This window comes from Netta rufina (genome assembly GCF_964035555.1).
Source record: "Netta rufina genome assembly, chromosome: 13".
NCBI lineage: Eukaryota > Metazoa > Chordata > Aves > Anseriformes > Anatidae > Netta > Netta rufina.
The window spans coordinates 12,081,786-12,203,652 of record NC_140136.1 but is presented as its reverse complement, the minus strand read 5'-3'; the positions used below and the strand labels follow the sequence as shown (position 1 = coordinate 12,203,652).

Below are 121,867 nucleotides of genomic sequence, written 5' to 3'. Positions count from 1 at the left end.
GAGAATGCATCTGTGCTCACTTGGGGTTTGATCCCAAACTAGACTGGTGGGATTTCTTGTTCTTGTTGTATTCCAAAGGACAGTCACTTGGAAAATACAAACAAAAAGGAAAAAAATGAAATAAAGCATCAAAGGAACCTAAATCTTAGGGAAGTCTTAAATCCTGGTGGGTAACTATGCTCTCTGTGGCTGCTCTTGCAGCTAGTGGAAAGGAAGCTCTTGAAGATTTAGAAAGGGTCTGACAGAGGTACACATGCCTGTTCCATGATGAGGAGATTTTACTGCTAGGGAGAGGACCTATCTTTGTTATCATGTCTTATCTCCATGGTCAGACCAACTCTTTCTTTTCTTTTTTTTTTTTTAATCTCTTCTTTCCAGACCTATCATCATGTTCACAACTGCGTTCATCCCTGCGCACCCCAGAGAAAATGAGATCAGGAGGTCTGCACGTGGTCTTCTCAGATAGTAAAACTTTCAACTCCTCCCCAGAGATGGACGCAATTCAGAAGTCTAGCACCTGTGAACTTAGCCAGGATATATCTTCTACAAAGAGATTGAGTTTGAGTGACACGAATATAAATCACTCAAATAAGTCATCCAGAGATGCCAGACTAAGCAATTTTGATGATTTTTACCATGTCTCTGTGACCTCTTCTCCCCAGCATGGGCACCTTGCCCAGAAACCTCAGAGTGGCGAGAGGATCGAGGGCCACAGGAATTATGGTGGGAGGCTTCCTACAGAAATGAATACGTCTTCGCAGACTGCCAGCGGCAGTACACTCACACAGCTCACTGAAACAGAGATTAAACACAAAAATCCTTTAAACATCAAATCAGGTAAAAAAAATAAAAAAATAGTACCTGTGAGAGGCTTCTTCTTTCCTAATCTCAGACTATTATGAAGTTCACAGAATCACAGAATCACAGAATTTCTAGGTTGGAAGAGACCTCAAGGTCATCGAGTCCAACCTCCAACCTAACGCTAACAGCCCTCCACTAAACCATATCCCTAAGCTCTACATCTAAACGTCTTTTGAAGACTTCCAGGGATGGTGACTCCACCACTTCCCTGGGCAGCCTGTTCCAATGTCTAACAACCCTTTCAGTGAAGAAAGTTCAGTGAAGTTGTTTTCATGTATTTCATTTCTAAAATCTGTGGTCAATAGATTAATTTTAGGACTCTTCTAAGTGAAATACAGGCTTCTATCCAGCTTATTGACGGTCAAAAACACAGATCCTTGATGGCATTTGGATGACTAATTTATGCTGAAATCAACAAGACATTGGTGTTTAAAAGGGATAATCCCCTATATACTTTTGAAAATGTGTCTTTGTGAAGATGTGGTCCTTTATAGTCAAACTGCGGCTGTGTCAGTCACTTCATAGAGGAGACAAGGATAAAACATTAGAGAAAGTTTATCTGCTTTGCTCTTCTCTTTCCCACAGGTCTGAATACCTGCATGCTTCTAATCTGTAGCTCTGCTCTACTAGCCAGTCATTTTTCTACTTTATCTGCAGGATTCAGAGATGCAACTTCATTATCAGCTAAAGTGTTACTGGAGAACTTGAAGTCTATAATGATGAAACCAGCCATGCTACCTTCAGTACCTGAGAAGGTCAGAGAACCTGCAGCTCGCAGGTCCTCCAGCCCAGCTAGAGTGGAATATAAGCAAAGTGAGACCCTGCATTCCCCGATGTCTCCCGTTTGTTGCTTCAAAGACTCTCACAAGGAGGCAAGTATTGTATTACTTGTCATTGTTGTTCTTCACAAATGCATACGTGTAAATTGAGATGCTAACGGAAATCTCCTAGTATAAAAATATTCTGTACAGATAATACAAAATAGCTTCTGCGTCTTCAAAAGCCAGTAGCACAAAACTATCTAAAACCATCCACTGCTGCTCCAGCAGTCTAAAAGCAGTTGAACTTTGTAGAGCCAGTGTTGGCAGTACTGTGATAATTTTTCAGCAAGCAGTCTGTACAGTTGTCCTGAGCACCTCTAACTGACCTTAGGATATTACCAAAGAGCACTCTCAATCTGCAGTGATTTATAGCCACTGTGATGAGATGTGCATCTTGTTTTCCTGTGTGCATGTGAAGTAGAGAAGCTACAATGAACAAAGTAGTTCCCTGATGTCTCTTGCTGCCTTCACTGTTCATTCTCCCCCCAGCTACTTCAGGCTGACATAAGTTAGGAGACTAGGCTGTTACAGGAGCACATAGTGGGGGTCAACAATCGAACATTAACCACTGAAGAGCAGAGAGACTTAGAATGAGAAACATTTTTTCACAGTGAAGTAAGAATGAGACAGTGGGTTTTCTGTCTCTCAGTATCCAAAGTTAAGGGGAGATGTCTTCCTTCTCTACATTTATACAGGTCATTTCCTATGTCAGTACAGGAATAACAGGCAGGAGTATAGAACAAGCATCAAATGGGCCAGATGGGGTGGTCTCTTCAATCTTAAACTGTTTATGCTTCAGAGCAGTACAGGCAGACATTTTACATAACCATTTGCCCCATCCCGTTATTGTGCTATACATTATACAAGCCTCTGAGCACCTGTCCTTTAGCTCTTGGCTTGTATGGGCTCTCTTTTGTGTCCTGTTCTTCCCATTCACACGCAAAGCCCTGGAACAAATCCTATGCTGCATCATCACTCTGCATTTACCATTCAGTTGGCTGCAGAGACAATTTTATCCATTTGTCCATGTATGTCTTCAGTTTGTTTTCAATGCCATAGGATGTTGAAAATAAATATAAAAGTGTGATAATGAACTATATAAATGTCACTGCCATTAATTATAATAACAGGCACCTGCTTTGCTACAGGAACTGAAGGCACATGTAATGGGAGAGGCTGTTTATCTCTGACAGAGCCTAGGGAAAACAGTGATTCTGAAAAAGGTGTTTCAGGACAGAGAACATGAATTTTCAGTGTGATGTTACTGCACAGAGAGTGAAAAAAAGCACACTTTCAATACACTACTGAAAAACTGTACAAAATGCAGGTCCACTGGAGATCATTTGTGTATGCTTTCACATAAACTCAGCTTCATCCTGTGCCTCTAATTTGTTTGTGCCCAGTTGGAAAAGTGCAGGCATAAACACCTGTTAAGTGCGTCCAGCTAAGGCAGGAGGTGCTAGCAGATGTACTGCAGACATTAGCTGAGAAAGTAAATAGCTTTGGCTTTTTCTCATTAGTCTTCTTCCAGTGAGCTAAGTAATGATACTGCTGTCACAGAAGGTCAGAGTGCCACTGGAAGTGAAAAAGAGTCCAAGGTTACAGCTGTCCTTCAGCAGCTCCTGAGGCTGGTGGATTGTCACTGGAACGGGCCTGGATCTCTCCTGGTTAACAAGGATTTTCTTGGTAAGCTTTTCTTTTAGATGCTTATAGATGCTTCATCTTAAACATTTTTCTGCCTTCTCTCAATCTGTGTTTAAAATCAAGAATGTATTTCACCATCTCTCTCTATTTTTTTGTTTGTTTGTTATTGACTGCAAGTCTGATATTCTGGGACCTTGTTCTACTCTTTCCTTAGCAGAATGTTATGTATGAAAACACCATAGTTTTTAGATTTTTGTTAAAATCTTTTCGTATCTCTGTAGTTCCTGCCCAAGACTTGCTTTTCCACCTGGTGGCTTGTACTGATCCACGGCAGGATGCTCCTCTGACAGCTGGATGCTCCTCTTCAGTCTTAGCTAGAAACATTCCCAAAGTCCAAAGGACTCAGCTTAAAAATACTGAACTATTCGATAGAAAGGATTCTGCTATGGTAAGTGGTTTTAGTTCTTTCTTTGTCAATGTACTAATGGAAATTCAGTAAGAAAATGACCTTATCACGAACTTTTTAATGAGGATAACTTCCTTGTAATAATGAAATTGTGAAAGGATTAATCACCTGATTTAATTATATTGAGAAAAGACATCTTCCAGTAGGATTTTCAGTCATGCATTCTGAATGCTCCTTCTATTTGGGATCAACAGGCTGATTCTTCTGGGAAGTATCACATTTGTGGCACCTTGAAATAAGAGCACTTCCTTAATACCTGCCTTGAGACAGGGTATCCGAGGTTCCCCACAAGGTCTCTGCTCTCCCTGACCTTTTTTGTAGTAGAAGTTTGTTGAGACTCATATATTTTATTTGCAAGTATCTCCAGTTCAGTGGACTGATATCTCCTGGCAAGACTTTTGTTTGAAGTTCTCTGAGTGGCTGTAGTTAGGGCTTTGGGCTTGCTCTAGTTTTTCTGAGATAGTGGTGAAGTCCTGATACATTTTCCTCTTGAGTCTGGGGTGAATAAGGGTGGAAAGCACACAGTAGTCCTCTTGTCCTTAGGAAGGCAGGTCAGAAGCCTTTTCTTCTCACAGGTGCTGGGATAAACCAACACCTTCTTGCTCATCCTGTTTGTAATTGTAATTCTTTCCAGATTTTGCCCCCATTTCTAGCATTATTTATCTAACAGTGTCTGTGCTGGTCGGGCAGCTGCCACGGAGAGGAGCTGTTTGGCTGCATACTGGCTTCTTCTGGTTCCCAGGAAAACAAGCAAACAAACATTCATCATCCTGCCTCCACAGGCCTGTTTCTACTGATTTTTGTCTCTTGTCCAACCCAGAAAAGATGTGAGCCTGTCTACTCCACAGCAAGACTTCTAGCAACAGTTTTAGCTTATCATCCTCCACGTAGGGCCAAGTGCCATAGCTGCTCAAATTACTGCATTTCCCAGATGTTGCGTATGTATTTCAGCTGTGGCTTTGTTTTACTCAATATGATCTTATTGCAGCCTGTCACAGACAGGATGAGTCCTGGTCCGCTAGACTGCTCCTGCTCCCTTCCTCAGGTTGGATTTAACAAACATGTGGCCGTGAGTTGCAACAAAACGAATTAATGTCTTGATCCAATAGAAGACTGGTCTCTCTTTCTCAGTGGATCTAACACACTGAGACAGCAAATGAGATGATTGGGTTCAATAAGATACCTATCCTTCTAGGAGTTCAAAATCTGTGCAGTCCACCTAGAGAAGAGCCCTAGATCATCCTGTTGTGATGTTGACCTATGCTGAGCTCTTCATTGCTCTCAAAACTCTGTCCCAGTAGGGCAAAAAATGCTAATTTACGAGGGCAGGAAGAAGAGAGCTCAAAGGATAGGACTTTCTTTTGATTTTGTAATTTACTTTGAAGTCTACTGGCTAAAAATCCCAGGAAAAACCATGTCAAATGACTTTCTCAAGACCACCAGCTAAACCCATGGCAATAATGTGAGCAGGAAGATGCTAGGTTTTTCCTTCCTTTGCTCCACAGCCTCAAACTTGTACTCCTTGAGACTAAAATGCATAGCACAGGGATAGCATTAGAGATACTGCAAGGATAAGTTTAAATCCAAACCTAAAATCTGTTTCCAATTAGTTCTCAAAAAAAAAAATCCATAGAAACATTTCTGTTTAGATTTGTTTTCTGACATCACCTAAGCTCCCTGCCAAAATGCCTGGATATCTTTTTGTGTTTCAGATGTTACTGTTTGTTTAGGTTATTCTTGTACACCTATGCTTTGAAAATGGCTTTTTTCTTTAGTGTGTTCCAAACAAATACTTCAAAGCAGTGACATAAGGGTTTACTTAAATTCATGCTATGTTACACTCATTGTCATTATCGCTGTTCAGAGGGCTCAGCAACATCACTGGAAAGGCTTCTAGGAGCTTATCAGGTATTGGCAAAACTGCAGAAGAGTGTTTCATTTCTCTTAACACTAACTTGATTCAGGAACCCTTTGTTGTTTTCTTGTATTGTATTGTGTTGGTTTTGTTTTATCTTGTCACAACTGGAATATCTGCTGCAGCAGCAAGAAAAAGGGCTGGTGGAAAGTCATGTCTCAGCTTCCACACTATACAAGATGGATCACCCTGCTGCTTCAAGTTATCACATCCAAAGGAACCAAGCATCTATGTACGGTAGGGCCAAATGACTTAGCTTTAGTTTATTGTGAGCAATGTGACTGTTCAAAATACTTTTGTTTTCTGCTTCAAGGTAAGCTTACAATGATTGTGAAGAGTAAGGAATGAAACTAGGGTTTTCTTAGCAGCTGTACAAGCTATTCTTTTAGAAGTGGAAGGATTCATTTATAGCCCCCTGGGCTATGGTACATCAAGTAAATGGTGGCTGATGTGGCCTTACAAGGCTCACAAGAATGGTCACAATGCAGCCATTCATGCGTTATGCCAGTACCTGCTATGCCACTTATGCGTTTTCTAGGAGCTTTTATACACTGTGCAATAAGAAAAAGATTAATGTAACAAGGAAACACTAACATCATCGGATGGCTTCCTTTACTGCTGACAGACCAGCACAAGCTTCCCCACAAACTGAAGATAATTTTCTGATATTTTCAGTCTGTCCTAGCCCTACAGTCAACCTGACAGTGGTCCAAGCCTTAATCTCCATTTGTCCAGCACTTTAGTGGCCAGTATGCACGGTGACAGCTGCTGTGTAACTGGAGATAGCCTCACAAGTTTGATGGCCAAGTAAGTTTGAGCATCTGTTCTGAGCTGCCCTGTAGCAGCGGCCATACAGTTCTGTGCCCTGGGTGCTGCAGGGTCACTGCAGGATGCATTTTAGCCAGTCCTTCAGCCCTGAGTTTTAAAAGCTTTGTGTAACAAAGGACCACAACCCTTCACAGGCTGCTCTAGTGATTTTTTTGTTCGGTGTAACCTCCAGCCAGTGGATTCCACAATCCGCCTTGTCTTTCAGAACAGACGGTCCTGTTAGAGGCATGCTCAGTACAGCAGTACATCAAAAAAGTTTTGATCCAAAAATGTGCCTAGAACAGATTCAACCTAGGGTTTGAACAAAAGAGATAGTAATAATAACTGTGGCTATTATTAATATTGCTCATAGAAACTTACTCTGTTACGCATTAGCATCAAGAATTGCTTTTATTAAAAATGCGTTTACCAGCTTTTGGTGATTTTGCTCAGACTTCTCACTGTGTTTCCTTAAGATGAGTTGCTTTGGAAGAACAACCAGCTGAGTACCCAGGTGGAATTCCTAAGACTGGAAGTGAAACAGCTTACCGGACTCCAGGAGATGGTGGCTCTTCTGCAGGAGAGCCAGAGGTAGGGGCTGGCCTCAGGTACAGAACAAGCAGAGTCACAACAGGAGGTGGCACCTGTGTCCCAGCAGAACTCCTCCAGTCCTAGTTCACGTGTGCTTATCGTAGTACCCCTGCAGTGGCAAATTCATGAATTCAGGGCTTTGACACATGAGCAAGCACTGAAGCACATTGAGGTTACAGACTTTTAAGCCAAGATATGAAAGTGCCAGTTCAATGAGTGGAAAGTCAGGGATATTCCGTGTGTGCTGAAACTGCTTTTTTTTTTAGAAAAAGCATCACAGGTCAAAATCGGAGACCAGAGTCTTTGTCTTTTGCAATCATAGTACTCTGCTAGTCGGCTTCCAGCTGTTTTAGCACACGCTACCAATCTCTACGACACAGTTTGAATGGTTCCTGTTGGTTATAAATCATTGTAAGCCAGTTAGGCATGAAATCTTAAAATGAGTCATAGCTGTAGTTGTGGTTGTCTCGAAACACAGAGCTTTAAGTACAAATTTCAACTTTTTTTTTTTTTCCATGTGAATTTGAGTAAATGGAAATCAGTATATCAGTTTTGGAAAAATGTTCCTAATCGTAGCAGGTTCCCTCTCCAGAATGCATGCTCACCATTTTAATCTTTTTTTCCACAACAATCTTTCCCAGGTCTTTAGTGTCCACAAACAACTTCCTGCTGCAACAGCTGAGTAAAGGAAACAGTCATACTGTTCACAAAGCACCTCTTCCTTCTGAAAAATGCACCAGTCGTGAGACATCATCCCCACTAGAAAGAACCGCGTCGGTACCATCAGCATACAGCTCTAGTCAGTACTGGAGTTCAGAGCAATTATGCAATTGTCCTCTGTAAAGGGAACAAAACAGACATTAAATACGGATTGTGTTCATTTTTAGATTGTATGAAATCTCTTGCTGCATTTAAAGCTGGTGAACCTAATCCTTGCTTTGGTCAATTTCTCAGCATCTTCCTGCTCCTATCTTCCCCTGTCTTCTTCTGCCACGTTTATTACATTAACAAAAAGTGGGGATGACTCCTGTATAATAAAATTTCATCTGAGATCGTGCTGTGCTGAGAGGATGGTAATTTAGTTAATTCAATTCACTCTAAAATGGTACCGAATCAATATTCCAGCATAGTGCTGGCAACGTGTAGCTGGCGATGAAATATCACATGTCACATTGATATTCAAACCAATATCTCAGGGCACTGTCTGCAAACACTTGAAGTCCTAGTCCCAGGTTTAGATTTATACCTCTGAGGAAGTCATTGACCCACCAGGATACAAGCTGTTCTCTGAATCTTGTCTGAACACAATTTACTGTTGGAACACATTGTCTGTCAGTCTCACAGTGAAATGGAAAAGTACCGAGGAAGGCAGGGCAGGTACAACTAGACGAGGAAGCTGTTTTGCCTGGCACGAGGCCAAGGATCTGCACTGAGTGCAGTGCACTCAGCAGAGGGATGCTCAGTGAGGGTGGAGTGAGCCCTGTCCTGCATTGTCACCACCCGCAGCTCACATGCATGTCCAAGTGCATGCACTTTTTTTTTTTTTTACTGCATTCCTCTTCAAGTGTATTCCAGTGCAAGCTGCCACACAGAAGAACAGCATTTCTTGGAATAACAACATCTGTAAGTTCTTCCTTGTGCTCCTCCTACACAGGGACAAAGGGCAAGGTCTTGCTGGGCTTATTGGCAAACGCTGCCTCACTCTTCTGGGTCTGAACCTATGTCCTTGAGGATGATCATTCCTCATCAGTATCTCTGGCCAAATCATTCATCCCAGAGAAAAATGAACTCTCAAAGGAGCCAGAACCCTAGTCCCAGGCACAAAACTTGCTGTTAAAAGTGTGAAGCCCTTCTTTTAGTACAGGCATGGCCCCAGGTGATTTTAGATTAGCCTAGAAACTCTCTAGGGAAGTAACCTTGTGGCAGAGAAATACCTGTACTGAATAAATTTGAGATCCTGTTTGGGTAACATCCCACCTGGCTAGCATTACCCTTTCCATCCGTGTGGGGCTGTAGGTTAAACCACACTCTTTTTCTTGCTGCTCAGTCTGATGAGGCATTTCCAGGACAATAATGATTTTGTGTATATAAGTGAATACCAGGTTCAGTAGAAGCAAAATAATTATCAGACATTTCCCTGAAGTTATCCAGGGTCACTCACAATTAGTAGGGGCTTTATCTCATTTCCAGAAGCCCAGACCCAGAAGCAGACTCATACAGAAGCTGCTGTACCTGTTAGAGGGGCTGCTATAGGCACACGCAGGGGCAGGTATCACCAGTGGGGTCAGCATAGCTGGGAAAAAAAATAAAAATCCAAACTATTTTAGACAGTAAATATGATAGTACAGACAGGATGTGTCTGTGTCAAAACCTGAGCTCCTTTCAACCAGAGGAAATAGAAATCACACAAAAGTGAAGACTGAGGAGCAGGAGACTAAAGCAAAGCTGTGATGAATGCAGAAACCCTGCTGTGCCCTGGTCTGTGGATGAGGCAGCCCAGAATGATTGTCAGCCAACAAGTCACTGGTACAACCACTGCATTACCAGGCAGGCACAGTGAGCAGCAGCACATTTTAGCTGAGCGTGTCAGCAGCATCTGATGAATGCCCTGTGGTTGCTCTGTGCAACTGGGGGAAGTCTTGCAGAGCAGCACCGAGGCCAGCAGGCTGGTGCAGGCTGTAGCCAGGGCTGTTGCTGTTGGGCCACAACCACCCTGTGCAGGGGAATGGGAGCAGGACCACTGTCACTTCTGTGCCTGTAGTGACTGATGAGCTCTCAGACTGCTGCCATCAGGAGTTTGCCTCATTTCCAAAGCGGCTACACAGTGAGGCAAGGCTGCGGAGCTGTGCTCATGCTGCAACCCCCTGCTACCTCCGCTGTGCAGTTCATCAAAGCAGCACACACATTTTCCAGGACAGAGCTCACTTTGGCATTCCCACAGGGCTTCAGCGGTGCCAAGAGGCCCGGAAATTTACGGAGAGGGAGTAGTTTATGTCTTGCTGCCAGACACTGATAATTTCTCTTGGCCTCAGCATCTGATTTATTTACATGAACCTAATGACGCCCTAGCAAGGAACCCAGGAAGGCTTCAGATCAAACACAGGCTGACTTCATTTAATTTAAATCATAAGCTTCCCATCATTAGCCACATTACCAACTGGATCTTTTTTTACCAAAGGAATCCACTGGATCCCCCAGTGAAGAAGGTCCTTCCTGTGCATGCTGGGGTGCTATCAAACCAAAAGCACATCGTCTCTTTATAAACGACAATCAGTTTTTGTCAAATGGCCACACAGAAAAGCAGATTCTGTTGCTTCCCTTGATAGCTCATCCAGTGGTTAAAATTAGCATAATCTATAAAAAGTTGTGCCTTATTTCCAGCTAGAGTCTTTCTAACTTTCTAGCTTCTTCTGCTAAATAGAAGACCTATGGATTGTTTCTCTTTCTGTATCAGGCCACCATAAAGCAAGATTTTAAGGAATTATTTGGAGGGGAAGATCTTGTCTTTCCTTGCCTTTCTTGTTGACACGCAGCCTGGCTCCTGATGCCCATTAAAGCAGGAAGATCACTTATACAAGGCGTGGTTTTTGTTGTTGTTTTGTTTTGTTTTTATATCCTGAGTTAAACCTGATAACATCCATGGGTGGTGCTGCATGCACTGGATATTGCTGGTGATAGTGGAGAATATGATTTGGATTGTTGGATATTTCTGTGAAGGGCGCCTGGGTAAACCAAACGCGACCTGCTGGTAGGATTTGCCTTGCAGAGCAGCAGAGAGGAAGGCCACCCCATCCCCACCCTACAGAGGAGCTTTTCCCTCTGGAAACCAAGAGCTGGGGCATGCAGCAGGGCCTCGTAGCCCAGGGACCTGCCTGCTGCATGCCAGGAGGAGTCTCGAGTTAATTTGAGCATGAGATGGGAAAGAGCCAAAAATCAGCTTGCATAAAGAGACAGAAGATGATAAATTAACAACGAATGAAACCGTTAATTAGCACTTGGGGTTAGCAGCTATAAAACTACCTGAAGACCAGGAATTAGAGGACTCCGTATATTCTTCATCATGCCCCTGCTGCCCTGAAGAGAAGACTTTGCCCCCTCTTTTTCCTTCTTTCCTCTACCCCCAGCAATTCTTCCTGGGATGCTAATGGCAGCTTGCAGATTTGCTCTTGCTGTCCCATATTTTCTCCTCTGGGTTGTCACGAACACATTTCACAGTTACAATCATAAATAACCACACCAGGCTGTGGTTTGGCTGGCAGGAGGCAGCCACCAGGTGCTTGTGGCAGCAGAGAAGGGTGAGAGGTGCGAGGTGTGGGATGCAGGGACTTGGGCCAAGGGGAAGGAGCAAATGGAAAGGAGAAAAGGGCTTTGGTGCCTGGGACCTCAATCAATGCAAGCAACATCAATCCTGGCTGGGACACCTTCCGCCTGCTGGCTCCTCCACTGCAAGGGAATTACGTGCTGGCTCTGGAGCGTCTTTCTTGACCTGGTGTGGAGCCAGCCTCCGAGCAAAGGCTTGGCCAGCGCAGATTCATTAACGCGGGGGAAGTGGCTGCGAGCCCTTTGCACAGGCTGTGTCACTTTCCATCACAGAAAGCAACCAACATTTGGGATCTCTGCTGTCTCAGCACCACGTTGACACCCCTTCAGGTTTCGCAGCCAGAGCCCCTGCTCCCAGGGGACCCCCTCTCTAACCCAGCTTGCCATAGGACACCTGCTGACCCCATCACCTCCCTGTCCCCAAATCTGCCTCCAAGGGTGGACGCTGCCCTTACCTTTGCCCAGCTCCGGGAGGTTCCCTGCAGCCCAAGGCTTGCTGAAGCCTCTCTGGCCCCACCTGCAGCAGATTGACCTCTATCATCCACTTGGCATCAGGCACATGCCTGCTGAGACCCCACCAGCTCGTTGATAAGGTGCTAAATGGTGTCGGCCCTGCAGCTGATCCCTGAGGAATGTGAATCATCAGCATCAGCTGGCCTTCACACTGCTGGTCAGCCTGAGCCTGGTGGCCCAACCAGGTCTCCATCCAGCATCTAGTTGCTGTCTCTCATGGAGGAAACCAAGCCAAAGGCCTTACCAATGTCCAGATGAACATCCCCTGATCCCCTGTCATCCACCCAGCTGGCTGCTTTGTTGTAGACGGCAGTGGGGTTGTTCAGGTCCTCCACGTGCCCAGAAATAGCTTCCAGGAGCATTTCCTCCACCACCTGCTCAGGGACTGGAGTCATTCTCCAGATTCTCCTCCTCGCCCTTTCTGAAGTGGGTTTTGACATCTGCCTCTTTCAAATCTCCCTGATCACCAGGACCTTTCCCAGCTTTTAGACTGGGGCCTCATAATGACATTGGCCAGCCCGCTCCTCACCAGGTTGACCATCCATCGACAACCATGCTCTCACCCCACCGTGTCTGACGGTGTCCATCCTTTACCAGCAGTTCTCCTTCCTCGCAGGGGTCTCGTGGTCATGGGCACCACCCTGAGCCTACTCCCAGCTCTGCAGGAGCATCCCGGGCTGTTTGTCCTTGCTCCTACCAGGCCGTACTGGGAGCTATCAGGAGTATCGCCCTCTGGGACTGTTTTTTTGCTCATTCCTTGCTCATTTCTCAGCAGAATGCGTTCCTCCTGTAGCCTTTAATTTCCCTCCTCCTTATAGCTTCAGGTCAGATTTTTCCTGTCTGCAGTAGTCACGAAGACTGGTGTTTGAGGGGTGTTGTCTGAGACATGGTCCTTGTGCTTCTCCCCGTGAGAAGCATCTCGTCGTTCCCAGGAAGCCATTTCCATCACTTCAGGGGAGGGCTGACTTCTTTTCAGATCTCTCTTAGATCTTTCTGAGTCTTTTCCAGTGCTAATTCCCCTGGGGCTGGTTTGGCAGGACCGTGCCTCCAGCTGGGTGGGGTGGTCAGGCTGTGGGGCCACCCCTGTCCCCACCGCCCAGCCCCGTTCCCATCCAGCCTCGCAGACACTGGAGCAGCCTCCTTGGGAACACGGAGATGTCTGGAGGGGAAATGTCTGGAGTAAGCTGGAGAGCAAGCAGCGGAGAACATGTAGAGATGCTGGGGGATCAAGGAGCACATGTAAGCCGAGAGGTTTTGGGACACACGTGGGAGCTGCCAACCTCAGTGTGATCTGCTACGTGGACAGCTGGACGAGGAACAACTGCTGCCCACCAGTGTCACAGCTCCGTTGGTGGGCACAGGGGTGGCACAGCTGCTGCAAGCCTATGACTGGGCAGAAATCCCCCTCCTGGTCTTGATTTCCCAGTATCAAAAGCACATTAGATCCCTGTGCCAGTGACTGAGCCTTTAGGGTTTGGGGCAAATGAAGCACTTCTGCCCCTCAGGGAGATTTTGTGGTCAGATCAATGCGTTGATGTGCTGTTCAGTGCCCAGGAGCCCAGCAGTCCTGCTTCCAGGAAAGCCTTGGGCATCCCCAGCCCCGGTGTGTTGAGAGGGGCAGGGTGAGGGATGCTGTGCATTCATCTTCACCTCCAAACTCCCTCTCATGCACAGCCAAGGAGGGGAGGGGAGAAGAACTTGGCCACCTGAGCGGCACCGTGGTCTCCAACCTGCTGCAGTGCAGCCCTGAGGGCATCTCCCCGGGGTCCCACAGCACCCGGAGCCTCCTGACGGGGTCCTCCCCCCTTGCTCCACCACCAGCTCTTGTCCTGGATCATTCCCACAGGGCGAGGCTGCTCACCTCATCACAAAATGTTCTTCCTCATCAAATCCTCCAGCTGTGTGCTGGGGGACAGTGGTGGCACTTGGTACCAAGCCCCACGCATTTCGCACCTCCTTTTTGCAGCTGGGCAATGGGGTCAGCGGAGGGATAAAGCCCCCAGGCAGGGGGCTAGCGAGGATTGTTTTGTGGCACAGAGAACTCCACCATCCCTCTGGCCTGCTCAAAGGAGGAACAAACACCCCCAGCCCATCACAGAGCCAGGCAGCAATGCCAAGAGGAGCCCAGCAGCAGCCAGCCAGCCTCTCGCTCCCCCTGCGCTTTGAAAAGCAGCTGAATGGGATGCAGAAGGACGGAGCTGGCAGGGAGCCGAGCAGCGAGCGGGGACCGAGAGCCCCACACACACACCCCAGGCACGTCCCCAGCGGCTGGGGCAGCCGCGATCCCGCAGCCACGGGTGCTGTGGGTGGCAGCGCCCAGCCCCGAGCACCCGCCCAAGCCCCGAGCGCGGCCGGTTCCCAGGGAACGTTACCAGGAACCCGCGTGTTTGGTTGCAAACAGAGCGGGAGCCGGAGCCAGGCGCTGTGTTTGTGCCTGCGGTTGCTCAGGCAACTCGGGGCCAGCCAGGAATCGAGCCCCCGGGGCCAGCCAAGCCGCCCGGCAGCAGCAGGCGGGCAGGCGGATGGACAGATGGACGGACAGATGGACAGACGGACGGACGGGCTGTCGCCGAACACAACCAGAGCCGAGGCGTCAGTGCGGAGGGGGCTTTATTGCAGAGCCGGGTCACAGCGCGGGGCTGCAGCACCCCTTGGTTCAGGCTTCTTGAAGGCAGTGGGAGCCCACTTGGGTGAAAATTCTGGGGATTTGGGGACCTTTGGTGGTGGCCGGGGAACACGGAGCGGAGCGTGGGCCACGTCCCCTGGGCCAGCCCCATCCCAGGAGCAGCCCAGTGGCTCCGGGCCATGGGTACCCCCGTGGGGGTGAAGGAAAGCGAAGGCTGTGGTGTCAGCGGGGGGGGGAAGGCAGGTCCCCAGCAGGGCTGTGGGGTTGGGGACAGGCTGCGGTCCCCGCTGGGACTGTCAGGGAGGGTGCCCCGGGGCCGGGGCTGAGGTAGGGAAGGTGTCGGTGCCAGCGGGGCACCCTGAGAGGAGCAGCGCAGCAGCAGGGGCGGGGGGGGGTCACAGCACAAGGGATGGACGTGGCGCTGGGGCAGAGCCCGGCCACTTCCCGATCGCATCCGACGTCCCGCCAGCCTGGGGCCGGCCCCAGCGCAGCCTCCCGGGCCCCACGGCACGCGGGAACGTCCCGAGGCTGACATGGCCGAAGGCCGGCGCGCAGGGAGCGGGGCGGTGGGCGCCAGGGGCAGCAGCCCCTACTTCTTCACTTTGGCGTCGTAGGTGCCCGCGTTCTTGTAGGCGCTGACGTAGCCGCTGTTGTCCACGATGTTCTCCCGCCCGCTCTTCCCCTTGCCCTTGCCCGTCTCGTCGAAGCGCTCCTTGTGGGAGCCCGTGTACTTGGAGGTGTCCGTCAGCCTCTCCACGGCACCCACGGTCTTGGCTTTCTGCGTTCAGGAGAGGGAGAAAAGGAGTCAGACACCATCCCCGTCCCCATCCCCATCCCCACCTGAGCCCACAGGGACCCTGTGCTGCCCCAGACCCAGGGCCATGGGGCTCCCAGAAAGCGTTTGCCCATGGGCAGAGCCCCGTCCTCCCACCCCGACCTGCCCTCCGCCTCCTGCTGGCACTCACCGTGACGCCCACATTAATGGGCTCCTTCCCTGCCACCAGCTGGCAGATGGCTTCGAACGCCTCCTCTTTGCTCTTGTCCTTAAACCTCTTCTGCGCCAGCTCCTCCAGGGCCTTCTTGAACTCCTCGTAGTTGATGACACGAGCTGTCTTCCCCCTGCAAACACCAAACCGGGATGCCCTAAGCACTTCCTCACGTTGTGCCTGCAAACGGCACTGCTGGTGCAGCTGCGGGGGGCTGCATAGCACCAGGGAGACCCCGAATTTCTCTTCTACCAGCCTGGGTTTCCTCAGCCTCCTCCAAAATGCAGCTGGGCTGCATGGGTCAGACTATGGATGCAGCTTCCCCACCCATTGTTGCTCCTGCACCCTGGTGCAGCTTTGGGTGTCACCGTGTCCCCAAAATCAGCCCCGGTGCCTCTGCTCAGGCAGAGTGACCCTGGTCACCCAGCTCAGGGCTGTGCCACATCCCATGGGACAGCCCCAAGCATCCTTCCCTGCTCCTGTATGGCAAGATGCCCGCCTTGACACCTGAGTGACACCAAAATCTGAGCCTCCCAGCCCCCAAAATCCGCACTAATTTATTTCCAGGTCCTTCCAAAGCAGCCCTGAAGGCAGGACGCCCCAGGGCAGCGCCTGCTGCACCGTGATGGATGGCCTGGGGAGGGCTGCACCTCCCCGGGGACCACGGCACCCAGGCCTCACCGCACAACTGGAGACCCCGAAATCCAGGTCACTTACTTCACCTTGGAGAAGACAATGTCCACGTCGGTGCCGGTGACGCTTTTGCCGTCGGTGACTTTGCAGTCTTTGCACAGCTTGGCCCAGTTCTTCCCGTTCATCTCTTGCCCCGTGGCCTTGGTGTCGCCGTAGATGGCGAACTTGCGGAAGCTCTCTTCCAGGGACGCCATCTCCGTGCTCCCAGCCATGGGCCTGCGGGACAGGGGGCAGAGGGGGCCCCGTTACCACCGGGGCAGGGGGGGCAGCAGGCAGGCGGCAGCCTCAGCGCTCTGCCTGAGCCCATGCCTCCGATGCTGTCACAGGTACCAACAGCCCTCGGGGTGCTGAAAGCTCCCGAGTGGGGCCACCAGCACCGGGGGCTGCCGATGCCGAGCATCCACCTCCGGGGGGAGCACCGCCGGGGCCGCTCCGCATCCCCCCGCCCTGGCGACGGTTGCTAGGGAGAGGCTGTGCCCCTAGCAACCGTTGCTAGGGGAGATGCTGTGCCCCTAGCGACGGTTGCTAAGGAGGGGTTGTGCCCCTAGCGACCGTCTCTAAGGGCAGGGACCCCGGGAGGGGGGAGGCAGCATCGCGGCCCCTCCGCGCCCCGGCGGCACCGGGAGGGCACCGGGGGGCACCGGGGGGGCACCGAGCCCTTGGGTGTGGGTGGCCCCAGCCCCCTTTTGGGGTGTCCCAGACCATTTGGGGGCGCAGACCCTTTATTTTAAGGGGGATCTCAGCCCCGGAGCCGCGCAGCTCGGCGTCCCCGCCCGCCCCGACCCCGGTCCCGGTCCCTGTCCCGGTCCCGGTCCCGGTCCCGGTCCCGCACTCACCTCCCGGCGCCGCTCTCTGGGCGCGGGGCGCCGCCGCCGCCGCTGTTTAAGGCCCCGGGCTGGCTCCGCGCCGGCCCCCGGCAGCGGGAGGGGCCCCGGGACGCGCCCGCCCGAGCCGCCGGGGCCGCCCCCTCCCGCCCGCCCCGCACGGGGAAGCGGCCGCCGGACCCCGCCCGGCCCGGTGCTGGTCGGGGGGAGCCGGGAGGAACGGGGGGGGACCCCGCGGAGGAGCTGCCCCCGGGGGACCCGGAGCTGTTCGTGCGCCCGGAGCCCTCTCGTGGCTTTAGGGGCAGCGTCACAGCGGCTCCATCCCTCTGCCCTTCATCCTCTGCCCTCCATCTCTCCATCCTCCATCTCTCCATCCTCTGCCCTCCATCTCTCCATCCTCCATCTCTCCATCCTCTGTCCTCCATCCCTCCATCCTCCATCCTCCATCCCTCTGCCCTCCGTCCTCCATCCCTCCATCCTCCGCTCCACAAAAGGGAAAATTCATGAGTGTGGAAAACGCTCCCTCAATATCACAGCCTCCAAAGCTGCTCTCCGTTTTTCTGCCTTTTCCACGGGCATTTCTCAAAGCACCGCATATTGCCGCGGCTCCAGGCAGGTCGCCCTGCCGGATCACCTACCCTGCTTTCGTGCTGAGCTCCTGCCTCTGGTTGTTGCACCCGGAGAGGCGTTCGCTTTTCCCAAGGCTTCCAGGCGAGGTCTCAGGCTGCTGCTGTGCAGAGGAGCCCCTGGCTCGTTGAATCCAGCCCCTTTCTTCTCCTCCTTGGCTGAGCAGGGTTTGCTCTGCTGGGGGGGGAAGGAGGTGGTGTGGATGCTGCTGCTGTCCTCACTTGTGAGGTTTGGTCTTTGGTCACCCTGTGATGCCTCAGCAGGAGATGCTGTGCCACAGCCCGAGACCAATCTCAGGCAGCTTCGCCTGTGCTCGGGGTGGGCACCAGGCTCCTGGGCGGCTTCAGGAGGCCCCAGGAGATGCAGTTTGTCACCAAGACACCTCTGCACACCCCGTCCCCCCAGCCCAGCTTTCAGAGGCTGCAGGGAAGCTTTTTACATGCTTGAAGATGCAGAGTGGCAGCTAGGAGGAAATTGGGCTTTTCTTGCTCATTTCTGTTTGTTTGTTTGTGCACTCGTTTTGATTGCTTTTTTTTTTTTTTTTTTTTTTTTTTTTTCCCTGCTTGGAGAATAGGAAAAAAAGTCCAATACTTTTACTGCAAAACCAAGCACACCATGAGCTAACCCCATGAGTTTGTGGACTGCTCCACGCCCCATCCCGCATGATAAGGCCCTGCCACAGTTCACACCAGGGGACAGGGGTCACTGAGCACCCTCTGACCTGTCCCAGCATCACAGAGTCACAGCGTGGTGGAGGTGAGAAGGGACTCGAGGTCCTCTGGTCCACCAGGGCCACCCAGGACCATCTCCTTTAGAGTACCTCCAAGGACAGAGCTCAGAAGAGCCACTGCGTGCCCCAAGGAGAGGACAGTCACTGTGGCTGCCACACGGAGCAAGGTGCTGGCCCTGGGGCAGCACATCTGGATCCCCAGGGGATATAATATCGGTATCCCCAAGGGGAGGCACATCTGGAGAGCTGGGTGAGCGCCAGGAGAGGGGCACCAAGCCTGGAGGGACACGTTGCCCCACCGGCGCCGTCCCATGGGCGGGTTGAGCAGGTCAGGTTTCGGTTTCTAAGGGCTGGGGTTTGTTGTGCATTTGTTGTCACCGTGACAGCCCCGTCGGGACGGAGCACGCCGAAGTGGCCGCGGCAGCCAGGTCCTTGGCTGGCTCCTGCTGCTCCTGCGGCAGCCCGGAAAAGGAAGCGCAGGAGGAGGCTGGGGCTTGGTCCAGAGCCCGTGGCAGGGACAGGAGCCATGGAGGAGGTCACGCAGGTCCTGTGGCAGGACTGAGAGAGGAGCAGAGATGTGGCTCCATGCTTGGGCCCCCAGGGACTTTTCTTTTTTGGGGATATCCAGAAAAAATCACGATGTTCCCAGGTGCTCAATGAGCTGTGCAGCTCCCCAGAAGTGCTGGGGCTCATGGGTTGGTGTCACAGGGACGCGGCAAGCCAGGTGCCAGGCTCACCTCTGCTAGGACCGTGCCTAACCCCAGCAAACAGGACCGGGGTCACTGGTGCTTCCATCTCTGTATGAAGCCCTGGCATGCTGCAGTGGCCTCAGGGCGCTGCGGGTGCAGGTCGGGGCGCGCACACGTGCCGGGACGTGCACCCCTGAGTCCTCCTCACCTCCCACGGGGCCGGGCACCGCCGGCTCGGCGGAGTTATCTCGCAGGAATGAGTCGCTGGCTCCGCCGCATCTGGGGCGGGATGAGGTTATGTGGGAACACTGCTCCTATAGAGCAAGTTGCTACAAAACAGAGGGAAGTGTTTCGGCGGTTGTGCAATATGTATACGGTCACCTCGGCAACGGCGCGTCCAGAAGGCATTAGCAGGGCTTAGCTGTGTCCGAGCACTGGTGTGAGCGTGGCGAGGTGCAGCGGGTGGGCAGGGGGCCGGGGGTCCCGGCTGCGATGCACGGCACGGGGCTGGGGAGGGGCAGGGCTCTGCATCTCCCCCCTGCGACTCACCAAAGCAGGTCACCAAAGCAGAACGGACTCCAAAAATGTCACAATCGAGGATGACTCCTGCAGGAAGGTCACCCTGGCTTCAAAGGGAGGACTAAGAAAGCGAGCCGCGCCTGAAGATGAAAGCAAGCACAGAAAGGATCGCATTGTGAGGCCGGCCGAGCCGCCGGCAGGTCGACAGCCAGCAAGATTTATAACCCCACACTGGGAAGGGCTCCAGAAGCTGTCACCCTCCTGCAAACGCCTTGCTTATTCCTGATAAGAAGCTGTGGTGTCTTGTGGTGGGAACGGCCAGGCCAGGGCACTGGAGCACCTCCCGCACCCCGACCCGCAGCGTGTCCATGCTGGGGACCCTGAAGGACAGAAATGAGCTCAGCACAGGGAAAAGAGGGAGCTGGGTGGGAGCTGTCCTGGATGGCAGCCGCCGCCTGCCATGGAAAGCCTGCGGGGCTTTGTGGGACACCACGAGTGGCACCCAAAGCAAGGGTCTGTGTGTTGAGAGAAAATTCAGCTGAGGCACTGGGGGCATTTCTGCGGGTTGATCCTGTGATACCCCAGTTCTCCCAGGAGCTGAAGGCATCTCAGTGCCACCACTTCCATTCCTGGGTGCCCCCAATACGCATCTTCAACATTCCTCCCTCACAGTTGTGGCAAAACCACAAAAAACAGCCCAAATCAACCACCAGAGATGCACACACAACTCTGTGGGATGCCACCTGGGATGCTCAAGAGACCAGAGCCCATACACAGCACTGGAAGCACTGGGAGCCCGTCCTGCTGGGGCCTGGCTCTTCCCTTAGCACACTGTTGACGCAATCCAGGGTCAAGGAATTGTGTTTTTGCAGCATTTAGTCCTCAAAAAAAAAAAAAAAAAAACAGCAGGGGGCATGTGCCTCCTGTCTAACATCCATAGGGCCCTATGGAGAGGGGACCCCTGTCACCCCCCCAGGTTAAGGTGCAGAGCCTGGCTGGGACATCCTTATGGGAAAGGTGGACCAAAGACCCTGGGGACCATCAAGCAGGCAGATAGATGTGGTGAATGACTCCAGAAAGAAGGAAACCATTTAGCAAAAGGCATAGAAAATTTTATTGTGGACAGAGCTAATAAAAAGCTCCATACATGACTTTGGGACTGGTTCTGCACAGACAAAAGGTAAGGAAACACAAAAGGTCTGCTCGGGGGCACCTGCTGGAGAGAAAGTACTGCTGCTTCCTGGGTGGTGGGGCAGCTGGCCTTTGAAAACCCTGAGCCCAGCCTTCTGCAGGGTGGATTGCAGCAAACACGGGGAGAAACAACAGGAAGGACTCAGTCTAACCTGGATCCATGTGGGGCAGATGTCCTGGTCTCCACGGATGAGCAGCACAACATCTGCTGGGCCACAAGTGCTGGTTCCACACGTGCCAGCGTTTCCCAAGGGTCACCCTGCCAGCAGGTACCCCTGCTACAGCAGCACGGGAAGCTGCAACGTGCATGACCACAGGCAAACCCTCCTTGCACATCTAAATGTGATGACTTCAACCACGGGACTTCACTTCTGCTGATCAATGGCTCACATAGTTCGATGAAGAGTCAAGGCTCCTCATCTCAGCTCTTTAAGGAGCCAGAAGTCAGCCAACAGGGTGGTAAGAAAGCCCTTCGCAGAAATTTGGGGCAGTGATCTCACCTACATTACCTTGCCAGACAGCTCCCCAGGAGTGCAGCAGGGAGTGATCGGCCTGGATCGCCTGTCCATGATCCACCAGTCCCATCAGCACCACTCTCTGGTGATGGCTCTGGGGATCACCTCGGCCCCATAAACCCTTCAGACCCAGCAAAGCCATTCCAAAATTTGCCTTGTCTGTGCCATACACACCGTGCCCTTACCGTGCAGCTTGCCATAAGCTTGTCTGGTATTGCTACCTGCCAGCACCTCGTAGCAAAATGAGGGGTGAGGAGGAGCAGTTGGACCAGGAACTGAAGCTCTGTGGTACCAGGCTTCCACACTGCTCCTTGGCCAGCCTCGAGCAAAGGACAACAGGGCCAGACACTGCCTAAATGCCAGATGGGCACATGGGTGTACTCCATCAGCACCCCCTCCATCATCCCATGGATGTCTCATACAAAGGGGTCGTTTTGGGCCACGCTGGGCCCTGAGAAAATGGTGGAAGACACAAGCACTGCGTCGTGTCTGTGCACACCCCAAAACCTCCTTCGTTGTCCCTGGCCCTGTGTTGGTGTGTTTTGACCTAACAACAACCAGCTTCCACAACATGCTTTCTCCTGCTCCCCCAGATCAGCTTTGGAGACATCACTAAACTTTGGAGCAGGAAACGTGTTTAGGAGGGTGTCCCCCTGGTCTCCACACATCCCTGGCAGAAGGAGCAGAGCCCCAAGCTCCTCTCAGGGCCCGTCTGTCTCCTTGCAGGCAAAGGTGACCCTGGAATGAATGCTCAGTGGTGGCTCCGTGCAGCATGGTGCTGGCCAGGTGATGTGCTGGGGGTGTCCCGCAGCAGCTGGGGCAGCTGCTGGCATTCAGGGCTGTGAGCAGAATGGGCAGAGGCCTTCAACATGCACCAGGCACCCTCCTGTCTCTCTCAGCTTAAGTCAGCTCTCCAGAAGGAAATCTGTTGGGATCTAAAGCTCCAGGGACAGGCAGTGGACTTGCATGGTGCTGAAGCCAGTGTGAGCAGTGGGACAATGGACAACAGCAGGGCTGGGAGGTGGCTACATCAGAGCTGGGGGTCAAGCTTGCCAGCCCCGTGTTGGCTGTGCCCAAAGGCTGTTTGTCCCCCAAAATCCTGGCTTGCTCTGGACATGGACCACCAGAAATGGCCCACATTGCTGATGTGGTCGGCAGCAGGCTCAGCAGTGTGCCCTGGCAGCCAAGAGGGCTGGGGACACTTGGGCTCTCTGGTCTGGAGAAAAGGAGGCTGAGAGGTGGCCTCATCACTCTCTGCAACTCCCTGAGCAGGGGAAGCAGGGAGGGATGTGCCGGTCTCTTCCCCCTGGTCACCAGTGATAGAACATGAGAGAACAGCCCAAAGCTGCACCAGGGGAGGTTCAGACAGGATATAGGAGAAATTTTCTTTACTGTGAAGGTGGCCAAACACTGGCACACGCTTCCTGTAGAGGTGGTTGCTGCCCCATGCCTGTCAGTGTTCTAGAGACGTTTGGATAAAGCCCTCAGTAATGTTTTCCCTTTGGTTAGCCCTGAAGTGGTCAGGCAGTTGGACTTGATGATCTTTGTAGGCCCCTTCTAAGTGAACTATTCTGTTCTAACGCTCACTGACGGAGCTGTTCCAGGCCTAGGCAAGTGGAGGAACGGCTTAGCTGGACTCACCCAGGACCACATCTTCTCCTTCCCTAGCCTGCACTCACCATAGTATGGAGAATGGGTTGGCCATGCGTTGCATGCATGAAATGATGTGGCAGGGTGATAAAGGCTCCCCACGTCTCCTCTCTGCTGGTGCACCTACATGTTCGCACACACTGTTCAGAAATGGTGCGAGCTGCCATGGCAGGGAGGCAGGGGCTGTGCAGCTGTCGGGTGGGAAATGGTGTCAGGCACATACGTGCTGGTGGCCATGCCCGCCGGGATGTGTGCTTCGCTGCTATCCTGGGCTCTGAGGTAGCTGGCTGCTAGGCAGATCTGGGCTTCCTGGCAGCCCTGGCCTCGGTGCTCAGCCAGGAATTTGCAGCAGGGCATGCTGCCTGTGGAAGCCAGGAGGACAGGGAAAGCGCAGGCTCTGCAGCCCAGACAGCTCTCTGCTTCTCACCACCGGCACAGAGCTGTGACTCCAGGCACTGGCCACATGCCCCGGTGTCTGGTGTGGGATTTTTCTGCAATACAGAGAGTCCAAGCTTGGCTGTGGACTGATTTGGCAAGCCCAGGAGATGGAAAGCTTTCAGGACCTGCTGTGTCCCAGAGTTTCTGATGAGAAAGCTGCACTGTGGGGCACTTCAGGCTGCTGGGAAGGTGCAGTTGGGTAGGTCAACCCACACTGCTTTAGAGAATACATGCTGGTGGACTTGGCTTGAAGGTGCACAGTGGAAAGTGGTATAGGGACAGAGCAATCCTGAGGTTACTCCCTGACTACCTAGTGAGTCCCCCAGACATGATCCAGAGACTGACTGGGTAGAGGCAGATGGAAAATTTAGTTTTCAGGGTACCAGGGGATGGCAGAGATGCAGCCTTGTTTTTTTTTCCCCACACACCAAAATTTCCTGCAGTACTGGTCTGCAGAGGGCCAGGAGGGGACAGCCCCTTGCTATGGAAAACACTGTCTTAGTTCACTCTAGCAGCTTCTCAAGGCGTCTACCTCAGTTTTGTCTCCTTATTGCCCGTTGCCTTTAGCCAGGCAGCAAGAAATGTCTCACTGTGGCGTGGTGGCATGCACACAGTGCGGGGATGAGGCCCTCAGTGCTCTACAGGGTGTTAACACTGGCTAAGGGCCAGAGGTTGCCCTTAGCATCCCTGTCAGGGGAGTCTGTTCCCCTCGACAAGAAGAGTGGAACTGGGCTCAGGGGCACTCCTGGCTTAGGAAGATGAAGCAGGCAGAAAAAAAATAAAGTGATGCAGCAGGGTTTTTTTCTGCCTCTCAGCTAGTTCTGCTGTAAGATGGTCAGCATCATGTAAAGGGATGCTGCTACCTCCAGAGAATGCGTTTCTGGAGTCAAGATCTTTGAACAGCAACGTACAAATAGAAAGAGAACCTCTTGTCTCATTCCCAAAGAGTATGGCTTTGGAAGGCTGATCACTAGGCCACTGTGGTGTTTGTCCTTACGTCCTTTAAGCGTGGATTGTGTCTGCCCAAATGCTGCTTGCTGGCGCTTTTTCTGTGTTGTGGTTCAGATGTGTTCCCAGCAGGCTGGGGCTGTGACAGTTGAGGTTCTCCACTGCTCTTACTTACAAACACAGCAGGAATCTTAGAAAAAAGTTCCAGGTCTTGTTCTACGTGTTTGTCTTGCTGGCACCTTTTCCTCTTTGCCTTGTGCCCAGAATACAGGTTCTTCTCCCTGTCACCTCTGGGATTGTCCGTGGACACAGGATAATGCTGAGCATTGCTTGAGCTATTCTTAGAAGGACCATGAGGGGCTGTGCTCCCAAGGCGAGTCTGAGCCACAGGAATTTCATCCATGGACTCAGCAGACTCTGAGTGATAGTCAGCCGGGGGCCCCGCCGCCTGGATGGGGCCAGTGTTGCTGGGGGGCACAGAAGCTCTTGGAGGGAAAGCTGGCACTACAAGGTGAAGGCTGTGGGAAGAGGAGGTGGCAGCAGCTGTGGCTGGAAACTCTAGAGATGGAAAGAAAGAGAAAAGAAAGCTTAAGACGTGAAACATCCCTCAGCCCCACAAAGATGTCAACAAGCCCAAGAACTCTGATATGGATGATCCACTTGTATTTAAAACCCCCATACACATATTTAAGCAAATTTAGATGTGAAAATGTGCAGAATTCTCCACTCAGCAGTGTACCCAACTCTGATCACTTCAAAGTGCTTCCAAGCTCTCAGAAACACTGATTTTCCCTTCTTTTCTCAGGCCAGTTAACTTCCTGACAGTGCTGGGGTTTCATGACACTTCTCATTTCTGTATGCTAGCAACCAGAAAGCTACTCCAGATGGATAGCTATCAGTCTAGTTTCACAGATGAACTGTTGCACATTGAAAACTATAGCATTTTTAGGAAAAGCAATAGTTATGGCATAGCCTCTTTTTTGGAGATCCCTTCTTGCATTTCAAGAAGTCAAGAAACACAAGGGTTTCTCACCTGTTCTGTTGAAGTTCTGGCTAACATAATTATGAGTGCATTTGTTCATAAAGTTACCCAAACATGTTCAGGATCAGATACTCAGTTATTTGTTCTTGAGTTCTTCAACATCTGTTTTAATTTTCATCTTATATTCTACCCTCTGAATTCATTTGAATTGTTTTTTCCTAATTTTGCCTTGGATAAAAATGAGGGAAATTCAGCCAACTCATTGCTATAGAATAGCACTTGTTTAGCGTTTTTCTTTCTTCTTTTTAGAGAGTCAGAGAACTCCTGCCATCTGTGTTGCTGACACAGTTGCCTAAGTAGCCTAATATTGTTTATGAAGACATAGTTTACCCTCTTGCACATCTGACTAATTTTTCCTTTAAAAATGAAAGCAGTCCTTGCTAAAGCTCTTTGCTACCACAACATCTTTTTCTGTGACTTCCTCCTCAGAAATATGGAACTGAAATGAGCATCATTATTGTTTAACTGTGCTGCTATAGTAACAGCTTGATCAGAATGATAGGAGCTAGAAGAGTCCTTCTTCTCAGCTACCCTAGAACTAACAGTTCCAAGAAATAGCCATTTCAACCAATTTTTAGATTCAAAACTGTTTTGGTCTTTACAAGGTCCTCATGCTCTCTGCTTTGTTCTCCATTCCATTTCTCTGTACACTCCAGTTCCAGTTCCTGGTGGCAGCTCTTGTTTCTCTCCTACCACTTTTAAAGCCACAATCCCTAATGAAGAGCAAGGAAAATTTGGCATCGCAACCCCATTAGCTCTTCACAACACAGCTGCTTTCAAATCAAAGTTCATATTTGTTATTCTCATGGGAGTTTCTGTTCTTCACTTTTTTCTTGTCTCTACTTTCTGAAGTCATGTTCATATTAAATCCTTCACATTTCAGTGAACTGGAACCGTTACGAAGCAAGGAAGCTGACTGACGCACTCTCACCTGACTGAGGACCTGGGAAAGAGGGCCAAGGTCTAGCATGTGGTTTAGATCTGCTCTCCATTGCTGAAGAAGTCTTGTGTGTCTTCTTTCGTCTTTTCTTCTGTCTCTGCAAAAGCAAGAAGCCCCAGAGTCACAAAATACAGTATCCAAAGTACAAGTGTAGTTGAAAAGGAAGCTTTCTTAACATTTAGATGACAAAACTTTGATTAATAAGCCTGGAGGAAAGGGGGAGGTCACAACCACCAGCCACTTGAGGAAGTGGGGAAAGCATCTGGATGTATGAAAAGGAATATCAAAAAAGCAGAAAACTTGACTTTGACCAACTGTTTTATACACTAAAGCTTCATGTCTACATACATCATATTTCCCTGGGCAGATACTTTAGTACCATATTTGAATGTATAAACTGTTGGATTTTGCTCTACAGAAGCATGCACAGTGGTATAGATACAGTCACTGAACAGCACTGGAACAGCAAGATATTGCACAGGCTCAATATATTACAGCTGAGCTGCAAGCTTATGAAGCAACAGCAGAATACATCTGATCACGTGTGTGAGCTGAGATGGGAGAGTATTGTTTGGATGTCATGACTGCAGGGCACAACCAGCCCTGCACATACACGCTGAGGACAGCAAGATCGAGTGTAGAAAGGATGTAACCACAGCCTGCACCAGAGCGAGTTTGTACCCATGCAACGTGATGAATCAGCAGCAGCAGAGGTTTTGGTATGCAGGAAGTCTCCTGCTTACCTGTGAAGGGACTGCAAAGTGAAGAGATGGGAGGTCAGGAGAGGCGGTCTGCTCAGGATCAGCTTCATCATTGTGGACATAGAGCTTTGAAAAGCTAAAACACATGGCAGATGTACAAGATGATTTCCTTAGACACTACTTTACCCTGACGCCTATTTTCTTGCACATACCCAGCTTCAGTCAGGCTGACTAAGGCATCCCTTGCTTTGCACAGCACTCCCAGCATGACTGCAGGGTAGCTGTTCCTGCGCAACTGTGCACAAAACATAAAGGATTCCCTCTCCCTTCCCCAAGGACATGAGTTAATATGCAAGGCTTAATTAAGAGAGAAGGATGCTGTTTTACCATGACTGCTCGCTTTGTATTTAAACTATGCTGATTCATATTGTGATTCAGGTCTCTTGACAACCTGAAATATCATATAATTATAATGAGCTCAATATAAGAATTATGGGACAAAACCACCCAGAAGTTTAAGATGGTAACAGAAGAAAGCTTTTTTTTTTTTTTTTTTTTTTTTTTTTTTTTTTTTTGTGATGCAATGGCTCTTAGCAACATATATTATCGGTACTCTGTGTTGTCATTTGGCTTCCACGTGGAGTTGAAATTTGATTTTGACAGAAAACCCTTATGGCCTGAGAAATTCAGATAATCAGAATTCAGATACTCAGATTCAGAAATCTGAGATATTCAGATATAAATACTGAACTGGTAAAAACACAACCTAAAGATGTTTTTGAGCTTGATCTCTTATAATCTACTACAGAAAAAACTCTAGGGCAACTGGAAATGAGATAAGGCTGGATTTTCTGATGTGAAAGTGCTCTAGGACATCACATTGAGCAAGTCACTTGACCAGCTGATGAATTGAGGCACAGCAGCAAAAATGTACAGGGTCAGGGTTTTAGCTGAACCTTCCTTGCATCTTCTTACATTTTAACTGAATATGAAGAGTATTCTAAGGTGAGGGTCTGGGAAATATATTAATTAAATGTCATGCTAGACTTGAGCTTTAAATTAGACCTCTTCCAAAAAAACTTGGAATTGTTAAGAATACGAACAAATGCTACACTTTTATGTAGACATGGCTTGTAAGGGCCACCCAGATGGTGAGGTATGTACAACAAGCTCTCAAAACTTCTGTAGCTGGGTATTCTGTCTAATTCCAAGGCAATCACAGATATTGATTAATTGTGACTTCCTACACAAAAATGCTCTAAGCCTAATCATGAACTTTACAGGCTTTCAGATTTCACATTTGCTCACAAAGCAGACCATCTCCTTTTTCAGTGGCATTGTAGAAACTTTGTTACAAGCTTAGGTGGAGCTCCCAGCTTTATTTCAGGCAGCTTTAAATGAATTTTAATTAAAACAGTCTAAACAGAGTGCTCTTGGAATGTTATTTTCCCAGAGGAGCAAAGGCAAGTACTCCTGCAGGTATTTATCCTCCTGAAACTCAAAAAGATTTCAGCGTGGCTTGGTCAAAATACCAGTGCTCCATACATTCCTAAAGTGACTTTGATGACAATTTCCCATTTAGCATACATGCTGTTGGGAGAGTCCTATCTATTTACTTTACTCACCCTTTTCCTGAAGTTACTGTTGTGAAGTCCTCTACTTGAATACCAGGGTCTGTATAGCCAGGGTTACCTGAAAAAAGGTCTAATTCCTGAAAAAGAAAAAAAAAAAAAAAAGAATTAACATTTTCAGAACAATATGGACACAGTGGAGAAGAGGGATTTTCACTACTGAAGTGTTTTCTTCCTCCTTCCTCAGCCATATGCCAAACGTATCCTGTCATTACATCCAGCACAGCTGAATCTCAGCAGAGGAGTCTGTTGCTTAAGATGGAAAACCAAGATTGAGACAATTAGAAGTCCCCGATTCATTCATTTAGTCCAGTCAGTATTTCATGTGACTCAAAATCACATCAGAGCACACTTACAGAGGCCAGCTGAATCATTTCTTGGAACCACATTGAAAATATCACTTAAAGCCTTCATTAGTTATACAGTTCAATAATAGAAGTTAAGCAGTGAATGCAGAAAAGTTCTTTTAAATTCAAAATGGAGGAGACAAAACTGAAAGCATGCAATATACAGGAAAACCATAAAGCATTTAAGCATTTTCTGTTTCTTGCGTGAATATTTTATGGCTAACAACTCTTCTATCTAAAAAAAAAAAAAAAAAGGCAAAAAAACACAATATGTTACTTATTCTCCTCGAGTACAGATGAATTCCAAGTAATGCCATCCTGACTTTTGAAGTTGCACCCCAGCATAAACATAAAAGAAGACTTGACAAATAAGCCTCCTAAATCCAAGTAGCTGAATTACAGAAAAGGAGCTCCCAGTTCTCCCCCCAAAAGTACACAATTAGGATGGTCAGAGGTTCAGATGACCTCTGCAGGTTATTATTAATTGATGAAGATTAGGAAGCCCTGATCTCAAAAAAAAAAAAAAAAAAAAAAAAAAAGACAAACTGTGCTCAGGAGAACGTTGATGCTTGATTTTCACTAGCTGCACTTATGTTTGAATAATTAGTGAGACAACTTTCAATATTTTAGTGTACAGTGACTATAAAAACCCACATATATTGTAAGGCAAAATTTAGGTTGTAAAGATGGGGGGGATTTTGAATGCAATAGGCATTCGCTTAATAAACAAAAGCCTTATGCATGGGAAGACCTATTCGGCTGAGCAGCCCGATCAGCAGACTTGAGAAAATGAAGTCAAAGTTGGACGTCCCACAGACAGGTTCCTGAGAGACCCAGGGCCTCTGCAGTTCAGCACATTCATAAACAGAAGAGCAGAACAGTGAGATGAAGTCTGGTGATGATGCTCCCTTATGTAAGGCAATAAAAATGAAAGCCAACTGCAAAGAGCTGCAGAAGATTCGTGTAATATTGAATTACAGCGTGATAAAATGGCACATGAAAATCAATATTGCTAGATGTAAAGATGTAAAGTGATGCACTTGGGAAAAGTAGTGCAAACTTTATACACAGAGCAGTGCTCTCTGAACTAGAAATGAATTCATGGAGTTGCATGCTCAGTGGCAGCCAAGAAATCATTTCAGATGATAGGAATGAGAAGAAAAGGCGTTAAAAAAAGCAAAGAGACAATGGTTTCATGTCACTGGATAAATTCATAGGCAGCCCGGACTCTGTGTTCTTTACATCATTCCAGCCTCTTCACCCACAGAGGATCTGGAAACAGGTACAGAGAAGAGGGACAGGGCCAATGAAAGGTATCAAGCACTTTCTGTACAAGAAACAGCTAATGGGCCAGGGCCCTTCAGACAAGAGGCAAAATACTCAGGGCAAACATGAGTGGCTTGGAGTACACAAACAGGGAATAACTGTTTCACATCTCAACAATACAACACTTAAGGAGCATCAAATGAAAAAGGATCAGGCAACAGCTTTGAAAGGAACAAAAGAAAAGCTGTGGTTTTGATACAGCATGGAGCTAAGCTGTAGCACTCACCACCGTAGGATGCTGCAGGTGCTAAATGCTACATGGATTCAAGAATAAATTAGAAAAGCTTGCATCAGCAAGTACAAAGCCATTCGATGCTCTGTGTTCCAGAAGCCCCTGACACATATTGCCAAATGCTGGGAGAGGGTACTGGGGATTATGCTCCCAGAGTCAGAGCCAGCACACTGCCCTGATCATCTTTGCCCAGCCTTCTTTGCACGCCAGCAGAGAAACTTCCAAATTTACTAGTTGCTTTCAAAAATCCTGGCATGGAGGTCTGGAGTCTCGGTACTCATATAATTGTAGATAAGAGGATTGCCAAACTGGAAAGAGTTCAGGCTTGTTGCATTTTATAAAGTGCTCTTACTTTAATTGGTCTTGCAAATATGGAAAGAAGGGGAAAAAAAAAAAAAAAAAAAAAAAAAAAAAGGAGGTGGAAAGAAATTTGCAACTGTCTTGTAGGTTCTAACATCAAATTTGAAGAGAATTGGTTCAGCAATCTTGAGTGCTTGAACTTTCTGGTTTGCAAACTATGAAATTTTGGGCTCACCATTACCAGCAGAGTTTACCCCAGGGCAGATTCGTGATCTGCAGGAATTCAGCCTGTATATATTTCACGTAGAACTTGTAACTCAAGCCATATCATTGATCATTATTGACAGAACATCAAGTGTACATAAATGGTTCCTTACAGCTCTTTGAGGACCAAATTCTTAACATTTACACTCAAACCTCATGCACCTGAGTCTCAAATGAAGGAGAGCAGACACAACCTCATGTCAATTTGAAGCAGCAAGCCTGGAAAAATCAGGGTGGGGAGAGGCAGGCCTTTCCAGAGGATAACTCACCATGGCTGCAGTGAGCTGCAGCAGGAGACGTCCTTGTGAGACTGTGCACAGCTACTGAAAACAATCAGGACTCAACATGCACAGCACACAAACAACTGCAGGCCTGGCATTTCAAAGGAGGATAACAAATGATGCATCTTCAGAATACCATGAACAATTCCTTCCAGGCAGGCAATAAAAGAGCCTTTTAAAATCCATTTTGTGTGTTTCAGCCTTTTAAATTATGTATAACCAAAGCAGCCACATAGAAGAAAGTAAAGCATTAGAGCTGACAAGCAGAAACAAATGGAAGAAGACTCGATCAGTAGAAAATGCAATGTTCTCTCAGCGTGACGAAAGCTACAAGCAAAGTGCAGAGCCCCAGCCTCTCTCAGCTCCCACAGGACGGCCAGCTGTCAACTGTGACAGCAAGACAGAGCCACCCTTACTGCCCAGGTTGTGAGCCTTCAGCTCTTACTCTTCCTGAGAACAGACTGCTAAACTGATTTGAATCTCAGTTAACAAAGCTCACGGCCAACATATAGCTCCTGGCCATGCTCAGACCTCCTCTGAAGGTTGAGTACAGCCATGCCCACCCACAAACCTCATGGTTACAAATATTGACTGTTCTATAATTGTCTACAGAAAACAAAAACAAAAACAAACAAACAAACCAAAACAAGACAAACAAAACCACTGTTACTTGCACTTGCTGCTGTGGCTACAGTAATAGAGGCAAAGGCTCTGTGTCCAACTGTTTTGCGTTTCTGTGATATCTGAACCGTAGAAGTGTGCAAACAGTGCTTTTATTTTCTGCATGTCCTGAAAAAGATTTCACAAGTATATAAGAATCCTTCAACCTGAACATAGCTGAAGACCTAAACGCAGGCAAACATGGAAAATGAAAGCCAGAACCAACATCTAAGCTTGAAGAAGCCTCAAATACAAGGATTGAAGGGGAACTGCATGTTTCTTCTTACTCTCTACAATTAACGAGCAGCTAAGACAAAGGTGGGAAGAACATGATTTCTATTTTATGCTTGCGAGATCTTGGATCAATTACAAAGGACTTCTGTGTTCAAACTGAAGGCTGTAGTCAACACAGATTACAAAAGGCGAGTCACTTGGTGTACTCCTACTCCAGTGTATTTGTTTGTGTTTATCTCTGGTTGCTATGTAAGGAACAAGGAAAATCTGGTGGGTTAACATTTTTCTTAACAATGTTACTGGGCATCTTCCAGTCTTTATTGTTCCCCAAGGTATGAACTGTAGCTCTGAAACACAGAACTTTTCACCCTGCTTCTTCCTGGCTTGCTGCTACAAATTAATGAGATTCACACAGAGCTGGACAAGCAGCAGGGCAGACAGGAGACCAGGACTGAATGGGCACATCCCTGATGTACCCTCCCCCAGCCAGAGTCCACCTCTATTCAGATGTATTTTCAGTATCAATCAAACTTTGGTAACTAGGAAATCATTAGAGCTAATGTTTTATTATTGCTCTAATTTTCATGCTCTCTGAGACAAAGTGCCAAACATCCTCGTTGTTATGGAAACCTCTGTTTAAACTGAACGTTCAAATTTTCCAAGACAGTAAAAAAAAAAAAGTATATGAAAAGCTGGGGTATCCATATTGTACAGAAAGGGAATTAGCTCACTTCCCCCTTTCCTTTGATAGGGGAAAGCTTTTAATGTGTCCAGAGAGATCCCAGTATCTCTACACAGAACACCTGGATTAAGCTTGGGTGTAATTAGTTTCTTGTGAAATATAAAACTGGCTGTATAGGAAGCAACTCACTTGCATAAAGCTAGGTAGAACTACATCGGGATCGCAGAATCACGTAATAATTTAGACTGGGAAGAACTTCTGGAAGTTTCTAGTAAATCCCCTGCCCAAACCAATACAAATGTTGAGCAGTCAAATTTTGAGGAACCCCAGGGACAGAGTTGTGTTGCAGCAAAATAAATTACCCTGAACCTCTCAGTTAATACTGCAATATTTGCCACTGCACAGTACAGCAGGACTAAAGCCTTATAGAACTCCTTTACAGCAATACAGATCAACATCGTGATAATCACAAGGACCCTTATCACTGTGTAAACGCAAAGAAAAGCAAAGCTATCTGGGTCCTTTCTGACCATGACTGGTGCCCTTTTCTTTTTCAGAAGCGTTAAACTGTTCAGTATTAGCTGCTCAACAATTAATCCCAGTTTCTCCAGTCCTAGAGCCTGCCTGCTTTCAGTCATGACCTACAATACCACGCACATGAGCCAGCAAAATGCAGTCTGCCACCAGAACAGATGGTCGTGCCCTTTCCAGTGACAGGTCCTTCCCACTCTTCAGTCATCCTCTTTCATGCTGACACAAGCACTTACGTGACTGCTTGGTGAACCAAATGGGAGGGAGCTGGCCCAGCTAAACACTACCTCAACTATTTTTTTAATAAAGCTTATTCTTACACAGATAAATTCCCCCACCCTGTTCAGTGCATGACTGTAACAAACAGCTGTGCTGGCAGAGCAGAAGAGATAGTCCGGGGCCCAAAACAAGTGGCGGAAGAGAAGGGGTGGGAGTGATTCATTTGAAATCAGTATTTGCTTATGCCTAAAGTGTTCATCAAGTCACAGGCCTTAGACTCTCTCGCATCCTATTCTACTCCACAGAAGTACTTCAAAAGTCTTACCTGTAGCCACTGCCTCTAAAATCTGAAGCTTGCAAAACTGAGGCAAACTCTACACAGTGAGCAAGTGGGGCTTTTTTACAAGAAATGGATTGAAAGTACAATGAGTACCTGACTGGGGATCGCTTGGGAGGGACAAGATTCCAGTTGCTTGTCTGCCTCTTTGGCCTCTTGCTGGGGACGCTGCTGCAGGATGTACTCATATGTAGTCAGCTTGTTCCACACTGGGAGGAAAGAGACAGCTGTCAGTGCATGAAAGGCCCCTCCCAATTTTACTTGCCACCCACAAACAGCCTGAAAAACTATACAATAGTTAATTAGGAACTATAAATATGAGAAAACTGATACTCTAAGAGAAAAGTACCATCACACTGTCTACCTTACTGCATTCTTTATTGTGATCACCACAACACTTTCTCCCAGGCACACTGTTCAGCTGGATGTCTGATACACACAGTGCAGCCTTTTAAGCTGTCACAATTCATTCAGCTCATTTCAGAGCAAAACCATTATTCATATCCAAGATGTGAAAAATCTCTATCATATAGAAAGCTCAGTGAGCAGTCAAAAGGGATGTAATGGTAAATGTAGAAAAGAAATTCAGCAGGTTAGTGTGTCCCATAAAGAAGACTGAGACAATTAATATCCAAAACAGTGAGCACCAAATGCCCGACTCATCTCATGCCAAATAGACATGTCCAAAGCTCCTATGTGCCTGAGTTTATATGCTCTTAAGGTCTCCCACACACAAACACATCTGCTTCCATGAATGAGCAAAAGCATTTTACATTTCTGAGCAGTTTGGTTTTCTCATGAGACTCAAAACATCCAAAGTTAAGACATTCCTCCCCTCGTGACCCTGATGTAGTAAGTATTTTTAGATCACAAAACCTAGAAATGGATGCTGCAGCTTTTTACTGCACAGTCTGGTAAGTCTTATTCCTGTTTATAGTAGCACAGCAGTTAAATCAGATGCCTAGGATATGGGACATCTAGACTAAAATCCTCGCTCTGCCTGAATATGTTTGTACCCCTCAAATACGTTCCTGACCCTCAAAACCATGCCATAAACACAGGACTAGTTCATAGGGAACTGGGGAAGAACAGAGGAGAAGGTGCCCCTCCTATTAAAGCAGTGACCATATGAAGAAAAAAGAATCTAATATCAATTTGGCCAGGAAGACAGAACATAAAGATGAATGCGAGTCTGAAGCCAAGTGATTAGTGAATGCATTTAATGAGGATGGTACCAAGTGCTGGCAAATGCTACTAGAATTGAATCTGAATGCATTATCTGAGAAACAGAATACTGCTTCAGAAGCGAAGGGCTATCTACCATTTTTAGTTTAGAATTCATTGGTTTCTGAATACTTAGCAGAGCAACTTTTAAAATATTTTAACATTTGTTTAGTCAAAAAATACTACATTTGGCCAGACAGCACATAATCGCAGCACGTAATGTGTAACACATAATGTGCAACACATAATCAAAAAAGACACCTCCCTCCAAAATTCTGAAGAGCCATGCTTCCCTGAATGCTTCTACCACTGAATCTCAATCAACACTTAATTTTGAACACACGTGTCTACTACTTTGAAAACAATCTACTGTGTTAGCACCAAGTAGTTAAAACCAGGACAGAAATTCTGAAAAGTTCACTGTGCTTGCAACACAGACAGATTCAAAGATTTTAATAGCTAAATCTGATTCAACCCAGTTTGTTGCTCTTTTTTTAATGCAAAACTTAAAGGCAATATCAGCCATGGGGTGCTATTTTCATTCTATAATTTAATTACACAGGAAAAAAAGATTCATGAAAAAACATTCATGAACAGTAATTATGTTTCAAAAGGGTACTTCATTCCAATACTGTCTACCTGAAAGTATGCAGATGAGACCACTGAAAATTACGTGTGAAATAAGATGAATTTAAAACACAAATATTACATCTCTCTCCCTGAATCTCAGTTGTCAAAATAATGCATACCTTGTAACATACCATATAGGCTTCAATGTGGTAAAGTTGCTCCTTTTAAGCAAGGACTTACACAACACACTTTTGTACAGAATGGAGCACGGCTTAAACCAGCTTCAATAAAGTAGCAGATGTCAACATAATAAAATAACAATGAAAATTAACAGTAATTAAATTCTGTTTCCATGTAACTCATAAATATTTTAAATTGTGTCAAAAGTAAAAGTTAATTTGGCTCAAAATTTATTCTGAAAGAGAAAAAAAAATCCCTCCAAGAAAACAAAAAAAAAAAAATCAACCCCAGAGTAGAACTGGTGTAAAACATGCATGTTTCTCTTTGACAAGAGAAGGCACGACTTTATCCCAAGGAGGGAGCACCCTCTTGTGGAAACTGTACACAAAGACAGGATAATCTGCAGCTCAGCACTGGACAAAACAATTCTGTGTGTTTTGTTTTGTTTTTTTTTCTCATTCAAAAGAAATTTTCCTGGAGTGGCCTCAGCATTGTGATGCTTTTAGTCTGCATTGCTAGGTCAACCTTTGAAATCCCCAGGCATCACACCATTAACCAAGTCAAGTCAACTTTTAACTGCATCAAGAAGGCAAAATTGTGGTCTGTGACCAAATCTGGAACTGCACTGATTTGTGCTGGCTTAATTTGTGTTCACACCTGTATCACCGTTAACGGACAACCTAAGAATCCACCCAAGAATTGTCTGTAAGCAGTCTTCACTTCTGCCACATCCCTTCTCCCCTAGTTTTCACACTGCTGACTTCTATAAGTGTGAGATCTTCTCTAAGGCAGACAAATAGCATGGCCTTCACTTCGCAGGATGACTGAAAAAAAGGTTTTTGATGACCATTTGTACTTCCAGGTAAAACTATCCCTTCTATCCATCAGGAGCAACAAGTAGGAGATCTAATATGTGGAGCCTTCCTGAAAAGTTCTCTCTCTGAGTTCCACAAATCATTTCGTGTCAGTAAACCTACCTAGCACTGCCTTTGTTGGGGACTATGTTGTTGGGTCTATGCTAGGAGCCCTGTAGGACTAAGCCAACCTTAGAAGTTTGGGGTCAGTACCAAGCACAGAAGATCCATGCCGGTTTTACAGAATGGCAAAGCACACAGGAGTGCGCCTTGCTCACATCACATTGTGCTTTAGCAAGTCCTACAGCATGAAATTGGCATTACACAGAACTAGCTGGGATGCAACATTAATCAGCAAACCAGATGAATATGATCTGGATAAACCTTGTGTGGGCCATTTAAAATCCTACACATTTATATATAAAGTCTTTCATGACTATATTAGTCAAAAACAATTTAGTTACTTTTTTTTTTCTTCCATTCAAGAAACCTTGTACTCAGGATGCCATCCTTTAATATTTAGGATTTACTAGCAACTGTCCAATTACTATCGAAGACATTCTAGAAATGGCTACTGATGTAGTTCAGCAAGTGAACTCTAAGTTTATCTGGATTCTAAGTTTTTGTATGATTTCTATGATTCAGCCTGGAATGAATGAAATGGTACTGATAGGGGGTGGCCCTATTAGAGCTTTCTGAGGTAATGACTTCAAGATGCTCCTGGGGAGCCACTAAAGTGGGAAAAGGTTTTTCACTGGCTCCACTCCACCCTTTTGAAAGACACAAAAAGCCTCTAGATAAGTCTCTAGGCAGAAGCCATCTGCCTCTAAACAGATAGGCTTCTCACTATCCCTAGACGAAAACAGTCAGAGATGAGATGGTACATTTAGGCCAAATGCACGCTCTGGGGTGCATAGAATTATTCTACGGATATCTATGAGGTTAATTTGCATCTTGGAGACAACAAAAACACTTATCTGAGGTCTTACAGACAGGATGAAACAGATTCATCCCAAGTCAAGCATGTGTAGAGTGTTTTCTCCCTGATTGATTCTCAGTTGCCCTTGATGAAAGAAAAACTTGAGTGAACTAGTGGAATTCAGAAACAGCATCTAATGGGACTTCTGAACACTGCAATAAGAGAGGGCCTCTAGGGAAAATCAAAAGTATAATGTTAAATACCAAGTTTTTACCTCTTCAGTGGTAATCTTGCATGTTGTATGCATAGTTGTAACATAGGTGAACACAGAATGAGTAGAAGCTAAAATGAAGGAAATGAAATGGGGATACGGATGACAGGAACATAATACCTACTAAGATAGATGTGAAAGGTCAAGAGGTGGCCTAGCAGGAACACGGTCACTAGGCTCAATAGAATAAAAGTCCCAGCTGGAACCAAAATGGCTGGAGCCCCAGTCTCAACAGGAGAAGCAGGAAGAAACACAAACCAAACGTCTGTGTGGTTCTTCAGAACTGTAAAATCAAAAACAGGAGAGGTCAGCAGATTGCCCAGGTATCTCTTATGCGACTTTACATCTGCAAATACTGTTAACTCAAACGTGGCTGCAGGCCCATTATGCACTTGAGGCTTAAGAAACTTTATATTTGCAAAGCCTTTAGGAAGAGCAGCTTACTATGCTCTGGAAGGAAACACATTGCATCACCTCAGCAGAGACGCTCCTGTACAAATATAACACAAAAGGAATAATGAACAGGAGTTCCTCCTCAGTGGGAAAGCCCATGGAATACAATCCCACATGCAGCTGGCCCTTGAGATATGCTGGCTGACTCACGGGATGCTTCACTGAAGCATTGCTGTTACCTTCGTAGTGCTGGTCAGAGCGAAGCATCATGGGGTTAATGAAGAACTCCACAAAGACGTAGCAAGCAATGAGGAGCAGAAGGCCAAGGCCCAGAATGGCAGACAGCACGCTATTCAAAAAGAACCTGCCAAAAAGGTGAGAACTCTGAGTGGCTTCAATAACATCACACATCAAATTCCAAGGGCAGACAACCCAAATTACTGTGGCACTTTCACAGATGCTGGGCAAGAGTCTTATTTGCTACCCTGAGGGACTAAACTGTGACATGTTAGAGCAATTCTAGTTAGAAGGCAGTTAAGTATACCTAGAATAGACAAAGAGCTCCCTGCACAAAATCCAACAGCAGTGTGTTGTGGCAATCAGCAGTAACAGCTCTTTGCTTCCTGTGGTTCTAGTGCAGAAAAATGAGCTGAGAAGCAATAATCAGCGATAGCCTCCTTATTCTTTACCTTAAACCTGGCCCAGATTAGAGTTACCTGTATGCTGCTGTAACTCCTGCCAGCTGGCAGGAAAGCAGGCAGTTTGGATTCATGTTGTTTCAGAGATGGGAACAGCAGTATGACCATGGTTCTATTCCCACTCGAGTTCTCACAAGCATTAAGGACAGCCAGGTACCATGACATAAGCTTTTCCTAATACCAAATAATAAGAGCATGTTTTCGGTTTTTACTTGTAAACGCTTGACTACAAAATTCTAAGTGTAGGAATTTTATCCCTGGTTATGGGGATGGCATAGTCATGCTTGCATTTTCGATCTGGTTTTCTCATGACTGACTTAATGCAGCTGGGATCTGAAAGAAAAGTGGTTTTGAGTGGCTCAGTCCAGATTGCACTGAGATGCAGGAGCATCCCTGGAAGGGGGATATTACTTAAGCAGCGATGTGTTCTTGTTACATTGCCAGGCCCTTACCAGTAATTCCTCTCTCCCACACAGTTGTTGAGCCATTTGCAGTGGTGATCAAAGCCACACACACATTTATTGCAAGTTCCACAGTGCTTTGATTTGGCACTCCTGCCAAAGAAAGGGTGTTGTTAGAGTGGCAGCACCAACAGGTTACCATGCCTTCCCAGTGACACAAGCACAGGGGCTTACAGCAGTAGAGATCCTGGTAGTCATGAGAATACCTATGATATTGGGAATACTTAAACTACCAAACATATTGGCCATATTGGCATTGTTGGACCAAAATCCCAAACGCTGCAAAGTTTGTCTTTTTAATGCATTGTGTGATTTCTAATTTAGAGATCCCAAACTCTTTAGCAATTCTACAAATCTTGATCTTACAGTCTGCCCTCCAAGCATTTCTTGCTATCCAATTAGCATCTAGCCAAATACAAGCACACACACACAAGTTACATATTGTTCTCAGATCTAACACCAACATCCAGGTAACACAGAACAGAATAGTTCTCTCCACACAACACAAGAGCAATTAAATAAAACACTGAACCATGCACACATTTGACAGTGAGCATCTACCCAACTAACTGAAGCCTGCCACAGGATGAAGTTTCACTGGCACTATAGAGTTAAGGGTTTCAGGGACTCAATTTCAATCTTAAAGTCTAACAGTGAAAAGAACGTTATGGTGAAGTGTAATGGTGAAGAAGAAAGATAAATAGAAGAAAAAGAGAAGATACTTACACATTTACATCACAGACATGGCAATGATGGTTTTCAATGACATGTGCATGTTGATTACGATTGAAGGTGGCCAGAGGCCCTAGATAGTTTTTTTCTCGCACATTTGCATCCGCAGGATCAATGGAGACTGCAGCAAGATGAACAACTAAATGATAGATAAAACACACTCCTGGACACTGAAGTACACAGTTAAGGATTGTATGAGTGGTTTAATGCCTATATATTTATCCTTAATACACAAAGCCCACACAGACGAGAAATATATGGCTTGTAATTAGAAATTACCATATAACTGACTACAGCACATTAATCTGAGCTTTATTAACAAAGAAGTTTCCCTATCTCATGGTAATAAATATCCTCTGCAAAAAGGAAACTAAATCTACAGGAACAACCCTCCTTATAATGTATTATTCTGCCTCACAGAAATGTCCTCCCTAGCACAGGAGTTTTTAAAAATTACCTTTACTTACCAGAATCTGACCCCATGTGCAGGCTGTTGGCATGGGTCCACACTTCTTAGTCCATACAGAATCCTTGGAAAGGAACAGTCAGTTAAGGCCGTGCACATGCCCCTTCACAAGACCAAACTTCCAAAAAAGAGAAAAAAAAGTCACATCAAGTAACCAGTACCAATCACCTTGTTTTCCTTTTCTTTAGTCTGAATCTCAAGCAAGAGGATCACCCCTTTAAATTAGGGTCCTACAGAATTTACAGACAAAGAATATCCAAAATTTCTCATTTGTTTTTCCAACAATTATCTGTTTATATTCTTAATTCCAAACTCAGTAGCAAGTGAGAACAAATAAGCTTTAGAAGTACTTTTGATCAAACCTCAAGTGACTGCCAATATTTGGAAAGACTACAAAGCAGCAGCTTTACATATCTGGAAAACCACTGTGCTCCAGAGTTTGCTCCTCAATACACTGTGATAGATGAGCATGCATGCAACAATTAATCTTCCAGTTTATTTGCTATAAAACCAGATATAAACACATAATTGATCATATTAAAGTCTATGGAAAACACCGAAGTGTTGTAAGAAAATAAAAAAAGAGAGAGAGAGAGACATTTGTGCTGTAATAACTGGTAGTAAAGCTTTGGGATACATTAATCTGATGAGTTAGAATGACTTTAGACTGAGTTATGAAGATATTTGGCATTTAAATTTATGAAGTTCAAGCCTTCATAATACCAAGGATTTCAGTAAGATAGGTAGTTGTAAGACAGCTGTGAGCTAAGGATATTAATAATACCTAAATCATGCAAGTGTAAGTAAAATTATAAGCAAAAGCATCAGTTGCAATAATATCAAAGGTTGTATGGACATATGAATGTATGAATACCACATGTACGAATTACTCCCAGGAGCATCTTTTCAGAACTCTTCCCGAGATTCTGTCTGTAATATTTCTTGTTTATCAGGTTCTGCTAAGAAAGCTTTAAATATGAAAGGCAAAAGAGACTGCTAAAGGATTTTCTTGTTTCCATTTACAGAACAATGTTAAATATTCCCCTTGGTTTCTGCCACAGTAAGACTGACACATTTGGAGTAATCTTTGTACAAATTGCCAGAGATTAACCTAGCAAGATTTTTATTTTTATTTTTATTTTTATTTTTATTTAATTTTATTTATTTTTTTTTTTGCTGAAAAGCAAATATGGTGCCTGTTTAATTTCATTCTAATTTGACCCTTGACAACAGGAAGTCCTAAATACATCAAAATGTGTGTACATATATATGTACGTACATAAATCTGCTTTGGCTTTGTTTGACATTTCATAAGATAGGTCAGACTTCCTGACTTTAATCTCACTGAGCCACTTTGTCAATTTTATTTTCACCAGGAAATACGTTACAGGAGAATTGACAAAACCGAGGACAGGAGGAGGAAAACATGCTCAAGCTGGGCACAGAAGGAGGTGCCTTGACAGCACGAGCACCTCAGCATCAAACACTGCCTGCATTTGGAGGAAACAAATGATAGACCTCTCCTCCTATGGTCACTCTACACCACCTTGTATTTCACTCACAGCTTTCCTACAGAGGAGGGGAAGAGGCTTCTGGGAAAAGATTAACTGCTTTTAATCACAGGGCATCACACCATAAAATCATACACTTATAAAGCTGCCTTTCAAGATTCATTCAGTCAGCACAGGAAAGTGAGGCAGCTCATCATGGCAAGGATGTTTGGGGGCCTTTTATCCCTATGACTTCCCTCAAACTCTGCAGCACGCTTGTAGAAAAATATAAGGCAAAGGAGATGCATAGGCAGAAGTAGACAGCAGAAGAGCTTTGGAGGCAAAGATAGTGAAAGGGAGTGATGAAGGAGACAAGTAGAATGTTAGTGATATACCTAAGTGGAGGACAGAGTGGGTCTCAAAATATGTGTTTTTTATAGACAGAAGATCAAGATTCTGGCTCAGCTGCTTCTCCTATGCTTTATATGCTACCTAACAACATATATATATATATATATATATATACATATATAATATAAACTGTTGATAGTTTATTACAGTTCATGCTCTCCTCTTGACCAAAGGATACAATATAGCCAGCGGGCAGCCAGTGGAGGGGCAGGAGAGGAACGAGGATTCCAAAGCCAACCAGCGCAAAGAAGAGGTACAGCAGCCAGGCAATAATCTGGAAAGGGTGCAGGGGCCAGCTCCAGCCATTCCTTCGAGCGCGTTGGACCTGCACCTCAGAAACAGCTTCGCCAAAATTCTCTGGAGCTGTCTTGTTAGGAGGCTTATTGCAGATATTCATCTACAGAAATAAAAAAGGGAAAACAAAATATGTGATATAAAAATATGGTGACTGAGCCCTGGTCCTGGACGCTCCAAGAGGATGGACAGAAAGTCCAAGAGACCAAGATAATGCATCTGAGGGAAGATTTCTCTGTGCAGTGGGGATAAATGATCCATAGTGACAAAAGGGGAAGAACAATTACACACTCTGAAAGCAAGTGCCAGTAGCTGCGAGAAACATCAATACCTCAAACTTTTAGCTAAGGGAAACTTGCAGGTTTTACCAGTCTTTTGATGGATCTAGACCAAAATCAAGTAAAAAGAGCACAGGGTGACAGCCTGGAGACGAAGTATGATATGATCTGTTTGGGGGATGTGTTCATTTCACAAAGCTGTTTTACAGGTGACGGCAAAACACATGCTTTCACCTGTCTCATGTATGCCATATATTCCTTTCAGCTAGTGACAAGAAGTACAGTGAAAGCCAATAGCCCCACTGGAGCACATGGTCTGGAATCGCAACTTTAGAACTACACGGCACCCAAGACAACAGAGACCCCTTTGTCAGCAACAAAGGAAGTGGAAAGACTAGAAACTTTTAAAAAAAAAAAAAAAAAAAAAAAAAAGTGAACAAAAAGAGGAAAGGAAGCCTGAATCGCTCACGACACAACTATAAAGCCAGCTGTTGCTAGAAGAAAAAAAAAAAAACAGAAGGTTACATATGTGAGAAAAATCTCAAATAATTTTCTTCAGACAGGATCTCCTCTGAAGCTACTTTATTCACAATTGCAATGGCAGGTGTCCTGCCAATTAGGAGCGCATTATAGCATACAAATCATAACCTTTTAGTCCCTATTATCTGATATTACCTGATCACCTCCCCTGTTTCCTCGTTGGCTGAGTACTACAGGTTCACAAGCTACTCGATGCTCCTCTATACCATATATGTACAATTTTTCTTTTTTTTTCAACCCTTTAATTTCTCCTTTTTCCCTTTTCTTTCTTATGTTTTGAGAATTTGTGATCTTTGTTTTACTGCTCTCACACTGCTCATCCTGTTTTTCTCAAGCTTCTGCCTTATTTTGGAACAGGGAGGCCTTCTACTGTCCACTCAAAGGAAAATACGTCTTTGCTCTCAGGGTCTGAGAGCACCCCATTAATAACACTTCTAGCCTAACAATTTACTATTTGAATGCCCAATTTCATTATCAAATCCTTTCCCAACAAGTTAGTCCCTGCCTCAGGTGCATACAATAATTGCCCAGTGATCATTCTATCCCTAGTCTCAGCTTGGTGTCCCCCAAAAGTAGCACATCCCTTCTACCCCCATCACATTTAGCGTTTCATTAGTTAATTTAAGCCCTGATACTTTACAGGCCAGTGATGACCTAGCTGCCCCAATGTATTGGGTTCACATGGCAAGGTTCTGGTAGCAGGGGGCTGCAGTGGTAGCCCCTGTGAGAAGAATCCAGCAGCTGCCCCCTGTTAGATAAGGGTCAGTTCCAGATGGCTCCAGAGGCACCCACCGCTGCCCAGAGCCAAGCCATGAGCAATGCAGTTTAAATCTCTATGCGAGCACACATAAGAAAAGGAAAAATAAATAAATAAATGCTGCACAACAGCAGCTGGGAGAGCAAGGAGTAAGAAACCTCCCTGCAGACACCAAGGTCAGTGCAGGAGCCCTTGCTGTACACTTTTTCATTTATGAGGGAGCTAGCTTTCTGAGAAGCCCTGACTCCTTAATTCTGAATTTATAACAGCAATCTCTCCTCCTTCTTCCCCTCCGGATACTCCTGTTTGAAGTGGCTGGCCTGGCCACACTTAAAACATCTTCTCAAAGCCTGTCCCTGTTAGGATTTAGGCTGCAACACAGGTAGCTTTCCTTGTCTGTCCTTCCTTTATCTCTCTTCCTCTCCTTTCCATTCTGGGCCCTCTATCTCCCCCTCTACCCAGTACACTGTGATATACCACTTGTTTCGCTCCCTGCTTTTCCTTCTCATCTCCCTCCTGGCGTACACCTTCATACTACCTACACTGTTCACTCCATCCTCCCACCTTCTGGAGCTTTTTCTGTATATCTGGCCAGCCTTTAATCCCAAAATGAACTTTAAAGAGCCCTTGGGCTACCAGGTCCTCAGGATTCATCCCCAAGCACTTCCTCATTCTGACCCTGAGTCCCTCGTATGATTTCTTTGTTGTGGGTTGTCATTATTTCAGTTGGATAAGCGGATATTTCCGCTCTATCAGAATTACTCTTGGTCCTGGGGGAGGTTGTCAGTTCTTTCCCATTCTTGCATAGCTGCCTGTTGAATCATTCTCCCCCTAAACATTCTTCTCCAGTGAATAACATACTCAAGATTGACACTGTCTCATTTACACTCCACACAAGAGCCAACCCGAGTTAAGATATGGTGAAGTTTCCCTTACCTTAGTCCGTGCACAGCTTCCCGGTTCAGGTTATCAGCAGTAATCCCTGTGCCTGTACCCAATCTGGGCTGGACTATGTCTGGGCTGTGTATGTCAGTGCTGGCCTCCCTTCTCCCCAGAGCTTCGCAGAGCCTGTCTTCAGATTAACAGTCTCGGTCCTTTGCCGGCCATACCAAGATGACCCGCCACCCCCGACGGGACCACTGAAATCAGCAGGGTGCACCTTCCAGTCTGTGGTGGCAAGAAATCTTCGGCAGGAGACAAGATCCCGGACGAGCCCCCAAATTGTGAGAAAAATCTCAAATAATTTTCTTCAGACAGGAACTTCTGCGAAGCTGTTTTATTCGCGATTGCAATGGTGGGCGTCCTGCCAATTAGGAGCACATTATAGCAAACAAATCATAACCTTTTATTCCCTATTACCTGACACCTGATCACCTCCCCTGTTTCCTCATTGGCAGAGTACTACAGGTTCACAAGCTACTCGATGCTCCTCTATACCATATATGTATAATTTTTTTTTTTTTCCAACCCTTTAATTTCTCCTTTTTCCTTTTTTTCCCTCTTTCTTATATTTTGAGAACTTGTTATTTTGTTTTACTGTTCTCACACTGCTCATCCTGTTTTTCTCAAGCTTCCACCTTATTTTGGAACAGGGAGGCCTTCTACTGTCCACTTATCTACTTAGCATTTCTCCTTGTTATGACTACACAACTACCTTGGAATACAGAAAATCAGTTCTCTACTGCAAAAACACAACTTAGCTTCTCACACATGTGCAGGACATCCACGCAGTAAACTGCCAAACTATTCAGCTGTCCTACAACGTCTGGACTGCCAGCACGAGAGAGCAAGATTTAACTGCAAAGATGACTTACAAACCATAACTGGAAGGTTCTTGATGTTTATGTGTTTGCACAACAGCTACAAGCTCAGGTGCTATTTCAATTTGTGTTGGATTGTTAGTTGTTGCTCTTTGCTTGCCTCTGAGCCAGGGTGAACCTTTAACAAAACCTGCCTTGGTAAAAGAAACACATCAGCTCTTCATTCCCTGGGACAGCAGAGAACTGGGTTTCTCTGCTTTCAGCTAGTCCCTTTGCACATGAGTGTGCTGAAAGATGAGGAGGAGGAGGTCTCTGGCTCACTCATGGTGTTTTTGATAACAGTTCCAGTACCAGAAAAATTCCAAAGGGCTGGAAGACAGCAAACATGCTGATGTGCTGAAAGAGCAAGCAAAACGGTTCAGACTTTGGTACACCAACTGCACCACCAGTCCAAACAAAGATGACTACTGGGGTCAAGTGATAAAGAAGTAGGAGTAAGAACATAAAATAATATAATTTATGCTCATCAGAGCAATCTTATCAGCAACCAGTTTGGGGGGAAAAAAAAAAAAACAACACACACACAAAAAACATTCTAACTGAAGAAATTAGCAATGTCTGCCTACATTCATAGTTCAAATTCCTACATGGCCACTGACTGATCAGTGATGACAAAGTTATTAATAATTCGATATTTTCCTCATTAAGGTTGTTGAAAACTTGCTTGCATTTCACTCTGAGCTACCTGTTACAAAAACTGCTCAGCTTACTAGAGAAAACTCCCAGGTTTCTCCTTTCTCCTACAAAAAGCCTGGCTGCAGAGCCAGGTCCACGCAGACACTGGAAGCCTTGCTTTGCTGCAAGGCTTTCCTGAGACTGTTTTATAGCATCGGGTGTTTTTAAAGTCATCTAGTATTTTTGTATGGAGAGAAGCTTTCACATGCAAACTGTGCCTAAAGCTGGTGTAAACTACTTCCCAGCTAAACTGTTCTTACGACTACAATCACCCCGCAACCGATTCCTAACACACTTTGCAGGAAGCCAGAAGACAGCTGTGCGACACCGCCCTCAGAAGAGCCAGACCAGCATTCCTCTTGCCTTTCCCTCACCGCTCGAAGGTTTCTCCTGCGGTTACGCACTGACCATCCGCTGACGGTGACGAACACCACTGCTAAGTGAGGAGGCTGCGGGACACAGCCTCTCCCTCCCCAGCCCCTCGCATTTCCACAGAGAACGCTGAGCACCCACAGCAGGGTGCAAGGGCACACTGGGGGTTTCCTCAGTCGCCGCTGCGGAGAGGCCACGCGTTTGACGCTGGTTATTAACTCTGAGACCGCAGCTTTCTCCATTCGCAGTCCCCAAACAGGAGGACGCGAGGACGGACAAGGCACGTAGCGAGCCAAGCAGCGAGGCCCACGGCCTCGGAGGAGGCAGCGGGATGAGACGAGGGCTCCTGGGGAGCCCCGAGCGGCCGCGCTGGGGGCCTCCACCACCACCCGCTCCTCACCTTCTCCCCGCGGAGGCGGCTCCGGGTGTCCCCGCACCCGCCTCATGCCCGGGGACGGGCGGCAGCTCCCGGTGCCTCGGCGGGCTCAGGCCGCTGGGCCCGTCGCCATGGCAATGGCCGGTCTACGGCGGGGCGCAGGCGCCAAGCGGCGCCGGGTGCGTTGCGCTGCAGCGCTGCTGCTTGGCTCCTTTCACCTCCCTGAGCCGGCCTGGAGGTGTTTTCAGGAGATTTGGCCACATTTCTGCAAAAAGAAAACAAAAAACAAGGCTCCCCAGGGGCTGCGCCTGAGGGGTGAGGATGGTGGATGCGCCTTCTGCACGGTGTCGTGGCCTCCATCCACTTCCACCACCTCAGCGCAGCCGGCAGCTGGGGACGCTTCTCCCGTGCCGAGCCCCAGCAGCAGCCTTCAGGTGCTGATGAGCGGATGCCCGGCCGGCACAGAGCACAAGGAGGTCTTTATGAGCCGCCCGTGGGCCGTACACAGGGGTGGCTTTGTGCAAGGGGCGCCATCCTGGCGCGGCCGGAGGCTGCCGCCCTCGCCCGCTGTCCCCTCAAGCCCTCACCACCTCCTTGACCCTGCGGAGGATGGCTGCAGGGGGTGCAGAGCCTGGCATCGCTTCTGCCTTTGCTACCCATCACTTTCCCCATGGCAGTGGGTAGCAGGGAGGAGCAGCCATAGCGGGGTGAAGCCGGCTGGCACGTGCCCTGCTCGGCTGGGCGCCCCGCTGCCCTCTCCAAGCCACTTGCGGGTCTGGCACCTGCCAAAGGGGCTGGGCACGAGCCAGACCCCCTGGCTGTGTGCAGCAGGACATTGTGTTCAGGGCAGAGCGAGGACATCCTTCCTACAGCTGTTTTTATTTTGTCAGAGGTTACAAGGCACGAGGAGCCAGACCTGCATGCTGGCGGGCTGCGGTGGCGGAGATAAGGAAAGGAGGGCGGGCACAGGTGGGCACGCAGCCTGGTCCCCCTGCAATGCACATCTCGTGCTGTGACCCCCACCGTGGCCTCTGGGGTCTTCCTTGCAGCCTTAGCAATGGCAGGATGCCTTCTGCGGTTGCTTTGCCCTAACAGCCGTGAGCAAGCATTGTGGGAGAGGAATTGGAGAATATCATAGAATATCCCGAGTTGGTACGGATCCACAGGGATCACTGAGTCCAACTCCTAGGTACGTCTCTAATGGGACAAGAACGGAGGTCACCAAGCTGAACCTGCTCCATCACTCCGCAGGACACACCCCGGCTTGGCCCCACATCCACCTCCAGCAGGGATCAGAACTCGTACGGGGACACGAAGGCCGTGACCTTGAAGATGTGCTTGCCCAGCAGCACCTTGCGGGAGAACTCGCTCATCTCCAGCTCCACCTCCAGCGTGGCCGGCCCCACCACCGGGCTGGTGAGCACCAGCTCTCCCGTCTGCCGGTCGGAGCGCCGCACGGCGAAGACGCCCTGGCCACGGCCGCCCATGATGGCGAAGCGCAGGCTGTCGCCCACGAAGCGGGTGGTGGACATCTTGAAGAGGACGCGGGGCACGCTGCGGTTGGCCTGGAGCGGCAGGTAGTGGAAGGAGATGGAGGTGGCAGCCAGGCGGCAGGCTCGGCTGTCCATGGGGCAGGGGTTCCTCTCGCACTGGCTACCAGGAGACAAGAGGTACCACGACTCAGCACCGTGGTTGGCAGCACTCTGGAGTTGCCTGCTTGCAAACGAGCTTATGGTGGCCTTTCAACCGCCCTGAGCACCTCCAGCCTCATGTCCTGTGGTGGAGCAACACAAGGAAGCCACATCCAAGGAGGTTCAGCCTTGGAGCTGTGTCCTTGGGCTGGGTATGGGATCTGGAGGCAGATCCACAGCCTGGAGCAGGGATCCTGCTCTGCTTGGGGTGCTGCAAGAGCTGTGCCAGGCGAGGGGGAAGCAGCCAGCGGGGCCGGCTGTGCTTGGCAGCTGTGCACAAAGCAGTTCAGTCTCGCAAGCAGGACCAGGGGGCTGTTTCCATGCTGGATTGCAGCCAGAGGCACTGCACGAACGTACAGAGGAGGGGAAATGGCGTCGTTCCCCCCCGGAGTCCTGGGCACCAGCGCTGCTGGCATTTGATTAATGCTCCAGTGAAGCCAGCCCGGAGCACGGCTCCCGGACAGAGGTGCTTTGCTCTGGCTGGAGCCCTGAGCACTGCACAGCGCCAAGATAAAGCCACCTTGTATTTGGGTGCTCCCGCCCACGCCCCCAACCACTGGCGTCTCAAAGCCTTTGGCACGAGGCATCCTGGAGCGTGCCAAGCACTCCCTGTGTGACAATTTGCCACCAGCACTCTCCTTGCTTGCTCCCTGGGTGCTATGATATGATTCCCTGGGCACGTGCAGGGCCTGTCTCCTCCTTTAAGAGGCTGTAATGTAATGTAATATAAACGCACAATACTCACAAGCTGGATGTCTTGACATAACTGGTGTTGTGGCGGGGCGGGGGGCACTTGGGGCGCACACAGCGGTAGCCCCCAAAGGTGTTGATGCAAAGCTCACCGTGGGTGCAGTTGTGCTGGCTGCCAGTGCACTCGTCGACATCTGTGGTGTGGCAAAAAGGGGGTGAACGGGGCCGGCCCCACACCTCCTGGCTGTGCAGGATGCTCCGTGCCACGGTGAGCACAGGATGCTTGTTGCCCTGGGTCTTACCCTCACAGGTGTTGCGGTCGGCATGGAGCACGTACCCCGGAGGGCAGAGGCAGCGGTAGGAGCCCGGGAGGTTGAGGCAGTCGTGGAGGCAGAGCCGGGTCTGGGGGCTGGGCTGGAAAAGCTGGCACTCATCGACATCTGCAGGGCACAGAGGGGATGGATTGGGGTGACCTGTCCCCACCGAGCCTCATCCCTCCTCATCCCCCGTACCTTGGCACACGCCTCCAGCTCGCATCTGGAAGCCGGTGTCGCAGCTGCAGTGCCGCGAGCCCGGGCGGCCCTCGGCACAACGGGGCTGGCGGCTGAAGGAGGAGTTGCTCAGCGTCACCCAGTCTGTGGGGAGGATGTGGTGTCACCACCAGGGAAGGATGGGATGTATGGAGCAGCCCTAATTTGAGCCCCTGTCGAGCTCAGGATGGGTCTGGGGGCACCTACAGGTGTAGACGGGGCTCTGGCAGCTGGTTCCCGACCAACCCCGTGGGCACAGGCACGTGTAGCTCTGGTTGCCATCCACGCAGGTCCCGCCGTTTGCACATGGGTTGCTGGAACAGTCATCAATACCTGGGGAGAAGGAGCTGATAAATACCACGAGACCAGGGCTGGGGAGCTGGAGAAGCCGATCCCTGCCCCTTCCTGCCACCCGGCCCCGCCGGGACGCAGCCCCGGTGCCCATCGCGGTGCCCTCTGGGCTGCTCCCGGCGCGGTCCCGTGGCCGGGAGCAGGGCGATGGAGGAGCTGTCCCCAAGCCCGCGCCACTTCACTTCTGCAGAAGGGCTGGGTGCCGCCCCAGGTGCGGTCACGCCGGCAGGTCCGTGTCTCCGAGCCCACCAGCCGAAAACCAGCGTCGCAGACGAAGTGAACGTCGTGGCCCACCCGTGCGCTCCGGCCCAGCTTCCTCCCGTTCGCGGGCACTGCCAGCTGCGGACAGGTCTCTGCAGACAGACAGACGGACACGGGTGAGGATGGGGACGGCACCCAGGCTGGAGCCAGCCCCAGTCCCTGTCTCAAAGCTTGGGATCCTGCCACAAGCTTCTCTCTCCGGTGCCGTGCGTTACCGTTGCGCTTGCTGGCCAGCCTCTGGACGCGGCTCTGCAGCGCCGAGAGCTGCTTCTTGAGGCTGCGCGTGCCCTGGAGGTGGGCAGCCTCCTGCGCCGACAGCAGCTTCTGCATCTGCCGCACGGTGCTGAGCACCTGCTGATGGCTCAGGCACTCCTGGGGGAAGGCAAGGTTCTCCCCGTCACCCGCCGGGCTGCACCCTGTCCCCTCCCATGCAGGCGGGCAGCACTTGGGGATGGTTGGGATGCTCTGAGCTCATCTCTCCCCATCCCACCGCGGGGTCTGTCTTTGCTTCTGCATCTGCTCCAACCCCAGCCCCCCTCCTGGCCCTACTCTGGTGCTGAGGGAACACCCCGGGTGGGTCCAGCATCCTCCCCAGCGGGGGCTGAGCCCCCAAACCACCCCCATGGCCCAGAGAAACCCCATGCATTGTGTCCGTGCCCATCTCGGGAGCGGGGTCCTTACCTGGGTGCTGCCGAGGGGCAGCTGCAGGACGCACAGAGCCACCCAGGCTGGCAGCAGGACGAGCAGCATCGTGGCGGGGCTGGCTGCTGCCACACAGGCTGCAAGGACGAGATGCCAGCAGTCCGGTCCTGCCCCACTCCCACAGAGACACCAAGAGAAGACCGAGGTCCCCTCCCCACCCCAGGCCACCCCGTACTCCTGCGGCCACATCCCCAGCACTGAAGGACCCCACCACCACCCCAAGCACCCCAAAGACTCCCTCAGCCCCCCCCCCACGGTGACACGGCACCGCCACTGCCATGTGGCATCACCCCAAGGCCACCTCACCCACAGACCTGCTGGGCTCTCCCACGGAGGGACCTGGCCAGGTTTCGGGGGCTCTGTGAGGAGGGACGTGCCCCAGGCACCCAGCCCAGCTCGACCCCTTTTGGTCTCTCCCTCGCAGCCGCGCGCTCCTCCGCTCGCTGGGATTTCTCCTTGGCGCGTGTGTGCGTGCCTGAGTGTTTGTTGGTTTTTCCCCTGCCCGAGCCGTAGGAAAGTTTCCTCTTGGCACCCGCGCTGGCCTCTCCCTTCCCTCTCCGCAGATCAGAGGGTTTGGGGCCTTTCATGTCACACGGGCAGCAGATGCCGGCTTTCCCTGCGGACGCGGCTCACATGGGCCGGCCGGGGCCAGGCGCTGGCTGTCACGGTGCTCGCAGTGCTACCGGTGCACAAAATGCACAGGGGTGCACAGGATGGGGCTGATCCGGCGTGTGGGATGGGAACAGGGAAGGTTCCAGGACAAGGGGTGGCTTTGGGGTCTGCATCAGGGCAGGGCGGGGAGCTGGGCGTCACTGCAGGCTGGGTTAGCGTTAGGGTTGGCATCAGCATCGGGGTGTGGGTTAATGTTAGGGTCAGGGCGAGGGTTGGGGATGCTCCCAGACTGTCCTGTATGGGAAGGGCTGGCCTCACTTGATTCCTCAGGAGGGGGAATGGCAGTGGGTGACTGTCCCCCGGCCACCCCTGAGGCTGGAAGCCCAGGAAGGTGCCATCAGGCTGGGACACGGAGCTCCAGCATCACTCACACTGCAGGATCCGGGACAAGAGGGGAGCAAGAACCACGGCAGCAGCACAGGGGACACGGGCTGTTTTCTGGGATGGGCTGTAGGGGCTCAGACCCTCCCGACACCCCAAGCAGGCTGACACTGCCGGTGGGGGTGTCAGCACTGGATGTGCACAGTCGTGAGCAGGACACCGACGGGCTGCGATAGCCCCTTGCTTTTGGGGGCTCACCGTGATGGGGCTCAGACATTTCCCTCTACCAAGGGATCCCCCCCAAGCCGGGGCAGAGCCCCCGCAGCAGAGCCCCCCCCGTCCAACCCCAAGCATCTCTCCCACCCCGTATCCACGCTGCCCAGCTCCCCGGAGCGGGAATTTGGCCTCGTGCCCACGGCTCCCTCCCCGGTGGTGTGCATTACCTCCCCGGCATGTTTAATTCATGGGGCAGGAAGAAAGCAAGCAGTGGGGCTGGGGGGCGATGCCGCCGTCCCCCAGTCCCTGGGATCCCGGCTTTCCTGTCCCCAGCACGGTGGCGGGGCTGGGACCGAGCCCCCCGTTTGCACCCACCCTGTGTGCTCGGCGGAGGGGCCCCCGAGCTGTCTCCACCGCCCGCGTCTGTTTTGACAGAGCTATTACTCACCCGTCAACCTTTTGTTCGGGCTGACCAGCAGTGCCTGTCTGAAGTCCTGAATAGGATCAAATCTTGGAAGCAGACACACAGGCACGCAGGACCAGCTCGTCCCTCCCCAAATCCTCCCTTCCCTCCCAAATCTTCCCTTCCGTGAGAGCTGCTGCGGGGCATGGAGGACGGCAGGGGTCCGGCCGGCCGGCTCCTGGTGCTGCTGGCCTGCCTGGCCTGGAGGCTGGGCGAGACGGAGAAGCTGTCCCCGCTGGCTCCGGGGCCCCGAGGTAACGGGGAGAGGGGACAGGGGGGCTCACTGCCCATGGCAGGGCTTGGGGGGACAGCTTGGGAAGTCCCTAAGGGGATGGGATGATTGCGCCCCAGTCTTGTCCCTAACCAGGTGCTCCCCAGGAGGGCAGGGGTCTGGGGTGGTGATGGGGATGCGGGGCTGGTGGTGGGGACATGGGGCTGGTAATAGGGACACGGGGCTGGTAATAGGGACACGGGTACAGTGATGGGGGCTTGGGGCTGGTGACAGATCCATCCCAGAGGGAGGCAGTGCGGTGCCCAACACCCCGATGCCATCTGGGGACCGGGCGCATTCCCGGTGGTCTCGCCTCCCCCTGCCCGGCCCCTGTCCCCTTTGTGCTCCTGCCCAAAAGCGCTTCCTTCGCTCCCCTCCGGTCTCCATGGAGACCCGGGAGCCTTCCCCATATCCCTGGCTGCCACGTGGGACCGGCCGTGGTGGGGGCACCCGCTCGGCCCCCGGCCCCAGCCCCCGGCCGCCCCTCGCCCTCCGCAGCTCTCAGCACGAAGGAGACCTTCCTGGTGCTCTCGCTGCACAACAAGCTGAGGAGCAAAGTGCAGCCGCCCGCTGCCAACATGCAGAAGCTGGTGAGTGCCCCAGGACTCTTCCAGACCCAGTGCACACCAAGGGCTGGTCCCTCGGGGTCCCCAATGTCCCATGATGGTCCTCTGATGTCCCCCTGATACTTACTCGACATCTCCTGGTGGTTGACCCATCTTCTGGTGGTCCCCAGTCATCTCCTGGTGGTGCCCAGGTCACCAAACATCCACTGCTTGTTCCCAGTCACCTCCTGGTGGTCACCAGTCACCTCTTGGTGGTTGCCCAACATCTTCTGGTGGTCAGCCACGTCCCGATGGTCCCCAATCACCTCCTTGTGGTTGCCCAACAACTCCTGGTGGTCCTTGGTCACCTCTTGGTAGTCCCCAACCATCCCCTGCTGGTCAGTCATGCCCTGGTGGTCCCCACTCACCTCCTGATGGTTGCCCAACATTTCCTGGTGGTCTCCAGTCACTTCTTGGTGGTCCCCAATCATCTCCTGGTGGTCACATTACATCCTGGTGGTCCCCATTCATCTCCTGGTGGTTGCCCACCATCCCCTGGTGTTCCCCAATCACCTGGTGGTTGTCCAACCCCCCCATTTGCCCCCTATCACCCCGTGGGTGCCTCCACAACGCCCCCACCACCCCCACCCGCTGTCCCAGCAGGAGTGGAGCGAGGAGCTGGCGCAGCTGGCGACGGCACGGGTGGCCGGCTGCCTGGCATCCCCCGCTCCCCCGCCGGCCCCGCAGCTGGGCTGGAGCGAGACCCTGCTCCCGGCGGGCGCCGGGGGCTTCGTCGAGCTGCTGGAGCGCTGGTTCGCCGAGGGGCGCCGCTACGACTACGGGGCGGCACGCTGCGCCGGCAACACCACCTGCAAGCACTACACGCAGGTAGGGCAAGGCACGAGGGGCACAAGGGGCACAAGGGGCACGAGGGGCACGAGGGGCGCGAGGGGAGGTGGGCGGGTGGCCGGGGGGCGTCAGCGCGTGACGGTGCCCCCTCTCCTGCAGCTGGTGTGGGCGACGTCGGGGCGGGTGGGCTGCGGCCGGCAGCTCTGCACCGGGACCCGGGGCCGCAGCCAGGCCTTCGCCTGCGCCTACTGGCCGGGGTAAGGGGCTGGGGGGCGGGGCCTGGGGGGAGGGGGCGGGGCTAAGGTGGGCGGGGCTGTGGTGGGCGGGGTCTGGGTGTGAGGGTGGGGCAGGGGAGGGTGGGGTGGGATTGGGCCGGCTGTGGGGGTGGGTGGGGTCTGGGTGGGGTGGGCGGGGTTTGTGTTAATAGAGGGCGGGGCGTGTGGTGTGGGCGGGGCTCTGTGTGTTTAGGGGCGTGGCTTTGCCCAGAAGGGGGCGTGGCTTGGTGCTCTTGCTCCAATAAGGGTGTGTGGCTTGGGTCGAGTGGGCGTGGTCATCATTTTTTTGGGCGTGGCAATGGGTGGGGCTTGTTGTGGCCCCGCCTCCCAGCTGCCCTCCCCGGGTAGGGGCAACTGGGAGCTGTCCGGGGCGCCCATCGCCCCCTACCAGCGCGGGCCCTGGTGCTCGCTCTGCACCGCCGGCCTCTCCGGATGCTTCAAGTCCTGGGACCACGGCGGCGGGCTCTGCGGTGAGTCCCCGCGCACCCCCCCGGCCAGCAGCCCCCCACACCTGGCCGTGCCCAGCCCCTGAGCACCGCCTGCCCCCCGTGTGCCCACCCAGAGGTCCCCAGGAACCCGTGCCGCATGAGCTGCAGGAACGGCGGGCACCTCAACGTCAGCTCCTGCCGGTGCCACTGCCCCCCCGGCTACACGGGGCGCTACTGCCAAGGTGAGCGCCTGCTGGGGTGGACGAGGACGAGCTGGATGCTGGCAGCACGAGGCAGGCGCGTGAGCGGTGCACACGCGAGTGCCCGGTGCGTGTGTAGGGTGAGTGTGGTGCTCGGGGGCGAGCAGTGCATGTGTGTGCAGGGCTGGTTGCAGCATGCGGGGCATGCACGTGCAAGGTGAGCACAGGGCGTGCACGCTTGGTTCCCTGTGTGCATGGCTGGTGCTGCGTGTGAGGGGTTGGTGCAGTGCATGCAGGTGCGTGGTGCAGTGCGCACGTGTCCATGGTCAGTGCTGTGCATGCATGGGCATGGTTGGTGCAGCACACGTGTGCACAGCTGGCGCAGTGCATGCCTCGTTGCAATGTTTGCTGCTGTGCATGTGTGTGCATGGTCCGTGCAGTGCCCGTGGCCTGCTTGCTGTATGTGCATGCAGTAACTCAGCACGTGCACGCAGATCATGCAGCACACGGGCAAGGGAGGACGGTTCTGGGGCCGGCTGCCCCGTGGCGACCTCATTCTGTGCCTTTTTGCCAGTGCGGTGCAGCGTGCAGTGCCTCCACGGGAAGTTCAGGCAGGAGGAGTGCTCCTGCCTCTGCGACGCTGGCTACGGTGGCGCTGAGTGCGGCGGTGAGTGGGGGCTGCCCCGAGGCCGGGGGGGTGTCCCTGGTGTCGCTGACCTGTGCCCGCAGCCAGGGTCCGGTTCCCCTTCCACACCTGTGATGTGACGATCGATGGCGACTGCTTCATGGTGTCCCCCGAGGCCGACACGTACTACGGAGCCAAGGCCAAGTGCCAGGTGAGCCCCGTCCCTCCTAAAACGTCCCAGAGCCCCATGGCTCGGGCCACGGTGGTCACTTGTGGACCCCAAGCCTGTGCTGGGGAGCAGAGGAGCAGATCTGAGCCGCCCGCTGCCTCCGTGGCTTCCCTCCAGGAGAAAGGGGCCATGCTGGCCCAAGTCAGCAATCAGAAGGTGCAGGACATCCTGGCCTTCTTCCTCAGCCGCCTGGAGAGCAGCAACAGGGTGACAGACACCGACTTTGAGACCCGAAACTTCTGGATCGGTGAGTCCTACCGGGGTGCTGCTGGACATCCCACCCCCCAATGGACATCCCACCCCCCTAATGGACATCCCACCCCTACAATGGACATCCCACCCCTACAATGGACATCCCACCCCTCTGGCTCCCCTCAGGTCTCACCTACAAGACGTCCAAGGCTTCGTTCCGCTGGGACACGGGCGAGCCTTCCACCTTCACCAGTTTTGCTTTCGGGCAGCCGGACAATCAGGGGTAGGTGCCCACTGGTGTCCTGGCACCACGGGAGACGTGGTGACCTCCGTGCTGCCACCCTGTCCCTCTCCCCTCCCGCACAGGTTCGGGAACTGTGTGGAGATGCAGGCATCATCTGCTTTCAACTGGAACGACCAGCGCTGCAAGACCCGGAACCGGTACCTCTGCCAGTTCGGTGAGCGTGTGGCCACAGCCCCCAAGGGGTCTCCTCCATCCCGTTTGTGTGACTGGGAGCATCCCGATGGAGGTGCCACCTTCTGGGCATGGGGAGCGCTGATTTTGTTTCCCATTGCAGCCCAGGAGCACATTTCCCAGTGGCAGCGGGACCCCTGAGCGGGCAGCCCCAGGCTGTGCCCCCTGCCCACTGTGAGGGCATCTCCAGCAGCAGCTGGGGAAGGGGACAGGGGACAAGCGTGGCACTGGGACTGGCCGAGAAGGGCACACGCTGTGCATCAGCATCCTAGATGCGGTGTCATCTGCTCCTCACCTTCCTCTGTTGACAACCACCATGGCAAGGAGATGCCCAGCCTGGGACAGCTTAAACGGGTGGCCAGGGAGGAGCCAGGCGGGGCCTTTGGGTGGCACACACCTTGGCATGGCTCAGGGTGAGGGCCAGGCTCAGCGTGGTGTCACCGGCAGCAGGACACGGGCGTCACCACGAAGCCACCAGCCTGGTGCCGCGGGTCCCCTGCCACCAACTGGGCAGATAACAAAGACCTCTCCATTTGGAAGAGCCCTTTTGTCTCCTTGACCTCTTCGTTTCGGCCACGGCCCCCACCCTGCCCACGCTGCACCCAGGGGCTGGCGCTTGGCTGGTGCCCAGTGTCCCCAGCGGGTCTCAGCAGCCGTGGCGGGGACACGGGGACACGGTGTGCGGGTGGGATGGAGCCGGACCACGGGGCTACGAGGGTCCTGCAGAGGATGCGGGGGGTCCTGCGGAGGCCAGAAGCGCCCCCCAGGACGGGACACGTCTCCTGGGAAGGGACCGGCACCGGCCGTCCCCCCGTGGCGCACGGGACGCGGGGCGCACGGAGAGCGCGGAGCCTCCCCCGGCGGGGCTCGGGGGACCCCCGGCATGGGGGGCAGCTGGGAACCGGGGGGGTCTCGCCCACCCCCGGCCGCCCCCGCCGTGGTTCGCCCCGCTCCCCCTGCCGTCGGCGGCGTGGTACGGCTCGGGGGCGGCGCGCTCGGCCCGGAGCCGCTCGGGGGGGGCCGTGCCGGGCCGTGCCGGGCCGGGCTCCGGCGGGGCCATGAGCGCGGCGGGCGGGCGGGACGCCTGCTGGAGATGTGAGTACCGGGCACCGGGAGGATGGAGGGGACGGGGGGGGGCCGCGGGGAAGGTGAGCGGCACGGCCCCGGCACGGCCCCGGCCAGGGATGCTCCTTGGCGGCGGGATGCTCCGCGCAACGGGGGGCGTCCTCCCGGAGCCGCACCGCGATGTCCCCGCTCCTCCCCCGGCACGGGGCTGTGCGCCGCCACCCGGGGGGCCTCCCGTGGCCCCTTCCCCAGTGCCTGTCCCTCCCCAGGACGAGGATGTCCCCTGGTAGCGGGATGTCCCCGTGCCATCACCCCCAGGCCAAGGACATCCCCACCAGTTTGGGGCAGGAGCCCCAGCACAGAACCAGTGTCCCAGGGGTGATGGAGCCCTTCTGGATCTGGTCCCCTTGCCCCGATTGACCCCCTCAGCATGTCACAGGACACCACAGGTACAGAGCCACCCCCCCGTGTGACACTCACATGCGGCTCCATGCAAGGCGTCGAGCTGCTGGGGGACGAGGGACACGCCACGAGGGGCTGCTGAGGGCATGGGGCGGGTGGGGGGACACACTGAAAGCAAGCAGTGCATCGGTGGAGTGAGTCCTATGGGAGCTGTCTGCATCGCTGGGAGTCACAGCTGGTGGTGGTTACGGTGCTGGTGACACCCATGGGACAGCTGGTGGTGGTTATGGTGCTTGTGACCACGCAAGAGGGAGAACTCAACACAGCCACCAGCTCCTATCCCAGGGGTTTGGGAGCTGCCAGCCTGTGCTGCCTGATCCTCCAGGATCCGGGCTTTTTTTTTTGCTCTTTTTTGATTCCTTCCTAAGCCCTTGACCCACTACCTGTCACGGTGTGGGAAAGCAAATGTAACCCCAGGGCTGTAGGGGAGGAAGCCGAGCGGATCCTGGTGATTGCCACCTCGCCACCCGGCTCCAACCCGAGCACGGGAGGTGGGAAGCCAGCAGTGAGCACCCGGAGAGGAATCGGGCTGCGAGCGACACGGGGAGCGGCTGTAATGAGGAGAGCTCTGCCGGGAGATTTCGCGTTGTTCCTCCAGCCAAAATCACAACATTAAATCTATCTCGATGTTAGCAAGGAGCTGCAGCGATGGCTCTCAGGGAAATACTCTTGATGGAAGCTGGCTTTAAATGGACTTTACACGGCTGGGAACTGGCTACGGGGTCGCAAAGAGGTGGTGCTGGGAGCGGAGCCTCGGTGCTGCGGGAGAGGACGAGCAGGGGGCAAGGAGATGCCCGTCGGTGACCTCCTGGTGAAGCCCCCAGGAATTAGCAGATGTCAGGAGATGCGGCAGCCCCCTGGTGCCTGGTACAGCTCTGGGCACATCAGGGCTGAGGCTGGTGGCAGCACATCTAGGGACAGGCGTGGAGCACCTCATGAAGCCGTGGGCTCCTTTGGGTGCCACGTCCCCATCATCGGTGTCCAGCTTGATCCGGGTTGCTCCAAAAAATACCTAAATTCCTCGTCAGGCAGATTCACCACAGCAGCGGGGACATATCTGTGGGGATTAATTACCCTTGTTACCAGAGCTGCTTCCTAATGGGGACATATGGGGCTCGTGGGGCCTGCGGGGTGTCCACAGGGTGTCCACGGCTGCAGGGACAGCCGGGGTGGTCCCCATCCTCCTGCTGCTTCTCTGGGGGTTTGGCTTAGAGGGAGCTGGTGGCTGCGACGCAGATGCTGAAAGCTCCAGCAGGAGAGGAGCCATCCGGCGGGGCTCCCGGTTCTCGTTCTGTTTCTGCACTGCTCATTCCCCTGCTCTCTCTCCCCCCTCAGATCTGGACATGGCCAGGGAGGCCAAGCCGAGCCGGGCCAGGCTGGGCCAGAAGAGGCAGCACAGCAGCAGCCTGTACCAGTGAGTGCCGTGGCGTGGTGGGGAGGGCATGGAAGTGGGGGGAGCTCCTCTTCCTCACACTGCTCTTCATCCCTTCAGTCCTTCTTTCGCATGCCCTTGGTGGTGGATGCTCACCTGGCTCCATAGGATGTCCCGACCCTGTCCCCGTGGGCACCTCCCTAACCCTAACCCCAACCCTAACCCTAACCCTAACCCTCCTCACCAAGGGTCTGAGGCTTCTTCTACCCAGGAGAAGAGAAGATCCCTGTGGTCTCCATGTGGTTGCAGTTTGGGCTTTTAAATGAGGTCCCTTGGGAGACAGGTGCCCAAGCAGAGAGCTGGGGGCATGGTGTCCTACCCATGCGGGGATGGGGGCCACCAGCAGAAGGATAGGTCCCTGTCCCTGTGTGAGTTCAGCTCCTGGGCTCCGCAGGGACCCTCGTCCCTGCTGGGTGCCACACGGGCACGTGGCACAGAGGGGACCAGAGCCAGCACCGGGCTCTGCCTCTCGTTAGAGAGCTTCTGGATTGAATTAATTGCTCTGCCCGTTGCCATGGCACCGGGGCCATGCAGGGAGGCAGCGCTGGCAGGGCAGGGACCGCGGTCCCCGTGGCTGCTGGAGCACGGAGCCGCTGCATCGCTCTTCCCGCGGGATGCTCTGAGGAGCCGCGCTCATCCACAGCAAATCCCATCTCAGGGTCACACCGCAGAGCGAGGCCAGCACGTGGCGAGCCGGTGACCGCACGCGTCCGGCTTCGTGCGTAGAAATGGCAGGAGGCACACCGCAAGTCCCGGGGTGCTCCTTCCTCCCCGGCGGGACACGCTGCCCTGGTGGCAGCAAGGGACAGAGCGCAGGTGCCCGAGGCTGCTGTGGCAGCGGCGATGCTCTGAGCTTTGTCTCACCTCGTGCAAGGCTGAATCCAGCGCTCATCGACTCCGCGAGAGCTGAAGCAGCAAAATGAGCATCAGCGCCTTGCCTCCTCCGTGGTGTGTGATTTATTGCCAGCGTGCCGGCTCCCCGCGCGGGAGGCAGCTTGGTGACAGATCGCCTCTTAATTTGGAGCTGAACGAGCTGTCGGCGTGCTCCCGCAGCCAGGGACTGTGAAATTCAACATCAGCCAGCTCCAAACCCAGAGCCCCGCTCCCGGGGATGGGGACACACGGTGGGCGGCTGTCCCTGCCCTGCGGTGCCACGGCTGGTGACTTGCTGTCCTCTGTCCCCTCCCGCAGCAGTAACTGTGACCTGGACTACGATCTCTACAGGGACGACTTCCCGTACCGGTAAGCGTGGCGGCACAAAGTGGGGGCCCCAGGAAGGCAGCCCCAGCACCCTGGCAGAGGCTGCGCTGCCACCAAGCAGCACCCATGCCGGGGCTGTGCCAGTTATTGGGGTGGGGGCAGCGTTTTTATGCTCACGCTGCTTTTTTTGTGCCCTCGCAGGGTGTACGAGTACCAGAAGATCCCACCCCTCATTAACCGCATCCCCGTCAAGGCCAGGAGAACTCACACAGGAGCAGGAGGCAAAAGCAGCCCGAGCCCCCAGCCCGGGACACGGAGCAGCAGCAGCAGCTCCACGGGGACACGGACAAAACGTGAGCGGGACGGGGTGGCTGGGCTGGAGGGGCTGGGTCCTGCGGGAGGCAACGAGCCAGGGAGCCTGGCTGCGTGCCTCTCGGTGCGTTGCAGCAGTGCCTGTGCCCACGCCTCTTGCTCGGTGCTGACCTCGTTGTTACGAGGTATGGGTTGGGATCCCAACAGCTCCTCTCGCCCGCAGTGCGAGCCGAGGAGCTGCACTCCATCAAGGGGGAGCTGAGCCAGATCAAGGCGCAGGTGGACAGCCTGCTGGAGAGCCTGGAGCGCATGGACCAGCGGAGAGAGCGACTCTCGGGTGAGGGATGCTGCCTGCCCCGGACCCTGCCGAGTCCAAACCCTGCTGAGACATTCCCTGCACCGGTCCCCTCCCCTCGTCCCCTTTGGTGCCATGGGGCTTTGCCCCCTGCCCTGTGAGCACGGGGCTGGTGCTCTGCACGGGCACGCCGAGCTCCTGCTGTCGCTGTCCCCGCAGGGTGCAAGGAGAGCGAGAAGAAGAGGGCGGAGGCGGGCGCAGCGTCACCATCCCCGGTGGGAGAGGGCTCCCGGGGCAAGGAGGGGACAGGAGGGGACGGGCACCTGTGTGCCATCGACAGCGCGGAGGAGAGCACGGACACAGAGGAGACGGTAGGGCAGGGGCCAGCTGCCTTCCCCCAGCTCCCTGCTTTGCCAAAACCGGGTCCTGGTGGGCTCTGGAAGGGACACGCCGTGCTCCCCGGGGTGCACCCGAGTGCCCCGCTCTGCTTTTCTCCTTGCAGATGAAAACGCACATCTCGGACCCCGAGGGGAGCCACTAGACGGACTGGGCATGCTGGAGCCTTCCCGGCGTGCCAGCAGCTCCTGTCTTGTGCCCGTCTTTCTTTCGAGGCTTCCAGCTCGTGCCACGCTGGTGCCAGGTGCCCGCTCCCGGCACTCGCATCCCCTGCCATGGTGCCAGCAGCCCCGTGTCCCACCCTGGCCAGCCACGGTGAGAGAAGTCTGTGTTTGAGTGCGCTTTGGGTTTGTTTTTGTTTTTTGTTCCTCCTGTTTTCCACCTGGGGATAAGTACACAGGGAGGGCAGAAGGCCCACGTCCCGAAGGAGCAGCAGCCTGGAGCAGAAATCCACGGTGTCCTCCCTCCTTGGATAAAGTGTCCCATGCACACCGGTCACATCCCAAACCCTTACCCCCAGCTCGTGGTGCTGGAGGCGACCGCCCTAAAGCGGAGCCAGAGGGGCTCTCAGCACAGGACAAAGCCCCAGCCCCGTGCCACCAGCACCATGGCACAGGGTCTGGGGGCTCCCAGTTGCCTGTGGATTTTCCTCACCGGTTCCCCCAGGACTCCCACCCTGCTCCTGGGGGCAGGACGGAGCCTCTGCCCCGGGAAGTCGCACCCCCAGCCCCGCTCCCCCCGTCCCGCAGAGCCATGCCACGTGTCCGTGTCCCTCGTTCCTAGGTCGTCCTTCGCGCTGGTAGGAAGTTGTTCTGTATCTCTAATTTGCTCTGGTAAAAGAGTGTCTTGTGTTGGAAAGGAAAAATAATAAAATTTGTATTTCTTTTCTCTGGTTATTTGACTCCGAGGTGGGTTTTTACCGCTCTAGGTGTGTCTGAGAGCTGCTGCAGCTCGTGCTGGGCTCTGCAGGGAGTCGGGCACTTTGGGTAAGTGGCCAGCACCGCACGCAGTGTGCCCCAATCCAGCTGCTGGGCTGAGGAAAGCCCCAGCAGAACCCGACCCTTGCTCCAGCTCCTTTTCCCCCCAAACCAGGTCAGGGTTTGCAGGGAAGAGGGCCCCAGCAGACTCAGGCAGGCAGAAGACTCACCAGAAAAGCCTAATTTATTGTAAAAAACAACAGAAACCAAAACACAATGTCTCTGCCACCCTGGAGCACCACGGGCAGGAGTCACAGAGGTCCAAAGTCTGATGGGACACAGCGGTCGTGGTGGGGACGTTGTGGTGCCAGGGCTTGTGGTGGTGGGGCTCAGCTGCCTGGGGGAACTCCAGCGTCCCACGGGGTGGCTTGGGGAGTCTCTGGTGGCACCAAGGATGGCTCAGGGAGCCCCTAGAATTGTCCAGCAGCACCAGGGCTGTCTCTGGCGGTGTGAGAGGCAGCTCCAGGGGTCTCCAGCAGTGCTGAGAGCTGCTCCGGGGGGCTCTGGCAGCACGAGGGGTGGCTCCACGGGTCTCCGGTGGTGTGGGTGGCAGCGTGGGCAGGTCCCGGGGCTCTCCGCAGGCACCAGGGGAGGCTCCGGGCATCTCCGGAGACTTGTGGGGTGACTCAGGGTGGCTCGGGGACCCTCCACCTCCACGGGGGGACCCCTCATGCGCTGTGCGCCGCATCCCTGCGCTTCACCGCCCGCAGCAAGCTCTGCCTCAGCACGGGGTACAGCCGGTGGCATCCATCCAGACCGAGCCTCAACGCCTCCCCCCAGCTCTCGGGATCCCCTCCGCGGCCTCCCCCGAGCACCGCCGACACCTGGTTGAGCGCGGGCAGCAGCGCCAGTGTCAAGCGGGCAGCGGCTCTGCGCTCCTCGGCCTCACCGGGCTGCAACAGCCAAGCTCCGGAGGGGTGCCCGGGGTCCCGGCAGAGAGCGCAGCCCACGGCCAGGTCGTACATCTCCACCCCGGCGTCTGCCAAGGCCAAGGAAGCGGCGCTGATGGCAGCAGCCAGCGCAGAGCCTCCGTCCTGCAGCAGCAGGGCGCTGACAGCCAGGCGAGCCCGCGGGTACCGAGCCAGGCGCACCGCCGGCTCCAGCGCCTCCCGCAGCGCCGCCGCCGCCTCCCGCTCCGCCTCCCGCTCCGCAGCACCCCCGGGTCTCGGCCTGGCCCCCCGGCTGCTGAAAGGGGCTCGGCGGAACTCGCACACCAGCCTTCCCCCTCCTCCTCCTCCTCCTCCTCCTCCTCCTCCTGACGTCCCCCCACCCGGCTCGGCCGCCTCCCTGGGTCCCCATGCGGCGCACAGCACCTTGGTGCCGCCGCTCAGCTCCACGTAGGCCGAGCCCTCGGCTTGGCTCAGCAGCCCGGCGCGGGCGAAAAGAGGGCGCAGGGCGCAAGGGTCCCGCGGCCCCGACCCTTCTCCTTCTCCTTGTCCTTCTCCTCCTTCCCCGGCCCCCTCCTCGTCCTCCTCGGCCGCCCACAGCGCCGGCGGCTGGGACTCGTCGGGGCCCTGCAGGCGGCGGTGATCCAGCGGCATGGTTACAGCAGGAGGAGGAAGAGGAGGAGGAAGAGGAGGAGCGCTGTCGCTCCGCCCCAGCCCGCCCCGCAAGCAGCAGCAGCAGCAGCCGGAGGGCAGCGGTGTTTATTGGCAGCTCCAAGGGGCACAGGGGGCACAGCAGCAGCCACGGGGGGATTTCAGGGGGGTTTCAGGGGGTTCCGTCAGTTTTTCAGCTCGCCCAAGTGCAGCCGGGCAAAGTCCGTGGCCAGCCGGAGAGCCTCAGGCAGGCAGCCCACGTTCTTGCCCGTCGCCTGTGCCGAGACGTCCTTGCCGCCGCCTTTACCGTCCATCAAGCCCGACACCTCCTGCACCCACTGGCTGGCCTTCAGGCCCTTCTTCACCGTCTCCTGGAGAGGAAAAGAAGGCAAAAAGGAGGTTGACGGCGAGCAGGAGCAGGGCACGGCAGGACAGAGCTCCTGGAGGAGAGCATCTGGCCCCATGCCTACAGCCACATCAAGTCACAGCTCTCCCCCTTCCCCTTCTGCTCCACAACCAGGACCCGCTGCCTCTCCCCCCCTGCTGCAGCCCCCTGACAGCACACGGCTGTGGCTCTTGCCCCCCTGAATGATTTTTGGCCTTGTAACATCAGCTGCAGATCCTCCACTGAGGCTCAGAGAAAGGCACAGACACACACACAGACCCTCGGTGTTACCTGGGGTACTTGGCACAGGCAGGTGATTCTGCCGGCTTCATTATCTACAGCGAACAGCATGGTGGCAGTCTGGGGGGAATGAGTCTTGAAGAGCTTCAGCGATTCGTTCAGGGCCTGGAGGAGGACAAAGTCACAGTGGGACACCTTCCTCGGGGCTTGCAACCAGCCTCGCTCCAAACCCTGCAGTATTGTGCAGCCACCAGGGCTCCACCGAGACTTTGGGGACCTGGACGTGCATTAAAACAGCCAGCAGCATCCTGCAGTGCCCATTCTCTGAAGTTTTCTTCTGTACTGCCTTTGGCCTCGTGGCAGGCTGCCTCCTCCCCCAGCTGGCTGTCCCCTCACAGCTGCAGGGAGCTTGCAGAATTCGTGGCTGTGCAGCCCCAAAGCAAGCAGCCCTGTGTTTTGCCTAAGTGTAACGGTAGAAAATGGGGAAAATGCTCTGCTCGGGTGTGACGAGAGCTCCCAGCAGGAAGGAGGAAATGTTCTGCAAATATCAGGACTCAACCACAGCGTAAAGAAGCTGCAAGAGATCAGACCCATCCCAAAGGTTTCCCTGTCAGATTGCCACACCACATTCGCACCCACTGTGGCGAGGGCCTCGCAAACAAAGCAGATTTTGACTCCCACATAGCTGCGAGCAGCAGCGCCAGTGTCGTGGAGATGGAAACAGCAATGGAAAAGGCAAGCAGGAGTCTGTGAGCAGCACCAGCTCTGAGGCTCCCTAAGTGGAAATGTAAATAGGGCATTAAAAGTTGGCTGTTCCAGCCTCACAGCACGATCAGCCCCCGCTGCATGGCACTTGCGAGGAACAGCGGTGCAACAGAGCGCACACAAGGGAGCTTTTATTCACAACAGAAAGAAATTTAACTTGTGCTAAGGGGGAAGGGGCGGCTTCAGCCCTGGCTGGATTAGAACAGGAGCCTTGCTGCAGCGGATGCAATGCCCTGGAGCTGGGGAGCAGCTCCGTGATCTGGCCCTGCCCACACTCAGCCCAGAACAATTTTCAGAGCTGATCTTGAAGCCTGCATTTTTGTGTCAGGAGTCCTGACACCTTTTGGATAAGTCTTACCTGGAACCCGATGCAATTTCCATAGGGGTCCCTATCCTCACCAGATCTGGAAGTTCAGCAAATGGTCAAAACCTCCCCAACCCTGCAAGCCCCTTTGTAAACCCAGTGGGATGCAGGAAATACTGCGGAGGTCCTGCCCCTCTTCATTGCCACTGCTCAGGGCTGGCAGGAGGCGAGACACCTCAGTCTCCCCAAGCAAACAGAGAGCACCCAGCTGCTCCTCAGGCACACGGGAGGTTGTTGAGGAGGGACCAGACTTCCCCGTACCTTTGCTGAGGCTCCGTTTTCCATCTCCATGATGACCACTGGCTGGTTAGGGTGACTCTCAATGACTTGCTTGGTCTTCTCCAGCACCTGAGGACAGCAGCGTTCAGACACCCACACGTCACAGGAACCACCCAGGGTGCCCCAACGCACCCGTGGCCCAGCCCGGAGCAGCCCCACGCTGCAGCACCAAGAACAAAAGATGCTCAAAGGTGCATGTGTGTTCTGTGAGGTGGTAGCAGTGCTGTGCGTGGTTCCTCCTCCAGGAAAATCCAACGGGATCCAGAGGAAGAACCACACACCACCCTTACCCTGCACCCAGGCGCAGGGACACCACGGCTACGCCAGGAGCACCCCATCTTCCACGGTAGCAGGCATGGGGGCAGCCACAGCTCAGCTCCCTTGCACGCTGGGCACAGTTGGAGCTCCCAGAAGAGCTGCCCCCCACGCTGCCCTTTATTCCCACCCAGGGCTCACTCGTTTCTGGATGTCAGCTTTGCTTGCACGGTCCAGGTCATCCATAACTTTCTTCAGCGCCTTAACAGCCTCTCTGAGTTCATCCTTCTGCCACTGCGGGATCACAGCAGTGGCCAGTGTCTGCAAAACAGGCAGGGGGGCAGGGTTAAAGGGACAGGTGACCGTGGCAGGAGGCAGGGCACGCTGCACAGCACTCATAAACCTCTAGGGCCTTGTCTGGCAGAGCCCGATACACTCCCCTCTCCCATTTTCTGACAAGGCTGCAGCTCCCACAGGACGCAGGGCTGGGACCTCTCTTGAGTTTGTGTCCTACAGGGTGCTGGCATAAGATTTCAGTTCACCCCCAATTAAACCCTTGAGATTAATTGAGACGAGGTGACCCCAGGGGAGACGAAGGAGCAGGAAGCTGAACCTGGGCCTCGTTAACGCCACCCGGTGCTGGCAACCAAGGTCCCAGCACTGCTGCCACCCTCACCTCGCTGAGGTCCGTGATCTCCTTCTGCACATCCTTGTTGGGTGCTGTCTGCACCTTCACCTTGGCGTCCAGGGCTGCCAGCAGTTTCTTGAGGCTGTCCACCTTCCTGAGGGCCTAGCAGAAAACATTTTGAGTTGTATCACACAGGGAGAGCTTCCAGGCTGGGCTCCTGGCCATCCCCGTGAGAAGGGTCAGGAAGGCTGCAGCCCCAGGCATGGAGCTCAGTAACTCCAAGGGAAGTAGCAGAGCCATGCAGTGCGTGTCCAGAGCCAGGGTGTGATGCTGGCCGGACTCTTTGCCAGAAAAAAATGCCAAAATCCTCCCAAAAAGAGGAGAGCAGCTCCCTCACCAGCCCCCTTCTCCCACTCTAGGCAGCACCAACCCAAGCCACCTGCCTCCGCAGCAGAGGACAGCACAAACATCAGGTGGGAACAGCTCCCACCTCCCCGTTCCTTGCCATTCCCACCCGATGGAGACCACGGTGCCAAGGGGCTGAACAAGTTCTGGGGCTTGCCAACTGCTGAGAGCTCTGCACCCACAGCCCGTGCTGCAAACCACCATGAGCTAACCCTGCAGCCACCTCTGGGACCACCTCAGGCCCTTCAACCACTCTAACACGGCAGCTACTGCCCAGACTTCCCTCCCACCCCCATCTCTCTTTGTGCTGTGTTGGCAGAGCCCAAGCCATGAGTCCCTCAGGTTCTCAAGCCAACACACCCTTGTGCTGAGCACCCCAGCAGGGATACTGGGCAAATTGTAATGAAATTAACCTTGGCAAAGGGTTAATACGTGTGCATGCATGTGCCCGTGGTTTCCTGCAGGGCTTGGATCTCACAGGTGACTCCTGCCTCCTCTTACCTTCCGAGCTTCGGCTCCAGTGACTGCCACTATCCTCCGGATGCCTTTAGCAATCGCTTCTTCTGAAACAATCACAAAGTGGCCAGCGTGGCCGGAGTTCTGCAAGTGCCTTTGGAAAGAACCCAGAAACAGACCCATAACAAGGGGAAGTTACAAGTCCACCTCTCATCTCAGCAGGATTCAGCATGGAAAGCAGAAAACCACCCTGCCAGGGAGGCACAGCCAGGGACAGACAGAAAACCCAACCTAGCCACCAAAAGCAGAGCAGTGAGGGGAGGGTGGCAAGGCCCAGCACTGCCAGAGACTCTGCATGTGAGCAGGAACAGCATGCAGGCAGTTTCCCTACACCTCAACAGCCCCCAGAAGCCCAGGATCCACAGGGGCTCCTTTTCACCCTCCCCACTGCCTTCCCCAGCCTCTCCTGATACTCACGTCCCTCCGCAGAACTCGATGGAAGTGATGGAGCCCGCAGGGCCAGAGGGGTCGGCCAGCAGCTCCTCCACAGGGATGCCAATCGAGACCACGCGGACAGGGTCGGGGTAGGTCTCATCAAAAACTGCCCGCAGTCCCTGGATAGCTTTGGCTGCTGCAAGAGGGCAGTCCTTGGCGTAGACAGTCTGCAGAGCACAGGAAAGGGGTGTGGGTGAGAGCTGGTCCTGTGAGCTGTGACTCAGGGGCTGCATTTCCAAGATATCCTGACTTCCTCTGAAAGATCTTAAGGGGGAAGTTACATGCCTCGCCTGACCTGGGGTTTGTGGAGCTGCAGGGATCCCAAGATAATTGACAAATCTTCAAAGTCCCTGATGTCTGTGCCTGCTCAGACCCCGTGTGTTGCTGTACATTCAAATCATTTCTAACCATGAGCTCCTGAGCAGGACATGAGGTCCTCCTGGGGTCTGATCTGGCACAGGGCTGGCTCTATACAGAGCAACTCTCTTGTCTTTGAGGACACATCACCACTCTGCTAAACTCCTCAGCTTTTGCAGACAATATGGCACTAGAGCAGGCAAGGAACTACTCCAACCCTGCAGAGGGCTCGGTAGCAATGAACAGATCAATGTACACGGAGATTTCCCACTCAAAATCCTCTGAGGTGATGCAAATCTATGCACAGTACTGGGTCAGCAGCTCCTAAGACTCCTACTGGGCCAAACTTTCAGTACCCCAAACCATCCAAAAACTTGACTCAAGTTATTTTTTTCCTGATTATACTTCTACCACCCAAACCCAAGGATCAAAGAGAGAGCTGGACCCTGTATGAGGAGTCAGTGGGAAAAGGTGGACAAGACATAATTTTCCTCTCTGCCCTGACACTCCAGGGAAACAGCAATGTGACAAGCATTGATCTGCACTGATCAACAGTACAACACCCAACTCAGTCCCAAGGAGGGGAGCACAGTGAAGGAATGGGATTCAAACCAGCCTCCTTCTGCAAGCTGGTGCCTCAGCTGTCCGCTGAGCCCAGTCCAAACCCTGCAGCAAGCCAGTGGATCTGCCAGGAAAAGGATGGGATCCCTCCTGGAGGATGGGGGCAGCTAAGCACCATCCCACCCCACGGGGCTCACCCCTGCAGCCCGCACCCACCTTTGCCTCCTCAATCATCTGGTTGGCGATGCCTTCAACCTTCTTGATTTCCTGGGTCGACAAGGCTCCCTTGGCTGTGAAGTCGAACCTCAGCCTGTCGGGTGCGACCAGCGACCCTCTCTGGTCAGCCTCTCCCAGCACCGAGCGCAGGGCGAAGTTGAGGATGTGGGTGGCCGTGTGGTTGCTCATCACCGGCCTCCGCCGTGTCTGATGGAGAAAGGCACCGTTAGTTGGGGTCCCATATTAGGGCCATACCGGTCCCAGCATCACCTCTGGCACTGGAATTGGAGGCTCCTGTGCTGGTTCAGCAGAAGCCCGAAGTAGTTCAGGTGACCAGAAATAACTTGCTGCCTTGGAGGCTCAGGTAAGGGAGCAGGGCATTCCCCACCACATTTATACGTGGTTTTTCCCTGCCAGTCCCCTTGCTGGGCCTTGCTGGAGAGACACAAAGGACAGAGCAGGTCACAGACACTGATCTCCCCTCAACAGGGAAAAGCACTGCAAGATGGGAGCCTCCTCTCTTGCCTCTATAGGGAGGGGAGATGCATTTTGCAGGCTGGGCTCCATCCAGCACTCAGGCTGAGCCTGCTGGAGCTGTATCTGGAGCAGGGCAGACAGCCCAGGCTCTCCACTGCCACCCGCAATGCTTGGGGCTCAGAACACATCCAGCTCCCTGTCAGGACCAAAGCGTGGTTCTGCTGTTGCTCAGCAAGACCCAGCGAGCATGGATGATTCTGGAAGGGCCACGTTGCTTGCCTGAATCGTGTGCTGTTGTAACACCGTGCCTGAACTCACCTCGTCGATAGACAGCAGGACCTGGTCTCCTACTCTCAAGCTTCCGTACAGAGTTCCTATGTGAAGCACGTAGCCTCCTCGGACCTGCACGTTCTTCACAGTGAATTCAGTTTTCTGCACAAAGAGAGAAATGCACACAGTGAGGGGGGTGACAGGCCAAGGGAGGGAATGAGTCCAGCCAGAGCCCTGAGCTACAACTGGAAAGGAATCAGTGAGAGCTGGACTGGAGCATGAGATATGAGAAAGCAAAATGCCCCTAGGGCCACAAAACAGAGAGAAGGGAGTGAAACTGGGGCATGGTTATGGGACACAACATAGCTGAAAGAGACCCTCAGCTCGAGAACACTGTCGAGAACACAGCCACCCCCATCACCAGAGGCACCCACATCCTGGCAACAGCCTGATGCTGCAGCAGAGTTCAGCACAGCCTCCCAATAAGCAAAAAAAGCCAACTGCAGCGTACCTGTGCTGTGCTGCACCCCTGAAAAGGAAACCTGTACAGATCCCAACACCTGCCACAGTCAGAAAAAAAACCTAGAGCTTGCTTGGCCCCTTCTCCTCTGCACACATCTGCCCAGGCCCCAGTTGAAAGGCTCTCAGTGACTCACATCCTCCCTGCTGTCGTCGTCCTTGACCATGTAGCCCTGGTCATAGATCTGCCCACCCTGCTCGGCGTAGAAGCAGGTCCGGTCCAGCACTATCCCGCACTCCTGACCGGTAGACACCTCCTCCACAAACTTCTTCTCCCTGCGGATGGCTTTCACTGTGGCCACCAGGCTCCCAAAATCTGTCACCAAGACAAGAGGCAGCGTCAGTAAAATAGGAAAACCTTGTGGACACCACACGGGAGCAGAATTCCACAGCAACACGTCCCAGCCATTGCAGGAGCTACCACATTTGGAGGGGGTAAAGAGGAAGGACTAGGGCAACAGCTGGGTAACAGGGAATTTCATTCAGTGCTCTCAGTGGCAGGCACGGTCACTTCCTTCCACAGTTATTTGGTAGAAGTCAACAGCACACATGGCTACGAGCCTAGTGGCTCCTGCATCTCCACCAAATCAATGAGCAGAAAGAGCCATAGCAAACAAGTGGGCTGAGGAGCCTTTAAGGACCAAGCAGAATCTGCAGTCCCCTGTGACACTGGAAAAGGAGCAGCCAGGAAACACAAATAGAGGAGTGTGGAGACACAAAGCTACAGAAACAGGAATCCCCTCAAGTCTCTCTGATCAGGTCAGCAACAGATCTGAATAGCAGGGCAGACCTTGAACAGTCTTGCCCTTATTTCTCTGCCCCATTTGTCACAAGCAGGCTGTTCACCTGCACGCATTTCCACTCCCACCTTCATGTCCCAGGAAAGACAAACCCAGGGACCTTGCTGAGATGCATGCTAGGAAGACAAAGCAGCTCCTCCCAAAGAAATGGGGGAGGAAAGGGTTTGGCAGCAAAGGTTGCTCCTGAGAGGGCTTTTTCATACCGTAGGTCCCGCTGGGATCTGACGTGTAACTGTATTTTGGAGAGTCGTCGGTCACCTCCAGCCCTTGGGCCCTTAGCTCCTCGATGGCATAGATATCCAGCATGAGGAGGTCCTCCCCGCCAGCACCCTTGCCCTGGGATTTCAGCTGCCAATGACAAACACCAAAGTTTAAGAAAACCTTTCCCAGCAGTGGTGGATGACAGTGCCGGTGTTTCCCACAGGGCACTGGGAGCTTGAGGGGAGAGTGCGCCCCATAGGAAAGGAGAGGAGACCCATAACCACAGAATAAAATGCCTCCCTGCCTGCTCTCAGCTCAGCTCCCCCACAGCTGTTACCTACCTGTGCGTTTTTCCTCTCTTCTTCAAAGCCCTCCATGTCCACAACAAGGCCTTTCTCCTCTGCAATCAGCCCGGTCAGATCCACAGGGAAGCCGTAGGTGTCGTAGAGCAGCCAGGCAGTATCACCTTCAGAGAACAAGCAGAGAAGTCACCGTGCCTGTTCTGTAAGACACTGCTCTCCCCTTCGTGCTACTGCAGGGCAACGAATGGGGCTGGTAACACAAATGAAAAGCTCCTCGCTGCCAGCCTCCAGGGCACAGAGATCGCACTACCACGGGCACCTCAGAGATCTGAGCAAGTGAACACAGGCCAGAGAAGAGAGGGGTGGCCCGGCTCTGAACAAAGATCTTTTTATTCCAGCTCTGTGCCCATCCCACCTTCCATCATTTCTCAGTTCCAGCCCAACTCAGCCCCTGGTCCCAGATGGCAAATGCCTTTTGGGGCATACAACACAAGTCACAGCCTCACCAGGGATGGTTTTGCTGTCGCCCAAGCTCTGGATCTTCCTGTCCAGGATACGACGTCCTCTGCTGAGTGTTTTCAGGAACTGATCCTCTTCTTCATTGATAATGTCCTTCACCATATCTGGGTCCTTCTTCAGCTCAGGAAAGGCATCTCCCTGCAGACCCAAAAGGATTCAGCATGGAGACCTGCACACCTCAGCAGATGAAGTCTTCAGCAGCTACAGTGGAGAGGGGGGAAGAACTTACCAGTGACTGCACCACAACATCGACCAGAGTAGCAAAGAAGCCCTTGGGGGCGTTGAGCTTCTCATGGGAGTAGCGCACAGCCCGCCGGAGAATCCGCCTCAGCACGTACCTAGGAACAGCAGAGCCCTCAGTGCAAACATCACACCTCTGAGTTGTTCTCAGGGGATCCACCAGCACCCACCTACCAGCACCCCTTCCCAGACCTCAGCCCCAGGACTTAAACTCCCTGTGAGCTTAAAAGCCAGTCCTATGAGTCCAGCAGAACCCACAGCACAGCCCTCCAGCCCAAATTTAATTGCTTTTTGGACAGCAGCACTGTACAAAACAGACTTTTGTGCCTATCTGTCCACAGCAATCTGTTTTGGGCACTGATACAGCAGGACTGGTACTCACAAGAAGCCTCAAACCTGTGCGTCCTGGCCTTTTGGGAGGACTTTGCCAGAGGGATCCAAATACAGAGTAAATATTCTGCTGTCTGCTGTTTCAGTGATGAATTCAGACACCCCAGAGCCACCCCAGGTCCCACTGCCCTCGGGGAAGCCGTGCTGAACAGAATGGGTGCAGCAGCACCGTGGCAGCTCCCTTCTTACCCCCTGCCAGTGTTGTCAGGTCTGCCCCCATCGGAGAGGGCCAGCGTGATGGTCCGTGCATGGTCTGCCAGCACGCGGTAGGCCATGTCAATGCCATCTGCGTCCTCAGCGCCGACCTGCCCCATGTACGGCCTGGCACCCGTGCCCTGAGCAGAGAGAGGAGGAGGCGTTAGGCAAACGGGGTGATAACGGACAGCAGGGATCAGTAATGAGGCAGAACAGGGGCCAGCCTCATCCCGCTGCCACACAAAAGGCGTATTTCTTCGGGAAAGGGGTGACTCGGAGGGCTGTGAGGCTGTGTGTGCTGCCTGCACTTCCAGGGATGAAGGGCGTCCGAGGCCAGAGGGAGGTGAAGCCAACTTAAACCACCGAGAGCCCAGGACTGAAGAGGGAGGGAGGGGGGCAGAGTGTACAGGGAACCAAAAGGGAAATCTGTTTGGCACACTGGCTCACAGGCTCTGCCTTGGCATAACGTGCCCAGCCAAGAAACCTTTCAAACTCTGATTTCAATTTCAGATGTCACACGGGACAGGGTCCCAGCCCCTCTCTTTTAGGGCGTTTCTATCTGTACCCAAGGGAAAGACATTGCTCTAACTGCACCATGTGCAGGCATTGCTTTGTTCACTTGAACACCTGGGAGAGCTACACCGCTCCTTGTGTCCCTTTTTCTCCTCTACAAACATGCCCCAAGGCAGCAATTACTGGGCCAGCCAGAATTCCCACCCTTGGCAAAGTACAAACCCACAGGGCTCACAGTAGCTGGGAAAGCAGAGACCTGCAGACACGACCATCCCTGTTTGACCTGCCTCGTGTATTTCCCCAGAGACCAGGGAATGGACACAGCTGGATCAGGCCCTGACTCTCCAGTTTGTACCTTTTGGATGGCTTCAAAGTAAGGAAGGAAAAGGTCGGTGTCGTAGTTGGACATCTTGTTCTGCAGCACCGAGACCAGCCGCTCCAGACCCATCCCAGTATCAATACTTTTCTTGGGAAGAGGCTTCAAGGTGCCGTCAGCTTCCCTGCCCAGCCACAAAAACAAAACAAAACACAAGGTGGTAAGGATGGAGGCCCTGCAGGGGCATCCCCAACTCTCCTCTCACCTTTGTCACATCTATGACATGGGCCCATAGACGAGCCACACAAAAGGCAACCTTAATAAAACAGAATTAACAAAACTCAGTGGCAACTTAGACCCAGGGTAGGATGGCATTTTAATTCCTGACAGATGAACTGAGAAAACTTTTCCAGTCTGTCCCCCAAACCAGCACGGCTGATCTCTTCTACACAGGTGGGCTGGGGCCAGAGCATCGCAAAGCACACAGCTCCCAGACAAGTGGGAAGAACAAGAAAACCCAATCCTGTTGGTCTTAAGAACCCAAGGGGAGACCCTAAATGAAAAGTAAGGCTCCAAATGTGCTCCTTGGGTCAACAGCAGTGTGCTCAGCCTCCCCTACAGCTCTCATTTCCAGCGGGGCGACACCAGAGTTCAGCAGCTTCCTAGAGCACCCAAATTGCTGGTGATGCTTGCAGGTATAGGAACGAGGCCACAGCAAACAGCAAAGCAGTGCAGAGGTGCCTGGGTTAGAGCTCTGGGAGCATAGGCTGGGAAGCAGCTCTTAACTCACCTGTTGAACTGTATGAACACCAGGTTCCAGATCTCCAGGACATTGGGGTCATCCTGATTGACCAGGTGCGAGGCATCCCTGTCCCCAATCCGGTCATAGTGGATCTCACTGCAGGGGCCGCAGGGGCCTGTGTCTCCCATTTCCCAGAAGTTATCCTTCATATTGCCGGGCAGAATCCTGCCCTCAGGCAGCCTGGAACAAGAAACTCCTGCTGACCAACAGAGGCAAGAATTCCCCCGCCTAGGGGGGAATCTCACAACAGAAATCTCAGTGCGCTACTTCTCTGGATGAGCAGATGGATCGTGAGGGCAACTGAAACTACCCGGGGGTAGAACATCTATCTGCCTTATGAAAGGAAAAGGGTGGGAGTGGAGAGGACCAGGCTGAGTGGCAGACTATGACCGAGGGTTAGAAAAATCCCAGAGCTTCAAAGCAGAATTGGACACACTCTGAAGGCAGAGGTCCCCAAGCAGCGACTAAGAGGATGATCTCTGAACATACACAAACTGGATACTGGGAAGGGAAGATGAAAGAGCAGAGACTGTGGTCAGGGTTGCCTGCTTTCCCTGAACAGCATCTTCTCAACTGCCCTAGAGGCAGCACACTTGGCTGGGCAGGCCACTGACCTGACCCAGCAGGGCACTTCTTATGTTCTTAAGCTTACACAAGAGATTTTGAAATGAAAGCTCTAGGGCCTGACCCGAGCCTCAGTCTCTTCTGTCTAATGCCAGTGCTTCCTTTTGGCTTTGTAGCTCCACCACCCTGCAAACATTATTTGTGACGTTTCAGTTTTGTTACAACCTCCTGTTATATATGCTCTGCCTCGTAGCCCATGGCATCTTTCTCTGAATAAAGCCACATGGCTGCTGTTCATCAAAACACGCAGCTTTCTCGGTTAAAGGCCCTCACCCCAAATTCAGCCAGATCTGCTTGCATTCCAGATCCGGTTGCAGTCCTGCAGCCTCATTTCCACCAAAGTAGGTGACGTAGAGTCTTTCAGCAGGGATTCCAAACTCCTTGGTGAGAAGGTCCAGTGCCAGTTTACAAGCAAGTTCCTGCAGAAAGAAAGATGAGGTGAGCAAGTGAATGTACACAGAGCCTCTCTTCACTGTGCAGTACCTGCCCAAGCAGAGTACCGGCTCCTGTAGGTATCCCTGGCTGCCTTGGATCTACCCAGTAAGTCTCTCAAACATGCAGAAACCTTCCACACCAAGTCTCTCCTGATGTCCCCTTGTATTACCAGCTTTATCAGACAGAAGCTGGACCAAAGCAGCTCTCTGCTCTGAAACAGTCGAGAGCTTTCAGATTTTTGGCATAAGAAAAGGGCAAATTAATATATGCAGCAAAAAGGGCACGAGAAACATCTCACATAGCTTTCCAGATAGCATGTTCTCTGTCCAAATAAAAAGAGCTTGAAATCTGCTGTTATGCTGTATTTTTAACATCACCGTCATGATATGAACCCTACACTAGCACGAAGCTTGGGAAAGGACGTTGATATTTCATGATCACTCCTGTGTGAGATCCATCTAGTCACACAGCACATGCAATTCCCCACAGCTCCAGGACAACCACTAAAACCTCTACAGGAAGACTCCAAACCGCCAGAGTCAATACAATCAGCTTTGTCAACCTTAAGTGATTAATCACAAAACATTCTGCAGTCAGAGGAGCTTATTCCAAGGAAATCAAATGTATGTTAACAGCTACTCTGTTTCACAAGATTCTCCTTCCTCTTAGCAAATGCTCTGCTGGGTTCATAGAGACATATAATTTTTCAGGTTAGCCTGTTTTACCTTGAAATAATCCCCAAAGGACCAGGACCCCAACATCTCGAAGAAAGTGTGGTGGTAGACATCTTTTCCCACGTCATCCAGGTCGTTGTGCTTGCCCCCAGCTCGGATGCACTTCTGAGTGTTGGTAGCTCTGCTCAGTTTAGCAAGTGGGTGCGAGGGGTCGATAGTGTTGAGGAAGATGGGTTTGAACTAAAAGGACCGAAAAAAGGGGAAATTAAGGAAAGCACGAGGAGCTTGTTTTCATATATTGAAAGCCCCAGGAAGGCAGTGTCATCTACATCACAGTACCACCGGTCTGGATGGCCCTGAGGCAGCCTTCAGAAACTCCAAACCTGCTGTCTGCGGCATGTGAGGAAGATGCAGGGCCCAGCACACCCGCACACGTGCCTGGGGCACACCAAACCCCAGGACTTCCAAAGGGACTGAGCATAGCCAGGTTCTGAATTGTTGAAATCAATGAAAACTCCAGCAGAACCCTTCCAGCAGCCCAGCCCCAACGGCTCATTAAAGATACTGTTACTAGATTGTGCCAAGATTCTCGCTGCAACTATTTACAGCACTAGCTGTGGTCCAAAGGGTCAAGGAAGAGAGACTGGCAGCGCTCACACTGCATCACAAGCAGCCCAGCAGGCACAGGAACCTCTCCCAGTGCTTTGGCCAGCTCTGCAAGAGCACATGGGACTCCAGCAGACACTCCGGCCACCTCTTTGTGACCCTAATATGGAGAATGCAACAGTAATTTTTCCACACAATCCACAGAAGACACTGCTAGTTATTTTGTCTGTTTGAAAATTCTATCTTCAGGATGCAAAGGGCCAGATATAAACCTCACTTTAGCGAAACCAAAGCAACCAGCTCAGCCCAGGGAGCAGGCAGTGACAGGTGAAGGGAGAAGTGACCCCCTGCAAGCTGAAGCACTTACAGAGCCAACCTGACATAGAAAGGAGTCACCTAAGAAGAGAAGCGTAAACGCACCAAGACGTTGTCTGCAGGAGGTTTTAAGATCCATTTATTGCCTAATAAATATTTGCTGAGTCCTGTTGTCCAGTAGAAGCTTATTAGGAAGGAATGGGCACACCAAAAGCTCTGCATACAGCTCCACAGACTGCAGCTGCTACAAGATATGTTCACAAGGACCAGAGCAGAACCTACCTGATTCATACCAGCATTAGCAAAGAGCAGCGTGGGGTCATCCAGGGGGATTGTGGAGGAAGAGTGCACATAGGTATGCTGGTTTTCCTTGAAGAAGTCAATAAATCGTTGCCGGATCTGGCTAGCTGTCAGCGTGGATTCCATCTTGAAGCTGCAGGCCCAAACCCAGCAGAATGGAAAGCGGCAAGGCCCCGCTGCAGTCTGAGGAGAAGATAATCACAGGATCATTAGGCTTGGAAAAGACCTTCAGGATCATCCAGCCCAACCAGCCCCCTAGCACCAATGTCACCAGCAAATTGGCGCTGTCACCTCCGGCAGGAACACCGGGATCACAGCTTTCACCTCATACAAGGGCACTTTAACACTAATTCTCCACAACCCCTCGGTTTAACGATGAGCCTGCCCCACACTGTGCTGGCATGGCCCTCAGCACCCCCCTCCGGCCCCCAGCACCCCCTCCCGGCCCCCCCAGGCTTCTGCAGCTCTGGAAACATCTTTACAAAGGTTTTTTTTGAGCCAGCGAGCTCCGTGCCCAGCCTGCCCAGGGGCTGCCCCGCTGCTCCCCAGGGGGAGGCCTGGGCGCCCCGCGGCCGCTCTGTGGAGGCTGGGGCTGGGGCTGGGGCTGGGAGCCACGGGGCCACCCGCAGCCACCGGGACCGGCCCCTCGCGGAGCCACCACAGCCCGCAGAGCCGGGAGGGAGCCGGAGATCCCGATCCCGATCCCGATCCCAGTCCCGGCCCTACCTCGCCGGGCGCCGCCGCCGCCCTTCGCCTCACGCCGCCGGCCTCACCGCAGAGCCCGCAGCGCTGCCCGCCCGCCTCTGATTGGCTGCCGTGGCCGTCACTCATCCGCAGCTCCGCCCTCTCCGCCTGTCCCGGCCAAGGGGCGGGCCGCCCGCCGGCTGATGCAATGGAGGGAGGCGGCGGGCACGTGACGCAGCTTGGGTGAAGCCAAATAGGAAGGCGCCATTTTAGGGTTGCCCGCACTGTGCCCTCAAAGGGGGCTCGGGGGCTGCTCTGGGCTCTGATGGAGAGGTGCCCATAGGGGCTGGGTCCTCTGGCCCCGGGACTTCTGCTGCTCGGTGCAGCCCCACATGTGATCTTCTGGTCCCATCCCCTCCTGTAGAGGGCACAAGGAGCTTCCCAAGGATCAGACCTAGATAGTCAAGAGCATCCAAAGCCTGTGCATGGGTCAGAGGGGACAAAGTCGTGGTGCTGCTGCTAAAGGGCAGGCTCCTGTGCTTGCCATACTGTACACAATCACAGAATCACAGCACAGTTTGGGTTAAAAGGGATGTTAAAGATCATCTAGTCCAACCCCTGCCATGGTCAGGACATCTCCCAGCAGCCAGGTTGCTCCGAGCCCCATCCAGCCTGGTCTTGGGCACTTCCAGGGATGGGGCAGCCACAGCTCCGCTGGGCAGCCTGTGCCAGTGCCTCACCGCTGTCATCGTGAAGAATTTCTTCCTAATATCTAGCCTGAATCCACACTCGTTTACTTTAGAGCTGTCGCCCTTGTCCTATCACTACACTCCCTGCCAAAGAGTCCCTTCCCAGCTACACTTTTAAACTGTCGTAACCCATGATTTGAGTTGTGTGTGTTGTTAGGAAGTACTACAGCAAGAACAACTCTAACCAAGGAAGGACAAGCTTCACAAGAAACAGTGAAAATGCTGCAGTGACCTGATCTGGGGTGGCTTTGGCATGCAAAAACTCAATGCAACGCACCACCTCACCTGTCCTGAGTCAACACCATAACAGACAGAGGCCAAGTCACAAACTAAACACACTCAGTGTAAATGTTATGGACATTTTATAGATGTTTTACAGGGGTGGTCCTCTCCAACCAGCATGGTTCCGCAGGTGTCTTGACAGCATTGTGCTCTTGTAGATTAGTCTCATCTCCTCCCTACAGCATCCCTTCTGGCTGCTCTTGGAGCCCTTCTGGCCCCAAGCTGTGTTTCCTGAACCATGAGCAAGTCTGCACTGCTGTCTTGCTTGGCCTTGGTTGCCATCAGCCACTTGCAAAGGTCGCTTGCTGCTTGCCTTCCTCAGCTCTGCTGTCCTGCAGCTGATCCTGGTCCTTCAGCCCTCTTTGCTTGTATCAGCTGTCTCCTTCCCAAGTAGCCTGGAAGGAAAAGAGGAAACTCCAGTCTTGTTGGTTCCTAATGGCAGTTCTGCTCTGGGTGCCACTTTGCTCCTGCTCAGCAGCAGGAGCAGGCAAGTCTGTACAGTGCAATTGCTTGCATGGGTGATGACACCCTCAATAACACCTTCTGCAGTGGGTCTGAGTTAAACGCCAACGAAATCCACACCCAGCAAGCTTATTTATTTCTCCATGGCCACAGACTTCCCACCGAGAGGGAAGGAACCATCACTGCTTTTTCCTCTCCATGCTCTTTTCACTTGAAAGTACATCTTCCAATCTTAGAGCCCCTTTGGCATCTCCCAGTTGCTGGCCCGAATATTTATTTGGCGAGTGCCAGACCTGGAATCACCCACATGTGCAGGGAATAGCCCTGTCCCTCTGCCAGGCTGAGCAGGGCTGGGCAACAGATGTGTGTTTTGGCCACATCCAGATGTGACAGATCCATCCCCACTACTTTCCTCTCCCCACTTAAATTCGGGTTGCTCCAATTCCTCAGCTAAGCACATCCATTTTGGCTGAGACTTTTTACGTGGCGGTTCTTTGTTTCCTTTAGCATGTTACTCACTTCTGCCTTCTGTGTCCCCAGGCTGGTCTGGGCTGCAGGAGCCTTGGCTTTGTGGGCACCTGTTGGTCTGCTAGGCATCCAGAATTGTCCTCCTGTGGACGATGGGTGATGGAGTGAGGACAGGAAGATGGGTGAGGGCTGTGGGCTTGGTGCCCAGCAGCAGGAGGATGAGGCTGCAGGGAGCTGAGGGACTTCTCTGCTGGCTCCTGGGTGAAAACGTGTACAACTTGAGCTTGCTGCAACCTCACTGCTACAAGCAGAGCTCTGCCCTCCCTCTGCACCCAGGCTGGGCTTCAAAAAGTCTTAGATTATCATCCCCAGGTTCAACTGTCCCAAACTCATCTCCCATATCAGGAGATCGCCAGCCACAGCCCAGATTTGGACCTGCTTAAGTCTTTTCCATTTCTTGGTTGTGTTTCCAAGTGCTCTTCTGAGCTCTGAGTAGAGGTGACTCTTCAGATTTGGGAGCTGGGGCTTTATTAGGAGCAGGCAATGCAGGAGACATGTGGCCCCATGAACACTGTTCCCACCCTGGTCCCCCAGCTCTGCCCGAGGCAGGTAGGATGCCAGGGCTGCTGCTGACACCATCGCTGTCCCCGTGGGTGCCCAAAACCACACCCTGGGCTGTGCCCATGCTCCCATCACGCCAAGGAGGTGGCAATCCCGCTGGGTGCAGCCTGTTTTTCACCACCGTGACAGTCTCACCACCTCGGAGATGGCCGCGCTTCCTCGCAGCGTCCTGGTGACGGGGTCCAACCGGGGCATCGGGCTGGAGCTGGTGAGGCAGCTCGCTGCCAGCCCCCAGCCCCCCCAGCACATCTTCGCCACCTGCCGGGACCCCGATGGTCCAAGAGGGAAGGTCAGTGCACGGGGATGTCCCCAGGCCGGGCCCTTCACCTGATAACTCCCCCAGCAAAAGCAAAGCCACCACGGTCTGCTCCGGCTGGGGTGACCCGTGGACAAGGATGAGATGGGTGGGAACCTGTGGCTGGGACCAGAGCGGTGCCACCGGTGACTTCTAACCCCCTGCTCCATCCCTTTGTCTCCAGGCCCTGCGAGCATTATCCGCCCAGCACCCCAGCATCAGACTGGTCCAGCTAGGTACGGTGAAACCTCCCTGCCCACGCTGGGCATGCTCCTGGCCCTCTGCTCACCGTGGGGATGGGAACGGGGACAGCTTTGCCAGACCTTGGTGGTGGTGGCAGCTTGGGAATGCCTGGGAATGTCTGGCAGAGCTCCCCACACGCTGAGCTGTCCTCTGGCTGGGTGCCATCAAACTGGCTTCAGAGGGAGGCAGAGGTGGGTCCAGACCAAGTTTCAAGGGAAAGGCATGAGATCTGTTCTCCAAGGTGCCCCAGTTTGCCTAGCGTTTTGGGTTGGGATGCACAGGTTCACGAACCAAACAGTTCCTGAGTAGCAGGGTTGGGTTGGTGTCTTTTGGGAAGTGGCCACAGTCACTTTGGTATTGATAAAAGGAGAGAAAAGAAACAGGCTAAAAGGACACGTGGGAAATGTGGCCGTGCACTGGTGTTAGCATCCCAGGTTGCTGCTCAGGCTCAGAGGTATGCTCCTTTTTGGGATGTCTGCTGGGTTCAGTGACAAACAGACCTGGAGAGGACAAAGACAAAGTGAATTTTTAGCATTTCTTAACAAAGAAGGCACCCCTGAAGTCAGTCTATACTAAAAATATCTGCAACTCTCTCTCTTATAATTGAATAGATTAATGAAGTAGAAAATCTTCTTTGTAATAAAAAATTAGCATCTCCAAAAATACCTGTGAGCCCCAACTGGCATTATGTGATAGGAAAAGCAAACTTACTTTGCTCACCAAAGCATAAAGGGGACACCTCAAGGGGTTGTCCATGGAATGAAAAACCTTTCCAAAAACACATGCACTCCAAAAGACAGGCTATAAAGTCCCAAAATAAGCTAAACAAACCAACCAACCAAAACAAACTCTGTCTTAAGGAATGGTTAACTTCAAACTGATAACAGTAGTGATCTTTTCAGAAAGGAAAGAATTTAACTCTAAAATGAGCAAGTCCTGTCACATTCTTTCATTCTCAATTTCTTTCTTTCCCTTTCTAATCACTTAATTTCTTCCAGCTGAAAGCCGAGGCTTCTGGGTGTGCACATGGCTTGTAGGCACGTTTCAGCTGTGGTGGAGAGGAGTTAAGAGGTTGCCTGAGGGTAATTTGGCTGGTCTAGCAATAGGAACGTGATTGTCCCACACGCCTGGCCCCCTTCTCCCTTGGAGCAATGACTTGGCCAGTCCAAACACAGAAATTAATCATTCACCCCAGCCAGTGGGCAATCCCCTGCATGTGGTGGAGTGATAGAGTCCAGAGCTCTGCTCGTTCATCACCCAAAACGAAGTCACCAGAAAGTGTGCCGTGAAGTGTCATGAAGCTGATGATACATGAAATGTTCATGCTGAAATGTCCACGCCGAAATGTCCGGGCTGTTGTCGTGAATCCCATGGCTGCTTCCCCAGCAGCCCAGCAATGTGTTGGCTGGGGGAAGGCTTTTGGTGCCAGCAGCACCAGCCCCGAGCTGACAGGCACCTGAACACGTTTCAGCTCTCGCTCTGCATCCTCAGCCCAGAAGTCAAAGTCCAAAATCACAAACAGCTCCGAATTCAAGCCAGGTGTTGAGAAAAAGATGCTGGTTTCATAAGGGAATGCTAATCTTCCAAAAATCTATGCTGCCCTGTGGATAATTAACTCCCACACTGCAGCATTTCTCATCAAATCCCACAGACAATTTTCTCATCAAATTCCCCCCACAATGTTCTCATAGCACCTCCCGAAAGGCCTGTGCTGCTGGAGTGAGTCCCAGTCACTCAAATGCTTTAAAAGAAGACTCGAGGTCTTCAACCACCACCATAAATCCACCAAACTGGTTAAAAATGCCAAAAAAAAGGTGCCCAAAGTGCCCGTGCACATGAATATTCATGGAGCTTACGGTCCTGGTGGTGCACTTGTGATATAAAAAAGCAATACAGATGTTAAATTTTGGTCTAACCTGCCCCTTTCAGATGTGTAATGTGTTCATGTGACCCCTTTTAAACGAACAATGGGTGTTTCTTTGGAGAAAGTACTCATCAAGCAATGCAGATCCTGACAAGCAAATCCACAAACTCAAGCAACCAAACACAAACTTAAAAAACACCACCCCTACTGGTTTCATGAAAAAAAGGGGCAAATAAATCTTAGCAGGTTTTCAAAGAGATCCAAACAGGTGCTTATCCCTGTTATAAACATTTCAGGAAAATCGGTAGTTCTGGTTGCTGGAGAGGGCTTGAACCCACAGCCTGGGCTGGAGCATCTGTAGAAGAGGGGAGGCTGAGAATCTGCAAGCAAATGTTGCAAGTCCTAGGAAGTGCTGGTGTGGAAGATCAATTTTAGCACAAATTGTTAAAAAAAAAAAAAAGATAAGATCACTCTAAATGATCTGAGTGGATATCAACCCAGAAAGATCTTTGTGTAATTCAGTAATAAAATGAATCTGTCCCCAATATGTTAGCAGCCCCAATAGCCACTGTGTAAATACAGAAGGACACCAAGAGCGTCCTTTATTATTTCTCCAAAAATGCTGTCCATCATTTAAAAAACCTGTACACCCAGCTGTGGTTGGCTCCTAGCAGAAACGACACATGAACTACATCTGGGAGCTTCAGTGTGCAAGGACCAAGCACCTCTTATAAAATAACCCTTTGGTTATTTTACCAGGTATAGTTCTGTCCTTCTTTTTGCCCCGGCAGACACAGTGGACCTGCCCAGCATCCGCAGGGCCGTGCAGGTGGTGGAGTCTTGTCTGGAGGGCCAGGGCTTGAACCTGCTCATCAACAACGCCGGCATCGGCTCGCACGCCACGCTGCAGTCCGTGGACTCGCAGGAGATGCTTGCTGCATTTGCCACCAACGTGGTCGGGCCCCTCCAGGTCGCCAAGGTATGCGAGGGCTTTTGGGGGTTCTCCTGCACGGGGAGATGCTCTCCTGGGTGGAATGAGCCACGCTGATGGGAGCAGGGCCATGGCTGGGGGAGCAGGGAGGCTGGAGGAGCAGCATCTCCCATGCTTTGCTCCTCCTGATGGCTCTGGCCTGGCCCATCCTTGGGGCATTTTCCAGCTGCTCCTCCATGGTCTGCAGCCATGGTGTGAGGACGTTCAGGGCAGGCCTGAAACCCTCAAAAGGGTCTGTATTAACAGAGCGCGGGTGTCCTTGTGTCAGGAATTCCTGCCGCTGTTGGAGAAGGCGGCGAAAGGTGCGCAGAAGACAGGGCTGAGCTGCAGCAGGGCCGCGATCGTCAACGTGTCCTCCAAAGTGGGCTCCATCGGGCTGTGCCTTGGGGTGCTGGAGGCCCCCATGTACCCGTACCGTGCCAGCAAGGTGAGGGGCTGGGGGAGGCGCTGGGGACCGTGGAGGGGAGCTCATGGGACCCCCCCACCCGCCCCAGGCCACCCATCCCCAGCCTGGTCCTCCAAGGGTGAGCACGCAGAGCACCAGCCCAGGCTGTGCCCATGCTCCACAGCAGGGCAAAGCCCATTTCCCACCTCCACAGCCCTTCAGCTGCAAAGTGTCCCCCTCCCACCCACACGTACCCAGCTCCCTGAGCCCAGTGTGGTGCTGGCATGGCCGTGCCTCTTCCAGGCTGCCCAGAACATGGTGACCAGGTGTCTGGCTGCAGAGCTCAGGGACAAGGGGATCTTGTGCACGGCGATCCATCCCGGCTGGGTGAAGACGGACATGGGGACAGAGCAGGTACCGTGCTGTGCAGGGGAGGGACATTGGTGTTGTGTCCTCTGCTGCTCGGTGGAGCTGAAGGCCTGGGGGCAGCTCCGAGGTCTGCCTCCACAAGCACCCTGCCCTGCTCCAGCTGGGAGGAAAGGGCACAGCAGCACCTGTGCACGCTCCAGCCTGGTCAGACCCTGCTGCTCACCATGGGCCATGGCAGTGACACCAATCCTTGTCCTCTTCTGCAGGCACCCATGACGGTGGAGCGCAGTGTGCAGGGCATCCTGGCGGTGCTGGGCAGCCTCTCACAGGAGACCTCCGGTGCCTTCCTCGACTGGGAAGGGAACAGCCTGCCCTGGTGACAGCCAGCTCAGCATCCTACGTCCCTCCTGCCCACCCATGGACACAGGAAGCAGCTTCTCCCCCTTCCACACTGCACGTGTGGCTGTGCAGCGCCCTGTAGCCCTGCTCTGCCCACACTGACTGTCCTTGCTCCATGCCCTTGGACACCTCAGCCCCTGTGGGGACCCCTTGCTGGCTGGATCCTGTGCCCCTGCCTTGCTTGTGCTGCCCCCAGAGGGTCATTTCCAGCAGGACACGTGGGTATCCCCAGTATGGGCAGGGGAGGGGAGCAGTGGGCACTGACACGCACACAGATGAGTGGGACCGCCCGGGAAGGAGCTGCCCTCTCCAGGCTCAGAGTGTGGCAGAGCCTGTTGAGTGCACAGACAGATACGGATGGCAGCACTGCTGCTTTCAGACAAAGGTTTATTGAGGATATGGTGGAGAATGGGAAGCAGCAGAGGGGCTGCTGCCAGGATCCGGGCACGAGGCTGTGCCAGCGTCTCACCAGGGCAATACTTTCCCTTCCCAGTCCAGGAAGGTCCCGGTGTCCTTCTCAGAGAGGGAGGAGATCACCTTCAGCATCCCTCCTACGCTCTCATCTACTGTCAGGGGGGGCTGCAGGGGCAGAGAAAAACATGTAGCTTGGGGTGACAACAGCCTCCCATGGAAAACCAGCACAGGGGCTTGGATGGACCCGCTGTGGTAAAGCTCCTACCTTCTCTCCAGCTGCGTTCCCCATGTCCGTCTGTACCCAGCCGGGATGGAGAGCAGCACAGAGGATGCCGTGTTCCCGGTAGCCCAAGGACTGGCACTTGGTGAGCATGTTCAGAGCAGCCTGCAAGGAGACACCGCAGGGATCAGGGTGGGGAGGGAACGCATTAGACCCCACAGCCGGGGCAGGCAGGGCCAGTTCCCTGCAGCAGCTCTGTCCTATGAAGATCCTCTCGATTAGGTCTGGGACCAGGCACAGGGATGTGCCTTGAGAGGGAACCAGTGACTGACTGGAGCTCAGCCGCAGCGGTGAGAGTTGCAGGGACTGAGGGGAAGGCTGGGAGGTGTGCAAGATCCTTCAGAGGGGAAAATGTCCCGGTTCGTGCCCAGCAGTACCTTGCTGCAGCGATATGAAATAGCTTGTCCGTACTCCCAGCAATAGACGTCCTGAATGGAGCCAGCATAGCTGGACATGTTGATGATGGCTGCCTTGCTGCAGCTCAGCCCCGAGCCCGGGCTCCCCTGGGCAGCCTTCTTCAGCAGGGGCAGGAACGCCTGCGAGGAGAGGAGAAGCGGGGGGTCCACACAGAGGTGATGCAGGGGAGAGGACCGGCTCCTTCTGCAGCGGGCAGCGCCACCACCAGCACTGCCAGCAGCCGCCTTCCTCTTCCCCCTGCCGCTCAGCACCAGCCCCAGTCGGTTCCACCAGCTTCTTGTGGCAGCTCGGGAGTGCCGGGCCCGTCACCAGCACAAGAGCGGAGCTGGGCCCTGTCCCACCGGCCCTTTCCGTCCCCCTGGGAGATCCAAGGGGCAGGGATGTTCCTGGAGCTGTGGTGGGGGCCTCACCTGGCTCAGCAGCAGGGGCCCAATGGTGTTGGTGGCATACACCTGGGCCATGTCCTCCTGTGTCTTACTGTCAAATGATTTATAGTGTGAAATCCCGGCATTGTTGATGAGGAGGTTGAGACCCGAGTCCTTGAGGCGCTCCCCGATGCTGGCTGCAGCCGCCTTGGTGCTGGCGGGATCGGTGACTTCTGTGGGGCCAAGGCAGGGAGGTGAACAGGGAGCCCAGGCAAGGGACCCTCAGCCTCGGGGCACAGCCTGGGCACCTACCGAGTGGGACGATGACCAGGTTGGGGTGCTTGGAAGCCAAGTTCTGCAGCTCCTGCAGAAGACAGGATGATGTGGGCACAAAGAGGCAGGGCTGGCTGCACAGAGGCTTTGTCCCAGCACTGCCTCACGCCCAGTGCCCCGCTCCCCATTGTTTCTGCACCTCCTGCTCCCTCCGTGCACCACGCGTCTCACCCTGCCCACCATGGCCATCACCTGCCCCAGCAGCAGAAGCTCCCCGTCTGGCTCCGAGGAGCCCTGGGCACCCCAGGCACAGCTCATCCCATGGCTGTTCTACCCCAGCTTTCTGTGCCCCTGGACTGGGCTCAGGGCTGCAGCCCCATGATGGAGACCCTCACACAATCCTGCCTTGCACCAGGCGCTGCCCTGCCCTGCTGTCCCCCACCGCCACCAGCCTCACCTGTGCTCGCTGTCCCTTGGGGTCCCGGCAGGCTGCAAAGACCCACTCGGGGGGGTTTGGCAGCCCCAGCAGGTGCTGGACTAACCCCAGGCCGATTCCTCGGTTGGCTCCAGTCAACAGAACGGAGCGGACACGAAGCCCTCCCATGCTGCTCTTTCTGCCTCTGCACGGACTCTGAAGGTGCCTTTCAGTCCTCAGTTACCTCGTATTTTCGCATGAGGGCTTGTATCTGCTCTTTGCTCTAAGGCAATATTTGCAGTCCCCCAGCCTCTTGGCTTTTTTCCACAGCCTGGATCCACCTTTTCTGGTGCTGAGTGACAGAAGTGGTGCCCAGCGTCCTGTCCAGGCACGGAATGCCCTGGGCTGTGGGTCTGGATAGCCGCTGCTCACTACCAAGCCCTCTGACGCACTCTCTCCTCTGCCCCACTGTCAACAAGAAAGCTGCCTCCACTCCCAAGGCCACGTCAGCGCAAGCATTCGCTCTGAGTCGCAGGCACTGGGCTGGAGTCACGTTGCTGCTCTTTGTACCTTCCTCTTCTCGGCTCCACCAGAACATGAGCTGCTTGTTTTCAGGGCCAGAACTACCGCTGTTCCCCCATGGAGGTGCCTCCTCTCTCTTGGGCCACCAGCTTCTGTTCCTCATGGTCAGACAGGCAACTACGGATGTGTGGACCATGTGCAGCACAAGTTATTGACCTTAATTTGTGCAACACCAAAGCCATGGGCGGGGACAGAGCAGCGAGGAGAGGTGAGTGCCCCTTATCTACTGTAACAGGCAGGAAAACCCAGGAACCCTTCCAGCTCTGACTGGAAACCCTCCCGAGCTGCCCAGAAGAGACCTTTTGCTGAGGGTCTGCTGTACCAACCGGTCTGATGTAGTTTAAGCTGGAAGCGTGAAAAAACAAAATTCACACCCAGCACACAGCAGACACCCAATCCCAGGGTGGTCCCAGTGCTCCTTGGCTTATGTCTGTGCTGGTGAGGCTGACCTGATCGGAGATGATGGATCAAAGTTCTGTCTTCCAAAGACAACATTTGACTGGTCATCACAAGAGCTTTGGGGCCATCCAGAAGGCCCCCCAGGACCTCAAGCTGTGCCTAAATTAGTAGATGAGCATCACCAGTGTGTCCACACGGGCTGCTTAACAGCTTGCAGGTGAGAATCTGAATGTAGCACAAGCTCCCCAGGTGTTTTCTGCTGCAGCACTGACCACACCATGCACAGACAGTTTGTAACAGTAGGAGGTGTTCCTGGAGATGCAGAAATGGTCATGTAGGACAGTCTTCTGCACCTATCTAAGATAATTAGGAGGTATCTTGTGGATAGTTTAAGGAGATGAAGAACGGCAGATCATGTGTGTGCCACAGCAATCAGGCAGGACCGGCTGGGTGCAAGCCGGGGGAATCTCCCCTGCCCCAACTGGAGATGATGCTGCATGAGAGACTCCTGTCATCATCTGCACAGCGACCAACCATCCCATTAAGAGATTTGCTTCTGCGTTAACTTCTGTGGAGATCCCAATAAACTAGGCTGCTTGTGTTCTGAAGCCAAACACTTGCTGTCTGCTCCTCTGTGTGGCAGGAATTTGTCATGGCATTTCAGGGACAGACCGTGCACGCTGTACCCAGCCGGGTCCTCACCCCAGCCTCCAGACTGAGGGCCAAAGGAGGCCGACTGGGGCAAGCCATGACCCTCACAGCCCCGAGCAAGGAGGGATTTCAGCCTGGCGAGAGCCCTTCTGTGCCGCCAGGCATCTTCTGCGACACTTTGGCTGCAAATGAAAAGCCAAGGGCCTGTGCTCGGCCAGCAAAGGAACCCACCGTACTCTGCTGTGTCAGTGAGGTTCGCAAAGCCCTGCCTGGAGGAGGCGTTTGCTGTCCCCTTGGCTTCTTCCCAGGTGGGCTGTGCTGCCTAACTGCAAGATTTGAGCACCTGTATGGTGTTAACATAAGAGGAGATGGCAAGCGGGGAGGACCCTCCAACTGAGCGTTATCGCACACTGCAACAGGCTCCCCAGGGAAGCAGTCACTGCACCAAGTCTGTTGGAGTTTAAGAAGCATTTGGACTGTGCACTTAGTCACATGGTCCGAATTTTTGGGTGGAACTGTGTGGTGCCAGGAGTTGGACTCAACCCTTATGGGTCCCTTCCAGCTCAGGATACTCTAACTCTAACTCTAACTCTACTCTAACTCTACTCTAACTCTACTCTAACTCTACTCTAACTCTACTCTAACTCTACTCTAACTCTACTCTAACTCTACTCTAACTCTACTCTAACTCTACTCTAACTCTACTCTAACTCTACTCTAACTCTACTCTAACTCTACTCTAACTCTACTCTACTCTGAGACTCCTTCCAGCAGGCGAATGCCCATGGAGGACTGGCACTCGGGCAGCTGAGGAACCCCTGGAAGCACAGGAAAACACGGCATTTCAGGTGGGTTCTCAGGAAGAGGTTCTTCACCACAAGGCCGTTTGTGCACTGGAACAGGCTCCCCAGGGACGCAGTCACGGCACCGAGCCTGTTGGAGTTTTAAGAAGTGTTTGGACTGTGCTGTTATTTACATGGTCTTAACTTTTGGGTAGACCTGCAGGCCAGGAGCTGGGTAGACCTGCAGGCCAGGAGCTGGACTCCATGATCGTTACGGTTCTTTTCCAACTCGTGAGACTCCAAGAATCAACGAATTAACTGAAGAACGACCAAACGGCAACCAGCAACGGCCCAACACCAGGAACACACCCGGTACCGGGCCGCTACTGGGACGTGGGACCGGCTCCGGGACTCGGCTCCGGGGCACGGCTCGGCCCCCCGCAGCCCCGGAGCCTTCTCCCCGCCCGCCCTGAGCCGCTCCGCCCCGGATACTGCGGGGCCCGGCTCCGTTTCTCTTCCTGGGCCGCGGCGGTGTGGGGCGGGCAATGGCGGCGGCCGCTTGCCCTGGCAGGGCTGAGGCGACGCCGGGGGCGAGGTGAGGCGAGGCGGGGAGCGGGGCTGGGGGCTCGGGGCCGGGCCCGGCGGCTCCGTGAGGAGCGGAGCTCGGCTCCTTCCCCGACCACCCGCCTCGCGTCGTCCCCTCGCAGGTTCGTGTACGAGAGCAAGAGCCTGTCCGCCCCCAAGGTGTACGTCCTGCAGCCCTGGATCGCCAGCCTGCTGCTCAACTACGAGAAGCGAGACGCCGGCGGGGACCTGCTGGCCGGGCAGGTGCTGCGGGTATGTGCCGAGGGTAAAGCAGCCTGCCCCGGGGTGCTGGATTGGGAGCTGGAGGAGCTCCTCTGCCCCTCGGTGCTGTCCGGGTTGGGTTCTGCCCCCCTGCATGTGCCCGCTCACAGAGTCCGCAGCCTCCCCTTCTCCTGCTCTGCTTTGCTGGGGGAGCGCGGGCAGCGGGGTGTCTGGAGCCCCCCGCCCTACCTGGTGTGAGAAAATCGCAATTTTCTTCAGACAGGATCTTCTTCTTTTATCCATGATTGCAAGGGTGGGTGTCCTGACAACTAGGAGCGCATTATACAAACAAATCATAACCTTCTATTCACAAGCTACCCGATGCTCCCCTATACCCTATATGTACAATTTTTCTTTTTTTTTCAACCCTTTAATTTCCCCCTTTTTCCTTTTTTTCCCCCTTTTCTTATGTTTTGAGAACCTCTGATCTTTGTTTTGCTGTTCTCACACTGCTCATCCTGTTTTTCCCAAGCTTCCACCTTATTTTGGCACAGTGAGGCCTTCTACTGCCCACTTACCTACTTAGCATCTCCCCTTATTATGACTACACAACTACCTTGGAATACAGAAAATTAGTTTTCTGCTGCAAAAACACAGCTTAGTTTCTCACACTGGGGCCTGGAGGGACCCCGAGCCGTTCCTCTCCTCCTCCCTCAAGTCCTCCTGCCCCGTGATTCAGGCTGTGGGGCTCCTGGTGGCAGGACCTGCCCCTGTGCAGCCCTTGCAGAGCTTTTGTGCTGAGGTTTTGATGGCTCATCTACCTCAGGTGTCAGGAGAAAGCCGTAACGAGGGAACCTTTGTCGGTCTGCTAGGTGACATAAATGAAGAAGGAGGGAAACAACCGAGCTGAGTCGGTGCTGCTGACTCCTTTCAGACCTTGGAGGTGTGATGCCCAGGGAGGAAGGGTGAGAGCTGCGTATGGATGTTTGCTCTTGCTCCTCCACCTCACAGCGAGCACTGTGGAGAAAGGCGGGCTGAATTATCATCAGCTGCGGACTCACTAACGTAGTCACATAACTACAAGTTGTGTGAGTAATTTGGTTATGTTAATATATAGATAGCTGAATTGCTAACTGATATCCTCTGATGCTTCACAGTCCCCTCTGTGATGTGGCCAGTAGGCTGTGTTTTGGAGAGGTTGGATGAAAATGCTGTGAGACATTGAGCCCCACAACTGGACATGAGCTTGGCAAGGGCAGGACATGCAGTTTCTTTCTTGTGCTTGGTTGTGATTGTGGTCTGGCTGCTGGAGAGTTGTATCCTCACAGGAGAAGGATGGCAAAAGATGGATATTGTCTTTTTTTTTTTTTTTTTTTTTTAATGGAGGAAGAGATGGGAGAGAAAAATGACAGCTAGAAGGAAGACCCTGTGTTCCTGTTCCTGACCCTGTCTGAAGATGGGGAGGTTGTGAAATCGCTGCAGTTATGCCTAACTTCTTCCTTACCTGTTTTGGACTTGTAGTTTCCAAACCTACACTCCTTATTTTTGTATTTTTTTTAATTTTTATTTATTTATTTATTTATTTTCTAACCAGTCCTGTGAGCAGCCCTGTCTCTCCCTGGTGCCAGGGATTGTCAGACTCTTATTGCCAGCACAAGGTCCCAGCTGGCCACAACTGATCTTTCGAGCATGGTGTGTGACACTGCTCTCTGTGCTGGTATTCAGAGTTGCTTCCCTTTGGCTCTTGGCTGGCGGATGATGGGTACAAGAGCATCTTAAACGACGTGTGCACATCTTTTGTCAGATGACAGTGGCATTTGTGCACGGTGTGACGTGCGATTTCACATCCCCTCGGTGAGTGAAGAACGTGAACCAAGCCGTAGGTGTGTAACAGGGACTGCAGTGCTTAGGGCAGGCCAGGACTGACCCACAGCTCCCAGCCTGCATGTCAGGTATGTGTGGGACGTGCAGAAGCTTCTTGCATCCATCAGGGGCTGCGCTGATCGAGTGGGTACATGGCTTAGAATCAGTTCAGGGTTGATACACCAGGACCTTTGTAATTCTGCTCTTTCCCGCTGCTCTGTCTCTCCCTTTGCTTTGCTAGAGTGCATGTTGCAAGCCTGCCCAGCCCCTTTTGCTTGAATTCCTGCTGCTGGGTTGGGCAAAAAAATGCTTGGCTGTGCCTTCTCTCCCCCCTTACTGTTGACCACTCTCTCACACAACGCAGCATGTCCCTTATCGTGTCTTGGTGCTGAGCCTGCCCGGTCCCACCAGGGGGCATGGGCACATACAGCACCCCTTGGCCCTGGGGCAGTCTTTATCATCTGGCTTCACAGGGAATGGTGAACTTCTCTTCTAAAAGCCCATGCTCTCATCCAGGCACTCCTTGTTCACTGGAAAGTCAATGGGTGACGCTTTTTTCCCCCCCTCCCCAATGTTTTTGATAGGTTTTGAATGACTCGAGTGTTCCAGACCAAGCTGGAGCACTCCAAGATGCTGAACTACAAGTCTCAGATGGGTCCTACTACATCCGAGTGGTCATTACAGCTGAAGCTCTGCGGGCGGAAGAAAAGTGGGTTCTGTCGTGACTCGGCTGTGGCTGGGACAGCAGCTCTCCACAGCTGCTAGTGGGGCTCCTGCCTGGTCTTTTTTCAGGTTTTGTTAAGCCTAATCAATAATGGGGTGGGAAATCAGTGTGAAAGAGGCAGCTGCTGCTAGGTGGGGCCAGCTGGAATTCTGGCACTTGGTGCTGCAGTTATGGCTGGCTAGGAAGTGCAGGGATCGATGGCAGAAATGGTGATGCCATATTAACGTGATCAGAAATGACTAAAAAGCCTTTGCAAAAGGAGTTGGAGTGTTAACCATGATATCCTGGGCTGCTCCTTCAGTGCTAGCAGCTTTCCTTGGCTTCCCCGTTTGGACATAACCTCTCTGTTTTTCATCTGGGGCAGTGACTGGCTGGTTGCTGGTATCAGAGGCAAGGAGAAAAAGCAGCTCTCAGCATTGTGCTGCGCTCAGTCCCCAACATTCATGCTGAGAAATATTCCAGCATGCCCCCGTGTGGTTGGCATAGCCGTAAGGGGAGCCCCACGACGTGTCTGGGTGGTCTGACTCCATTCTTCACCCCTCCAAGACAGTCCTTTTCTGTTCTTTTTCTAGCACCCACATTCACCTTAAGCTTTCCAGCCTTCTTTGTAGAATTATCGTCTTGCAGAAGTACACGGTGTGTTTCCGGGAGGAGGCCAGGCTGGTGAGTGCTCTGAGGAATGGAAGTAATTTGAGGCTGGAGGGTTGTTAGCAGGGCTGGGCTGGGTGCTCGCAGAGGGAGGGAGCAGAGCTGTGGCTGCTTGCCTGTGCCTCACGGGACTCATGTTGTTTACCTCAACAGGAGGACTGCGAGTTTTATCTCACCGCCCATCAGTTCATCGTGCTGCCCATGGAGAGGCAGAGGATGGATTCGTCCAACGGGTACGTCCAAGGTGCAGGCTGGGGCTGGAGCTGCGGGTCGGTGGGGCTTGTGCATCTCCCCAGAGCTGGGGAGCTGGTGTCTGCCACGCAGTGCTGAAGCTGAGAGCTCTTGGCACAGCAGCGTGCACCAGGCTAAGGGATCTGCTGCTGCAACCTGGTTGTGATAGAGATTTTTTGTCTCTTTTGACAGAGGAATCTCTGTGTTGGGAGCTTTGAAGGAATGCGTGCATGGGAGAGCCACATCAGTAACTGTCTTCTCTGTTGTTGCAGGAACCACGAGCCCTCTGTGCTGCAGAAGATAAAGGAGCTCTGGCTGTAAGTACAGGGCTGGCGATTGCCAGGGAACACACACACCACGATGAGAACATGCAGGCTCTGAATGTGGTTAGCGTGGGTTGGCAAGGGCAGGTACATTGTGGCAGTTCCTCTGTGGGACTTGCTGCCCTGGGATGTGACAGAGCTGAGCAGAGAGCACAAAACGAGTCACTGTAACGGGTAAGAGCCTGCTGACACTGATTCCAACCCCAGCCTCTTAAATGACAGAGCTGGAAGAAAACACCTCTGGGGAACGTGTTCCTAGCAGCCTGGGGCAGCATGTCTAAGCACACATTCGTTCTTCTCTCTGGCATCTCCTAGGGAGCCCCAGTTCTGGAGATCTGGAGGGGTCTCCACTGGTCTGTCCTCAGGAATGAGGCCCCTTGCTGGGTATTAGAGGGATACTGAGAGGAGCCTGGGGCTGGATCTGGCACCAGCAGGGAATCCGCTAGTTACACGAGCCTTTTCTCCCAGGACAGAGTGCTCAGTCTGTAACGCCCTGCAGCAGAGAGCTGCAAAGGGCTGCTGGCTTGCATGTGCCTTGGTCCTAACCCTTTCTCTTATCCTTGGTTATTGCAGGAGGAGTGCCTCTCTGGGGACTGCTCCCAGCTCAGGTAAGCAGTTGGGGGGGGCACACAGTGCCGTGGCTGCCTGCTGGGGGCTCGTGGCCCTTCTGAGCGTGGTCTGTGTTAGGCAGATGTAGCACAAACACAACCAAATGTGGCAGTGAGCTGAATGACCGGGCACTGCGCCTGCCTCAGCCTGGCTCTGCTGGCAGACTTGAGCCTGCTCTCGCCCCAGAGGTCAGGGAGGGCCTGCCCCTGGCTGCCCAGATAGCAAGAAGCAGCATTGTGTGTGTTTCTTACAGGAGTCAGGATCAGTCCCACACACCCAGGGCACTAGCACAGTTTGTGCCAGAGCTCTGCTTCAGGGGCTGCAGCGTGAAGGGCTCCTCGAGTTCCCCTCTGCCCCTTCTGTTCAGGAAGGTGCCTGCATGTGTGAGCTGAGTCTAGCTCCAAACACACCTTTGTATTTCCCGTGGTCCTGGTGGGGTTGTCTGACTAGAAGCAGTGGTGTTGTCTTTGTCCTATCTGCTTCTGAAATGGCTGCCTGATGTAATCCATGTAGTATGTTGGGAAGGTATGTGAGGACCTCTGTGGATGGGGAAAAAAAATTCAGGAAATGCAGTTTTGTGTTCCCATGGGTTTCATCGCACCTGGCAGTCACGCAACAGAAAGTAAAATCATTTGCAAATGAGGCTTGCCTGAACCGAGGTGTCCCTTCCACTAACACATGTGTTGTTCTTGCTTCAGACCCATCCATCTCACAGCTGATTGATGTGATAGGACAGAACCAGCTTGAGACTTTGAAGGAAAGTGCTGAGGAATGCTTGGATTTACAGGTGTCCAAAGAGACAGAGAAGGACGAGCTTCCCGTGACCCAGTGGGAGGCAGAACTCAAGAAAGAGGTCAGTCCAGCTGCTGCAAAGTGCCTGGTGTGGATGGAGCTCTCTCTGTGACCGTCTGGGGCAGGGCTGTGACAGCTCATGGTGGAGATCTTGCTCTGGAGGGGTGGGAGAAGGAAGGGGAAGAGCAGTGGGCGGATCCAGAGGTTTGCTGGAGGGCGAGATGGTGTTCGGCTGCCAGCTGTGGGTGAGCTCCTGTAGCTTGAGTGAGACTGAACAGCAAAAAACAAGTAACGTTTCTCATTTCAGCCACCTGAGGACACCTTCACGGTCCCAGCCAAAGTCCTGGTAATCCCTCCTGAGGAGGAGGCGGTTGATGGCGATGCTTCCAAGGCAGGTGAGTGCTGTGGCTTCGTTTGGAGGGTAGGCAGGTCAGCAGTTCAAAACCCAGTCAGGTGAAATAAGGGACTTGTTCATGGTTATGGACTGAGCACAACAGTTGGACACCTTGAAGGTGGAATTTTGAAAGCTGCAGGCCCCAGGATTGCAGAACACCCTGAGAAGTTTGTAGTTCTCTAGGTCCTGAGCCTGCTTGGCACCTTCCTTTTCTTGCTATCCCATTCCTCACACTGCTGAGGTGCTGGAAGTGCTGGCAGGTGCCTAAGATTTCTCTGGGAAGGGGAGGAGAATTCCTTTGCTCTGGCTGTGCAGCGTGCTGGTGTGTGAGCAGCAGTGTTCCTTTCATTGCAGATGATGTACGTGGAGCATCTCCTGAGAAGGACAACTATGACAGGACAGTGCCAGATGACCAGACTGGCATCTCCCAGCCCAGCTGTGAGTAGTGGGACACGTAGATCCCATCCAACCTCTTCATATTTTCCTCTGAAGTCTGCTCAGCCCCTTCTGCCCTTGCATTGAGCAGAGGAGGTACCAGCAGGGCCAGGTCTCTGGAAGACCAGGACTCCCAGCACTGAGTGAGCAGGGAGCAGTCCCATTCCTGCATCCTGTCCTGCCTGCTCTCTGGGCACTATCTCCACTGCCTGGATGAGGTCTTGGTCTGCACAAGCTCAGAATTATTTTCAGTTGTTGCAGGGTTGGGAGTAGACAACAGCTTTCTTGGTTCTGCACCGAGAAATCGCTCACCAAAATCACTTTTCTGCAGCTGCAGAGTCAACAGTGGTGTCAGGGAGCTTAGATCCATCGCTGGACAATCCTTGGAACATGCTTCCCACGATGTCTTTGACTCTGACCTCTTCAGAAGGTGAGTCTCCGTGCTGTGTGGAGCACACATGCTTTGCTGGGAGCAGACAGTCCCTCTCCTGTCGCTGCATGAATGCACAGCTCCTCCTTGGCTCTGGCTTTCTTTCCCCTGGCCAGAAAGTAGTGCTGTGCCTATCTGGTGTCCCCAGTGGTCCCATTTCCCTCTACCTGCCTTGTTGCAGCTCTGATGCTCACCTCCCCTGTCTCACATACTAGGACAACTCCTGCTCCCGCGTGTTACCACCAGCAGCATGCCCCTTGCCAACATGACAGTTTTTTGTTTGTTTTTTTTTTCTCATTTACCAGAGCAGTCCTTTCAGAACAGCTCTCCACGCAGGCCGGAGGACCAGCAGGATGTGGCTGCTGACAGCAACACCCCTGACCTGCTGGAATCGTGTGGCCGTGACTCTCCCCAGGGCTTGCTGCAGGCTGCCCCTGCGCAGGCTTCATCTCCCTCGCTGCTCTCCTCGTACGGCAGCATCAGTCCTGTGAACGCTGGCACGACCTGGGCAACATCAGCTGCAGAGGCAGCCTCCAGCTCCCCCTGTGCTGCTCGAGGCCCGCTGGTTTTGGAGGACTCCCAGGCCAAGCTGCCAGCTCTCTCTCCAACATTTCCCGTCCTGCCCAGCAACCCCCCGGTGTCCCACACCAAAGGGGTGCCTCACCAGGAGCAGGCAGACTCCAGCGGCACAGCTTTCTCTCCAGACATGCTGAAACATCACCTGGCTCACGCCAGGACCCAGGGAGGAGAAACCCCAAAGGAGAGCAGGAAGGCCAAGGGTGCCAAGAGGAAGCAGGTGGTGGGAGGTGGCCCGGAGCTGCCTGAGGGGTGGAGGTCCCTCGGTGGACTGCAGCAGAAGCAGCCTCGATGCGGTGCCTTTGGGGGCATGGGGAGAGAGGTGCGCAGGAAGCTGGAGTCCACGAGCACAGAGGGAAAGAAGAAGATCAGAAGGGAGGAGCACAGGCCACAATGCAGAGAGGAGTCCCCGGAGGAGGAAGAGGAGGCAGCCTCAGTGAGCGGCCCCAGCTCCACGCTGGAGCAGCACAGAGTTCTGCAGCCGGTAAAGATGAAGCAGCGGGTGCCTGGCTCTGTGGGAGATGGGCAGCTGGAAGCAGGCTCAGCACAGCCCTCCTGGCTCCTGGCAGGGCAGAGCAGAGCTGCGGGGTGCGGGGAGGACCCCTGGCACCTGGGGCACTGGGTGAAGGGAGCTGGGTGGGACCCAGCCCTCGCTGGAGCCTCTTCCAGGTCTCCAGGTGAAATAAGAGTGGAAGGTTCAGGAGCTGAGGGAGGAAGGGAGGGACCGGAGTGTTTCTGTAGGCTCACCAAGCTCACTGTCCTCTTTGCTTCTGCAGTACGTGAGGGACAGGCCGCTTCAGTACAAATACAAGGCCCCAAGCCCTGAGCTCTGCCAGCAGATACGATCTGTCAGGTCAGTGCAGCGACGGACCCTGCCCTCTCACAGCCCTGAGCCCTGTGGCCACAGCTAGCCACTGCTGTCACCCCTAAAAGCCCGCTAGCCCCGTGGCACCTGGGCACTCCACCTTGCAGCCCAGGGGGTCCCTCTGGCCTTTCCAGCTTCCCTGCACCAGGTCCTGAGCTTATCCCCCCCCCCGCAAGCCCGCCCGTCTGGGCACCGTTGCGTGTTCCCAGCTGGGTTCCCTTCTCATCCTGGCTCCCGTTTTGGTTTTGCAGGATCTCCAAGGCGATGCTGAAGTGGGCGTGCTGGATTCTCACAGACAGGGACGTGGATGCCTGAGCCGAGACCACCTGGAGCCCAAGTGCGCTCTGAGTGGCCTCATCTCATTTCTTGATCAGTTCAGCAAACTGCGTGGGAAGAGCAGGTGGGGGGAGGGTGAAGGGACCAAGACCCCTGTCCCTAAGGGGGGGACTGGCCTGGATTCAGAGACCCTGGCTCCAGCACTGCCAGGGAGATGACCTGCTGGAGTCCAGCACCCCCAGCCCAAGGAGGGGGAAGGCATCTGTTCAGGGATGCCAGAGCGCATGAGCTGGGCTCACTCCCACCTCAGTACCACGCTGTTCCTGTGATGTTCCTATCACAGCTTGGAGCAAACAGCCTGGCCTGGCACACAAGAACACGAGGGGACCCATTCTCCCTCTACCATGGGCAGATACAGCTACAAAGCCCTGGCACCTGCTCCCTGTCCTGAAGCCAGTTCAGCAGCTTGGACATGTTATCGATAGGTTTTGATAGGGCTCTGCACAGTTTGTTTAAAAAATAGCCTGCAAGGTTATGCTGTAGAAATTAAAAATAAAAGTCATATATTTTTTAAATACACAGCTCTTGTATTAAAAAAAAAAATAGGGAAGGGGAAAAAAAAAAAAAAAGCATTTTGCTGCTTTGTCGTAAACATCGGTGCAGGTAATGCATTTGGTCCAGAGGTGGAGTGGAGGTGATCTGCTCGTGGTTGCCACAGGAGAAAGCCACTTGTTTTTGGGGTAACGCTGGTGACAGCTGGAGATCTGCAGGGACGGAGAGGCAGATGTGGCTGGGTCACTCGAAGAGTAGCGGCTACGGAGCTGCGGCTTGAAGTGCGATGGCTTGTGGTCACGCTGCGAGAAGTGGAGGGCGCCTTGTCCCCGCGAGCTGAGGAGCAGGAGGTGAGCTGGGGGCTGGTAGGCGTGGTGACAGGGCCCTGGAAACGCCTGCTAAAACCATCTCAGCCGCTCCACCCCGCCAGGCTGCGAGCACCTCTGCCACCTGCTCTGCCTCCCGGATTCCTCCCTAAAATTGCCAGCGTTCCTGCCACCACCTGCAGCCCACCGGGCTGTGCCAGCAGAGGCAATCCAGGGAGACGAGCCGCTTGCCACATCCCTGCATCCCTCCATCGTGGGGGGGTCCTGGGGCTGTGGCCACAGGTCCGCGCCCCCTGGGCACTGCCGCTCTGTGCCAGTGCCCCCAAACGGGGCCGTCGCTGCACCAAAAACTGGCTGCTGCCTTCTGGAGTAGACGGCGACGCTGCCAGGCCCTCGGCCACGCCAACGCGGTGCAGGAGCGGGGCACGGAGCAGCCCCGGGGGGGGCACTTTGTGTCCCCGTGCCCCTGTCGCTAAACACCCCGTCACCGTGCGCTTGCTTGCAGGGTTTTATTGGGGACAGTGCAGCGGCATGCAGGGGCTCACTGTCCCAGGGCTGGCTCCCCCCGGCCTGGCACGGGGCTTCTTTGGTCTACGGCTGAGTCTTGTGCGTTCACAACAGTCTGTGTCAGGCCTCCCGGCCGCTCCCCGTGCCCCGTCGCTCCTGGTTGTGGTTCCTCCAGCCCGCCACGGGGCCGGTCCTGCGGTGTGGTGCCTGGAAAAGCCGCGAACACTGGGGTGAGTGGGTGCAGGCCTCACTTAGCACGAGGGGCACTGCGCCTCAATCCAGCCTCACCTCCTGCCTCCGAGGATGGGCTGTGCTCGCCGACCACCTCCGGCCTCCGTTTCAGCACAGGCGACCGCCGCAGACGGAGGGGAATCGTCACAGCTGGGGGAAACACACGCAGCACATCACCACCATGCCACCAGGGTGGGGGACAGCTCTGGGCCCGAGGCTGGGGGTATGGCAGTGAAGCAGGGCCCACGTGGGGCACGTTTGGGTGCCGATGGTGTCGGCAGCCGGCCCCCACTTACTTCCCAGCTCGGCCAGGCACTGCGGCTCCCTGAGCTGCTCCTCGTGGACTGACACAGCCCGGCGGCCGCTGGGCGCAGCCAGCCGCGGCGTCGCCAGGCGATTGTCTGCAAAAGCAGTGGGAGACGGCATCAGGAAGTCGGGCTGCCCCCGGGGCACACCACACGGCCAAGAGTCACCGCTGGTGGTTCGGGTACCTTCGGTGCCAGAGCGGGGCGATGCGGGCAGGGGGGTGCCGGCGGCCGGCTCCCCGCCGTGGCTGACGCGGCGCGGCGGCGCGCTCCTCCCCGGCCGCGGCAGGCTGCTGCTCCAGGCCTCGCGGCACGCCGGCTGCCCGCTCTGCTCGGGACCCGCGGAGCAGCGCCGGGGCTGCTGCTCCCAGCTCGGCCCCGGCAGCTCCGCATTCAGCTGCCGCCCCAGCGCCTTCCAGGCCGGGCTGGGCTCCGCCGCGCTGCGCAGGGCCACGTCTGCGGGGAAGAGCGGGGCTACGTCCCCCAGACCCCATGGAGGGCTCCCGGGGTTCCTTGACCAGGGTTGGGAAGCCCTCAAGGGGGGTGGGACCCTGCCCAGGTGCCCCTTGCCACCTGGTCTAACCGTGAGCCCACCTACCTGTGGACACGGAGTGCGTGCGGGCCTTCAGGGACGGCGGGGAGTCCGCAGAGCTGTCCACGATGTCCCCTGCAAACACAGGCCAGCGGCCGGCTTCAGTACACCCAGGTCACCCTGTGCCACCAGTCCCCAGGCCTTCAGGGAGGTGGCACCCATGGGTGGAGGAGATGTGGGCCCTCACCATCTGACCCAGCTTTTTTGATCTCACTGTCTTTGCTCTGCAAGGGAAAAAAAAAGGTGGTGAGGGGTGGGGGACGAGAGGCTGGGGGGCTCATGAGGGATGGACGGACAGACAGACCACGTAGCAGCCCATGTGATGGTCCCCTTGCATCGGGCTAGGTGACAGGGGGGTGGCAGCACAGCTCAGTGTCACCTGTCCCGGGGGGCCACCACCTCGCTGTGTCCCTTGGGAGGCTCCAGCCCCTACCTGCTGCTTCTTGCCCTCGGCGCCCAGGCCCTTGGTGACGCCCATGCGGTGCAGCATGACGTGGACGCGCTGCTCGAAGGAGTTGGGCAGCTCCCCGTCGCTCTTCTCCAGGTGCCTCTTCTGTGGTGGGACAGCAAGACCGTGCCGGGGTGAGGGGCACAGCACCCATCCCCGTGGGGCTTCTGCTCAAGGGTCCCCGTGGCTCCATCTCATCCCACCACCCCCCCGTTGGTGGGAACAGCGCCCAGCCCGCTGACAAGGTCATCCAAGGTGACATTTTGGGGCTGCTTACCTTGTCCTGCCTGACCCCCAGCGCCTCCTCGTCCTCCCCGGGCAGCAGGATGAGGGACTGGGACTTGCCCTCCCGCGAGTACTTGGGTCTGATCCTGCGGGCAGCCTCGGGGGTCTGGCTGTGCTCGGGCTCGGTGCTGAGGGCCCCCTCCTCGGATTTGCTCAGCGCCTTGCCCGGCTCGCCCGCCTTGCTGGGGGCCCGTAAAATGTCACTGAGCATCGAGCGCCTGCTCCTGGGAGCCGCCGCGCTGCCCTCGGGCTCCTTCTCGCACCGCGAGCCCCGGCTGGATTTGGGCTTCTTGAAGGCAAAAAAATTCCCGATTTTCTTCTTGAGGGTGCGGGAGCTGGAGGACACCAGAGGGGCTGATCCGGGGCCGGTCTCCAGCACCATGGGGCTGGGGGGAAGAAACATGGGGAAGATCAGCTCGAGGATGGGTTGTGTTCCCCACCACCCCCCAAATTATGGATCCTGGTTCAAATTATGAACCAGGTCCCACCACCACCTCCTCCCACTGCCACCACCACTCTCTCCCACCCACTTTGCCCATGGAAACACCCCAGGGGGACACAAGCTCTGCCCCGCTGGGTGCCCAGGGCACCATGTGCCATCCCCCCAGCATCCCTTCAGGCACTCAGCCAGCACAGCAGGCAAAGACAGCCCTGGGCATGGTCTGCAGGAGCACCACACATGGCCATGGATGGGTGCTGGGACCCGTCTGGGGGCTGCAGCCACCCCCCCGGCTTACTGCAGCTCCTCGCTGATGAGCCTCTTGGTGAAGAAGTCCTCCAGGCCCTCATCCACGCGGGTGATGCTCCTGTCCTCGCTGTTCTCATGGACCACGGGCTGCACCTGCGGGCAAGCGTGGTCATCAGCCTGGTCATCAGCCACGGGTGGGCTCCCTGAGCCCCCACATCAGCCAAAAACGCACTGCACCAACAAGTACAGCCCCCACATCCCGAGCAGCACCCTCCTTGCAGGTGCATTGCCTCTCTGACCCTCCTCGGGGACTCTTGGTGGCCAAGCTTGCCCTCTGGGCACCGCCGAGGCGAGGAGCAGCTGGATGGCACCTCCTCATCTTGCAAGAGGGAGCCTTTGGCAGGGTTTTGAGCCCCAAGAAAATCATCCAAGCCCCCAGAGGGAGACGGAGCTGGTGCCCTGAGAGATCTGCATCCTGCCACCTGCACAGCCGGGCTGGTGCTGCCCCTCGGAGCCTTCCTCACGTGAAACCCACCCTCACCCACCTCGGGGCGACCCGGTGGCCAGGTGAAGGTCACCCACTCGGTGCCAGGCAGCAAATCTGCCCACGGAGGGAGTGCCCGGCCCTGGCACCGCGTCGGTGGCTTCCTATCGACCAGGCACTTCCCTGCTGGTGCCATTCCAACCCGTAACGCCTTTTCACTGCAGCTGGAGTCGTGCCTCTCCTTCCTCCTCCGACACCGGTGGCGGTGCCCGGCCCCCGCGCTGTGCTGCAGCGTGCCAAGGTGACAGCCCCGGGGCTGCGGCCGAGCAGCTCCTGCTGCTCCTCCTCATCCTCGAGCCACCGGTGAGCCGGCCACAGGTCTGCCCAGCCTGAGCACCGCCGGGGCTTTCTGATGCATGCACGGATCCAGACACAGCTTGGTGCTGGGGGAACAAGCTGGCACCATCGGGGTCCAGCCCTGCTGCCGACCATGGGGTTTGGGTCCCCCCAAAGCCCTCTCCCTGCTCGCTTTGGGTGACGAAGCTCCTGGCAGAGGGTGACCCGAGCTGCCGACAGCCTTGCACGCACCCAGCCTCCCCCCCTCTGTCCCCACCACCTCCAGCTCTGCGCCCGGAGCACCCAAAAGTTGTTTTTTGCTTCCAAAGCAGCCGGAGGAGAAGGCGAAGAGCTGCAGGCAGCAGCTGCCCAGCACATCCCACCCCTCTGGGGCCGAGCCCCAGCGCCCGCAGCACCGAGGGCTGCCTTTCACTGCCTGATGCTCCCCAAAACCGTTTCCGAACCGTGGGAGAAAATTCATCACGGATGGATGGAGGGACCCGGAGCCATTGACAGGCACACAGCCCCCTGCACACACTCTGATTTTTTTTTTTTCCCCTCCCCAATTCTCCCCCAGCCCCTGTGCTTTGCATCGCAGAGTCATAAACAAGGAGCGGGTGCCCGCCTGCCCCCCCCCAAGCCCCCTGCCCGTCCTCCAAGCTCCGGCTGAGGCGCATAGCACGGAATAATCACATCATAACCCGGCCGCTGCCCCGCGCATCCCGTTTCCCCGCTGATGAAGGGGAAAAAAAATAATAATAATAATAAATTAAAAAAAAAAAACAGAACCCGTGCCCATCCACCCTCTCCCTCCTGAGGAAAAAAAAAACCACCGTGGGGCTCACGTTCGGCTTGCTCGGCGGCTGCTTGTGCCTGCGGTTGGGCCTGGGCCTGGCTTTGGTGCAGTGCTCCAGCCTCTCGCCCGCGGTCGGCAGGTCCATGAGGGCTTCGGCGGGCGGCGTGCCGGGGAGAGCACCGGCGGCGGGCTCAGCATCCTTTGTGGCAGCCGGGCGTGCCTTGCCGCTGGCCGCCAGCTCCAGCTCCGAGGGACCTGGCGAAGGGCGAGAAGCCCACCGATGGCCGGGGGGATGCGGGGATGCTCCGCCAGAGCTTGCGCTGCGCGTCAGCCCCCGGGGTAGCGGCGTTTGCAGCGCAGCCGGGGACGGATCCTGCTGCCACGCCGACACGGCGCAGCGCGCTGCTCCCCAGGGATGCAGGGGGAGGGATGCTCGGGGACCCTCGCAGCTCAGCCCCGAGATGCCCACCAGAGCGAGCGGCTCGCCAAAATGCGCTCCCCTTCCCCCCCCCGCTCGCCGCCACCTCCAGATGGGATTTTTGGGGACGGGGTTGGGTTGCGAGGCAAGGGGTGATTTGGGACTGCCCCCCTCTTCCTTCCCTCTGTGTGTTGTTCCAGCCCGGTGGGCAGCTCCCTGTGCTGTCTGGTTAGGGGTAATTTGGGGGAAGAGGTAATTTGGGGGGAGAGGTGGGGATGCTGCAGGGTTTGGGGTGTCAGGGGTCCACATGGATGCAAGGCACCGGGGTGCAGTGTGAGCGCTGCTTCAGCCAAAGCAGACAGACATCACAGCCACCCCCCTCCCCTAAATCAAAAGCCCCCCAAAGGCTGCTTGTTTTCCCCGGCAGCCCCCCCGCCACGATCCTGACACACTCCAGCTGACCCCGGGCAGCCCACGTGGGCAGGGTTTTGTGGGATAAAACCAACCACAAAAGACGTCTGCACCCTGCAGCACCCATGGGTGATCCCCCCCCCCCCCCCATACAGCCCCCAGATGTGACGTCTGGGACACTGAAACCTCCAGAACTGTCCCCAAACCTCCAGAACTCTCCCCAAATCTCCCAACATCCCCACTGGGGAGCTCGGGGAATTTTCCCCGCTGGACCTCACAAGGATCCTGCAGGAGCATCGCACCCCAAATTCACGGTGTGAGCCCCCCTGTCCCTACGACACCGGGGTGGGGACATGGGGACACCCCGGTGTGGATGCCCGCTGAGCAAGCAGGGAAAGCAGGAGAAAGGTGGCCTTACTTCTCACGGTCGTTGTGGGCCGAATGCTCCTGAAGTGCTTGTTCTTCCTCCGCAGAGCCATCTTGTACTGCAAGGACAGAAGGGTGCAGAGAGCTGTGGTGCCCGGCCACCGGTGGCACGGGGACAGCCGGGGGACGTGGGGTCCTCCCGGCTGGAGATCTGAAGGTCTCCTCATCGTCAGGGATCATCGCTCGCGGATCAGCACCGCCATGGATCACCGTGGTGGATCACCCAGCATCACCCCGCTGGGTGCAACCACCACCCCTCCATCCATCCACCTCCTGCCCAGCTCCTCGCTGGCACCCCAAGAAGCATCTGCACGGCCTGGGTGCTCTGCTGGCTGTCACCCCGTGCCACATCCAGAAGGCTGGAGGGGACACGTGTGGCCGGGGGCATGGCCAGGACGTGCCACAGGCTGTCCGAGCCCACAGAGGCAGCAGGGTTAAGCCTGGCATCATCCCCTAATGCGGATAAAAGCCCGTGGGCATCATCACGCAGCGGCGGGGTCAGCACTGAGCCCAAGGGGGGGACCAAGCCCTACCTCCTCCACCACGAAGCCTTTCTCAGCGAGGTCCGAGAGGTTCCTGCTCCGCGCCAGCGCGGCGGCATCGTCCTCAGCGGGCTCCAGGAGATCCAGCCCGTGCGTGGGGAGGCTCTCCGCCTAAAACCATTAGGAAGCGCTTAAATTATCCCTCCGGCTGAAGCGCGACGTGCCGCTCTGCTCCCTGCCTGCGGCTGGGATTTGCGAGGGGATTTAGGGCTGATTAGCCGGCTGCTGGCCCCAGTGGCACTGGGTGCTCCTGGCCCAGGTGCCCGGCTCCACCCCAGCACCCCACCAAGCTTCCCTGCGGGACGTGGAGGAGCCACACGACCTTAATTCTGCCGTGACCACCTTGGGAGATGTCCCAGGAGGAACATCAAGCAGGGTGGGAATGGTCCTGCTCTGTGGACAGCAAACCCACGCTCTCCACGCTGAGTGGTGTCTGCTGAGACCCCCGCCTTGCCACGTCCCCTCTGTGGGGTTTGGCACCCCAGCACTCACCAGCTTGCACTGGGCAGCAGACAGGTCTCCCAGCACGGCATCCACGATGCAGTCGGCCACGGCGGCCGTGATGGACAGCTTGATCTCACTGGGAGCAGAGAGAGGCACGTTGGGGATGCTGCAGGTCCCCAACATCAGTTCCCAGAGGAGACACGCGGCGAGGCAGGACAGAGCAAGGTGCCTGCAGCCCTCTGCCTCCGTGCTCCCCTTTCCCAGCAGTGGGATGTGCCTGCAGGAACGGCACCCCACGGGACTTCCCAGCCCCAAACCGGACATGAGTGGGAAGCCTCGTGTTGTTGGGGTTCCCCAAAACCACCACCGAGCCCCACGCTGCTGGAGGAGAAAGGAGCAAGGCACGTCACCCACTTCAGCTTGCTGAAGACGTCGGTGACCATCTGGTCCAGGACGGCGCTGAGGTTGAGGTGCTCCTGGAGGTGGATGCGCTCCGACATGGCGTTGACCAGCTGGTCCCTCACCCCGCTCCTCTGCATCACGGGCGGGCACAGGCTGTGCGCCGTGTCCATCGCTGCCTGCATGATCGCCTGCGGCAGACCCGGGAATTTTTTGGGGAAAAGGGGAGTTTTCGGCACCTCACCAGGAGCTGGGTGTTCTCCTGTTTGTTCCAAGAGATGCTGTAGAGGGTAAGGATGGGGGAAGTCCCCACATCTGGGGCTTCACTGCAGGTTGGGGTAGGGCAGACAAGCATCCCATGCTGCTGGCAGCCCCCTGCTCTCCCAGCAGCTCCCCATGGGTTCCCACCTGGATTTCCCGGCCGCAGGTCTGCGAGGCTTCCTCCGTGAGACACTCCAGCTTGTGCTGCAGCTTCCCGCTCTGGTACGGGGTGTTCCCCGCTTCGTACAACAGGGGCAAGATCTGCGACGGGGAGAGAGCACATATGGGTCATCCCGCGGCACCTCACCCTTGCTCTGCTCAGCCACGGGAGGTCTGAATCCATGGGGAACATCCCCTGCATCAGCAACGTGCTGGGGCCTCCATCAGTGCCGAGCCCAAGAAGTGAGGATGGGTGCCATGGGCCAGGGGTGTTGCTGAAGTGGGGGCCCCCGAAGCTGCTGCAAGAGGGGTGGGCAGGCAGGGAAACCCCCTTGCTGGAGAGGGGTGTTGGAACATTTTGGGACTTGTTACAGAAAAAGGTTCAAATTTTGTAGCTGTCCTTTAACATTTTGCAAGCTCACACGCAGCTGTCGCGCTGATGACACCGATGTTCACTGACTGCTGGTTAATCACACCGTTAACGAATCGATAAACCGCTTTGATCCCAAATCCGAGCCCTTGGGGCCATCTCCCCACCCCGGCGCACAGCAGACTCACGCTGACGGCCAGGTTGGCGTTCCTGATGGCTTCCTCGGCACAGAGGATGTCCGCCTCCACCTCCCGTCCCGGGCAGGAGCTCAGGATGTCGACGTGCTTCTGCAGGCTCAGGCAGATCTCGTTCACCATCTGGAGCCGAGCGGAGGAGCTGCGTCACCCGCGGGGAACCCGAGCGTCGCCGCCAGCTCCCCTGCACGGCAGGGACGGGGCGAGCTGCCCGTCCTGCCCGTGGTGCTCAGGGCTGTCCCCGATGGGGGGGACAAGGGACGGGGCAGTGTCACCTGCTCGGAGGAGGAGGCCAGGATGCCCTGCTGCAGGCGGAAGGTCTGCGCGGGCAGCGCGCGGCGCATCTGGTTCCTCGCCAGGCAGGACTGGAGCTGCAGGAGGATGGATGGATGGATGGATGGATGGATGGATGGATGGATGGATGGATGGATGGGTGGATGGATGGGTGGGTGGGTGGGTGTCAGGGGTCAGATCTGTTCCCTGGACCCCAACCCCAACCCGTGTCCCCCCACCTTGTGCACGGCCTCCTCCGTCCTCTCCGGGTTGCTGCGGTACGCCTGCGCCACGTCGCTCATCGGCAGGGGCATGGACTTGAGGGTGTAGTTCCTGCCAGGGAAGGGATGGGGTGAGCAGGGGGCACTGCCCTGCATGGCAAGGACCTCACCACGGCAGCCTGGTGGGGACTGTCCCTTGTAGGTCCCGTCCCATGAAGGTCCCGAGCCCACCCAGGTCCGGCTTTGGGGATGGACAAACCATCAGTGGATCAGCAGACCCCGACGGGGGTGCAATGACCCACGCTCTCCATCCACCCACACCAGACCAAGTCCTCTTTGTTCAGACCCCCAGAGCACCTACACGGCCACACAGCAGCCCGGGCAGGTGGATGATTTCCACCCATCCTTCACGGCAAGGAAGGAGAGGAGCATGGGGTCTCCAGGTCCCCACAAGCAGCAGATCAGTTCATGGGATGGTTCATGGGATGGGGCTGGGGAAAGCTGGGGACAGTCTCTTCTGCACAGTGGCAGCGGGTCAGGAGGACCAGGCTGCTCCTTCCTTACCTCTCCAAAGCCTGAGCCACCTCCAGGAGGCCAAGGGCAGTTGTGTTGTTCCTGTCCCAAACCACGGTCCTGCAAAGAGGACAGGAATGAGCCTTACCTGCCTGCCAAGCAGGGCAGAGCCTTGCCTGTGCTGTGTCCTCAGCAGCCTCCTTCCCTTTTCAGACACAACGTGGTCAAAAAGGGGCATTTTAGGATCTGGATGACAGAGCCCAGTGAGGCAGTGACTGCATGGGCCCAGCTGTAGCCTCCTGGACTGTGCAAACACAAAAAGGTGGCCAAGAGCTAGGACAGGGCCACCCCACAGGTACAGAGATCCAGCTGCTCCCTTGCCCTTTGCGTGTCACCACGCATGTCACCAGCACAGCTGGCTGTCACGAGAGCGAGATACGGTGACAGCACGGCCAGGACCAGGCTTGTTGTCCCAAGGACCATCCTCTGGTGGCATCAGCTTCCCCACCAGGGCCATTGTATCACAGCCACCAGGGGAAAACAGCCCCCAGGAGGAGCTCTGCGTGGTCCTGCTGCTACCTGAGCTTCGTGTTGATCTGCAGGGCCTTGGCCAACATCTTGGCACCGGTGTCGCCCATGGCGTTGCCGCTGATGTCCAGCGCCGTGAGGCTGGTGTTGCTGCCCAGGGCGCTCAGCAGGACGTTGGTTCCCAGCTTGAGGCGTGACTCGGCCACGGACAGGGACTGGAGGGGCTGGGTGGGAGAAGAGGAGGGGGAGACGTGGCTGTCCCCGTCACCCCATCACCCTGCGGAGCTGCAGCCACGCGGTGGGGATCTGGGGATGGAGGCTGCTCGGTGGCCGAGGTCCAGGCAGAGGTGGGATGGTTGGGGGTGGAAGGGAACGGGTGATACTCACGCAATCATCCTCCTGGGTGAGCTGGACGATGCGGTGCAGGACATCCAGCAGCCCGTCCCTGCGGGAGAGGCGGGCGGTTACACGCGCACTCAGGGTGCACAGTGCCAGGGGGGCTCCCAGCCTGGGGACAAGGTGCCGCCAGCACCACGTACTTGGATTTGATGTTGAAGTTCTTCCCCAGCGAGACGTGCCGGATGGACTTGCTTCTGCCGATGGACAGCACCAGTGTCACCATGTCGGAGTCAAAGCCTGCGAGAGACGAGCATGCCGCGATGCTCCCGGCCCTCCGGAGCACCGAGGTGGCACCGTGGTCCCCACAGGGACCCTCACAGAGCCACCACGTGGGACAGCAGAAAGGTGCAGCCCCTGGCCCTCTTCCCATAAATGCATCTGGAGGAAGCTTGGCATTTTGGTTAAAACAGCAAGTTTTGGAGCATCTGTGAGCCAGGGGGACCAAGAGCAGGATGAGTTTCTGAGCGACCCAAAACACATCAGCTTTCCTAGAGGTGTCTGGCTGTAGAGACACTGTGCGAGCTGCTGTGAGATTTCAGCAAGGTCGCTTTAAGCTTTGTGGCCTTTTAGGTGAAATTAAAGAGGCAGCAGAATTGATTTCTGCAATAATTAGGGTGGCTCTCCCATAGCCCCATGGCTGCAGAGGCAGGACAAGGTCAGCAGCAGACAGCAAGTTCCCGTGGAGAGGTGGGATGAGATGCAGCCCATGTCTCACCTAGCCTCAAAACCTGAGCCAGCAACGTCAGACTGCTTCGGATGAAGCAAGCTGAGGAGGTTTGTGGCACGAGAGACGTGAGGTGACAATTTTAGGCAGATCCTGAGGCAGGAGGGGCAGCACCCCCTGATGCTGGGTTAAGCAGCAGGGGGGGATTCACAGAGCAATGCCCCGGGCGATGGGTGGACACACCAGCACATCCTCTGAGTGGCCAGGCAAGGGAAGCAGGTCAGGATGAGTGTAAGGGTGCCTGGTGGGACTCCAACCCTGTCCTATACACCCACAGATCCGAGCTGGCCTCTGGGGAGCAGCCTGAGGCAGGAAAACCTCCCCTGGGTGCAGAAAGGGCAACCCACCGTTATCAGACAGATCCAGGTCGCTGATGGCGCTGGCGTCGGGGATGAGATCCTGGATGACCTGGGCCCCTGCCGACCTCAGCTGGGAGCAAACAGCAAGATGTCAGCACAAGGGGAGACCCACGAAAGAGATCCTGCTGTCGGGACGGTCACACAGACCCATGGCACCCATGGGCGCCCTCCCTCACCTCGCAGCTGCTAAGATCCAGGTGCAGGTCGCTGACGTGGCTGTTGTACGCCAGCCCTTGCAGCATGGCCCTGGAAAAGTCCCCAGAGCCACCCATCAGCATGGGCAACGCGGGCTCTGCCCCTCGCAGACCCATCCAACATCCCTGCAAAGCCCCAGGTGGGAGCACCCGGACAGCATCCACCCCAAATCCGCCCCGTTGGCAGGCTCCCATCCCCATCCCACACCTGACGGCATCTGGAGGCAGCTTGGTACCCGCCACGGAGACGTGCCTGAGCGCACGGGCCTGGCTGAAGAACTGCTTGATGTCAGGAGGGACGGCTTTCACCTTCCTGGAAGAGAAGGGCACAAAATGGCATCACCTCACCATCCCCAGCCGCCTGCCTGCTCCTCTCTGCGATTTGGGGCTCACCGGTGCGAGTACGTGTTTTTGGAGAGGTCCAGGTGGACCAGGCTGGCGCAGCATCCTCGGACCAGCGCCCCAAAGAGCTGTGAGGTGTGGGGAGGAGAAACACCACTCAGCCAGGGCATGCAACCCCAAAATGGACCAGAAAGGGCAGGGTGCTGAGCCCCACGGAGGTGGATTTGGACTCACGGTGTCCAGGGAGCAGTCGGTGGCAGCCAGGCTGAGGTGTGTGAGCGAGGCGCAGCGGCCCAGGAGGCTCTGCAAGCTCTGCAGGAGAGAGGAGCTCAGCACCTCGCCCGGGACCACGCCACCCACCCCACAGACCCCATCAGCGCTGCCCCATGCTCACGGTGGTGTCCTCCAACGCCAAGCTGCCGGGGTTCCCCGAGAGGTCCAGGTGCCGGAGCGAGGCGCCGATGGCTTCGTTGGCTGCGAGCGCCTGGCACAGCGTGCTCATCCCTGCACGGGGGGAGGAGGAGATGGGTTTTGGGCAGCAGCACAGCCTCACAGGGGGTCCCACGGCCCCTCCAGGAGCACAGCCTGGATGTACCTTTAGCAGCAAGCATCGTCCTGGCCAGGTTGAGGCTCTGCAGGCCCTTGGGTCTCTTCTCAAAGTACCGGCTGAAGGCGATTACCCCTGGTGAGAGCAGAAGAAGCCCTCAGCACCTGGGTGCCTGCACCATGCACAAGTGGGGCAGCGTGGGCCCCACCACGGGCACGGGGACCCCAGGATGGATGGAGGGCTGGGATATAGGGATAAATATCTCGTGTGGGCTTGATCTGGTGCCATCAGGTACCTCTGTCCTCCAGCTGGTTGCCGGCGAGGTTGATGGTGTGCAGGACGGAGTCGGGGTGTCTGCTGAGCGCCTGGGCCATCCTCTGTGCAAAGTCGCTGTGGGGAGGAGGACACCCCCGGGAGATGCAGCCACCACCCCGTGGCCTTACAGGGACGCGCCACCATGCCGGCTCCATGCACAAGTAGAGCCTTTCCCCCCTCCCCAAGGACCCCCACATTCCTAAATTCCCTGCTGCAGCACCAGGGATGACCACCCCATCCTCCAGCCTCCAGTTTGGGCGGTAGGAGCTCGTCCTGCCAGGTGCTGAAGCGCTGCACCCAAACTTTTGACATTTTAAGAATTCGGCAACGCAGCCCCCAAAGCAGCAGGAGGAAGGGCAGGGGATTCCCTACGCATCCAGCAACACCACAAGGCCCCCATGGGGAAGCGAGGCCCCCCCGTACCATCTCAGCCCGCTGCTCTCCAGCGCCAGCTCCTCCAGCGTCACCGACTTGCTGAGCATGTACAGCAGCTGCTCGGCGATCTCCTGGTTCTGCAGGGGACAAAGCCTCTCAGGTCCCGGCACGGCTGTCGGGGACAGAGGGCTCGGCACACGCGTGCACTCACCAGCCTGAAGTCCTTGCAGGAGAGCTTGGTGAACCACAGGTTGAAGGACAAGGCCGCGACGCTCAGCGCCACATCCCTGCGGGGACACAGGGATGAGGGTGTCAGCAGCCATCTCTGCAGCCCCTGCACGTGTCTCCGGGCAGGGTTGGAGTTTGTGGCCCCATCACGAGGTGCTAACCCGTGCAATAACAGCAATCTGGGGACGCTGCAAGCCCTCCGAGCCGTGCAAAGCCTCGCAGCTGCGAGCGGAGCCGGCTGCTTTGCATGGGGAAACGCCTGGCTGATGAGGCCTTCAGCTCACGCCCCCGTAACAGTAACAGGCTGCCCGCCTCGTTTATGTGTTAAAAATGAACTCTGCCCGGCCTCGTGCCCCACGGGACAGGGCTTCTAGCGGTGGGAGGACAAGCACAGGCTGCAGATGTGTCCTCCCTGAGGTGCAGGGTGATGAAAGCTCTGAAGATGAGCAGAGGAGCGCGACGTGCCACCCGGTGACCCCTGCCCCTTGGGGACAAGTGGTGGCAAGGCATAGGGCGCCGTGCAGAGGGGCCGAGGCACTCACCGGCTCTCCAGGTGGCTGAAGTCCAGCAGGTTGAACTCCCGGCAGTCTTGGCCATGGTAGATGTTGTCCACGTCCTGGCCAAGGGGACAGACACACAGACAGAGCTCAGCGCCAGCTCCTGGGAAGGGCTGCGGTGCCTCAGAGCTTCAAAAAGTCCCCTGGCCATCAAGGCAGCCAAACCCCAGCCCCAACCCTGGGATGTCACCAGCTGGAGCAAAGGGACCCATCCTGCTCCCACGGGGCCAGCAGCTCACCCACTGGACCTCCTCGCGGAAGACAAAGCCGTTGTAATCGCATAAGGCGGCGTAGGTCTCTGAAAACCCACCTGCAAAGAGAAGGTGGCACCGTGAGCCCTGCTTCCCAAGGAGAACACGGAGGAGGACCCCCGGGGAGGGCAGAAAGCAGCAGGATGAAGGCAGGGGCTCTCCCTGGATGGTGGAGCCTCTGCTCCCAGCTGCTTGTGGTGGTTTCCCTGGCACGTTCTGCTTTCCTGCTGCCCACAGAGCCCCGGCCTCACAAGCCCGGTGTCACCCCGATGCCCAGTTTCCCCCTTACGATGACCCCATCACTTGAGGAATTAATGCATGTAACAGTAAGAGAGGTATGCCAGATGTGCTCACATCATCATCTTTTCAGCAACCACCTCCTCGCCCCTGCATCCCGCTCCAACCCTCCTCCCTCTAAAACCTCTGGAGCCTTAAAAGCTCCTGCTCCAAATCGGGCTGCAGAAGAAGCCGCTGGTTCTGCAGCAATATTGTACCAGGTGGGTGGGAACATCCCTGGCTGCTCACCCTCGCCCGTCCTGCCCCTTTTTTTGGGGAGCTGTGTCCCCCCAGCTCCTAGCCCTGGGGCTGGGTGTGCGCTCACCGCAGGGCCCCTGGTTGCTCTGCAGCATCTCCTCCAGCGAGTCCGTGACCCTCCGGATCCTCTCGTACAGGTTGGGGGGCGAATTCTTGAGCAGCGTCCTAGGGGAAGGACCAGGGACAGCGTGGCGGTGGGCTGCCAGGAGAGCATCCCCACAGGTCGTGTGCCAAGCCCAGAGGATGACCAAAAGCATTCATCCCACTATGTTCGGGGAACAGGGAGCTCATTTGGCCTCCATCAGCGTGCCTTTCTCCTACCACAAGGACGCAGCAGATGTTTTTTGGACCTTTCTGAGCCCTCTGGTCCCTACAGGACAACCCCAAGGAGCAGAGGACCCTCACCCAGGGGATGAGTCTGGGAAGACCTTCTTCAGTGACATGGTGACGTGGATGACAACTTGCTCCACGTCGTCGAAGGACATGAGCCGGAAGGAGTAAGGGGACGTGTCCGTTTCTATGACAACCTGCAGAGGCCAAAGGATGGGAGATGCCTGAGAACACCGCCAGCGTCCCCAAAACCCACAGACACAGCGGGGACAGCAACCAAACTCCCGGCCTCTGCTCGCATCCCCGGCCTATGTGCACAGGTATGGCTGAGAACATGAATTCATTAGCGATGTGATGTGCCAGAATAAGGCATCGATCCGCCCCCAAAATTCAAGTTTAGCTACTGTTTAGCCATCCCAAAACAGTCAGGGGGAGAATAGGGTTTGATCAGCAGAAACTGCAGGACGTCAGTCCTGACAAACCTCCCTCGCTGCCCTGCTGCGCCAGCCAGCCCCTGACGGAGGTTTCCTCCCTGAGTTTCTCTAATTGGGTTTCCAGGCTTTTTTAGCTCCCGGCTCCTCCCAGATCCCATGGCAACACGCTCCGTGATTTAATTACAGGCTGGCTGAGCCGCAGGAGCGAGATGGCAGCGATCTGCTGGGACTGCAGCCTCCGGGCTTTCCAGATGCCCCCGAGCCTGGCTTCTGCTCTCCAGCCCCGGCTCTTGGAGCTCAGACCTGCAGCCTGATCCTAAACAGATCGCATTCCCCCCTGCCCAGCCTGTTCTTTCTGAAAGTGAGCACAACAAAGGATGCTAAAGGGGACCACAGCCCTGCTTTGGGCCCTGGCGACCCTTTCAGGCATCCCACTCCATCCTGCTCCGCTCCCACTGCCTCGGCCGCCTCGCTGTAAGAGGATTAGCAGGGTTTAAAACACCTCCCAGCTAAATTTGGCATCGCCTGGGTTAAGCCAGCCACAGTTTATCACCTTGTCCCCACCAAGCAGGAGAGGCCGGGGCTGCACCCACAACTTGTCCCCGAGCACCCGTGGGTGCCCCCGCGGGGAGGTGGGTGCCACTCACCACGCTGGGCTCTCGCACAGCGATGTCCCTCACCTCCAGGAAGCTGAAGCTGCTGTGCACCTGCGGGAGAGGAGGGTTGGGACGCAGAAAGGGACCCAAGGGTGCCCCACCTCTGCCCCAAGCCCTCCTCTTTCCCCCATCCCACCCCAGAGGCCCCGCACTCACCCTGACCGGCAGCATCGCCGGCACCACGTAGGCTCGCCAGGGCGTCAGCACCTGAGGCAGGGGGAGATGGGTGGGATGGGAGAAGGGTGAGGCAGGAGCTGCTGCCCTGCACCCCTCCACAGCCAGTACGAGGGGAGAGAGGAGCAAGGCAAACGCAGAATTCAGATAACGAGGTCTGCAGCCTGCAGCAGGGCCAGGGGCTGTAGCGGGGTCCCCATGTGCGCCGTGGGTTTGGACCCCCAGCCCCAGCTCAGAGGGACGCAGTGCGGGACGCTGCACGTACCAAGATAAAGTCGTCGTACTTGGATTTCACCTGCAGCTGGACGCTCTTGACCAGGAGGATCTTCTTTGCCCCCAGGGAGGCGGTGATGCCCTCTGGAAAGACCGGTGTTGGCGTCTCTCCTGCACCCCTGTGCCCTTGGGGCGCGTGGCACAACGTGCCCAAGGAGACCCCCCTGCTCCCCGTGCCAGGAAGAAGCGCTGAGCATCCAGCTCCCCTAACCCACAGCAGCAGCCTCGTGCCCTCCTTCCAGAGGGACCAAACACCCAGCACATCCCCCAGGGGTGAGCGTCAGACTGAAAGCTTTCACCCGGTCCCTTCTCCGCACAGCCATCCTGCTCGGGGGTATTTTTCTTTGTGGGTCTGTCCCCACGGGGGCTCTGCTGCCTCGGTTACGCACCCAAGGGAACCAAGGAGAGTAAAAACAAACCGTGCAGGCCCCCATCATCCCCGGGGACCCACCCTGGTCGAGGTGGGAAGCAGGGCTGAGGTGACCTGCTGCTCCTCACCAGTGCAAGCACTGGTGGGGCTGCTGAGGCTGCAGCACCTCCAGACCTCCACAAGCTTCTTTTTTAATTTCCCAATCGAATTTTTAATTTCTCCAAACAAAGCCAGGAGGCAAGAGAACTTCCCCAAAGCTGCAAGGTTTCTCGCATCCCTCCCTGACGAGCCTGGGGCAGCCCAAGGCTTTGGCATCACCAGACCCTGCTGGCCAGCAGGAGGAACCAGCCTGGTTTCGGGGATGCTTCTGACCTCAGCAGCATCCTCGAGGAAGCGGGCTTTGCGGGAAGGAGCAGACTCACCCAGAACCCATTGAGCAGCGCCTGCAGGCCCCGAGGAGCCCCAAAACTGCTCCCGCTGGCCCTGGCGCAGCTGTGGGGCCGAGGAGGCCGCAGAGCAGCGGGCACCCACGCGGCAGGAGGAGCGGCGAGGCGGCTGCTGCTTACCTTGCAGCTCAGCGGGGATCCCCCCGGGGGACGTGGCCATGGCGGGGACCTCAGGCGAGCCGGGTGGTGGGATCAGGGCAGCATCCCCCAGCACAGCCCCTGCTCGGGGCGAGGGGCACGGTGCCGGGAGGAAGTGCTGAGGTTACCAACCGGCAGCACTGCCGCCTCGGCGCCTCCTCCCCCTTCCAGCTCTCGGTGCCTCTTCCTGCCCCGTCAGGCAAGATTTACCCAGCGAGCAAGAGATGCGAGATGAGAGCGACACGGCCCACGCAGTGCCCGCGAGACCCCGCGCCGGGGAGCACCCTCGAGCTTTCCGTGGAGGCCAGGAGCAGCATCCTCGAGTTGGAGGCTCCTTGGTCTCTTCTTGTCCTTCAGCCAGCGGCCCCAGGGTGGTTTTTGGGGACACGTTTCTGCCTCGGTGGCTGGAGATGGGTGGTGAGTGTAGAAAGAGAGGCTTCCTGCACGGGGAGGCCAGCCCGGCTCCTTCACCTTGCGTTGGGCACCCAAGGGTTGGTGGTGTTGGTGGTGCAGATGGGTGCTGGTGCCCATGACGCGGTGCTTCTCCAGAGCTCAATGTCCCAAATTTCACACCCGGGTGCCCCCTGGCCAGCCCCAACCACTGCCCCAAAGCCAGGATGAGAAGCAGGAACTAACACACTGGGCACACACCAACCCCACTCTGCTCTCCCAAGGAAGGCTCCAGATTGGGCAAGAAGGTTGCAAGCAGTCCAGGATGGAGCAGAAAACTGTCCTGTGCAGTGCTGTGGGACTTCACTAGACACAACATTTCCCAGCGTTGGTTCAGCAGACACCACCAGGGACTCAGAAGAAGGTCCTGAGGGAGGATGGTGCACCCACCCCGATCCCTTTGCTCAGCTCCGGGAGGTTCCCTGCAGCCCAAGGCTTGCTGAGGTCCCTCTGGTCCCACCTCAAGCACATCGACTGCTCCCTTCCATTTGGCATCAGGCACATATCTGCTGAGAGCCCACCTGTCACACCAGCCAGATCATTAACAAGATATTAATTAATAAGATGTTAAACAGTGCTGGTTGCAGGGTTGATCCCTGAGGACCGTGAACCACCAACATCAGCTTTCTGCTGACCATGACGAAACTGGTGGCCCAGCCAATTTTCCAGCCTCTGGAAACTGACTCCAGAGTGACTCCAGTTTGGCTATGAGGAGGCTGTAGGAGACCACCTTGAAGGCCTCACCGAAGTCCAGTTGGACATTCGCTACTCACTTCTTGCCCACACAGCCTCCTTGGAGGATGTCGGGCAGGCTGGATGTGCCCACAACAAGGTGAGTGTTCCCAGTCAGCTCTTTGTCTCTTGTCCACCTGGAAATAGCACTGAGAAGGGTTTGCTCTCAGAGGTGTCTGCCTGAGGCAGGACACCCAGCTCAAACTGAATGAGGAAAACCAGGCTGTGTGACAGCGCTGGTTACTGAGCATGCATGTGGAAACCAGGTCAGCTGAGCAGACTGCGAGGTAGGAGTCAAGGGTGAAGAAAAAGGAGGAGAGTCACAGGTGATTGCTCCCATCCCCATGAAGCCCTTGCTTGGGCCTCTGAAAAAAAATACCCAAAGCAGTCTTTGATAAATTAACAGGCCCAGTCTATGTGCATGAACACTGCTCTTACCTATTTTGTTAACTACTGCTGCTCAGAAATTGTTTCCTCGGAAAAAGCAGAGCAGGAGTTGCCAGCGGTCCCTTGGAGATCAGCCGCAGCTTCCCACGCGTGCTGCTGCAGCAGGCTGCGCCTGGCGGGGCAGGAGCTGCCAAGAAACACAGCACAGTCAGCACAGCAGAGGAGTCGGGAGCAGTTCCTGCAGTCTTTGTCCAAACACACCTCTCAGGCTCCTTTCCGTTCAGCCCAGCCACGCACACAGCTATTGCTGGAGCTGGGGGAAGAGCTGGCAGCATGAGCCTTGGGGTTTCTTGGGATTTGGGGTCACTCAGGGCTGGGTGCAAGGCACAAACTGCGTGCAGACCAAGGATGGCCTCTGCTAGAGCGCGCACAGCTCCTCAGGGCACTATTGCAGGTCACTAGTTTAAGCCATCACCAAACATCTTCCACGCTCCACTTGGCAGAAGCCTGAGTCCCGGTGCCTAAGAGCTCGTGGCTTACCCATTGGGCTCACGGAAGGCAGACTGACAGCATTTACTGCAACCCCAGGGACGTGGCATCGATACACGCCGCTGCTACAGCACAAGCAGAACAGGGCAGAGGGATGGCAACAGCCCCCGATGGCTGCACATCCCTGCTCCGCCACACCAGCACACGCTGCAGGACTACGGCTGCTGACACCTTCAGCTTTCTGGCTCACCAAAGGCGGCCCCAGCTCTAGGCTTACACAAAATTGCATTTCCTTCGGAGCACTGCCTCTGCCTGAAGTATCTCTTCGGGTTCGTGAGCACACAAGCTCCTTACCCAGCTGAGGAAGCGCTTTGGGATTTGTCCACTTCGGCTGCTAGACCTGGCTCCTCACAGGGCAGCCCTGATGTTTACATCTCCCACCTGCTGAAATAAGCTCCCATCCTCCTCAGGATTCCAGGCATCAACCCCAAGACAGCTTTGCTCTGCAAGTTTAAGAAGGACCACGTCTCAGGATCAGTGACAGGTAGTCAGCACACACCTCGTTCAACACTCCTGACATTACTTCTTGCTTAGAGCTGTAAATGATACAAGTGTCAGTGAGCAGCCAGTCCAGCACATTTTACCTTACCTCTGCCCTGCAAA

The 121,867-nt window shown here is 54.5% G+C and overlaps 11 protein-coding genes across 11 annotated transcripts; 4 read left to right on the top strand and 7 right to left on the bottom strand.

Annotated features, from left to right (window-relative positions):
- Window positions 1–14,551: 14,551 nt before the first annotated feature.
- On the bottom strand, window positions 14,552–17,147 carry TPPP3 (tubulin polymerization promoting protein family member 3). Its single transcript, XM_084294668.1, has 4 exons — window positions 17,080–17,147; window positions 16,268–16,459; window positions 15,530–15,683; window positions 14,552–15,342 (listed from the first exon to the last, which is right to left on the bottom strand). The coding sequence occupies exons 2-4, from the start codon at window positions 16,453–16,455 to the stop codon at window positions 15,154–15,156; spliced, it is 531 nt and encodes a 176-aa protein (XP_084150794.1). The 5' UTR covers window positions 16,456–16,459; window positions 17,080–17,147; the 3' UTR covers window positions 14,552–15,153.
- A 7,249-nt stretch (window positions 17,148–24,396) lies between these two features.
- ZDHHC1 (zDHHC palmitoyltransferase 1) lies at window positions 24,397–46,786 on the bottom strand (the record flags this gene model as incomplete). Its single annotated transcript, XM_084294832.1, is given in 11 exon segments — window positions 24,397–24,932; window positions 26,348–26,453; window positions 27,100–27,193; window positions 28,683–28,768; window positions 34,198–34,310; window positions 38,244–38,402; window positions 38,752–38,876; window positions 39,663–39,764; window positions 40,398–40,573; window positions 42,949–43,167; window positions 46,724–46,786. Coding segments are annotated over 11 exon segments (1,779 nt in total).
- Window positions 46,787–49,174: 2,388 nt separating this feature from the next.
- LOC311214320 (fibulin-7-like) lies at window positions 49,175–52,155 on the bottom strand (the record flags this gene model as incomplete). The annotated part of the gene is made up of 8 exons (XM_084294831.1): window positions 49,175–49,535; window positions 50,319–50,457; window positions 50,566–50,703; window positions 50,776–50,898; window positions 51,001–51,126; window positions 51,327–51,497; window positions 51,621–51,777; window positions 52,087–52,155. The coding sequence occupies 8 exons, from the start codon at window positions 52,153–52,155 to the stop codon at window positions 49,175–49,177; spliced, it is 1,284 nt and encodes a 427-aa protein (XP_084150957.1).
- Window positions 52,156–53,924: 1,769 nt separating this feature from the next.
- On the top strand, window positions 53,925–58,009 carry LOC311214319 (C-type lectin domain family 18 member A-like; the record flags this gene model as incomplete). Its single annotated transcript, XM_084294830.1, has 12 exons — window positions 53,925–54,033; window positions 54,549–54,640; window positions 55,259–55,483; window positions 55,604–55,701; window positions 56,068–56,189; window positions 56,282–56,389; window positions 56,922–57,014; window positions 57,077–57,183; window positions 57,319–57,448; window positions 57,580–57,676; window positions 57,760–57,851; window positions 57,972–58,009. The coding sequence occupies 12 exons, from the start codon at window positions 53,925–53,927 to the stop codon at window positions 58,007–58,009; spliced, it is 1,311 nt and encodes a 436-aa protein (XP_084150956.1).
- Window positions 58,010–58,926: 917 nt separating this feature from the next.
- LOC311214318 (RNA-binding Raly-like protein) lies at window positions 58,927–63,175 on the top strand (the record flags this gene model as incomplete). The annotated part of the gene is made up of 7 exons (XM_084294829.1): window positions 58,927–58,963; window positions 60,731–60,809; window positions 62,019–62,069; window positions 62,229–62,380; window positions 62,563–62,676; window positions 62,854–63,005; window positions 63,137–63,175. 7 exons carry the CDS (start codon window positions 58,927–58,929, stop codon window positions 63,173–63,175), a joined length of 624 nt encoding a protein of 207 aa, XP_084150955.1.
- Window positions 63,176–64,173: 998 nt separating this feature from the next.
- EXOSC6 (exosome component 6) lies at window positions 64,174–65,685 on the bottom strand. Its single transcript, XM_084294487.1, has one exon. The coding sequence runs from the start codon at window positions 65,546–65,548 to the stop codon at window positions 64,676–64,678; it is 873 nt and encodes a 290-aa protein (XP_084150613.1). The 5' UTR covers window positions 65,549–65,685; the 3' UTR covers window positions 64,174–64,675.
- On the bottom strand, window positions 65,638–80,242 carry AARS1 (alanyl-tRNA synthetase 1). The gene is made up of 21 exons (XM_084294463.1): window positions 80,176–80,242; window positions 79,432–79,632; window positions 78,280–78,468; window positions 77,393–77,538; window positions 76,484–76,675; window positions 75,733–75,877; window positions 74,859–75,004; window positions 74,269–74,377; window positions 74,027–74,177; window positions 73,560–73,684; window positions 73,221–73,365; window positions 72,355–72,533; window positions 71,747–71,860; window positions 70,952–71,158; window positions 69,800–69,984; window positions 69,368–69,476; window positions 68,510–68,623; window positions 68,035–68,154; window positions 67,561–67,647; window positions 66,222–66,335; window positions 65,638–65,916 (listed from the first exon to the last, which is right to left on the bottom strand). Exons 2-21 carry the CDS (start codon window positions 79,573–79,575, stop codon window positions 65,731–65,733), a joined length of 2,907 nt encoding a protein of 968 aa, XP_084150589.1. The 5' UTR covers window positions 79,576–79,632; window positions 80,176–80,242; the 3' UTR covers window positions 65,638–65,730.
- A 2,478-nt stretch (window positions 80,243–82,720) lies between these two features.
- LOC311214087 (C-signal-like) lies at window positions 82,721–87,242 on the top strand (the record flags this gene model as incomplete). Its single annotated transcript, XM_084294501.1, has 6 exons — window positions 82,721–83,004; window positions 83,195–83,246; window positions 85,909–86,096; window positions 86,377–86,535; window positions 86,797–86,907; window positions 87,129–87,242. The coding sequence occupies exons 1-6, from the start codon at window positions 82,861–82,863 to the stop codon at window positions 87,240–87,242; spliced, it is 768 nt and encodes a 255-aa protein (XP_084150627.1). The 5' UTR covers window positions 82,721–82,860.
- A 484-nt stretch (window positions 87,243–87,726) lies between these two features.
- LOC311214078 (C-signal-like) lies at window positions 87,727–89,614 on the bottom strand (the record flags this gene model as incomplete). The annotated part of the gene is made up of 6 exons (XM_084294489.1): window positions 87,727–87,840; window positions 87,941–88,060; window positions 88,333–88,491; window positions 88,783–88,970; window positions 89,050–89,101; window positions 89,468–89,614. 6 exons carry the CDS (start codon window positions 89,612–89,614, stop codon window positions 87,727–87,729), a joined length of 780 nt encoding a protein of 259 aa, XP_084150615.1.
- A 2,757-nt stretch (window positions 89,615–92,371) lies between these two features.
- On the top strand, window positions 92,372–101,304 carry ACD (ACD shelterin complex subunit and telomerase recruitment factor). Its single transcript, XM_084294479.1, has 14 exons — window positions 92,372–92,434; window positions 92,547–92,676; window positions 95,073–95,197; window positions 95,785–95,875; window positions 96,014–96,093; window positions 96,364–96,408; window positions 96,988–97,022; window positions 97,722–97,876; window positions 98,123–98,210; window positions 98,564–98,647; window positions 98,976–99,074; window positions 99,380–100,134; window positions 100,427–100,503; window positions 100,767–101,304. The coding sequence occupies exons 1-14, from the start codon at window positions 92,385–92,387 to the stop codon at window positions 100,828–100,830; spliced, it is 1,878 nt and encodes a 625-aa protein (XP_084150605.1). The 5' UTR covers window positions 92,372–92,384; the 3' UTR covers window positions 100,831–101,304.
- A 906-nt stretch (window positions 101,305–102,210) lies between these two features.
- On the bottom strand, window positions 102,211–119,168 carry CARMIL2 (capping protein regulator and myosin 1 linker 2; the record flags this gene model as incomplete). The annotated part of the gene is made up of 40 exons (XM_084294458.1): window positions 102,211–102,383; window positions 102,465–102,557; window positions 102,704–102,808; window positions 102,899–103,168; window positions 103,311–103,379; window positions 103,492–103,528; window positions 103,738–103,857; window positions 104,030–104,423; window positions 104,775–104,878; window positions 106,391–106,596; window positions 107,589–107,655; window positions 108,130–108,249; window positions 108,631–108,718; window positions 108,997–109,172; window positions 109,390–109,503; window positions 109,960–110,088; window positions 110,241–110,336; window positions 110,478–110,571; window positions 111,024–111,092; window positions 111,552–111,724; window positions 111,888–111,945; window positions 112,040–112,136; window positions 112,971–113,052; window positions 113,159–113,228; window positions 113,385–113,489; window positions 113,570–113,646; window positions 113,753–113,830; window positions 113,913–114,022; window positions 114,114–114,200; window positions 114,361–114,455; window positions 114,804–114,892; window positions 114,967–115,042; window positions 115,526–115,599; window positions 115,780–115,850; window positions 116,393–116,490; window positions 116,731–116,852; window positions 117,737–117,796; window positions 117,902–117,952; window positions 118,185–118,276; window positions 119,129–119,168. The coding sequence occupies 40 exons, from the start codon at window positions 119,166–119,168 to the stop codon at window positions 102,211–102,213; spliced, it is 4,329 nt and encodes a 1,442-aa protein (XP_084150584.1).
- Window positions 119,169–121,867: the final 2,699 nt, after the last annotated feature.

Bases quoted from the DNA above. Each gene is read 5' to 3' on its own strand.
- ACD (XM_084294479.1), top strand. From the start codon at position 92,385: ATGGCGGCGGCCGCTTGCCCTGGCAGGGCTGAGGCGACGCCGGGGGCG. The intron at 92,677-95,072 runs GTATGTGCCGAG...TGTTTTTGATAG, and splicing joins TGGCCGGGCAGGTGCTGCGG to GTTTTGAATGACTCGAGTGT. The intron at 99,075-99,379 runs GTGAGTCTCCGT...CTCATTTACCAG, and splicing joins GACTCTGACCTCTTCAGAAG to AGCAGTCCTTTCAGAACAGC.
- TPPP3 (XM_084294668.1), bottom strand. From the start codon at position 16,455: ATGGCTGGGAGCACGGAGATGGCGTCCCTGGAAGAGAGCTTCCGCAAG. The intron at 15,684-16,267 runs GTAAGTGACCTG...TGGTGTTTGCAG, and splicing joins ATTGTCTTCTCCAAGGTGAA to GGGGAAGACAGCTCGTGTCA. The intron at 15,343-15,529 runs GTGAGTGCCAGC...TCCTGAACGCAG, and splicing joins CCATTAATGTGGGCGTCACG to AAAGCCAAGACCGTGGGTGC.
- EXOSC6 (XM_084294487.1), bottom strand. From the start codon at position 65,548: ATGCCGCTGGATCACCGCCGCCTGCAGGGCCCCGACGAGTCCCAGCCG.
- AARS1 (XM_084294463.1), bottom strand. From the start codon at position 79,575: ATGGAATCCACGCTGACAGCTAGCCAGATCCGGCAACGATTTATTGAC. The intron at 71,861-72,354 runs GTGAGTCACTGA...CTCTTTGTGCAG, and splicing joins ACGACGACAGCAGGGAGGAT to AAAACTGAATTCACTGTGAA. The intron at 69,985-70,951 runs GTGGGTGCGGGC...TGTGCTCTGCAG, and splicing joins AGATGATTGAGGAGGCAAAG to ACTGTCTACGCCAAGGACTG.